Source organism: Terrapene carolina, unplaced genomic scaffold (genome assembly GCF_002925995.2).
Source record: "Terrapene carolina triunguis isolate 2854851 unplaced genomic scaffold, T_m_triunguis-2.0 Scaffold18, whole genome shotgun sequence".
Lineage (NCBI taxonomy): Eukaryota > Metazoa > Chordata > Testudines > Emydidae > Terrapene > Terrapene triunguis.
Window position 1 is genome coordinate 1,335,576 of NW_020664369.1, and position 144,179 is coordinate 1,479,754.

The 144,179-nt window shown below is 43.3% G+C and overlaps 1 protein-coding gene across 1 annotated transcript; it reads left to right on the forward strand.

The window, feature by feature from the left end:
* Positions 1–40,709: 40,709 nt before the first annotated feature.
* On the forward strand, positions 40,710–103,855 carry LOC113406443 (seven in absentia homolog 3-like). Its single transcript, XM_026651422.1, has 2 exons — positions 40,710–40,929; positions 103,129–103,855. Exons 1-2 carry the CDS (start codon positions 40,795–40,797, stop codon positions 103,720–103,722), a joined length of 729 nt encoding a protein of 242 aa, XP_026507207.1. The 5' UTR covers positions 40,710–40,794; the 3' UTR covers positions 103,723–103,855.
* The last annotated feature ends 40,324 nt before the right edge of the window (positions 103,856–144,179 follow it).

The following is a 144,179-nucleotide window of genomic DNA, read 5'->3' on the forward strand; positions in this document are numbered from 1 at the left end:
TACAATAGTAAGTTTTAATGTACCTTTGAGTCTTTATATTTGATAGCCAGGCCTATTTATAGGTCTTAGATGTTTCTCACCTGCCCCAGCCTTCACTTCTGCTGTGGCTGTGGCTTTTGTTTGCTTGGTAGTGGAGACATTTATGTTTTCTGGAGTGTAGGTTAAAAGGAAATGATGAAATGTTATTAGATAGCAACAATAAAAACATTTAAAATCAAAATGTTAAACCAAGAAATCTTAGATACATTTGAAAATGCATTAAAAAGAACTACTTGCTGTAAATTGTGGCCTTCATTCTAAATGAATTCCAGAACCCCTCTAGTTAAATGACTGACTTTTTCCATCTGTGCTGCCATAACAGCATCTTGTGGATAATTATTTATGAACATTACTCCTGTTACAAATTGTGAAGTACAATTTAAATCAGCAATAAAAGCTGCAAAAATCATTAAAACAATTAACCAGCTTGCTAGAACATTCACCACTGTGGATCTTGCTTTAGGAAGTTAACTAACAAATCTGTTATTAACCACTGATGAGGAGCCATTTTGAAGAAATTATTGCTTAATTAATCTTTGTATAGAGCTAATAAGAGTGTTAAATGGGTTCCTTGTTGGATTGGATTGTTAGTATAGAATGCAAGTTCCCTTAGGCAAAATCTTAATCAATATGATATTAAAGTTAGCCATCCAACTAAGAGACTATTTTAGTCATTTAGAATTAAAAAGACTAATAATTTCATTAATAACTTGATAAGATTCAATGGCTCTATATATGTGAATTATTATGGCCTTTCCTGAAGGTCTTCTGCCATCTCCTTTAGAAAGAAAGCTATATTAAAATCCGTATTTAGATATAATACTTTTTTTCATCAGTCCCTTTTGTTGCAGCATAAATGCAACTTGTCACACTTATCTGTAGCAAGCAGGCTACAATGTGGAGGAAAGTAGCAACTGAAGCCAACGCTAATGTCATTCATGCATTTAGCCTAAACAGAAATCTGTTCATAATAGTAAATGGGATGAACATCATAGCTGATACAGTTTGATGCTTGGAGTGACCAGACTGGTCTGTTTTTTCTTACTGTTTTTAATGGCAAGGGCTCAGGACATAGCAGTGTGTCGATATTTACATGATAAACCCCTATTTTCAAAGGTTTAAGATTCAGTGTGTGGTGAAACTTATTTAATGTCTTTGTCTTTAACTCCTATTTACATATGTTATACATCTTGGGGGAGAGAAGGAGTAGAATCCATAAAATGAAAGACTGGAAGGAAATAGTTTGCTGTTCTTGAATAGCTTGTGTCCATAATTCAAAGCTGGCATGATTTAGTACTATTTTACACTGTTAGTCCACAATACTGAGTTAGGGCCTTACAAATCTCTACTTATTTTAGTAACATTTAAAGTGTTTAATCAGCATATGAATGGTTTTCATTATCTTTAGTATATATGTTCCTCACATATGTAAATAATTTATATAGTGTAAAATCAGCTCAATTATGGATTTACAAAATACATCTAGAGCTGTAACAGCTTTTTCAGTTAAAAATACGGACTAACGCATGTATCTGCAAATCTGTATTTTCTGAGGTAGGTTTCTACATTCTCTAAAGTGTTGCAGGTCTGAGGTTTAAAGTAAACCTACAAAAGCCTAGATTATTTACAGATAAGGCTGAAATCTTATTGTTTAGTTGACTTTATTGTAACTAGACTTTGCAGCTCAAACTGGTTTATATTCTTTCCTTGATGCACACACAGTTCTGAACAGCATCAATAGAAGTGATGTACTCAGCAAAATAGAACAGCATCATAGAAAGGATCACCTATTCTTTAGTGGCTTTTTGCCCATATTGTCCATATGGGAAAATTAAAAAAAAATTCTAGCCTTAACTGCTTTCTTTGCATGGGTTGGAGGTGGCTCGTTCACCTAGTCTTTATCCATTAAACAGAAGTCTAATAGTCGCTAATGCATCACATTGTAGTAACATAACAATACTTTCTCAATTAGCATGTTCCTTGGAGACCTCTAAATAGTGCCTCAATTCATTACCAGCATCCAATGATCAATATGCCTAACCAAAGTTAGCTGTACCTTGGATATCTCCCTTGAATTATTAAGGTGCTTTGTTAGTCCTAAGGGAGTACTGCATATTTCTGAATAGGTTCTTGTCCATCCTGAATTTTATCATGTAGTAATATCAGTTATGATTGCAGAGTTCCATAACACTTATTGTTCTTTTAAGGAGCAGCTCTTAGATGACCACCAGAAATAATATTTCTGTGGGTAAAGGATTTGTATTCTGTGGGCAGGAGAGTTGGAATTAATTGGAAAGTCATTGGCTAGCATAACATATTCCTGTGCCTTTATACTGACAGCATCATGATTAATAGTAACTGTATGGAAGGAAAGTGCAGCTAATTTAGGGAAAGGAACTGGAATACTCTGGAGACAATCTCTCACAAGTACCCACAGCATATCCCCCCACATCAGAGATGTTATTTTTCACATCTCTCATTTTCTCTCTTCTTCCTGATGACCTTTTAATGTACTAACTGAAGCTAATCTTATGTGTACAAGCAGCATATTGACTTGACATGTTTGTTACAGATAATTAATACTGCACCAGTTGGACATATTCTCAATTATGGCTTCTTCTGGTCTTGTAGATATCAAACTGACAAGCTTCCACCATAGACAAGAGTCTAAGAAGATGTATGTAGGGATGCTAAATAGAAAAGCCTTATATCAATAGTATTACCAACTCCCCACCCCCCAAAAAAGCAACTGGGATCATGCTGTCTTCAAATATATATTTGACCTACACGATATATTCACAGTTAAAGGTTTGGGTAAATAGGCATTACATCTTTGTTAATTAAGTGAAGCTCTTGACATTAACAGAACATGGGAGGAGAGTTCACTCATCTGTCAACTAACGGAGAGAGTTGTTTACTGCAGAAGCGCTTGCCCTACCTTATTTTCATTTCTACTAGTCTGTGCTACTTACTGACCACATATAGATGGCCATCCATTTGCTTAGAAATATGATTTGCAAGTTAAATCTTTGCATGGTAAATCCGGCTACAATATAATTCTCAGCAGAGCTGCCAGTGGTATGTATAGTACAGTGGACCACTTCTTATGACTTCCTCTGTGCCATAGGGTTGGGGAACCATTGCGTTTACTGGGTCTTATAGGCTCTTTATTGCAGTTGCTTCTGCTGCTGATTCTGGCTTTCTGAAATAGCCATTGGCCAGCTGAACTGGTGAAATTGAGAGCAGCCTGGTGGTTTGTGTGTGTCCGTCCGTCCGTCCAAGATCTACCATCCACTAGGCTGGTCATATGTTTCTGTCTTCGGTGAGAACTCCCCGTGAATCTTCCAGAGGCAGCCTTCCTCTACATTTAGAGTTAGATCCATAGGAGTCGGAGACTATGCAGAGGTTAAGGGGCAAGGCTATAAGCAACTCAGCGAACCCCTTCTCCAGATATAGTCACTGGGGCAGACATCTGTGATTTTGCTTACCTTCTCTGTAGGAGAGGGGAGTGCCGAATGGTGGTAGATAGAGGAGACAGGAAACAGGATTGGAAGACAAAGGATAAAGGGAATGTGACAGAATTAATGTCTGGGAAAGAGAGTGAGGGAGAGGGAAAGGGGTGAATGTTGGGGAGGGGAGTGGATGGGGTAAGTAGACTGAAGCAGGAGGGAGAGAGGCAGAATAAGAAGAGGAGAAAACATGGCAGAATGGATACCCTTTAACCTCTTCACCAGATGCCAAAACACGAGTCCCATCTGCCCCTCCTTGAAACTAGACGTTCACCAGTTTCCAGCAGTTATTTGGCTAGGAGTTGGGTAACTTCCAGTGTTAAATCCCTTTGTGTGTATTGCCTTCTTCCCCCTCTTTTTTTACAGATCATGTGTGAAGTCATCGCTGCCAATCCCCCACATCTAACTGTTTCTAGTTTCAGCAGCTGTTCGATACAACATGATGGTTCCCGACTGAAACTTGCCACTTGAAGCACCGCCCTCCTTCACCCCTGTTGTTTTGTAAGTTCCCACATTTTTAAGTGACCTTCAGGTTTGATCAATCAAGTGTCCCTGCAGGATAGTTCTCTCTGACATTGAACATGCTGCAGTGTGGCGCTGTGCAATAAAAAGAGGAATTAACGGGCATTTAAATTCTGAAATTAATGGAGAGAGGTTTGAGTCTTCTGAACATCTGTTTCCAACGTTTTCAAGGGGGCCTTCAATTTGCTCTAGGTTTTTAACCATGTGATCACTTGTCAGCTAGCAAAGTCCTGTGTCTTGGAGCAGACACGAGGTTATGACAAAGCAACCTAAATCATCCCTTGTTTGTTTGTTTGTTTGTTTGTTTGGGGGCAATAATAGCAGCAGAAGCATTTGGCAAATAGTTTAACCATTTTGAACCTAGGAGTCTACGTACCTGAGCAGACTCCATCAGTCCATTGGGTGCAATGCTTCAGCAGAGCATAATGCTTTTCCACAATGCATAGGGCAGATTGTGCAGGGTTCAGGTCTGCGGCTCTCTCAGAGCAAATTCAGAGGAGTGTAAGAGAAAAGTGTTCTTAAAAAAAAAAAAAATCATGTTTTCTCTTTCTTTTTAAATCCTGCCTGTGAATTTAATTCTCATGAAAGAGTTCAGACTACCTGGAGTGTGGGTTGGTGGGCAGAGTCCACAGAAAGAACGAAAGGTCCACCCCCTCAGATGTGAGGGGCCACAGAGCCCAGATTGCAGGGGACAAAGAATGAAAAAACAGATGTGGAGATACAGGTCAGAACAAGGAATCCAGAGGGGGACATTAAGCAGGGAAGCCCAAAAACTGCCCACTGCTCTGAGAATGAGTCCAAGGAATCAGTGGACAAAGGAACAGAAGAAGCCATCCCTCAACAAAAACAGTAGGGAAGGTGTGACGTTATGAGTATAATATAATATCTCATTGAAAGGTGACAGGGCCAGAAAGAGTTAATTAACTCACAGACTGACCTGACCCATGGGTGAACTTTAGAGAATGGTTAGGAAGATAGGTAAATGAATAGAGCTTTGAAATGTAAGTCTGCATTGTTAGAGATAGAAGGGTAGATGTTTGCTCAGGTCTTGTGATGTAAGCAAACAAGTCTTGTCTATTGCTATAGTTTTGATTCAAAGATCAAAAAAGGAATATTAGTATTTAGGAAGACACTTGAGGGAAATAGTATTATTGTCTATATGTCTCTTTAAAGGTTGTGGTAACCTGTATCTGAACTGTTTAATGGATAAATTACCCTGTGCTAATTGCCAGGATGTTTGGAAGGAGAATTAAGCCTATTGTTTTCTCAGGCGGAAAGGCTGCTGGAAATGTATAAGAACCCTGGGACACAATCCTTCTGCATCTCAGATCTGCTTTGGGTTTCAAGAGGGGGAAACCTTAAGCCACAAAGATTGAGATCCCCAGTCATTGACTGGAGCCACCCTGAATATGGGCATTGGACTATAACCTACGGACTATTTCTAAAAGGACTTTTGGCAACTACAAGCTCACCTTCTGCTATGTATCTGGACCTCAAGAATTGAATTCAAGTCTGTATGTATATTGATCTTTTAACCAACTCTTTCTCTTTTCTTTTTTAATAAATTTTAGCTTAGTTAATAAGAATTGGCTATAGTGTGTATTTTGGGTAAGATCTAAGTTATAATTAGACCTGGGTATGTGGCTGATCCTTTGGGATTGGAAGAACCTTTTCTTTTATATGATGAAGTAAGATTTTCAGTAATCATCATCATATCTGACGTGTGTCTGGACGGAGGCCTGAGGCTGGGTACTTTAAGGGAACTGCGTTGTTTGGACTTCTGAGTAACCTGTATGGTAATATAGAAGTTGTTTTGGCTGGCTTGGTAAATCTAAGTATTGGAATAACCACCAGCTTTTGGGGGTTTGTCTGCCCCGTTTTGTTTGTAGTTCACCCTAGTTGAGTGACCTCAGCTGGCCCCCACGGGCAGCACCATCACAGAAGGGGAAGCTACGAAAGAACAGGAATAAACTAATGACAGGGGACCAAGACCACACAAAGGAATGGGAATGCAGGTCAGACTGTTAAAACCAGGGACCCAGAAAGGGACACTGAGCACAGAAACCTACACAATACCCACTGTTTCGCAGAAGAGTCTAGGGACTCAGTGGACTTCACCCAAAGGAACTGTGCCTGGATATGTGACCTAAGGAGTGAAAGGAAATAGGTCTCAGTCAAATGAGCCCCACTTTCCTCTTGAGTTTCTTCCTTCTGGATTGGGAGATGGCCACTTTGGCCAGTGAAAGAAGGGAGATCGACTGTCCTGAAGACTGAATCCTCAATCCACAGGATAGGGAGAGCAAGGGCAGAGGCAATGCAGGTTCTACAAACTGTCCTCCTGACACACCTCAACCCTGTGGTGATGGAACAACATCTAGTAGTGAGAGGGTAGTCCAATTCCTCTGTGTCTCTGCCCAGACTGCCAACAGGTGCTAAACTGTGATTGTTTCCCTGTCTGCTGTGAAATGAACTGGTGTGTTTTCTAGTAACCAAGCTACATTTACGAACTCAACCTTCCTCTCCAATGTAATAGTCCCTGAGTAATTAACGCTCTCATTGAGAGTCTGCTGCTCTGGCCCTCTATGTCCTTGCACTGTTATCCCTGAGTTTCTTTTCTCTATTAGCCTCCCATGCAACCCATCTTGTAGAAAAATTTATTCAATGAGTACATCAGACCCACCCATCTAGGCACTCACATGCAAATAGCCCAAAATATATCACAGGATGTTTTTAAATGGCAAATCATAGAATCCATGATAGCAGTGACTACAGTCCAGCCTTAGAGGGGGTTTGCGAAGGGAGAGTGGGGTAGGAAATGGGCTTAGTCCCTTGCTATTGTTCTGTTACGGCTTATAAAGAAAGGCTGATTTAAATTAGGAATGCATGTCCTATCTAGGTCTGGAGACTAGTGAAATTGTGACATCACAAGACCCAAGAGAGTGAAAGTTGAGCAATTTGGCAGTGATGGGATTTTTTGTTAGACTACCTAAAATGTATGTAATTTTAGTTTTATTTTAAAACTGTTTTTGCTAACACTTACTTGACTTCAGAGATTGACCAACACACAGAATAAAGGGAACTTTTGTTAAGGCTTTGACAACCTCCCGTCTTCCATTAGGATGCTATCCCCGAGACCTCCCACATATCCTCCAGCAAAACCAGAGAAGAATAGACTTAATGTTCCTGATATTCCTAAGGGAAAAAACAAGCAGGACATTTTTTAGAACACATTAAACAAAATCAGGTTCTCTTTCTGCACTATAAAGGAGTGAAAAAAGGGCACAAACCAGTTTCTTAATAACCCTTTGTAGGTCTCCTTTAGATAGTGACCATATTTCCCTATACCAAATATGGGACACCTGGTAAAATTACTAGTATTCAAGTGAGTTCAACGGCAATCAATTGTACAAACGTTCAAATTAACATCAAGTTGACTGAGCACCTCTTAAAAAGAAATACTGTATAGTTGGATTCTTTTTATTTACCTTCTTATCTTGAAGGCCTTAGGGTTCACACAGGGTGGGTGACACTCCCCTCTTCCCCCTCCCCCACTCCCATACACCTCTCTCACAGAGGGAGGGTGACCAACCGACCCGACCCTCCCTGCCCAGCGCTCTCTGCCCTCCATGCCTGGCTGAGCCCCCGGGACAGACCCGCCTCTCCTGGTATCTGGCACCGTGTCCTCCCGAGGCAACACATTGGGGGCCACGTGGGGTCACATGCTCCCCTCCCCAAATTTCTGTCAGGGGTCACACCAGAATGTGGCCAGCAGCAGCAGCCTTTCGGCGCTGTGTGGGAGGGAAGGGACAGGAGCTGCTTCCAGCTGCAGAGGAGGAGGAGGGGGAAGGAATGACCTGGCCCATGTCTTTGCAGAGCTCATCTCTTCCCTTCCCCTCCTGTGTGGCTGGAAGCAGCTTGTCCCTTCCTGTTGGCTGTGTTGAAAGGCAGCTAACACCTCCAGGCTACTGCTGGCCACCACCACCAGCCACCGCCTGTCCCCCAGTTACAGCACGGACAAGAAGGGGTTAAGCCCTAAGAATGTATTGTGCACCAGGGCCCAGGAAACTTGACTGCAGGGGCTTCAGCGAACCCGGCCAGAGAGGTGGCTCAGCAGGGGAGGGTGCCTAGGGGATGAAGCAGCCCCGCGCTGCCTGGGGGCAGGATGCAGGGTGGAGGGGGGGGAGGCACAGGTGAAGAGGGTGCTAAGCCCCTGCCCTGGGGGCTGCTGTGGGGGCTGCGGGTTTAGGGGATGAAAAGGGGGGGAAATTTCTCTCCCCCTTTCCCCCCCCCCCCCCCCACCACTCCAGAGCTTAGCTGACTGGCAGAGAGGCTTCCCTATGCCAGCACTGTGAGAGGTTTGGGTCTCGAGGGTCTTGGGCTTTCCTGGGATGCCGGCCTAGCCAGAGGCAGTGGGAGAAGGATTGAGCCTGCTGGCCAGGCTGCTGGTGAGCTTAGCGCGCTGACCAGGGACTGGTTCTGCACACTGTGCTGGGAGCGGCACGTGTCCCGTGGGGGGGGGGAGAATATGGAGGAGCAGCGGGGTTGGTGGGGTGAAGGGACAAAGCAGGAAGAGGACAGCAAGAGGGGGAACATGTAAAGGGCCGATGAGTGGGCACAGGGCCGGCTCCAGGCACCAGCGTAGGAAGCAGATGCTTGGGGCGGCCAATTCAAAGGAGCGGCACTCCGTCCGGTATCAGGGCGGCAGGTCTAGGTCTTCGGTGGGAATTCGGCAGTGGGTCCCTCATTTCCTCTCTTCCTCTTTGAGCTGCCACCGAATTGCCGCCGAAGAGGAAGAGAGGGAGGAGCTGGCGCCGAACTGCCGCAGAAGAAGCGGCGCAATTGAGCTGCCGCCAAAGTGCCACAGCTCTTTTTTTTTTTTTTTTTTCTTCCCCGCTTGGGGCAACAGAAAAGCTGGAGCCGGTCCTGAGTGGGCAACCGAGGCGACACGTAACTCGTCGCTGCCTGGCGCCTGTCCACACTCACCAGCCACTGCAGCTTGCACTGCGCTGCTGGTGCGGCCGGAAACAGGACAATTGGTGAGGACCTGCTGGCCAAGAGCCAACACGCAGCTGGGGTTGCGCTGACGGACTGGCAGGAGGAGTGGCTGGCCCCACACACTGCATCTTTACCCCACCACCAGCTTTTCACACCTACCCCGATCATCAGTCACTGGTGGGAGGGCAGCTGGCGAGCAGGGATCCAGCAAGAGCAGGACGTGCCAGTACTTATGTGTGGGAGACAGAAAATATGGGACAATTTGTCCATTCTTAATAAAAAGTCAGGACACCTGCAGGAGGGCTTAAATACGGAACTGTCCCTTTAAAAACAGGATGTCTGGTCACCCTACCTTTAGAGCTATAAGGACTACTGTAAACATGTGATGGCTGTTAAGTCAGTTTTAAAAAAGGCTATATGAAGGGACCAGTTTAATTCCACATAAATAAAGCTAAACCTGAAATATTCTTCAACTTTCCTTATTATGGACAATTTTGTCAACGAGCATCTGAACACGAGGCAATCCTAAATACTATTGTTCCTCAACTGCAGCATGTGAAACTCCTTTGTTTTAATAATAGTTACAGGCTGCAACGAGGAGAGAGTGTATCAGCTGGAAAACCTCATTAGAATGGAATGAACAAAGGACAAAATTTTAGCTTCATCTGTAAATTTCCAGGGTCCTTGCTGTGCCAACTATAAAAGTTAATTGTCCATAATGACTCCTCTGATTTTAACTCTCGTGCAGGGAAGGTTTTGGAAAAGTCTAGTCAAGAACAGTGCACCAAGTGGCTGCAGCACGATTCTATTATTGCAGCCAGACAGCAGAATCTGGCCTTTGGGGAGTGACGTGTCCAGGGAATAGATGGACGTACGACTATGTGGATTATTTAAGCCAGCACAAGAACAGAGCTTCCTGTGTTTCTCTTTGGGACTTTAAAAGCCTGGTAAGAGGGTAGTTTATTCAGATTCAACACCCACTGCTGATTTAGAGCCTCTTGCAATGGCTTCAATCTCTGAAAATCCATTAGTTCACTGGCTTTAATAATCTCATGAAGGGTAATGAAGCATTTTAGGTTTTCTGTCAAGCTGGTTTACATAGGATGCATAGGGTGGTTATGATGCAAGGATTTAAGAAAATCTCAGCCAACTTTTCCAAGATTAAACTACTGTTGCAGCAAATCAGTGTAGACATTTAGAAGCAGTTGTGGTTCAAATTATTTACTCAATTGAAAACACTCTTTTCCTTCTAGGGCCTTGACTCTTTGTGTTCAATTTGACTGCTTTCTTACTAATCACCAAGGTGATGGGATTTAAATCAAAGCGATTTAAGTCTCCAATTTTAATAATGATTTAAATCAGCAAGCAGGAAACCTTGATTTACATAATCGATTTTAATCATGTTTTGCATATGTATTTTATAATAATTTTCCTAAAGAATTTGCAGTGGTTGGCAATCATTAAAACATATTGATTTGCAACTAAATACACTAAATTTTGGGCTGCTTTTTTTGCTAACTAGGAGGATACATTATAGCTATACACATTTATTTAAGCAATTATAGAGTTTAACTTTTTACTAATGTATTAATTTTTTATTTGTGACTTATATCAAGCTCTATCTGGATGGAAATTCAAATTCAATTAAAATGCACAAAACCAGCATTTTTTTTTTATTAAGTAAAATAAATGTGCTAGATACCTTAAATGTGCTGGATATCAAATGTGTATATCAAAACATGTTTTACATTTAAAACTAACTGATTTATTAAGCAAAGGAAGTATTATCTCTAGTTAGTTAATTGAACTGATTGTTTCTGGTCACCACGTCTTTCAAGATTTTAGACCTAATAGATCTAATCCTCTCACACCTAGCTTTTATTCATAGCTTGGAAGAAGAAAACTTTCTCAACTTCCAATTTGTTTCTTAACTTTGAACGAACTAGTCACTGAACTGAACTAGTTGAATAAACTGAAATTAAGAAAATATTCTCTCTGAACCTGCAGAAGGAACTACTGTTGTCATAAGATGGGTTAGCACTTCAACAGACTCTGCTTCCAAATGCCAAGGGGCTTCCACCAATTCAGTGGTCTGACTTTCTTTAAAACTTGGCAGCAAACACATACTGCTTATTATTATATTTTTAAGTCCTACCTTCATTCACAATATTGCGGAATATGTGGATGTTTTAATCAGGGCGCAAAGCAGATGCGGAGGGATGAGCGGGAAAAACAGTAGGGGATAGAGCCCTGCAGTGGGCATGGTATTGCCACTGTTGCTGGTGGTGATGCTGTCTTCAGGAGTGGGCAGCAGGAGAGTGGCAGCTGCTGGCTAGGTGCCCAGCTCTGAAGGCAGCGCCACCACCACCAGCAGTGGAGAAGTAAGGGTGGCAATACCATGCTCGCTGCAGGGCTCTGCCTCCTACCGTTCCCCCCCCTCATTTTTCTGCCCCATTTCCTACACCCACCAGCCACAGCTTTGCGCCCTGGATGGCTGCCCCGCTCGCCCTGCTCAAGTTAGGGCCCTGCCGTTGCACCAAATTGTCTGGTTATCAAAAAAAAAAAAAAATTCACAGGCATAACATAATAGTTGAGTGTTTGTATTGTTCCAGCAATTTTTTAAAAACCAAATAGGTTTGCTGTGGCTTTTCCAAATTACCACAATTAATAAACGTCCATTATTACTTTTCTGTAATTTTCCATGTCTTCTTCGCAACTCAGCTGCAATTATTTGAAGATCATCCCATGATTCAGGTAGGGTCATATATTTTGTATATAATTTAAATCATTTTGATACCTTTTTAAATAAGTTTAGGCCTTAATATAGGTTGTCAATTTCAAATTTAATTTTAAATAGATTTTTTTTTGGTAAATCTATTTTTAATTTAAATTTTAAAAAATGACTTACATTTTTAAAAAATCTGTGGGGTTTTTTTAAACATCAATTTATATCCACCCTACTAATGAGCATGGACTAGGAAGTAACACTCCCTGAAGTGTATTAAGAGGCCAATTTTTCAAGAAGAGGTCAAAATGCATGTTGCCACCAGCAGATCGTTCAATGCAAAGGTAGTTCTGCTTCCAGCCTCTCTCATTTTCAGCCCTTAGACATGAGCATGAAGAGCTGACTACATTTCCAATCCCAGGTCCAGCTCCTTTTCAAAACATTTAGTCCCTGAATGACTTTCCTAGGGAGTTAGTAAAATCAAACCCTGGACTTTCTAAAATCTTGAGCTGAGATAGCACAAGAAAGCTCAATGTAAATGAAAGGGGGCTTCTGAGCATGACAGTCTCCTCCCCATTCAGTTCTGGATGCAGGTTTTAGCTTCTCCACCGTCAGAATCTAAACATAACAACAGCTTCAGGGGATTTAAAATGCCGGAGGCCAAAAAGGCTGTCATTAGGCATCTCTCTGCTCCCAGTCATCAAACACTGATTCCTGTGTATACGCTAAATTACAGTTCTGTGACCGCTAGATTCAGCATAAAGATGTTGGAAACCTTATGCAGTTTAGCAAATAATAGGGAGAGACTAAGAAATCAACATGTCACACAAATGTCTACTCATAGTGTCACTGTTTTAACAGGCTCTGTTGTTTTTTCTTGTTGGGTTAGTGTCACCCTTAAAAATGGCTTGTCTGTCAGGCTGCAGCCACTTCCAAATTAATAACAACAAACAAACCACTTTGGTCCCCAAACTCTTCTCAAATCCTTCACCACCATGGTTTATTTAACATGGTCACAGCTGTATCCGAAGAGTCCAGGCTTGTGATAAGGATCGTTTTTTTGCTTTTTCCCTTTTAAACAAGCTACCCAAGAAAATGTAATTTACACACCGCAAACTTTGATTGCACTAAGTATTTAAGTCCATCAAGTTCCCAGTGACACTTCCTGTCTGCAAGTTTCAGATAAAGACAGGGAGCTAAAGTAGCTTAATGGATTAAAGCAATTGCCTTTGCCATCTAGACACCTAGGTTGGAATCGGATTTAGGATCACAAGTGAAATTGTTAATTTTCTTGGGGGCAGGGGGAGATAAAATGAGTTGTGTGGATTACCCCTGCTGCCTTAGCAGCCTGGACTACAGCCTTCCTGGCTGAAGGATGAGATGCAGTTGTCATCTGTGTGTCTGGGCGGGGGTGTAGGTAATGAATATGACCTTGTTGAATCACAGCTTCTCACTCACTAGGCATGTGGGCTGCTGATGAAAGGGGTCACCATCCTTCACATTTCTAGCCATAAATCTTTCACCTGTCAGGAGCTAAATTCAATCCTTCCCTTTAACAGGGTTAAGAAAGTTACAGTGAAAGAGAGCCAGGTTTTTTATATATAATATGAGCTTCATATCATGTTGACTATAGTCTGACCTGCTTTACACTATGTACAGTCCTATTGATGTTTGTACCGTAGATCACACATTATATGCTTATTAACTCATCTAGATAGCTGGGAGTAAAATACATTTCCAGCAATGATTTGTAGGTTTAGTGATGAGGAACAAAAACCAGGGGAACTGCCCTCCCTACATTCACATCTCGGTGGTGTGCAATGCTTCTCTCACAGCCACATACTAGGACTCAGTAGTATTTGTCATGCTGCCTGGAGTGGTTCAAGACTGTGAGTGCCGACTTCAGGACAGACTGTCAAAAAGCAGGGCAGATGCCCCAAACTGGTGGCACGTTCTATAATTAGATTTCACCAACCCAATAACAAGTGTGAACTCCTGAAGTACTATAACAGTCTTACCATGGCGTCACAGACAGTCCCCTTGGGCTCTCCAGTCTATCATGCCACCCTGGCAAGCTGGACATCGTGATCAATGGTCACTTACACCAAAAAAAATCACAAAATATTCAGATTGTTCCCAGTCCCAAGAGACCAGTCACTTACCCCAGATCAATTGGTACCTTAGATCTCACACCAAAGATAACGCTGGTAGCCAATCCTATAGTAACCTAACTAAGGATTTATTAACTAAGAAAAGAAATGAGAGAGTTCTCTACAGGTTAAAGCACAAATGAGTTACAATCTATGGTTACGAAAGCTGACAGAAATGTAGTAATCTGTCTACTGAATGTCTAACCCAGGTTGACCCTGGGGATCTCTGCTTATGTTTCTTATCTCCAGCCCTTATGAGAATCCAAACAGCAAAGGGATAACCATTTTGTCTTGTGAGCATATTTATATGACCTTCCCCCGTAATTCAAACCAATTGGATGAGCACTCCTGCACGTAACTTCTTCATGGGTGGATGGGGCAATCAACAAAGTTTTTGTCCTACAATGGTTCATTTAGTTGTGATAGTCCTTCTTCTTGAAGGGTGGGAGAAACCACTCTTCCTGCCTGGGTTCACAAGATCAGAGCAGGCCGTTCCACAATTGTAAAGCAAAACTTTCTAGCACAGGATACAGACATTGCAAGTAAGATTAATGCAGACAGCAATTCACAAGCACTTTATAGAATCTAATCACTCATCACATCCTTACACGTCTAACACCTATCTCAAACAATACTAATATATAAGTGAGCTGGTCTGGTTTCCAGCTATGAGTTTGGCAGTGCTCAGCTGATGCCTACAGATTTGGCAAGAGCTGGCACCTGATCTACCTGCGTCACAATATTATTTATTATTTGTGTTATAGTATCATCTATGATCCAAGTCGTGCAGGGCACCCTGTTGTGCGAGGTGCTGTACAGACATGTGACTAAGACACTCCCTTCCTTAGAGAGAGCTTACAGTCTAGCTGTCAGTCAGGAGGTGACAGACCGCCAAACCAGATCTACAGGTGGGAGGATATTCTCCCTACACATGCAGACCTCCCATTTATGTCACAGGGAGGGAAAGCAAAATATCAGAGTCGAGTCCTACCATAGAGATTGGAGATAATTTTGTCCTTTATTTACTGGCTTCCTAGCCAGAGCCTCTCTGTGTCTCTCCTCCTCTACACACCTTTGCTGAGAAGCTATTGAATGTTTCAAGCCTGGATATTATTTCGTTTTCTGATGTGGGTAGTTTGGCTTCTGCCTTACCCTTTTCAACAAAGGTAGAAAGAACTTTGATCTTTTAAGAGTTGTGTGTGATAGTCAGTGTCTGTGTGCGCGCACATGTGAAATTATTTATATGAACCGATCTGTACCCTGACATATCCTTTGTGGAGTCTCGGGTTAATAAATGAGATTCTACAGGGTGTAAAGGCGGCCAATATTTGGTCCACAAATAATCCCAAAATACTTTGCAAACTCTCCGTGCACCCCAGGCACTTCACCCAGAGCTAAAAGGCAGGCCCTTTCAGACTGAAACACAGCAACTCTTTAGCAGTAACTACACTACTCAACAGTGGAGACAGAGTGATGAATACAGAATCCTGTTGAAACTGCCAGCGGATTGCGAGTGTGAGTGAATCAGGGTAATGGCAATGGGATATGTAACCTCTAAGAAATCAGGTTGAATGCAACTCAACCAATAGTTGTCACCATCTGACTGTAAATGAAAGAGTTGAAGTCAGTCCAAGTCCCACAGGACAGGTGTTCACTAGGTACCCTCCAGAAGGGGGTAATGCATTGACGGGCCGGCCAACTGAAATATCCTTTCTCCATCTTGCTCAGGGTTGAAACACCTTGGTGGGGGAACTTGCACCACTACTGCACATGCTGTAACTGTGCTGCAACATTCTCATTCACTTTGAAAAGAGCGGACAAATAAAAAAAAAAGACAATAAACAGTTAAGATTCCCATCAGGTTACAAAACCTCTTTGATTGTGAAAGCACCAATACTTTACTTTCCATTAAGATGCTGAAGCTTTTCAGCTGTTCAAAGGCTGACAGTAACTGTTTTCTAAGCAACGAGCCCTTCGTGTGTAAAAATATTATAGGTAATGGAAAGATTAGAAAAAAAGAAAGTCCAGCCATCGCCAAGCTATATAGACAATCGATGCCACAGTCACTGCATCTGGATGCATGTTACTAGAAACATTCCATAAAGCTCAGGAGAACTCCCAGGAATTGTTGCTGTTGTTTTTACAATTTTTATCTGTCAGCTTTTAACAATGAGGGGGAGAGGGAAATAATTAAAGAGGAAGATGGGGGCAAGTGGGACAATGATTTAGTGTTCCATAAAGCCTGGGCTAGCAAAGATGAAACCTTAAAGGGAACCCCCAGCTTTCCACTTACAGGCTTAGAACTTCCAGCTCTGGCACCTGCTTTTTTAATTATTTTTTTTGTCCATCCTGGAGCTGTATTATAATTTTAAAAAATGACCGTACTACATGTGTCTGATGAATGGTCTTGCATGTGTTTGAGAATCAATGCCTTTCACTAGCATGACCCTCACCCCTGCAGGAGTCTAAAGTGCCAGGTAGAATGTATCTACAGGGGCCACTGACCAACTACTGAAATGCAGCCCCCCCCCCCCCAGGGTGGAGTGCTGCAATCTTTCTGTGACAGCAACAGTATGCAGCAGTGTTTTTGAGGGGATATGAAGGATAAGGCCAGCAAAATTATCCCTGCTGGGATTTGGCCAAGATAGCACAATTAAGACTCTGCTTCTGCAAATGGATTATTTTTAATGTGAGAGTCAAAAGTGCAGGATTGAAGATAGGTGCAAGGATGTATCCATCCTTTTTTAACCTCTGTAGACAGAGGCTGATTCCATATTCCCAGCTGGAACGGGCATGAAACTTATCCATTCAAGGCCAATGCTTTAAACTAATGATGCATTCAGTATATCTGCATTACAGTGGAAATCCGAGAGAAATACTTGTCACAGTCACAGTTAATACCATATTCGTTAAATATGATTTAATAATGAATTGCAATGGCACATAGCCAGGATCATCCCGGGGCTTTAAAATGCTGGCTGCTAAAATATTCAGTCCATCATCATAACCAAGATGACCATTACACTCTTTTGACATGTTCTTCCTATTGCCATTTCCTGCAGTTCCCTGATTTGTCCTCCTTTTCACCCAGGTCTTTCCTGCACAAAAGCTGCTTAAAGTGTGATTGAAGTCAAAAAATGAGAGTAAAACTGCCATTGCAGGGGCTCCATCTTTATTCTCTTGCAGTGATTTCCATAGCAAATCTATCCAGAGCTACAAACTGCCCTGACATCTGAAAATCAAGCTGTTGTTCTTTCTGCCTCGTACTCGGCAGAATAAAGATTCTCCAATTAGAAGCTTAATCATTCTCCTGATGATGCAATGAGGCTAGGGCTGCCAACCCTCCAGAGTTGGCCTGGAGTCTCCCAGAATCGGCATCGATCTCCCGGTGACTATTGAAAGCAATCTGGGAGATTTTCATAGAATCATAGAATATCAGGGTTGGAAGGGACCTCAGGAGGTCATCCAGTCCAACCCCCTGCTCAAAGCAGGACCAATTCCCAACTAAATTATCCCAGCCAGGCCTTTGTCAAGCCTGACCTTAAAAACCTCTAAGGAAGGAGATTCCACCACCTCCCTAGGTAACCCATTCCAGTGCTTCACCACCCTCCTAGTGAAAAAGTTTTTCCTAATATCCAACCTAAACCTCCCCCACTGCAACTTGAGACCATTACTCCTTGTCTCTGTCTGTTGGAAAATCTTTTAATAGGATATTTTAAGAAAATGACATTACGTCATGTTGGGATGGGGGGGAACAAATCTTCCGGAATGGCTTCCGTCAGAATTGGCACCCTAAATGAGACAGATTGCTCTGTGATGGCTACAAAGGTTCTGCAGTGGCAAACAGGCCCGAAAGCATTTTTTTTTCTCAATGAAGCAAGCAGATATGATTTGAAATCATTCATGGGCCAATGTGTAGAGTAAAAAGGGGCTATTTTACTATAGTAACATTCCCTCCTTTCCCTGCAGAAATGTTGACAAAAATGGAAATTTTTTGTTTTCATTGAACTTTTTCTGGTTTTCATTGAGAAATTCAAATTTTAGGATTTTGAGAACTGAAAAATCTTTGAGAACAGAATTTCTTTTTTTGAAAATGTCCACTTACTCAAAAAGCCATTTTTCATTGAAAAAAATGCTGATGACCAGTTTTTGACCAGCTCTACTAGTAATTTTTAATAGAGAGAAAATTCTCTTTTCAAAATGAACACCTTTTTCTTTTAGAGTTATTTAATTTCTTTTGACTCCTGACAGTGCCCCATCCCCTACTCACAATACAGCTCAGTTTATCAGTCACACATTAGGCTGACTGTTATGAAAACAAGGGCTAAGCCTAGTTCCACCATTCAAAACCTACAGCTCTTTAGAAGAAAAGCCAAGATCTCATGCTACCCTCACCCAGCCAGCATTCAGTTGCCCTGGGAAAGTCCTGGGGGAACAGAGGTCAACAAATCCAGTCTCCATTGAACTGATGGGGGAAATGAGAAGTCCTCCCTGAGAACACCCTGTCACCAGCCCCCTCATGATTAAAGCAAGGGGACAGGAGCTGAGGAGCATCAGCTGGTCTCGGCGCCTGTGGTAATAGATCTAAAAGTATCAGCCATGGAGACACAGCAAAGGAGATCCTCAATGAATGCTGCTAGCACCAGCTCTATAATACCCTGATTTGAAGCTTGATTTAGAAGGTAAAGGATACTGGGAAAGATCAGTTGCTCCTGGATTTGAGTCACTAACAACTTCACGATAAGCTTACCAAAAAAGGAAAGGTTGGAGTCAGGGTATTAGCTGGAATAGTTGGTTGGACTGAGTGATGATTTCCCAAGCACAGGCTGGATTATTGTGTATTTCATGTTTGCTGGTAGCTCTCGTCTCTGAAGTTCTTGGGCAGTGGCAGATCCAGACTTCAACTATTAGGGACATGGATCCCGCTCCACGTATGGCGATGCTGGCTTCTCTCAGTGCTCTCAGGACATTTGGTTGTGAGACTGGACTGAAATCATGTTCACTAACCTCTGCATGCAGTCCTTCGCTGCAGCGCTGGAAAGAGTGTCTTAGATAGGGCGAACTTATCCATAAGGTAGGGGGAGATGTCTTTGCAATAGGAGGTACTCGGGTCTGACACTGATTGAGTTGATGATTAGTCAGACCATTTACTGTCTGGACAAATACCACTGGCCAAAGTTTGGTGGACACTATGGTAGAGGAGGAGGAGGAGGATTCCTTGGGCTCTCTCCCCATAACCAATTGGCATCTGGGAGGAACTGCCCAATCAACATGTTCACACAGGCTTACTACAAAGGATGGTCACTCAGAATGGCTGATGGGAATTAAGTGGAAAAGAACAGAGCAGGGAAAGCATGCAGGGTCAGCTAATTTTGTAGCTCTGACACAGCAAATCAGTAAATGGAATGACCTGCTGTAATCTACTTAGCATATGAAAGTGCAAGCCCTGGGTGGAAGGAAATTCAATGTTTAGAGACAGGGAGTAGTTTTGGGTGGATAGAATTTCCCTGGCTTCCCATTCATTTTCAAAACACAAACAGCCATCAGAAATTAAAGACAGCATGTTCTAGTGAACAAGGGATGGCTTGGAAAGTTAGGAGATGTGGCTTCTATTCCTGTCTCTGCCACAGGCTTGCTATGTAAGCTTGGACGAGTCACTTCATCTCTCTGCCCATTTATAAAATGGGGATAACAATGTTTGCCTACCTTCTGGGCATTGGAAGACTTGGCATGAAATCCTGTCCTATTGAAGTTATTTGGAGTTTTACATTCACTTCAGTAGAGGCAGTTGTGATGCTAAGCATCCCTGTAGTCACACCCTGCACATTACTGTAATAGAATATCAGGGTTGGAAGGGACCTCAGGAGGTCATCTAGTCCAACCCCCTGCTCAAAGAAGGGCTAATCCCCAGACAGATTTTTGCCCCCGATCCCTAAATGGCCCACTTAAGGATTGAACTCACAACCCTGGGTTTAGCAGGCCAATGCTCAAACCACTGAGCTATTCCTCCCCCTAATCTTTGTACAAAATATACCTTGTGTGGTATCATTTGAAAATAAATAACTCATTGATCATTAATAATCTTTCATGATGTATGTACATGGTGGATATTAAGAGTTATGGACATATGCTGGACTGAAAACTAAAATGCGTTCTAGAGAGGCCCATCGGGGGAGCTGGTCAACAGGTTGCTTTAGACAAAGGTATGCGTATTTGATTCTCTGACCAGTCTGATCTTCTAGCAATGACAACAAAGGTCCATATTTGCATAAAAGTGGAAACAGGACCATCAAGACAGCAAGGAGAGGAAGTGGCAAGAAACAGAACATTTCAGAAAACACAAGTAGGGGAAGAAAGAGCACGGAGCTTCCTTCACCACCAGACTCCATGTTGCCTTCCTAATAGCTTAAATAAACTTTACTTTGAGGAGTAACCCTCAGAAGAACCCATTTCAAAGATTTATTGGTCTATAAAGACATAGGGGTGGTGGTTGTTCTGAACAGCCAAGGGAAAAGAAATTGAATTGATTGATTTTATAAAATATTATTGTATTATAAGAGTGTATAAAGTGAGGTCTTTACTGAAAGTAAATGCCATACTGGTGATTAATATCATTGTGAAATGTATGTATTAACACTGTGTAAGGAGTTATGGATACTCATTGATATTAGGCTGTACAGTGTGCCCAGACAGAAGGGAATGTCACAGCTATCTACTTGTCTCCTATGTAAATTAAGCATGGTGGAATCAGAAACAATGGAAGCTCCGTTCACATAGAAATCGTATAGAGGGAGGGGAAGCCCACAGGAAGGGAAGAACAGCATGAGGTCATCCTGTCTCTTGAAACAAGTTCATAGAACTTTGGAAGATATAAGCAAGGACAGAAGCCATCTTTGGCATCCATCGCTAGACAGAGGCAAGAGGCCAGAGCTCTTGCAAGTTGAGAAAGATGGGTCCTTCAACCAAGTGGGGGTTGAAGGCTCTGGAGTTGAATATAGGTGAGAAACCTGCTTAGGCAAAGATCTTTCATCTAGGAAGACAAGGAACGCCAGCACCTTGTACTTTTGTGGAAGGTACTGACTGAGGGAAAGTCAGACATACCGGAAAGAATAATGATTGGTGAGAGAAAACATCTTGAACAAAGCTTGTATCTTGTTAGATTGGGTTTTAAACTTTTAGAAGCATGCCCTGTTTTGTTTTACCTTCTACTTGACCTCACTTAATCCTATGTCTATTTTGTTAATACATTTATTTCATTTTTACCATAAAGCAACTCGGTGCTGTGTTTAAAGGGAAGGGTGTCTTTACCCCCCAGTTAAGTTTACACAATGTGTTTTTGTGTCTTTAAAGGAACAAACGAACCACATTATTTCTGTGAACTGTCCAGGGAAAGGCTGGACACGCGGAGCACACGGTTTTGGGAAAATTAGGAACTGAGAGTGCATTTGGGTCACCCTGCACATAATAACTGAGGCTGGTGGAAGCCAGAGTGGGGCTAGAGAAGGGCTGGGCTGGTTCTGTAGAGCACACAGACACTCAAGTCTGGTCTATACTACCCGCCTGAATCGGCGGGTAGAAATCGACCTCTCGGGGATCGATTTATCGCGTCCCGTCGGGACGCGACAATCGATCCCCGAATCGGCGCTCTAACTCCACCAGGGGAGGTGGTAGTAAGCGCCGCCGACAAAAAGCCGCAGAAGTCGATTTTGCCGCCGTCCTCACAACGGGGTACATCGGCTGTGATACGTCGAATTCAGCTACTCTATTCACGTAGCTGAATTTGCGTATCTTAAATCGACTCCCCCCTGTAGTGTAGATGTAGCCTCAGGGTGTGACTGCATGCTGGCAGGCTGGTTGTGAGCTATAACAGCAAAGCATTGTGAGGCACCCAAGGTTACAGGACAGGTGCTGACACAACCCCGCCCTGGTCTGGATTGCACTCCCACACCCCGACAAGGGGTCACACAAGGATTTTGCCCTTAATCCCTTCTTCCTCCTCCTAACTGCTCTCTAAGTGTGTGTAAAGTTCATTGAGATCCTTGGACAAAAAGCTGCTATGTAAATATCCCATTAGTATTATTAGATTGCAAATAAATGTCTCTTACCCCAGTTTCATTAGTTAGGATGTCACTTTCCAGGTGGAAACAGACTATAGCCATGAATCATCTCGTTATTTAGCTAACAAAATGGAAAATGCTGGCAATTAATGGGTTACGAGAATAAGGGTGACTAAGTATTTATAAATTGATGTGGTACCCTGAGGGCACCACTATTTGTAATAAAGTGTGTCTCATAAACAGATCTGGCTCTGTGCTACAGTCCTGCGAAGCAAAGTGGAGTTGATCTCTCCCAAATTAACTGTAAATGAGACTGACACCCTCTAACACAAATAGAGATACCCTCAGGGCTGCACTTACATTAATGATAGAGCACTGGGAAATGATGTGGAAATGCAAGAATAAAGGATGCTTTCTCATCCACGGTGTAAATTTAAAGAAGGACCTGCAGACTGAGGGAAACTTTTATGTACAGGAGATGAAAACCATAAAACTCTTGTTTACTAATTAGTAATCAATTTGTGTGGAAAGAAGGTTTGCTCCATCCCAGCTCTCCTCCTTTCCTGCAGCAAATTCAAAATCCTGATTTTCCTGACATGCATAGCTTCCAGAGGGTGCCATCTTGAAGCACAGCATTACACCGTCATGGCAGGAGCCAGAAAAAAATGAAACTGGGCTGGAAGTGGAAAAAAGGTTTTTTTATCGAAACACATAGTGCCTGTGTTGGATCTAGTGTCTTCCACAGGAGAGCAGGTGCTCGGATCCTTTTGAGATGACTGCAAGTTGGTGTGTTGGGGATAGTGGGAAGCCGCCAAAGGAAGGAGGAGGCTGGTGGAGAGGCAGCAGGAGAAGGAAGCTCAAGAGAGGAGATAATCTTTGGAAGCATACAGTCACATGATGGAAATGGTGATAGAGGCCTGGTCTACAGTGGGGGGGGGGTCGATCTAAGTTACGCAACTTCAGCTACGTGAATAACGTGAATAATGTAGCTGAAGTCGATGTACTTAGATCTACTTACTGTGGTGTCTTCACTGTGGTAAGTCGACTGCTGATGCTCCCCCGTTGACTCTGCCTGTGCCTCTTGCTCCGGTGGAGTACCAGAATCGACGGGAGAGCCCTCGGCAGCCGATTTATCATGTCTTCACTAGACGTGATAAATCGACCCCTGCTGTATCGATCACTCCGGAGGTAAGTGTAGACATGCCCAGAGACACCATCATCATCAGCTCCCAGGCCGCCAATGGGACTACTCATGCACTCCAGCCTCACAATAAGTGCAACAACACTTCTTCAACCTTCCAAACTTGATGCCTCCTCCCCATCTGGAATCTCAGAACCGCTTCCCACCAGTACGGTGTGGAAAGAGACAAGAACTGTCACCTCCCCGTGACCCACCAGCTGCAAGCAAGCAGCAGAGCTGACATTTAAATGCCACTTTTATTCCAGCTTGCATGAGTGTTTTCCTAATAAAAATCCTGTTCTGTGATCACATGTGCTTGCATAAAAAGCCTGGGAACAGAGTTCAATGTATGCTTCATTTTATTACATACAGCCATGAATGCCAGAAGTCAATTTAATCAGATTAGAATAAGGCCAAATAATGAAGAACATTTAACAGCAGCACCACACTATGTGGATTTCACTCCTCTTCCTCTTACTGACTTCAAGGATACGTATGAGTGAAATACTGCACTTACCTTGTTCACCACAACAGCGAGACCATCACTAGTAGCCTCGGGGCTCACAATGAGTTGAGGAAAATGCCCAGCCTCAGCAGCCCATGTGTTCTCGCAGCTTTCCCAAACAACAGGGAGCACAACACAAGCAGCCGTGACTGTAGGGATGTACTCCAATTCTGTGCCATTTCGCTTCAGTAGGAATTGTCATTTCCCCTTCAGTCTCCCAAACACTCACTGTCTGTGTCACATCACCAAAGTGGTACTAAAATTACCCTTTGTTGCCATCCTCCTGATGTGGCTATGGCTGCATTAGCCAGAGTAGGCTGGGTTGCCAAGAATCACAGCTGGCACAGATACACCACATATTTCTCTGCTGTGTTGGGGGAACAGAATCCCTGGTTGTCTCTTCCTTCGCAGGATGGAATTCTTTAATGTCCTGGCATTATTAAGCTTGCCAGGTCAGCCAACGTTTGAATCCATAGAGCACCATCTGTGACCCACCAGAGCAGAGTAAGAATTTTGGTTGTAGAGCTCCGTGGCCTGATTGTGAGGGCAAAGAATTGGGAAGGGCATTCTGTCAATAGCCCCTGCACAATTTGGGAAATCCCGGTATTGTTCAGAACCCTCCATTGTTTCAGGAACATGGCTCACATGGGTCAGCAGCACTTGCTTCATGTTATGCCCACACCCAATACATCTCTGGATGCTGCTACAATCTCCGCTCTGTTCTTAGGCAACACCATCCAGAAAATGGAAGATGCAACCACCTGAAGGGCCAGTAAAGTCTCAGTGATGCAAAATGGCCACTATGGCCCTTGATCATTATTATTATTATTTATTTGACATTCATATTGTGGTAACACCTAGAGACCTCATCCGGGGGGTTGTACAAGTACACAGTAAATGGCAGATTTTGGAGGCAGAAAATGATAAATTTTGCCTAAGAAATCCCACTTGAGGAGGGCGCTGCAAAAATACCCATAGTCCTTGTGTAACACTGACAGACCCCGGTTGTCGGCAGATGGGATTGAACCTGGGATTTCTGGAGCTAAATGCATGAGCCTCTACTGTATGAGCTAAAAGCCACATGGCCCTTAGCTAAGACTGTGGCAGACTCATTAATCTCTCTCTCTAAGTGGTCTCAGTGACACTAGGGAGGATAGAGCACTACACCCAGGAGGTATGTGGGTTACACTTGCATTGGCAGCTGCTGCTGGGCCACTATGGGATATCTGCCCGGAATATATTCTTAAAAACATGATCAGTCAAAGAGCCAGGTGTGGCTGCGAAAACACATTTATGATGGCATAGAAGCTGGTGTGTCGACACAAATGGAACCCTGTAACTTGTGGCTGTAAAACTGGTCACATTCCTAACTGGTTATAAAAACTTGGCTCTCACTGTCGTGTGACTTGGGATTTATGCCCATATTATAATCACACAAAATCAAAAGGCCTGGCTATGTTTAAAAACTCATGAACAGCATTACCCCGAACTGGCCATTGCACCCTCAGGGGTACGTCTAGAGACTATTTTCATTTAATTTTGCTTTTGTTCCATGCAGTGGTGTGTCTCTTTAAGGCTGGCTCTTAAACTGCAAACCCAAGCACTGCTGGCAGGATCAATCAGTGGGGCTTTTGCAGAGTATGAAGCAGGCTGCTGGAGTGCTGCTAATAAAACATTCTTGCACTTGTGCCTTTGTGTAGGTGTTTGTGTGTGGATTTGCTTCCCACAGGACTATACATTATGTAACTAATCAGCAAAGAAACGCCAGCTGGATGTTTTAATTTACACACAGTACTAACCGTGTTGCCAAATAATATCACCACGTGATCATGACTCTAATAATACTGAGTGCTTTACTCATTCACGCTCTGTACCAATATTAACTAATCTTCATCTCACCTCTGCTGGGTACTAAACTATTACTATCCTTATTTTTCATTTGGCTAAACTAAAGCACAGAGAGGTGCTGCATAACAAGTCAGTGGCAAAACTAGGATTAGAACTGAAGAACTCCTAACTCCAGACCCTGTGTTTTTTTCCTCTAAAGCCTGCTGTCTTACATTTCAGACATGCACATGTTGTTTAAATTTGTTCCGCTCTTTAAATCAAAGAGGGCCTTTATTTTTATGCTTTACTAACTAGCCCATTAAGTTTTTTATTGTTCCTATAATCTACTTTGTATTTTTTCGTTATTAACAGTAATGCAATGAATACATTTAATGAAAAACAGAGTCTACTTATTGGTTTGTTTTTAGTTAAAAACGAATGTGCCAGATATATCCTAGGTGTACAGCGTGAAGTAGGTATACTACATTTATAAAAGCAATGAAAGGAATAATTAAACTAAATACATCACAGACACCTTTTCAAACCACTTGAACTGGGATGTTATGCACATAAAATACTGATAGTCCTTCTGGCAAACTTTTAATACAATCATTTGGTTTGCACTTTAAATGCCTGGCATATTTCAACCCTGGAGGTAAATTAATCTCAGTGGGATTGCTGAGTAATTAAGAAAAAAGTGTCTCTAATGGCCTTGCTTCATGGAGGGGGTGAAATAACACCAGGTTATTCAGCTGATAATCCAACATCCTTGCATTTAAAAAAAAAAATTGCAACCCCCCCCCCCCAAGGCATGTCATTGTTATACTACACGGTGTGCACTGGATTTCAAATAACTCAGTATTTCAGTGTTACCTGTATCATGATTTTATAAATTTCCATTTAAAATAGTATAAATTCTCAGATTGACTTTCTTGCTATCCACAGAGCCCACGTGTGATGGCCTACAGAATGCAGGTCAAACCTCATCTGTTTGATCTGGTTTTTGTGAATTGAGGTCAATAGCTGGATGGGGATATCTCAGTGGCAGTGGGTAACAGTGATGAGCTGTTTGTTCTGTAGCCGGTTGTTGCCAATAGATACTGATGGGTTTAATTTTTTAAGATATTATCACGATGGGCTTGATGTAAATTATTAAAATATTTTATAAAACTGTCTAGAAATTATAATTTACTAGATACAGGGCGCTCAAATACTCAGGCCATAAGCATGGTATAAAAACCTAGATAGATAACCAGGAAAAAACAAACAATCCTATATGAATTACTGAACAACTACTTGATGTGGTAATGTTAGTATCTATGCAGTGTTAAACCTAGAGCTATCTCTTACAAAGTACCTTGTAGACTGTGGCTAAGGGCATGTCTACACTACAATTAGAGGGTGTGACAGCAGTCCAAGCTGACATACTCAAGCTATCTTTAATCTAGCTAGCTCGTGTCCCAGAACAGTGAAGCCATGGCAGTGTGAGCTTCAATGCAGGTCTACCTGGAACCCTGGGTAACTACTCGCAGGATGAGCCTGTATTGAAGCATGCACTGCCGTGGCTTCACTGCTCCAGGACACAAACTAGTGAGATTAAAGCTAACTTGGGTTTGTCATCTGAAGTTGCAGTCACACCCTGTGAGTGCAGTATAGACATACACCTCTTTTAGCAGTGAAGATTAGGGTATTTGTACACCAAGCAGGGCCGGCTCCAGGCATCAGCCCTCCAAGCATGTCCTTGGGGCGGCACCTGGAGGGGGGCGGCGCTCACCCAGGGAGAGCAGGGCCCCGGCCGGGCTCACCGCCCTCCCCCCGGCGCTCCGGCCGGTCGGGAAGAGCGGGGCCGTGGCCGGGCTCTCCGCCATCCTCCCGGCGCTCCGGCCAGTCAGGGAGAGCGGGGCCCCGGGCAGGCTCGCCGCCCTCCCCCCGGCGCTCCGGCCAGTCGGGGAGAGCGGGGCCGTGGCTGGGCTCTCTGCCCTTCCCCAGGTGCTCCGGCCACCAGGGAGAGCGGAGCTGCGGCGAGCTCGCTGCCCTCCCCTGCTGCGCTCCCCACTGGGGGGCGGTGGGGGGGGGGCGGCGGGAGGCTTTTTTGCCCCGGGCGGCAAAAAAGCCAGAGCCGGCCCTGACACCAAGATAGCTATCTCAAGTCAACTATCTTGATTTAAAATCCTAGTGAAGACAAGGTAGTTTTTACCTCATTGTAGCTAGTGGAGATAAACCATAGCTACAACCACCATAGTGTTGACCTCGACTGGCTACATCAAGGCAAAAACTACAATACCTTGTCTCCATTAAGATTTCAACTCAAGATAGCTGTCTTGATGTAAAAATACACCTCTTTTAGCAGTGAAGGCATCGCCTGTAGCAATGTAATGCCAGAGCATTAAATAAAGGGCTGAATATCACAGAGACAAAATTCGTCACACTTTCAAGAGCAGTCAGTCAGTTTCTGGGACACAGACCTTCGATTAAGAGATTCACAGCAAATTAGAACTATCTTCCCTTTGAATGACTATTTTAAACTACTCCAACTGTTGTTTGATTGCAGGAGTGGTTCATTTTTGTATTTAAAAAATTGTCGCGAGCTAGAGACAGAAGCTCTTTCTTACTGGTGTATATCAGAATAAATGAGTTGTATTTCAAAAGAGAGAAAGAAAAGCAATAGGGTCTTTCCAATAGCCCTGCCTCAAATAAAGGCTGTATCATGTCATCCACATTAAACTGACCTCCTCATTGAAATCCAGGCCATAATATGGCTTTCAGTGATTATTCTTATATCATCACCTGGAACACATTGTATTTGTAATGTATTAGGGCTAGCTTGAGCAAGCCTTACATTGGTGAGCAGATACCTGGATGAATAGTTCCACTGAGGTATGTGCTCAACAAGGTAAGTAAAGTTTGTACAGTCTAGCCCTTAGGAAGTAATGCCGTGAGTGAAAATGCAAACCCAGGTTTGTAACCCAGACTTGCAACATCAAATATACTCGTTGCTACCAATCAAAGAACTGAAAGTATTTGCGGACAGGGCAGGATGGGATCTGTTGTATTAATGCAGATGGAATAAATGGGTCGAAGGTGCTAACATAACCCAGTCACTGTCCAACATTAAACAGTTAAACAAGGTCTGGGGTTGGTATACAGAGACCTCAGCCTGCTTACCGCTGCAAACACACTGTTAAAAACCCTTTTAACCTTTTATTAAAGATTCAGAAAAGAAAACAAAACAAAACTGGCTAACGCATTTGAAATGTGAAGTATTAAGTAAGGCTTTTGTTTTAACACCATCCCTCGTTCCCTTTCCCTGTAACTGGAAAGAGTTTTAGAAGGAAAAACCCTCTTGTTTGACAGTCTCTTAGATGGTATCAAAGATGGCGATAACCGTCCTTTTGGGGAAAGCTGTTGTTGTTGCTGCTGTTAAAGGTCCAATCACATTTCATCTCAGGTGGTGTTTGGGATTCAGCTGGAGCTGATAGGGGTGGAGTCATCATCTGGGTCCCTCTTTCAGGACATCTGCCGGTATTAGGACAAAGGCCTGTTGTCCCAGGAGATGGTGGGGGTGGCAGCCATGACTGTGAAGCTCACTTCAGTAGCCTCCATCTGCACTTCCGTATTTTCCCCCCAAAGTTTCTTTCTTTAAGGCCCCACAAAGGGAATGATGGGTGGCGTAGCCCATCCCCTCGTGATTTTGTTCACCAGTTAGGCCAAACATCCAACTCATCAATTTTGGTTCATTAATTTCCAGTTCCACAGCTTCTGTTTTTACCAACCATGATTTTAACATTGTCCTTGAGTTACATCAGGAGGCTTTTTTGTTTAGACTCATTCAGTTTTTCTGTATCCCTTTCCTACCTTTTCCCATCAATATTTGTTATTATAGGTTACTGTGATATTTTATGAACTTTTATATACATTTTACAGTTGAGCTCACAGTGAGGGTAAATTTGTAGGCCCAGTTATTACAACAGAACTTATGAATGTCACAGAGAGCTGATGAGACGAACTTTGAGGAAGTCTTTGATTTCTCTCTCTCCCTTACCTCATACATCCAGACCATATCCTCATGCTTTGTCCTATATCCGAAAGCCAGTCTTTTCCTTCTGCCCACACAGCTAACACTCTCAGTCAGACGCTCCTCGTCTCCTGTGTTGATTACTACAGCCTCCTTCTCCTCTCTGGCGTCCCCAATAGCTACATCATTCCCACCATTCAAATCCATACAACACTCAGCTGCTAAGATCAGCTGCTGCTCTGACCCTATCTGAAGCATTATTTTTCCACTTAAAATGCAAAGACACCATAAACAGATTGGAGCAGCGATACTACTAAGATAACCTTCTGTAGATTGTCCGACCTTGGCATTTGTGCAGTAAGTCGGTTGTGGCAAGATATCTAAAAGCTCATTGTAGACATCATGACCTATTTCTAGGACATGAGGAACCTGCTGTAGAGAAACTAGTTTTCACGTGTAGTTAAGAAAGCAGGGTAGCTGCAGGGCATAACCCTGCATAAGCTAGATATCTTTCACTAAAATTGGCTGGCCTATGAGCGCAGTATCAATCAGTTTCCTCCACTAACATCAACATAATTGAAAAGGTAGATTAGACTAAAGCATAGCCCATGAATTCATTTCACAACGTACTAGTCATCTCTCTTCTTCTTTCATGACCCTGAACAGGTGAAATAAGTGCATTGGTGTCAAACTCTGGCATCAGAAACCCGCGTTCAAATCCCACCGACTTAAAGGGACGCTGCACACGCGTGTCTGAGAGCACAATCTGGTTCTTAGAGCAATGGGGTCTATTCCATTTTCTGTGTGGAAAAAGGGGCCATGCCACATGGGTAAGGCAGAAATGCAGCTAACATCATTACAAATGAGAAGAGATGAGGAACAAGTAATTGAGAAATTTGGGGTAAATAATAATACGCTTAATTAGCCCCAGTCTGATTTAATCTACACCATGTTTATGCCAGTGTAACTCCATTGACTTCACACTGTATAACTGAGATCAGAATCAGGCTCTGTGTGTTCAAAGTGCCGTGGGAACAGAAGCTGAGTCAGAGGCGCATGAATTTCTTGGAGGAGGAAGAGGATTAGATAGTAAAGTGTGGTATGATTACAAGTGATCTTTCCTGCTGGACAAGAACCACTTTTGCATTGTCTCCGCCATAGCTGTGTTTAACTTGAACTTGCTGGAGGATTTATTATCTGAAAAATACCATTGGCAGCCAAGTTGCATTTGGTGCATGTGGATGGGAAAGAGCACAATGCTAGCAAGCAGTCACCTGGTGCAGCTCTGGCTGGCTGGAGGCCTCCGGTAATACAATAAGACATAGTAATTATGATAACAACACTTGGCACATCAGTAATGCCTCCCATCCAAGAGTCTGAGAGCTTAGAGGACATTTATTAATTAAGCTTCAACAACACCCCCGTGAAGTAGATATTATGTCCATTTTGCCAATGGGTAAATTGAGACACAGCAAGGTTAAATGACTTACTCAAGGTCAGTGGCAGAGATTAGAAGCTTGGAGTCCTGATTATAATATAACCCAGAGAGCTCTTCATATGCAGAATAAATGCAGAGGGGTGCAAATTTCACCCTCCAGCACTAGTGGGGCAGCTGAAGCCACATGGGGGATTCACCACCGGAACAGGTCAGGCAGTGTTTGCATCAGTGCCCTTTCCCGGGGATTCAGCCAGGGGAGAATAGCTCCCAAGGAACCTTTTTGGCAGAGGTTCCCTGGGGTTCGTGCTGAATCAGTGCAAGGACCACTCTAGCTATCCATGGCCACAGCAGCCCATTCAGCAGCTGTGCTAGCTGGTTGTGGGCTCATTGGCAGAACAGGGGTTGCAGGCACCTCGCAGTGCTGGAATCCCCCAACCACCTGGAATTTCTGCCATCCATTGGGATTCACCCACAGAAGCCGGTGTAACTCAGGGTTTAGGGTGGCTCGGGGGTTTTGACCCAAGTAAGCTAAGAACAAGGAGGAACGCAGCTGCAGAACAGTGCAGTCTTTGCTCAGCAATGCCCTATACAGCATAAAGCTCCTTGGAGGTATTCATATCCGATGGGTATTCCCTTCCTACAGCGATGGGGGCCATATAATGGCCTTGCTAAAGACAGTCCTCGTGTTCACTTTAGTTTTTCTCAAAGAGGTTCGGCCCCTCGCGCACTAGGGAACTTATAGTTCGCACCAGTGGGGTTGACACAGACCAATTAATGCGCAGCGCCTCAGTGTGCTTTAGAAATCACACCCCTGGAATGTGCATTGCGGCTCCCTGTAGACAAGCCCTAACTGGGCGTCCCGTCTGTGTGTTGGAGAAAGGAATGACATGGTTGGGAATAATCAGTGCTTTATTTGTAATGAAAGAGGTGTTGGGGCAATTTTTTTACATTCATAACTGATGCAGCAAGCCCAGAGGTGCCGGGGCTATGAACTGCCAAGCCCAGAGGTGTCGGGGCTATGAACTGCCAAGCCCAGAGGTGCTGGGGCTATGAACTGGCAGGCCCGGAGGTGCCGGGGCTATGAACTGCCAAGCCCAGAGGTGCTGGGGCTATGAACTGGCAGGCTTGGAGGTGCCGGGGCTATGAACTGCCAAGCCCAGAGGGGCCGGGGCTATGAACTGCCAAGCCCGGAGGTGCCGGGGCTATGAACTGCCAAGCCCGGAGGTGCCGGGGCATGGCCCTGGCACAAATTAAGCCCTGGGAATAGTGCTGATTGCTTGTGCTTTCTGAAGCTGCTTATGCTTTGCTATCATAGCAGAACATTTTTCCCTTTCTAGGACTCTCTTGCTTCTGACTGTCATGCACTGACCCTCAAGGGGTTATGGTTCCCCCACCCCCTGCGTAAACTTGGTGACAAAAAGCCTACAGTCAATTTGGGATGGTCTTAATGCTTGCTCAGTGAGAGAACCAAAATTCTGACTACAAATCAGCTCTGGGGATAAGAGCACAGTAACAAAATTATATGGTGACACCAGTGCTGTCTCCAATCTGCGATGCTGGCTGCTGTTTACTCAGGTTAAGTGTAGCACTCAGTACCAAATGCCAGAGCATGAACAAAAGGAGAGGCAGCCTTTCAAAATGAGGCATGCTGTCAATTGAAATAACTCAGCCCCTAAAGCCTGTTAAAAATTAGAGGGATGCCTCGTTGCGCTAGCTACAGCTCATGCAGAAACAACCTGTTTCTGGGCACTTTCTTTTCCACTGACACAATGTGATATGTGCTATTAGGTTACATTAGCTTTCTGAGCTGATGTAGCCCAATGCAGCATGACTCGCATGTGGGCACTATATTACACTGACAATTTAACCGGGCAGTTACCACAAAGAGGAAATCATGGCGGTTACTTTACCTAATAACAGCATGAAAGTGTGATGTGTCTTTATCAAGCTGTCGTGTTGCTCCTGTGCATTAAAGGAGACTCGCTCTCTCTGGTGTAACATTCACAGATAGAAGTGGCATGAGATATTGCCATAAACTGTCCTGTTAATAAACCAGCAGAGGGTCATAAAAAATGTAGCAGTTTGATGGGAACAAATTAAGAAGATGGAGGCAACCTCTTTCCCTGGGCACCAGACATCCCTCAAGGAGAAATGCAGAATTCCCCTCTTGACCCAGTGGCTAGAATACTCCTTACTAATAATAATCACATTGGAGAGGTGTCTTTTTTAATCGCTTATAGCATTAATGTCCTTCTGTGCCAGAGGGAGATGTAAGTTTCTGCTGAATGAAGGTTAATAAGAAAAGTCCTGCTCAGCAGGTCTGTACTGAGTAAGTTGTGCAGGCAGCCCCTTTGACTTTCACCATGTGGTTGAGGAGAGAGCCGTGGGCCAAGTTAATGGATGGTGCCTAAGGAGGGGTTAGTTACACGTTGATAAGAGGGCCCTTATCCCAGAAGGGTTTAGAGGACGGTGTTGAAAGCCTGCAGTGGTACAAACTGCCTACAATAAAGGGGACTAAGCAGACTTACATAGCCAATCGGGGGAGGAGGCATTCTTTATTATTTGTATGATCATAGTGCCTAGGAACCCAGGCATGGACCAGGACCCTATTGTGCTAAATGCTGTCCAAATACAGACCAAAACCATCACCCTCACTGCAAAGAGCTCACAATCTAAGTGCAAGACAAGACACAACGGATACAGATAGACCGACTGAGGAGTACAAGGAAACAACTGTACAATATGGTCAGCACGGTAGGCTGTGGTCTTAGCACACTGTCAGCCTAGCCATTGTCAATGTTTGTGTAGGTGTCACAGCAAAGAAAAGTTTAAAGGAGGGTATTGAAGGAGTAGGTGACAGGGGGGTGGTTGGTAGGGGAGCATCGCCTAGTGGTCAGGGGCTTTGGCTCCATGAATGGCAGACAGATTGTTGGTAGGGGAGCCTGGGCTCTCTCACTCTACTGGGCTCCAACCCAGGGCCCGTTGAGGGCTATCAGTGATCTGACAACCAGGGGACTTAAGGCTGTCCTCCCTGGGCCACTTCCTGCCACCTCCCAGCAATTGTCCCGAAGTTACCATCTGGGTTAAAGCAGCGTGAAGGGTGTCCACTCACCACAAGGCACCTCCTGGTGGCTGTGTGTAGTGTGGTAGCTCCCTTTCTCTCGGGGCAGCACCTGCCCCCTGCTGTGGCATGGCCCTGTCCCCATACCAGGTCAGTGCTAACCACAGGCACCAACTTTCTTCTTTTCGGGTGGGTGCTCCACCCCCTCTCTGCCCCGAGGCTATACCCTCACTCCACACCTTTCTCCAAGGCCCCACCCTCGCTCCACCTCTTCCCAACCCCGCTCCACTCCCTCCCCGCAGCTCCTCCTGCAGGCTGCTAAAAAGCTGATTGGCAGGGCCCACCAAGCAACTGATTGGCAGGTGGCTGGTGGGTGGCTGGTGGGGGCTGAGCACCCACTATTTTTTCCGTGGAGTCAGCGCCAATGGTGCTAAGTCTTTCCCCTGCTGGGGTAGTCGAAACAAAACAAAGGGGATTAACAAAACCCGAAGTTCATATGAGAGTGGGAGAAGAATGCTTCCCTCTCAGGCTATCTCTGTGACAGGTCCTCCCTCCCCCCAGGGAGGGACCTTTGGGCAGTTGTTTTAGGGAAAGATTCTGTCTTTCCTTCAGCTCTTCTTGGCTGGAGCTGCAGGATGCAGGTCTGCTCTCTTCCCTGGTCTGCCAGCAAGTGAGCTGCTCCCCTGACTTTTAACTCCTCCTCCAGTTGGTGCATTTCCTACACGTGGTGGCGAGGCAGGGCTGGCTGAGCCCAGAGCTGTTCCTTAACCCCTGGTTGCCCAGTGTGGGGTTTCTACACCCCACCACAGAGGAGAATGAGCTAGTTTTGCAGATGTTTACAGGGAGCTTTCTACAGACACAAGAAGCAGCATGGGAGAAAGCATTCAACTGAAACGATCATTCATTAAAAATATCTCTATGCAATGCTTTTTTCTTTGTTTTCTTCTCATAGTAGTAATTGCCACACCTCAGGACATTTTCTTTAGACAGATGACTAAACTGTCTCAGACACTGTGCCTCAGACTAAAAACTCCTCCCAGAGGGCCAGTCCTCATGAACTGATTTCTGCATTTGTTATTGCTCATGTAAAAATGGTCTTTTCTTGTATTCTTTATCTTTGGAGGCTATCTGATCAATGTCCAAAGCCAGAAATACTGCTATCAAAGTTGTTGTAAAGAATGTGTTAGTATTCTTTGCTAAATATTCTCCCCCCCCCCAAAAGTCTTTAAGCCAAGATTTTCTAAAAATATATGTTCTAATTCAGTGGTTCTCAACCAGTGGTATGTGTACCCCTAGAGGTACACAGCGGTCTTTCAGGGAATACATCAATTTACCTAGGTATTGCCTAGTTTTACAATAGGCTACATAAAAAGCACTAGCAAAGTCAGTATAAACTAAATTTCATAAGACAATGACTTGTTTATAGTGCTGTATACACTAGACACTGAAATGTAAGTACAATATTCATATTCCAATTGATGTATTTTATAATTATGTGGTAAAAATGAAAAAGTCGGCAATTTTCAGTAATAGTGGGCTGTGACACTTTTGTATTTTTATGTCTGATTTTATTAGCAAGTAGTTTTTAAGTGAGGTGAAACTTGGGGGTATACAAGAGGAATCAGACTCCTGCAAGGGGTACAGTCGTCTGGTTGAGAGCCACTGCTCTAATTCGGCCATAAATTATTGGAATTGATGCAGTAATTACTGAGTGCTAATAAATTACTATGTTATGCAGGAGATCAGAATATATGGCCATAATGGTCCATCTGGATTCTATATCTATGGGCCTGATTCTCCTCTCCCTTACGCTACTTTTACACTTCACTGACTTCAGTGCCATTACTTCTGATTTACTGCTGAGAGTGAGCGGAAAGATCAGCCCTCCTGGATGCTTTTCCCCGACATCAGTGAGAACAGAATCAGGTTCCAGGTGTACAGTCTGGTGCACCATAAATGGGGAGAGTGAGATTTTTGACTAAGGTTATAGGTACAAACCCGCCTACTCATAAAAACTGCCAGGAAATTTTTAAACCCCAGATACAGCAGACAGCTCTACAGTTTTTAAGGTTGCATTCCAAAGGCACAGGAATGAAATCCATTCTTGGAAAGAGCTAGGGCTGAGTAAAACCTGCCAGGTTTAGGTATTTGAAACCTGCCATCTCCTTCCTTTCTAGTTTATTGCTACTTTTTGCAGGCTGTACTGCTTGAAAAGTGACCATTTCTGTAGCAGGTATCTTCCAAATGACCTGGTGAATGGACACATGAAGTCTCTTGCCAGGCAGAAAATGGATGTGCAGCTTGGCTCAAGTAGTGATGTTGCAATGCATTAGAACTAGTATCAGGTTCAAGAACAAATTAGTAGCTATAAAGGTCGTATAGAATATGTACAAGGGGTCATTCCCCAAAGCAGAAGGTAGTATACTCTAATCCAGGCTGTACCTGCAAGAGGGCAGCAGCACAGCTGCTTGACCTGAGTGTTCCAAGGTACTATAAATCTATAGTACCTGGGCCATATGTATACGGGGATGTCCTATTTCAAGCAGCCTTGCCTGAAGACTTACAGGGAGTCAGTAATAGGGTCATGCAAACAGGCTAATAACCTGCCTGAGTAGATACTCATAAAGCACTGCATCCTGCAGGCAGTGTCTGCCTCATCCTTCCTCAGGATCCAGGCTCTCACAAATGCTGTCTGGAAAACGTTTAATTTCCTTCCACTGGAGCATAATGGAACAGATTCCAATATCAGTTATACAGGAATAAATCTAGAGTGGTTGATTTGATTTCAATGGAGTTAATGCAGATTTACACAGGTGTAAGTGAGAACAGAATTTGGACCAATATACTGAGAGCCTGTCACTTGTGAGAAGTGATCCAGAGAGAGTAAGGATGTGGAAAGGAGAAAGAGAAGGAAGAATTTTAAAAGGTCGCCCCAAAAGCTGTCTAGTAAAAAAAAAAAAAATCAAACTGAAACTTTTCAATTTAGCATTTTGCAATCTTTTTTCCTCATGCCTGGATACCTGCAGTTCCTAACTAGAGTCTCAATTTCACCACAGCAACTCCCGCTAAAAACAAAGCAGGCAAAATGGATATCTAGCCTCAGGAGCTTAGCCACCACAGCGATGAGTGTGTTAGTAGTAACTAGATAGCTCCAGGGTCCTAGCCTCCTTGCAGCCTCACCTCATGGCTGGCAAAAGCTCTGACTTCTCACCCACTTTGTTCTTTGCCTTGTTTATCCATAATTTATACGGACACTTTGACTCTGCAAAAATGTGGTACCTGCGGGAGAGTTTAAAAATATTAACGCAGCAATAGTCTCTTTAGGAACTTAGGTCTCATGCTGGTACAAGCAAGTCTAGAAAGTCATATGACTGTGGCTCCTGGCTGGAAGGTCCAACATTCAGAGTGTGACTTCACAAATATCCTGAAACTTCTAGCCATACAAACTGGGTATGGTGTGGAATTCCCTCGGGGAACAAGTCTTGGGCTTGACTCACCTCTGCCTTGCACCTTGCACACTTAAACGTGCGCAGTGACAGCATTTGGCACCACCTGCATTCACTGTGCACAAGTGTAAGTGACTACACAGTGGACTACAGCAGTGGAGAAACAGGTCTCCTAACTCCCCAGGAGACTCAATCTCTCCATAGAGCTCTCGGTCAGCATGTACCCCACACTACTCAACACTGTAACATGAGCAGCAAAACCTCACAATAGCATTTCCATCTGTCTCTGACGGCATCAGACTTCGAGACTTGGGGGACCCCTGCAGCTGCAGCATCTGAACCATCCCTGTCAAGTTCTACAGTGTAGCCACTTGTTTTCTTCTTCAGACAATGGGTAGGGAATGTTGACAAATTAACAAGTGTTTTCAGCTTGCATGTGAATTTTAGAAGGAGCAAATCATGGGGGAATGGGGAAATACAGGTCTAATGAACACACCAGCAACATTTTAACCCTTACATTATAGATCCGCTGTGCTCTTTTTGTACGGTTGACCCTATAATCACATGAGGACAATGCAGTAACAGCATCATGTGAAGTATTATGCAATGATAAACACACACTTACTGCACTGGTGTCACTGGAGCTGTGCTCATTTACCAGATCCAGATTCAGCTGAGGATCTAGCCCATGGTCAGATGATGTGGAATTAAATTACCTTTGGATTTAGTAGTAGTGAGCTATAGAAACGAGGGATTCGTAATTAAATTGTATTGATCAAGTAAATCCGTGTCTGGGCTGGAGTCTCCTCTCACTCACACTGGTGTGTAACTCCCTTGCATTCAATTCACCACTGTAAAACTCATGTCAGTGAGAGGAGAATTAGGCCCTAGATACTTAAAATAGAAATAAAGGGTATGGAAATTATAAAGTACTTATGCCTTAGAATTTATAGCTAGGTCCAATTCTGCAAAAGACTATTGATGAACATGAACACAAATAATGACCACAAGATACATTCAGTTGTATTCACACTCTTGCAAGTCATTTTGTGCAAACATATCATGGCAGTGAATAGTTATTTGGAAAATTACTTGTGGAATGTGAAAGACTATGAAAATGTCAGTATATTGCCTTCTTGAAATACAGTATCTTTGATAGTCCATTTAGCGCCAGAGTTAGTCACCAAGGCACTTTTGAAAATCCCACTATGCACCTATCTGCAATTTTAGGCACCTAAATACATTTAAAAATCTGGTCCTTACTGTTTATAAACATTTCAGCCATTCAATCACGGAAACAGAAATAATTCCATGTGACTTAAGTGATAAATCACACATCATAAGTAATGAACAACATTCATTAGTACGAGACATTATTTGCAAAATATGTGCTTTGACAACTCCTAGGTTGAAATATGTTCACATAAAGTGCGTGAACAATTTCAAATAACAAATAAATTTAAAAAACTGATAGTCTGTAGATAATTCATGAAGAGAAAAAGGCTAAATTTAATCAAATAAATTCATTATAATGTTTGCTCAGTTCTTCAAGCTTACTTGAAAAATATTCTCAATACATATTCTCAGAACTGCAAGGAATATCTTTTGTTCTAATTCTGAAGCAAACTTTTTGTTCCCCATTTTTTAATCTTTGCATCACCTACTGTACCAGAATTTCACGATATCCCACACATTTATCTATTCAAGGTTTTTGCAAAGATCCTCTGCAGTCTGGCAGAGACAGTATTGATTTAGGAACTAGCAGTTGTGACAATTCAGTCACAGATTGGAGCTGGCTCGGTATGTGGGCTTGTCTGTCATGAGCAGAATTCTGATCCAAGCTGGTCTCATGTTTAAAAAAACAACAACAAAGAGCTACTTTTATCTATTATGCTCTGAAGGGAAAAGGATTACAAAGGCTAAATAAGCCATCTGAGTACTTAGCCAGCAATCCTAAATAGCACCCTGATAGGAAGTACAGGCAGAGAGCTAATTAAATTAGCCCTCTTTGATTTATTAACAAGCAGAGCAACAGATCACACAGAATTGTCCCACAAAATGAATAAGCATTTTGAGCCACACATTTGCTAGGGAACTTCCACCCCTGCAAAGCCCTGTCATGGGACTCAAGTTTAACAAGTCTTGATGGTTTAGGTCAATGTCCCTTACCCACCGAAGCAGAGATATATTGGTAATAATAAAGCAAAGCATATTATTTTGCATGCATGATCTTAATTCCATTTTTAATGTCTAGGACAATCTAGTGGTTAATTAGCAATTTGCTGCCCACCACTATGCAAATGAATGACAAGTAAAAGCCTTCTGCATCTGTAATTATTCCATTGATTTACAAGCCACTTTTCCTTCAGTGTTAGTTTCTCTGTGTGGGTGCATTCATGCATCATGTATTTCATTATTTTTAGAAGCATGCTCTGTGCCTTTTTGTGCTCTCCTAGTTCCAGCATCCAGTAATTACTACTTTTTGGATACCATGGACCTGATCCTCAGCTAGTGTAAATCAGAATAGCTCCATTGACTTTAATGGAGCTATGCCAATTTACGCCAGCTTAAGAGCTGGTCTTATATTTTTAAGAAAGATGTTTTAGGGCACTTGGGATTTCTCTGCTGAAAAGTAGTTGAGAATAAGATTCAGAAAAAGTCAGAGTGCCATAAATCCTAATTGCAGCTTGCAAACACACACACACACACACATAGATTTATTTATATATACAGATCTGCTTCTGCTTAATCCCTAGAAGAAATTGTAATACTCTCCTAATATTTGATTTTTCTCCTGAGCTGCTTTTGTAAGTAAAATACAGAGTATACTTAATCCATTTGGCTACTTTCTCACAGTTTTACTGGTGGTTTTTTTTTAATGTTTTACATTTAGCCTTGGTATTAGAGAGCTCTGGTGTTAAATTAAGTCAATTAATAAATGGAGACATTAAACAATCAATTTTGTCTGCATATCTCCACAGCATTATGTATGGCTGGCTGTAATCACAAGATAAATGCAATGTGCTGATGTATGGTAATGTTCAATAATGCATTCTCCACCAGGCTCAATTCATCAGGGAGTTTTTATAGGAGGGGGGAGCATTTGTTATTGGCTGTCTCTGGACCTCAAGGATAACATTCCGGTCCTTTTGATTGGCTGACCCACTGCTGCAAGATTCTAACCATCTTATTTTGATGATGAATATGAAGGCATGCTAAGCTGTGCAGGAGTGTAGTTCTCACAGGCTGCACTCCTTCCCCAGTCTCAAGGACTGACAGTCTCCTTCATTGCTTTCCTCACCAAACAACAACAACAAAAGTTGTGATGCTTTTCTTCACCCAGTGCTTTGGGGCTGTATTAGATCTTATTCACCTTAGGTTTCAACATTACAAGGCTAAGAGGGTTTTTTCAGCTGCTGGGCAACTTGTCTGTGTTGTAAACCCAACACACAGCCTAAAGGTGAGTTAAAAATATGTTTCTATTCCAGTGTTTTATGCTACTCATTTGTTTCTCCATAGGGAGTGAAATGATGTTCTAGCACAATAGGACAGATTGTTGTGAACACATTACTAGCAAAGAGACTGTTTCATATGGTCTTTCTGTTTGTTTTACTTTAGAGCTAAAGGCAAGCAATCAGTGGCTACAGGGAATACTGTGAAGTTGTTGCTTCTCCCTCTAGTAGCTTCCCCCCTCCCCCTTCATCTGTGTATCAAATATTCAAGAGGCAAATGTTTGGAAAAAATTATTGGAAAAGTTAGTTTAATGAAAATCTGTTTCCTTTTGTGAAACATTGCAAACACAGATCCTGGAAATCCTTCCGAACTGTCTGATACCAAAGGGTAACGTGCTGCTGACTAGCAAGCTGAAGAGGGAGAGAAAGAGGTTTTCTTTGAGTGTTTGTCTATTTCTTCTATAGGGAATTTGAACAATTTCATCTGGCATATAAAGTGCCCCTAGTCATTTGCAAGGGGAACATATTTTAGTCATGAGTTTAAATTAGCCTTAATAAAGCAAAATCATTTATAGTCACCATAAAAATAACCCTCTTGCTCTATTCTCTTAGTAAGTTTCTAGATTTCCATTGACAACGTGGCAGTAGCTGAGCCTATGCCAAAACCCAATGATTGTGATCTCATCTAGAGAGAAGCCAAGCAACTACTGAGGCAAACAGACTATTGGGAGTCTTTAATTGGTTTATTATGGTAACAAATTAGCAGTTTTATCAGTGCCCATCTTGGCTTGCTGGAGGTCCTCACCGACCTCTCTTGAACAGAATGTCCTGTCCTGCTATCTAAAACCACAGTTGGATTCTTTAGGCAGACTCTTCTTTGGCTGTTCCAAAGTCCTTGTCAGGAACTCAAAGGGAACATCTTCCCAGCATAGGGCGTTAGGGGATCCTTTGAGAGACCGGGTCTCGCCTCCGAACTCAGGGTCAAAGGGAGGTAGGCACCTAAATGCCTTTAAAATACCACTGGTTATTGCCACCACAATCTTGTTTTTCATTATTCTAGAAAGTAGCACTCACAAAATGCAGGCTGCTAGGAATGCTATTTACAGTGTCGGACAACACTATCTTGGAGAGTCACACTGATGAGAAGAGGTCATTTCTAGAAGTCCATTTCTAAGCATGCCCAGAGCACGTTGGGAGCCCCCAGCAGTATGGATGAGGTAGGGCAGGCATTTCAGGTCTGCAAAGGGAATGTTTAGCGACTAGCTCACTTCTCATCTCATCTCTTGCAAAGTGATTCTCCCCCTCCCCCACCAATACAACCTATTTAAAAATCCGATTGTCTTAAGGTATGATGTGACTGTTCAGAATAGGTAGGAACTATGTAGAAAGAAATATTCAGACTCTTTAAGTGGATGGAAGATATTTTAACAAAATGGATAATTCTACCCTAACCCCTTTGATGTATCACAGTAGCAGGAAACCATCAAATCATTCTGCTTAAACAACAACAAGAAGCAGGAAATGAGTGTCCTAGGTTATTGCCAGTTGAGGTACAGCAGAGCCTAGACAGGTGCCAATCCAGCAGGATGTAGAGTGCCCATGGAAGGCAGTGGAAGTTTAGGGTGCTCAGCACCTCAGCAGATTGGGCTTGCAGTTAATCAGAACAATTTCTCTCAGGTTGGAGCTGCAGTCTGTACATTCCAATGCTTTGAAACAATTTGGTGTTTCTCTTCTTTATCCCCAGAAATAAATAGTGTCTCACTATCTGAGTTCATAGCGGCTGAGCCCTTCAGGGGCCTGATCCAGAGCCCACTGCCGTCAAGAGTCTTTCCATTGACTTCACTGGGCTTTACATGCAGAAGTCCCACTGATGCAAATGGGAGTTTCAGATTTGGTGGAGCGGAAGGATTGAACCCATAACAAAAACTCCTCTTTCCTTCCATGGGAGTGGCTCATATGGTGGGTTTGCAGGATCAGGCCCACTGAGCCTGTTTCTCTACATACGTTATAACACTAGGGGGATATGAGTGTGGTCAAGAAACCATTTAAATGTGAAAAAAAACAATGACTTGTACAGTGAAGTGTGCTGCAAACTTATTAATTTATAAGTGCTCTAACTATTACTTGAAACTTGACACAGAACACGATACTGGTGAAATATTTTCAAAGATTTCCATATTTGGTTATAAGAATAATGATAACTGTTATTTAACTGTCATAGGGCTAGCAGCTAAAGACTACAAGCAGATTGGGCCTCATAGTGCTAGGCACTGTACAAATATATAATAAATTACCTAAATTATGAACTTTAGAAATAAAGTGTCCCAATATATTAAAATACAAGTGATGTATTACTTTAAAATAAAAAGCCAAATATACTCCTTAGGTGCCTTACAGTATTATGACAAACTTTGATGTCCCATATTTGACGATCCATGATTTGGTCATTTTAACCATAATTTTTTTTGGACAATCCTAAAATATAAAACAAGATGTAACAATGAGAGTACAAATCTGACGGAGAACAAGGGCCATGAGCACAGGCACTTTCCTCACTCAAAATGATGAACATTTGTGCTCACACTAAAATTGTCATCTCTTTGGGCAGGGATCGCTCTTACAGTAGCGACCAGATCTGTGCAGCGCCTAGCACAATGGAGCACTGATGTGATTGCTACTGTAATACGAATAATAAATGAAAGGCTTATCACATTTCATTATACAATCAATTATCTTGACACATCCCATATGGGCAGATCCTCCGTTGGTGTACACTGGCATAGCGCAACTGAAGTCAGTTTGCACCAGGGCCCTGGTCCTGCACCATTAAAGTCAATGGGGGCTTTCAGTGCATGTAGGATCAAGCCCAATCTGAGGCTCTCTGGTTACACATTATGTACATTTTACATGATTCAGTGACCCTGTATTTACCAAGATGTTTACTGACCAATGCAATGCCAGGAAATGCTAATATTCTTCAGAGAGAGATTATGTGAAGTTCCAGTCTTCCTAACACGGTGGTAAATCCAGAGGAATTTCAGTGAAGTCAATGGAATTACTCCAGATTCATTCCAGTGTACTGTATCTGAGATCAGAATTCAGCCCTATGACTGCAAAGAATGTGCTACTTTACCAATTCCTTTAGCGCTGGTCTCTGTGTTGGCAGTAAAATACACACTTACAAACATATATTCTTCCTCAGGCAGAAAAGACTTAACTAGGGAGGCTTATGCTCCATTTAGTGTATTTTTTAAAAAATGCTAAAATATCAATGCAGATAGCTGTATTGATCCACTGTTATTTTCTCTTCGTATGACAGACTAACACAGGCAGCTGTAAACAAGGACAGACAAGATTACAACCATCGCCCTCAATTTTCTTTATTTGATGTGGGTATAAATAGGTTTTTTGAAGACTGTTTCTCTTTCTTGCAGCTTTTTGTACTTTCTCCTTTCATGAGCTTTCACAAGAATGCCACAAGCATCTTAAAACCAGAGGCATGTGCTGAGCTGTAATCAAAATTCACTTGCTGAGCAGAGAAAATCATGTATTTACCATGCTTCTATAGGTCACCTTCATTCTCAATCATATTATATCCATTACTTAGCAACCTGGGATTCCTTCAAGCATACAGACAATGTGATGCCTCCCTTTTGAAATAAAAGGCAAAAGCATTATTATGTAGCTAGCCACTAGCTAAATGATTACACTCTTTAAGACCATGATAATTAATGGGGGTTGCTTAAAGAAGCAATGGTCATTGTGCCTGGATAAAGGCCATTTAGCTTACTGTGAAAGTTTTAAGTACTTTCTCTGCGTGGAAAGAACAGGAATGTATTCTGGTTCATGTGCAAAGAAGGGTCAATGTGTTTCTTTTCTTTTCTTTTTTCCATTAATGATAACTCCACTGTACAGGTTCCTCAACCCCTCTTACACCTTCCTTCCATCAGCCCTTTCATGTCTTATATTTCAGTTCCCAAACAGAACATAGGAATGCAGGAAATTACAGGGACGGCAGAAGACCAGTGAATTCAAAAGTCTCTGCTTCTTTCCTTTTGCTGCAGCAGTTCAGCCTTACAATGGAGTATTTCCTCCTTAATTATTAAATATTATTATTAATAATGATAACAACAATAACAGCAACAATAATATTTTTATTATGGTTGTGCCTATGGTCCCTAATCAAGATAAAGGCTGTATTGCGCTAGACACTGTACACGCACATAATAAAAAGACAGCCCCCAAAACTTACAATTTACGCCCTGGTGACTTTATGTAACTCTAACTTGTTGTGATTAACACCTCCTTCCTTTGTTTATTTCATATTCTTGCTGTAAATAAATGTGTTGTTCTTTTAAGACCATCTTTTCTCCTTTCTATAGGACCTTTAGGCTCTCATGACATTATCATAAGGAACCATATTTAAAGAGGTGCCTAAGCACAGTTTAATCTTATAGCTACTCGGAGTATTGCATGGCTCACAGGGCCAAACTGTTATAACCAGATCTTAAAAAAACCCAAACAAATCTGCTTTAACTGAAGGAGAGAAGGGTTTTTAATCCTGTTATAATACTTTGTCTCCATGCACACTGGTCAGCCAGACTGCATTGTAATCCACTTTATCCCCAACAGACTTTGAACCAGGATTAAGTGCCGTGGTATATTGTACACACATGGGATTTAATTATTTATTTAGTGTAAGGAAAGAGAGAGACAGCTTGAAATGTGCTGCTAATAACCCACTCTGCTACATTGTCCCACTCTCCCCACCCAGAAGCCCTTCCTTTCTGGTTCAGGATTCTGACTAGTTTAGTTCATCAGGCAATTTCCCATATTACCGTAAGTAGTACTATAGTAACAATAACCACTAGAGGGCATTCAGAATACAATGTGTACACACATACTACATTATAAACATGGTTAGTTTGATAGTGCAAATGAGTCCTTATTAGCTTTAGGTTATTTCTCAATTAGTATTTGACACAGTGTAATTTGAAGAAGAGGTAAAAGCTTTAGCTAAAGCCTTTGATGTGAGCATAGTGTCCCTAGAGAAGGCGCCAACCATAGCTGACTTGCTGCATCCCTTAACCTCTGCCTCAGCTGAACAGGCTTCAAAATGTAAACCTGGAAATCAGCTTAACGACAAATAGTCAAGAAACCTCCACAGTTTGCTACATCTCCGTGCAAACGCAACCATCGTGATTCAGGCACAACCCTTTTCCTGCATCAAAGGCATGTGGGAGCATGCTTCACTGACTCTCCCTTGGGGGAGACCGTCTATTAATGCCTCTATCTATCTAATCCCTGGAGTTCTTCTCTATTGTAACCCATTAACCCTGAGTTTATAGACACACACACCCCACAGAGGCTTAGCACGGGGCAACAAGGGCTTCATTTTCAATGTCTAACACAGACATTACAGTGTAAAATTAGGACAGCTCAGAGTTTAAATGTAATCACATAGAACAGCAATTGTGATCTCTCCTAAGAGAAAATAAAGCAAAAGAAATGGAGGGAAAAATAGTTTCTGACTTAATCGTCTTAAACTGACCCCCCTCTTGTTGGAGATTAACTACTGCTGTTGTCTGTCGTGATACAGCACTGGGGGCAGGGGGAGGATAGGTAAATATTATGTTTGGTGTTGGGAGGAATGTGATTTTAAAGAAGTTTTTATTAAAAAGAAAAAGTTCCTCACAAGAAGTTTCAAGTCAGACATTTTCAACAGAAGACAGTGCAGTTATTATAATATTAGAGAAATATCCATCTGCTCAGCAGGGGATTTGACAGCAGGTGTTTATAACTAGCTATCTATTAGGGTCCCACATGCTGATCCATCAGCCCCACCCACAACACACTATACCCATTATCTTTCAATGTAGTTCTTAAATTCTATTGCACATAATGGGCCAATACATCTCAGGAGAAATGTAGCCCCATAGGGTGACTATTGCTAACACAGTGGGTGCAAATGAAAGAGATGTGTGAATGAAAGGCCGGACAATGTGAAATGAGTTGATAGGTCTCTATCCGGTTCCCAGTGGACATGTGTCACACAAAAAATAATCACAGCTGGCACTAATTGGCACGCTTTGTAGGTTACTCAGCAGAGAAACCACAGATTAAATGCAGTATTGCCAGCCCATGCGTTCAAAAATCATGGGTTTAGGCGCTCCCAAATCATGAGTTTGGCTCAAAAATCATGAGATTTAAATAAGAATAAATGTTGGGCTCTTTTTATTTGTCTTTTGGTGTTGGAGACTTTAGGGTCTATGTTTTCAAGCTTTTCTCTGCACCCACGAGAGCTAAAAACGTACTTTTCTTCCTTAAATGAAAGCTGAGATGCTCAGGTTCCAGCATGTGGGGTGGGGGCTCATAGCACACCTTCAAAATTGCTAGACTTGCAATAAAATTGTCCAAGTTGGCAACATTGTAATGTTCATGGAGACTGAATTACCTTCTCACCCTCCTTACAAGTCAGGGTTAAGACATGTTCCCAGTACAGGGTGGGGAAGCTTTACACTGACACTGCCTATTCTGAACCTGTTCTGGGAATAAACAGAAGCTGTAATAAATGTATGACACACAGGCATACTGATAAGAGACTGGACTTTATTTCCTGGTTCTACTCATCTGACCTGGGTCAGGGTGACAAAGGTTAATACTCCTGTCATATGAGAGGGATCAATAACCTGGGGAGTCAGTTTACACATAGGATTCCAGAGCTGTCAATCTGGCACCTCTCACGTGCACAACATTTACACACACAAAAGAAAATAAAAGGTCCTTTCATTTGCCTTGAGAGATGTTGCCCCCAGGCCTGTTCCTGGGAGGTGGGAAGGGAAGGAATGCAGTTGATAGGATGAAGCTTTCTTTAGAAAATCAAAAGGGATCTAGGAAATATTTTGCTCCCATTATGCTCAATTTTTATAATAGATGCTGTAATGCAAGTAGAGATGAGCTGCCAAATTCAGTTGATCAGGATCCAGATCCAAACTTTGCCAGTTTGAGTGTGTTCGGAGCTGAGGTTTTTGTCTGGACACAGCTGTAAATGTGAGCAATTTCCTAGCATGCCTTTTTGTCCTGATAGGTGTTTTATTTGGAAACTGAAAGCCTGACTGTCAAGGCATTAAACACCTTATCGGATTGCTTCATTTTTATTTCTTTTCATGGCCTGTTTCTTTCTGTAAAGTACCTTCCTCTCCTTTCTGTTGTTCCTCACGCTGCTACTTGCCTGCTGTTAGAAAACCCGAAGCAAAAGATTTTCCTGCTTGCTTTTTAGTAACCTGATTTTGGCCTGCTCCTGTCCCCACTGAAGTAAAACTCCATGGACTTCAGAGCAGGAGTGGGTTCCTTATTTGCAATTTAACTAATTGAAACAAAATTACAATCATTCAGTCAACTAATTGTTCCATGCAATCAATTCAGATATTGATAGGCTACACCAGCAAAACAATCACCAGTCAGAAGATATTCAGGAACTGTAAAAGCAGAGAGATTTAGCCCCTTTCCTCTCATTGATGTGAATGGAAACATGTGGCTGAATCTGAATGCATCATGTACCTTCAGATGTTTGTCAATATCTCTGTTTATTGGAATTAGTTTCTAGAGATATATGGGCTCAGAGGCAGGAATGAGTACAGCTGCACCAGGGGTAAAATTTCAGTGGTTCATGGAAGTTTTCTAGTAACCTCAGTGTGAGCGTCGTCTTCTTCAACGCGTAGCCAGACAGTCAGCCGTAGCGATCGTTCGCCATTTGACCCGTTCCTACGCAACCGCAAAGGCTTGATGGCCTGAGAGTCCGACACCACATACAAGATTTCTGCTTGATGTATGAAACATGTTCTACCTAAGTATTCTATTTTAAGAGGAGGGGAGAGGGAAATATCCTGGCATTTCAGATGAGCTGCCTTACATATACTCAGTGTACCACCTGAATCAAAAAGCAGTTAACTTATTTAGAGGCATTTCTGAGTGTCTGGAAAACATTAATAGATTTATCCTCACATCATCCCTGTGCAGAAGGAATGTGTTGTTATCCTTATTTTACTGATGGTGAAATTGAGCTCCAGAGAAGCACAGAAAAATGGAGCACAAACGAGATCGAAAAAAATCAGATCAAATCAGTAACCTCTTATTGTGTAGAAAACAAATAAAGGCTACAGATAAACAATGAGGTGGGCTTCAACAGAGCAGAGAAGAGCATCACCCCATCAGAAAATGAAAACATGTTTACAATGTTAGAGACTGCCATGTGGAAAATAAGCAACGTAATACGTGTGAAAACCTAGTAAATAAACACAAAGGGGGTTCTGTGTCCTGGCTGGGGTAGGCAGAAGGTTACAGTCACCTTCAGGCTTTGCTAAAATGAGAGTTTGAGACAGTAACTGCAGGATGATGCTATTGACAGTGTCAGAATATTTCGCATTGCAGACCCACATCCTGCAAACATATTTGTACTGGACTTTAAGCACAGGAGTAGTACCATGAACTTAAAGGGATTATTCACATGCTTAGAATTTAGTGCGTGTGTAGATTTTTTGTAGGGTTGGGGCCTTAGTCATCTGTCTTCATGTTAGAGGTAGCCAAATTTCATTCAGCTGGAGTCTGTAGAAGGAACTTGCCAGGAGCCTGAGAGCCACACTTAATATGTATAAAACAGAATAGAATTCAGCCTTCTTCTCCTTTTAATAGGGAGATACATGCTAGAAAAATTACTGGTCCCAGTGCTGCAAGGCATCATCTGCTCCAATCCAGATGCAGGGTTGCATATGGGGACCTGTAGTCTCTACTAGCTGCATCCCTCTGATAATGATCAGGACAATTGTAAACTACATTTTAGAGCTATGTGAGCCAGGTTTGGCTTGTGGGCTGCATGTAAGTTTCTTCTTCCGAGAGGTACTAAGAGCTCGAGAGAAGATGTCTCTGATTATAGGTAGCTATCATCTAACAAGTAGTAAATCCAGCCAGGCCACTTCCAGGTCTGAGACCACAGCTAACAAAAAATGGTTCTTTTGGTTTGTCCAAAAGAAAATCCAGCCAAGATTGCCATTCCTCTTTAAGATAAACACAGGTGATATGGATATGAGCACAGCATCCAAACATCATATGCAATATTATTTACAAGAGTGTGCAGGTTGCCTCAAGGTACAGCTAAGGCAATGTGCTTCCTGTCCCAAAGGGAATACAATCTAATTTCAGATAACGTCAAAAAGAGGGGTGCCACAAAACAATAGGGTGAGGGCAGAGGAGAAAGGCATGGATTGCATCACTAAGATTGTGTGGATACTCAGCGAAGATGCGACAGGTACTTAGCAATGTGAAACAGACACTTAATAAAAAAAAAGGGTCTATACACAAATAAATACATGTCCTGGACTCCTTTCTTGTAGGAGTCATGGAAGATGGAGCTCTTCAGGAGAAGTGGAGAATGGCTTTTCAGACTAGCTCAGGAAATATGGAGGGAGGGGAGTTGAAGCTGATAAACAGGGCATTGAAGCTGTCACCATTGGATTAGGAGATGGACACAGTGGGTGGCTAGGATGTATAAGCAGGCAGGGCAGAGCTGTGCAGGGCCTGGAGTCCAAGTACAGGAAATTTAAACCTGCAGTGGAAAAGGGGAGCCAGTGGAGTAATTTGAAGGCAGTCGGGGTGATGTGGGCAGATCAACAGGCTAGGAATATCATTTTAGCAACTATGTTTAATAGGTATTGTAAAGGGGGGTGTTGTGGGTGTAGGGGAGACCAGAGATGAGAAGAATTACTTCAAAATATGCTTAGGGGTATGTCAGTCACTCATTGATACGTTCAGGCAATGTAAAATACATTACTAAATGGAGAAGACAGAGTGCTCCATATCCAGTTGCCTACAGCAAGCCATGTTTTAAGTAGAGCTGAGAGAATAATTTGCTCAATGAATTTAGCCTCTTTCTCCTTGTGGAATGTCTGCAACTGGATCAAGATTTCCTTGCTTAAATTAATGTTATAATTATTTTTTTAACTCTATGACTTGCTCACAAGCAGTTCTCTAACAATCACATTAAGGGAATTTTAGAAAATACCTTTCCCTCTCTGGACCACACAGACTTGTCTGAGGTGTCATTTCTAAAAATAATTACTCTGATTATAATACTTATTGGCTGGGATGTAGAGTTTAAATTTAATTTTCTCTCCTCTCATTCCCACAAAGTAATTGTGTATAGTTGGTGGGTCACGGTCCTACTTGCAAATGGGAGAGAAGGGGGTTAGATCCATGTTTGACTTTAATTTCCTCTGTGCCAGGGCTCTAGTGAGGGGTTTGAGGAACTGCTGTCAGGGTCCCATCCCCTGTAAAATACACCACTTGTGCATGAATGCTTGACAGTGAACTCTCCACACACGCTTTTCAATGTTTGTAGACTGTGAACACAAATAAGGCAACCAGGTGGCTGAATCAAATTCATTTTAAACTGGAATGACTACTTGCAGGCAGTTTTTTTTTATAGTCTTCACCCAGCTCAGGATTTAAGGTATCTTGTGAAAACAGATATAAGCACTTGTGGTAGTTCTAAATCATTTCACCCAATTCCCCCTTGCAGCCTTACTGGAATCTTCCTTCCAATTGTAACTTTTGCCTGGAATCTCAGAAGAGTGTAAATCAGCCAGGAAATAATATAGCTTTAAAATAAATGAAACTTTTACTGGATTTCTTAGTGTAACAGAAAATATTTCAGAAGGAGACTCAAAGCTAAGGTTATGAGAGGTTGTATAAACACAGCCACAGGCTTGTAAATAACAGAAAGTCCTGATTACCAAGCCTGAATTTTTCTTTCAGGCTGTTGGTACAAGATGAAGACACTATCGGAAAACAGATCTGAAACTAACTGAATCTCTCCAGCGGCCTGGCAGGGCAATTGTGGATAATCTAACATTTCAGTTAAACTGGAAACATTAGCTTAACTTGCAAGGTATCTCTCAATAATTTTTCCATCCTTTAATGTATTTTTAATAGTGAATCAATGATTAGAAAGAATCTTCCTTGATTCACAGATAAATCCAGCAGCAACAGTATGTTACCCTTGGCGGTGTCAAGGCACTATGCCTGATTATTGTTTAAGCTAAAGTCACTTTGATTTGCCAGAAGCCAACCGACCTCCTTTAGCAAGAGAACTCAGACTAAAGAAGCAGATGTTAAAGAAGGGATGGAAAGACCTTTTCTTGACTCACTAGCAGAGAAAAATAATTAATGCTGAAACCAGCCTCTCAGCTCTTTATAAAAACAACCCTTTTTGTTCTTGCCTTTTACAACTTACATGAAAGTTGCAGATGAAATAACATAATGCATGTAGTTCTTTTCATTCAGAAGGATGCCAATGCACTTCATATACTGTGGGCCAAATTCTGCTCTCAGCTACAGCTCACCTAAAGCCTAACTGATGTACTTGTTTATAATTCATGCATCACTATATAATTTCTGAGCACTTTGGTGCTTGCATATAACTGAAAGCAGAAAATAGAAGAAGCAACATGATATAGTGGATTGAGTCTGATGCTGGGAGCCAGGTGATCCTAACGCTAATCCCAGTTTTGCTAGTACCTCACTGCCTGGTCTTGGGGAAGTCCCTTAACCTCTCTGTGTCTTGCCTGCTCTCTGTAAAATTGGGTTAATAATATTTTCTGACCTCACATGGGTGTTTTGAGACTTGAGCCAAAATTTGCAGATGTGGGTGCCTAAAGTTAAGCTCCTAAATCTGTATGAAGGACCTGTAGCTAAGGTCCATATGATTTTTCAGAAGTGCTGAGAAACCTGCTGATCCCATTGGCTTCAGTGAGATTTGTGGGTGCTCAGCTCAGCTCAGCTCACAATCTGGCTACATGTACTTGGGAGATGGAATTTGGAAGTTAATTGTAGGTACCCACATTTCATATTTGTGGCCCTAATTACTTCATGATGATTAACCTGTACTTTGAAAATATAAAACATTTAAAAAGTGTTAAATAATGTGTGTAGGGATCACTCCTCCACCGTTAATACGCAGCCACCAATGGAAAAGAATGAAGCAATCATTCTGCACCAGCATTACACAGCACAGTTTATCTATTCGTTTTTAGGAGAGAAAGTGAAGAAAGTTTTCCCCACCTGAAACTATATGGGGTTGGGAGGTTGTTTAGGTAACAGAAAATTATGATCTGAGGTAGAAGAAGTTAGCTGGGATATCCTGGCTGGCCAGGATAAGGGTACTAACAACCTTCCTCTTTGGGAGTATTCACACTCAGTGTAGCTCACCTTGAATTGCACCTTTACTTTTTCCCTGATAAAGACACAATTTAACACCTTCTACCTCGATGTAGACTTCCACCTGGGGTAGAGTTCAATATGCTACATTGAGGTAGAAGGTGCTAATTTGGGTCTTCACTAGAAAAAAGGTTGAGGGGTCATGAAAGTTGCTAACCTCAATGTAACAGGAGTACTTGTGGCACCTGTTCTTTTTGCGGATACAGACTAACACAGCTGCGATTCTGTAATCTCAATGTATTTTCCAAGTGAAGACAAACCCTTTAATGATTAGTCATGTCTCATCTATAAGAAAGACCCACCACAGCAAAGCATGCTGGGGCATTTGTCAGCATTGTACTAACTTAATTAGAGGAGTGGAGCCTACTGATTCAGAACTCTGCTGTACCAACCTTAGTTTTCCTTGGAGGTCTCTCATCCACATACTGACCAGGCCCTGCTGAGTTTGGGACATGACAAGTTCACAGCCTGAGGTGGTCTAGTTGCAGGCAGAATTCTGAATAAAGTGAGTTATTCTCAACACACTCAATTTAGCCTCTGACCTTTAAGGCAGGGACACATAAATCTCACTTACACCCACCCAATATCCTAATGTTACACAGTAAACTCAAAACCTATCAATTCAATGCCCTTATGGGGGTCTTGATTGTCAGATAACACCAGGGGATAACTCAAAACCCTTGCGGGTTAGGGTAGAACAGGAACAGAAGGGCATGTCAGAAGAACCAGGCATCACACAATGAAATGAATAGGCAGCAAGTTTGAAACACAACTTTCACACAGTCAGCCTGGGGAACTCATTGCCAGGGGATGCTGTGAAGGCCCAAAGTATGACGGGGTTCAAATAAGAATGAGATAAATTCTTGGAGGAAGATAGGTCCATCAATGGCTATTAGCCAAGATGGTTAGGGGTGCAACTCCATGCTCTGGATGTCAGACTGCCAGAAGCTGGGAGGGGACAACAGAGGATGGATTACTCGACGATTTCCTGTTCTGATCATTCCTTCTGAAGCACCTGGCATTGGCCACTGTCAGAAGACAGGATACTGGGCTGGATGAACCATTGGTCTGACCCGGTATGACCATTCTTAGTGTTTATGTCAGGGAATGGTCTCTATACAGGTGCACCGTGGTTCAAGGAGAGCTCTTACTTTATCCGGTCAATGTGTCTTATTTTTTCAGTTTTGTCTGCAAACATCTTACATGGTGTTTGAAATTGTGTATGAAATTTGTATTCATGTTATATCACCACAATCAACTGTTTTCTCATTGTGGCTTTAAAAAAAAATAAAATAAAAGGGGGGAGATTTTGAAAAAAGATAAAGGTCTCAATTACCCAAAGAGACATACATCTCCATTAGTGAGAGAGGTACAGATCATGCAGCAAATTCCAACCAAACCACTGCCTTGCTTTGCTGTAAAACAAAAACATTACTGGGAACAGAAATTCAAGTGGAAATTGAGCCTTTCCACTGTCTTGTGAGAATCCTAGAAATGTAGGGCTGGAAGGGACCTCTGGAGGTCATCTAGTCCTTCCCTCCACCCTGAGGCAGGATTAAGTAAACATAGGTCTTCCCTGACAGATGTTTGTTCAATCTGTTCTTAAAACCTCCAGTGACGGGGATTCCACAACCCCCCCAGGTAACCTATTCCAGGATTTAACTACCCTTGTCGTTAGGAAGCTCCCTTGCTACAGTCTAAGGGCTGGTCTACACCCAGCCGCTAGTTCGGCGGCTGGGGATCGAAGTTCTGGGTTCGACTTATTGCGTCTGGTCTGGACACGATAAGTCGAACCAGGAAGTGCTCGCCGTCGACTGCGGTACTCCAGCTCGGCGAGAGGAGTACCGCGGAGTCGACGGGGAGCCTGCCTGCCGCGTGTGGACCGCGTCTGAACCGCGGTAAGTTCGAACTAAGGTATGTCGACTTCAGCTACGTTATTCACGTAGCTGAAGTTGCGTACCTTAGTTCGAATTGGGGGGTTAGTGTAGACCAGGCCTAAGCCAATTACCTCCTGTCCTACTGTGATGCTATCTTGGGGTGTCCAGAACTGTAAGCCACATTGTTACCCCTCTGCCTCAGTGAAAGTGAGATTTGCTGTTGCTAAACTGTACATCAGCTCCCTGATACTCTGGCTTGTTAGCTAACCCAGCAAACTCATCAGGACTCTGCCAGTCCTTTCCTTTCCTGGCAGGGAACTCTGGTTGCCCCCAGTTCCTCTGCAGCATCCAGCCCCTATCACTGGACACTCACAGAAATTACCAGGTGCACTGTCTCCAAAGAGACAGAGTACACACCCGTCTGCTGGTTCAGTAGAGGATGCACGCTTCACTTTAATATAGCAGCACTGAGATGGATCTATAATAAAACAGCAAGTTTATTAACAAAGAACAGAGATTTAAGTGATACTAAGCAGAGATAATAGAGACAGAAAATGGTAACAAAAGTATGATCATCCTTTCCAGTGATTAAAATTTAGTGGATTGCATTCCCTGTCTCAAATATGTTTCTTACCTAAAGCAACCTTCCAGCATCACCCACACACGTGGCAGGAGATCCACAGTTCATACAAAGAGTGCTTCCTCTTTGTTCCCTAAGTAATGGATAACTAAGGGGTTCGCTCCCCTTATATTTATAGTCCAGTCAACTTTTGAAATGTGTACTTTTGAAGTGTATCCTCAGATAAAGTTTTTCGCCTCTGCTGTTGGTGCTTTGGGAAACTTACACCATGTTATTTCCTCATGCTCCTGATAACCTGCTCTTCTGTTAACTTAAAATGCAAATGAAGTGTCCTTTGTGCTGGTTTCAGAATACTTGATTCACAATAGATTCCAAGGCTGCCAAGTAAATCCATATTCCTTTGTTTAGGACAAACTTGTTTAACAACTCTGCCACCAAGATGTATTTTAGGAACATATTTCCAGCACACATGCATAATTCTTTACACACCATCTGTACATACATCACACAATGATATTAGTGACTGCTGTGTCACCAGCTTTCATTTGACTCTTCACACAACACTCTTTGCAGATAAATACTGTCGTGAGTTTGTCAAGCTTAATATGGGTAGTTGTTACATGGCAATGAACCCTTTGTCATTGGGCATTAAGGGGCTCTTAGGGTCACCCCTATCCTCAGTGGACATAGAGAACAATCGATCACCATCCTCTTTATAACAACCTTCTAGATATCTGAAGACGGTTATCATGTTGTCGCCTCAGCCTTATCTTCTCTAGACTAAACATGACCAAATATTTCAACGTTTCCTCATTGGTCACATTTTCTAGACCTCATTTTTTTTTCTCTCCTCCGGACTCTCTCCAATTTGTCCACATCTTTCTTAAAATGCGGTACCCAACAATGGACACAATACCCAGCTGAGGCGGCACCAGTGCCAAGTAGAGCAGAACAGTTAACTCCCATATCCTATATGACATTCCTGTTAATACACCCCAGAAAAGTGAGACATATTTTTAAACTCAAATTGCTAAGAGAAAGAAATGTGTGTGCATAATGGGATAAATCCTTCCCCAGGCAGTGGCCTGAACCACTGGGCTGTGGGTTGGAGCATTCCAAAGGGGTGAGACAGAAGGAAATCTCTCCTGGTTCCTGAGCCACAGAAGAGGAGCTCCTGCTCCACTGAGAGCAATGGCTGGTGGATTCATTTAGCAGCAGATCTCTTGTTCTTGCCCTGTCTCTCCTCTAGTCATATCTCATACTGCCTGATGACAGCAGGCAGGGAGTTCCTACATAGCAATCAGGGGTGTGTACCCCTTGCAGAGAGTCATCAAAGGCTGCACTGTACATTGGAACTATTCCACTGCATCTGGAGGCCTCAGCACTGCTAGGTCAGTCTTTCCTCCAAACATAAAGAAAAAAGTCAGACATTATGGGCCTAACCCTATGGAAGCATGTTTTGCATTGTATAACACAAATGACCACTGTGAAGTCTGTGAGGGATGCGCCAGCTCTTTATCCCAGTATTTAGTAATAACTTTGAGATGCAAAGGGTTCTTTTTCATCATATATGGATGGCATGGGTCTGAAGAGTTTGTGGAGAATCTTTATTACACCCTGTTGTGATGCTGGCGGACCTGTGTGCCAGCTCATGCCAAGGCCCCAAGCCTCCCTGAATGCCATCTAAGGCATAGCTGGAAACCAGTCTGGCTCACCTGTGTGTTAGCATTGTTAAAATAGGTATTAGAGATATATGAATGTGTTTACTCTTTATGACATGCTTGTAGGATCCTGGATGTATTAATCTTACTTATAACGTCTGTATCCCATGTTATAAGGTAATAGTTAAGTGTTTGCGCTGTAACTATAAAAGTGTTTGCTCTGAAACTGTAAACTCCCACAGCCAGGAGAGAAGCATTACCAGCTGTGAAATACCAGTTCACCACAAGAGGTGTTATCTCCTCTCCAACAAAAGAAAGGCTATAGACACCAGACAAGCCATTGTGGAACATCCAGAGGATATAAGACTTTGTTCAGTGTTTCCCCATGAAGAGGGGACATGCACAAAAGCTCTTCCCATGAGGAATAAAAATCCCTGTCAAGAAGAAATAGTTATTACTATACTGCTTGGAGTTTGGGGAGGAGAATATTTCTAAGCGTAAACAAGGGATCCCCAAGCTGCTTGGATTGGGATAGGCCTAAAGGACATATGGAGCTTGCCTATTACAGCAACTTCTTTTTGGAACCTAAGACTGTCACTCGTGTGTGTGTGTGTGTGTGTATGTTTACCTGCTTTAACCTTGTAAATAACTCTTGTTTCCTTTTGTTGGTTAATAAATCTTTAGTTAGTTTATTATTGGACTGACTAGAAGTGTTGTCTCTGGTGTGTGATCTGAGGTGCAATTGGCCTGGAGTAAGTGACTGGTCCTCTGGGGGAATAACTTGAATGTTCTTGTAACTTGTGGTGTAAGGGACCATCCATCACAAAGGCAGACTTGCCTGGGTGGCAAGATGGACAGGAGTGCCCAAGGGGACTGTCTGTGATGCCATGTTAAGGCTGTGATAGTGCTAGAGGAGTTCACACTTGATACTTGATTGGTGAAGCTAATTATAGAAAACATAACCAATTGGGGGTTTGTGCGTTGGTTTGTAACAGTCTGCCCGAGAGTGGCACCTAATGTCCACGAGCAAGGCTAAGATTATGTCATGGAGGTCACGGAATCCGTGACTTCCAGAGACCTCCATGACATTTTCCACTTCAGCCACTGCGGCTCCCAGCTGCCGCGGGTGGAGGAGGGACCCTGCAGCTCCCAGCCGCTGTGGGCAATAGGGGGGGACTCCGGAGCCACAGCATCGGTGGGTGCTGGACCCCCTCCACCTGTCTATTTTGTCACAGTTATTTTTAGTAAAAGTCAGGAACAGGTCATGGCTTCCGTGAATATTTGTTTATTGCCTGTGACCTGTCTCTGACTTTTACTAAAAATAACCATGACAAAATCTTAGCCTTATTCACTGGTACTTCACAGGTGTCAGGCAGCCCTCTGGCTCCTGGACCAAAGTGATAAGTCAAAAAATGTTTCTGCTTTATATATTGCTATATCACTGTGGTAGGGAGGTTATACTGATGTTGTTTGACCTTCAAAGGGACTTTCTTCTCACCGTCAACCAAGTAAGAGAGGCATGTAATGCCTCTCGCTATCCTTTCTCACTGTATGATTGGTTGGTTGCCAATCTGTAAGTCAGAATTAGCCCAGACAGTGACTTCTGTATGGTCTCAGGGGTGACCTACTTGCCCAAATGGCACTTGCTCTCCTGGTGGCCACTAGGGAGGGTACCCTGTTTTCTCTGTAAGGTACAATGAGGAATCAAAGACTCCCAATAGGGGATTAGTTTCATTAGTTCTGTTTCAAAACCCACCTGTATGCAGATGTTGTTACTCATGGGTTGGAACCAATGAGAGGCCTGAGGCATGACAGAGGCAACATAATAGTTCTGAAGATCTGTGAGCCTGAAACCACTCTTATCAACGTGGAGTTGAAACTTCCTCTAAGATAGCCCAGGGCATTGTGTTGGTCTCCATATAAAAGGTCTTAATAATCTTTTAAAATAAGATGGAGACATGATGACAGGTAGCTTACTCAAAATGTACAAAAATCTAGGTAAGATATACATCTTAACTGCGTTAATTTCCCCCCAGAAACCCCCCCCCCCCCCGAGAGACAGTGCCTCCCACCAACTGGTATCCTCCACAAGCTGTAGCTGGGTTCTAAATTCATTTTTGCAAGATTTTCTAGATTCCTTGGTATTTTTATGCCCAAGTATTTAAGTACCTCTGATTGCTTACGAAATGGCCACGGCGAGAAAACCCTGCTAGAAGGCAGCTGAGCAATCTCAAGCAGTTCTGACTTTTCCCAATTAATTCTATAGCCCCGAAAGTTAGCCGAAATCCTGGATTAATGCTAGAAGGGTGGGGATTGTGGTTTCAGGATTAGTTATAAATAAAAAGTTATCGTTGACGTATAGCAGGGATCGGCAACCTTTGGCATGCAGCTCACCAGGGTAAGCACCCTGGCAGGCCAGGCCAGTTTGTTTACCTGCCGCATCCGCAGGTTCGGCCGATCGCGGCTCCCACTGGCCGCGGTTCGCCGTTCAAGGCCAATGGGGGCTGCAGGAAGCGGCGGCCAGCACAACCCTCGGCCTGCGCCGCTTCCCGGAGCCTCCATTGGCCCCCATTGGAGCGGCGAACCGCGGCCAGTGGGAGCTGCGATCAGCCGAACCTGAGGACGCGGCAGGTAAACAAACCAGCCCGTCCCACCAGGGTGCTTACCCTGGTGAGCTGCGTGCCAAAGGTTGCCGATCCCTGATCTAAGCCATGCCGGTTTTTAATAAATCCCACCTGATTTCAATATATGATGCTGGGCACAAATCCCTCCAGACTGGCTGCCAAAATTTTGGCCAATATATTCACATCACCATTAATGAAGGAAATTGGTCTATAGTCTGAGCATATCATGAGCTCCCGCCCTACCTTGGGAATAACTGAAATCAAGGCCTCTGGCCAGATTGGAGGGGATGGGGGGGAACTACCTTCTTACAGAGATGTGTTGAACAAGGTAGTCAGTTTACCTGAAAAGGATCTGGAAAAATTGTTTATAAAAAACAGGCAAGCTGCCTGGGCCAGGAGTCTTATCCAATTTCATGGATTTCAGGGCCTTGATAAGCATTCAGGTTGATAGTAGTTCTGCTGCTGGCCCACAATGAGTTGGAGTATTGGTATTTTACCAAGGAAAATTTCCAGGATCTCGTGTGAAGGGGCAGAAGTTTTTCTTACCAGAAAATATACAACCTCAGCTTGAACTACATACGGCTTATTGAGTTTGTACCTGTTTTTGACAGAGTGCCTAGGTATCCTGGAGAAGGATGTTTAGTGTATTTTTGGTCCAGCTCTGACTTTCCTTTCAAAGAGCACTATGCTTTCCTTTTTCTCCCCCCGTTCTTCTATTAGCTGCAGCAAAGCTAATAATTCTGCCTCTAAAGTTTTTAAAGTTTCTCAAAGAAGCTTGCCAGAGGCAGTTGATGGCTCACAGGTACCCAGGAAGAGGTCAATTTCTTTCTTTACAAGCATTTCAAAATTGGGGCCTAAAACCAGTGAGGTATTAAACCTCTGTCTATTTTTGTTTCTTGCCAACTGTGTCGGGAGTAAATTGTAGGATAATGGCGCAAAGTCAGAGATCACCATTGTACCAATTGCGGAATTGGATATGACTTGGGCTAGCTGCCTTGAAATTAAGAAAAATATCATTCATGAATATGTATAATGGACAGGGGAGAAAAATATGTAGTCTTTTTCTGTTGAGTTCATGATCCTCCACATAATCTTCAGGGCTGGCTCTAGGTTTTTTGCCGCCCCAAGCAAAAAAAAATTTCGGCCACAACAAAAAACCAACCCTCTGGGAGCGCAACTGCCGAAGCAAAAAAAAAACCAGGTGTCCGGAATGCCGCCCCTGAAATTGTGCCGCCCCAAGCACGTGCTTGCTTTGCTGGTGCCTAGAGCCGGCCCTGGCCCTACTATTACTATGGGGAGGTGAACGAAAGCGGGCCAGGCGCGCAGTGCGTGTGGCCGGCGGAGTGGGAGGTGTCCTTCTCGCTGCTGCCCGTGCTCTACACTCTGGTCTTCGTGCTGGGGCTGTCGGGCAACGGGCTGGTGATCTTCACTGTGTGGCGGGGCCCGTGGGCCAAGCGCTGCTCCGCCGACACTTACATCGGCAACCTGGTGCTGGCCGACCTGGCCTTCGTGGTGACCCTGCCGCTGTGGGCCACCTAACACGGCGCTGCGCTTCCACTGGCCCTTCGGCTCGGCGCTGTGCAAGCTCAGCAGCTACCTGGTGCTGCTCAACATGTTCGCCTCCGCCTTCTGCCTGGGCTGCCTCAGCTTCGAGCGCTACCTGGCCATCGTGCGCTCGCTGCCGCGCTCCCGTCCCGTCCCACGCTGCTCTCACTGGCTGTGCTCTGGCTGCTGGCTGGCCTGCTGCCCTGCCCGCCCTGCTGCTGCGTGACACGCAGCCCAGCCTGGCCGACAACCGGAATGCCGCCCCTGGAAATGTGCTGCCCCAAGCATGTGCTTGCTTTGCTGGTGCCTACAGCCGGTCCTGATAATCTTACATCTTTAATCATGGATTTCAGTGCTTGTCTGGACTAGGTTGGCTTACAATTAGTTGGGGAGGATCTATCTATTATCAGTTATGGTGAGGATGTGTGTATCTTTGTGCAGCTCAGCAGAGACTGTGTTAAAGGTTTCAGGCTCATCCATATTGGATCCATATATGTTCAATAATTTTGAAGAGATCTGGGCTCCACTTTTAGGAACATTCAACTAGGGAATGCCCAAGGGCCCCTTGACTAGTCCATAAACTCCTTTCCCTCTCTCCTCCTTCTTTTTCCTTGCCATCATACTTTCCCTCCCTACCTTGTCAGCATTGTCCCCCTATTGGTTGCAAAGTACTGAATGAGTTGATTTTAGAGTTTAATGAAATGGTTTTTGCATATGAATCGTAGCACTCTGCAGTATATTACCAATAAATAAAAAACACTATAAACTTATAATTATCTTTTTGTATTGTGATGTTTGTACTCTAAAGCAAAAATTAATAAAAACGCTTTAATTAAAAAAACCCATTATTGGCCTGATCCTGTTCTTAATAACATGGTGCATTTCCTATCGATCCCAGTGAAAAGTGAAATGCACAATTTTATTTTTGCATTTGCAAAACACAGACTATGATTTAAAAAAAAAATTATTCAACATGGGATTTATGGTGTAATCAGTCTCTGCCTTTTCAAGATTGCAAGCAAGAATAGAAATTTGAAGAGACACCTCTCTCCTGTGAAAAGAAAACCCTACAAGACAGTAGTAAAGTCTTTGCTTCCACCTTTCCCTTGCCTGCTATTTCTCAATACTGTCAACCCTGAGATGTCTTAATAGCTGTATGAGCTTGAGCCAGCCCAGAAGCAAGGTCTGTGGAGCCAATAAATTCCATCCTGAGAAGTGAGGCTCCTGATCTTCCAAGGTTTGAGTCTAAATATAATCAATTGATGTTATTTAATTACCATAAAACAACTGTCCTGTTGTATCTAGAAATAGATCTATTTGCCATTATTTTATAGTGTGGTAATTAAATACCAGTTGCTTATTTAAAAATATTTACAGAGGAAAAGTCACAGAGATGGATCTCTTCTTTGTGCTCAGTAAATATGTCTACAAAAACCAACTGGCATTTAATCAGCTTGCTTATGGGTTTGCTGCTGAAAAAAGCTGTTCAGAAGAACCGGTTAAAGTATGACACGGAAGTAGATCCTCAAATAAAGACAAATCAGCTGCAGATCAGCAACAGTCTCTTGCTTTATTACTGTCTGTTTTTACAGTTCACACAGGCTACTACCTTCACATACTTTAAGTTAGAATATTAACCATATGAATATATAATAGAACAAGGTGCACTAAATTAACCAAAAATCAATCTTTAGGTACAGTAAGCATCCAAAGACTTCTATAATGTTACTAGCCTATTACCGTCAAGGAAGAACAAAACTGCTGTTGCTCACAAACCTTGTGTAGCGGGGTGGACACCCGCTCCTGCCTGGCAGGGCTTGAAAGCAGCCCTGCAGAGGGCTGCAGCTCTAAAAGCTGGGCTGATTGGGGAGCTCCAGCCTGGAAAGCCCCAGGCTGCAGCCTAGCAGAAGGCCAAGGGGTACTGGGGGTTGCAGAGGGCAGCCCAGGGCTAGGCCAAGGCAGCAGGTCCAAACCCAACCTTGCCTGTGATGAGTGGCCTATACTGCAGTCTGCCCCAGGGAGCGGGGGCTAGTTGGTGACTGGCAGTGGCCTTATCCTGAGGTGAGGTAGGGATAGTGGGTGGGGGTTCCCCAGGGAGGGGAGACCCTAGTACTGAGGGGTGTACTGCCAGGGGGCAGCACCCCAGATACAAGGGCACCGGGGTCTGGGAGGGACACGGGGCCAGAGGACAGGCGGATCACCAGCCTGCAGAGGGCGCTCTGACAGCTGGATCGAGCTAATTCCCAGAGTCACCAGCAGGAGGCGCCACAGGGGTGAGTCCTCTCCTCTACACCTTGGTGATGCCTAATATGATTTAATAAGATATATATGCTAATTAGGGTACATGTGTCTGTGAAGGTCTAATAATAATAATGCAAAAATAAATAATCAGTCCCTCAAAGGTTCCACCTGTTGTGACTTCAGCAGCCAGGAATTCCAAGAATGAAATGATTTCTTCATTTCTACAGGATGCTCAAGACTCAACCCATACTGCATACTGGAAAATTAGAAAGAACTGCTCCTTCAGAAGAGTGTCTCATGTGCCAACTGTCATGCTGCCGAAAATGGGAGATATGTGTCTGTTACCTAGTTGTTACATTTATGGAGGATTAACAACTATTTGATACTTCATGACTGTGCAATAACTATCTTCTTAAGCTTAAATCAAATGCATGTTTCAGAGACTTAGGGGTAAGGGGACACACACTCCATTGTTTTCCATTAACTTTGTCCGGTCAATTCATCATGTACATTGCTGAAAATATACATCTTAAAGAATGAACAAAGCTGCTGGTGGTGGTACAGGGTGGGTAGCAGGTCCTGCTTCCTTGCTCAGCACAGACTAGAAGCTTTGAAGAGGTAACAGCAGTGTGGAGCTTGGGCAGAAATGTGGGATGATTTACTTGCCTCCCTGAGTATGGTTAAACCATCCCAGCCATGAATGCAAAAATGGCTACATGGATTTTAAGGCCAGAAGGGAACCTTCTGATCATCTTGTCTGACCTCCTGCATCACACAGGTCAGAGACTCTCACCTAGTAACTCCTGCACCATAACTTCTGCTTCAGCTATAGCATCTCTTTTAAAAAGACAGATGACCTCGATTTAAAGACTTCAAGTGATGGCAAATCCACCACAGCCTTTGGTATTTTTTCAACGATTTATTATCCCCACTGTTAAAACTGGAAATAAAGGCACAAATGCTTAATTTAATATCTAGTTTCAATGTCCAATGACTGGATCTGTTATGCTTTATTCTGCTAGATTACAGCATCTGGTATGATCAGTTTAGGTATTTAGGCCTAGATCCTCAAAGGTATTTAGATACCTAATGTCCTTTGAAATCATTGGGAGCTAAGAGCATAAATACCTTTGAAGATCTGGGCCTAAAAGACTGTGATCAAATAATCTCTTACCTTTCTTCTCTGATGATCTTACCCTTCCCTTTGATATTGTATCCATGACTCAGAAGAATTGCTCTGAAGAACTTAAATTTTTACCTTTACCAAATAGCCAGGTTTTTAGAAGAATGTTCCTGGAAAGGAAATCCCCCAGGCTACTTGCAAATACTCTTATCTCCACTTTAGGGATCAAGAAGCTGAGCCCAGAGAGATCAAATGGCTTGTTGAAGTTCATACAGTAAGGCGTTGTCTACACTGCCACTTTACACCGCTGCAACTTTCTCACTCAGGGGTGTGAAAAAACCCCCCCCCCCCCCCGAGTGCTGCAAGTTTTAGCACTGTAAAGTGGCAGTGTAGACAGTGTTCTGATGGCTAATGAACACACCACAAGCTGCCTGGCAAAGCTTGTTTAGTAACAAAATCAGGAAAGGAAACCTGTTATAGTATCCCCGGGCAAAGTGAGAAATTGGCACTTGAGGTGGGTGTGTGTGTGTGTAAGGAGTGGACATTACTTATTTTTTCTCTTCAGGAAATCAGTCATTGTGCAAGAAAGAGATGTTTGTATAACTGTGATACAGCTTAAAACAGACATGGACCAGAAAGGAAACTTCAGACAAACATTCCTGGATGCTGGAAAACATCTACATCTGGATCTAAACTTTGCATTTTGGGACTACCTCTACTTAAAACCCAAGGTGGGCAAATTGGTTTGGAAAATAGAAATCTTCTCTTCCTGCCCAATCCCACTTGCTCGCTGTTCCTCCGGACCTATTACCCATTACTGCAGCTGATCAAACCTTTGTGAAGATTCTGAAATGTTTAACTCTTCCCCCTCCAACCTCCATAATTTTTTCACCTCTGCCTGCCACAGAACTTGTGAAATCTAGCCAGAAGCAAAAGTGCCAAAAACCACAAGAAAGACCATTCTTGTGGCATTTTCTGCATTGAAAGAATAAAGAAGAGCTTGTGGTGAAGCCACTGCAAGGGGATTTGGGAGATACGAAATCAGTTCCTGGCTCGGCCACAGAATTTGTGAGAGATCTGGTGCATATCTAACAGGGGATACGATTTCCCTACCTCACAGAGGTGCTGTGAGGATACATCCATCAATGCTGAGTTGCTCAGACACTGTGCTGTTGTGGGGCCATATTAGATTCATTGTATGACTGGAAGCAACTAATGCAGGAAATTTCTTGAAAGAGCCTGTTGGAAATGCAAAATTTCTAGCTCAGTTTTACAGACTCAGGTGTTTTTAGATCCAAACCTAAATGAAGTGTTTGGAACACAGAGTAAAAATAGGTAGTTGAAGAAAATCCTGATTTGATATGGGCAGAGTTCAGGAGATTTCATTTGAGGAAAACTATCATGGTCATGGACCTTGCTATTGTTACTCCTTTTGTCCCAAATGGTTAGCCAATATTTGGGGTCTTGACAGGTTCTTTCCATTAGGAGGAGAAATTAATTATATGAGTCCAGTATTTCTTTGTTGCAATCCTGTTTGTTTACAAAAAATGTACACAAAGTCCTGTTTCCCTGAACACAGTATGAATCAAACAGCAGGAGACAGTTTCTTTGCTCTCAGTTCTAAGCCTCTTTCCAGCCAACACTCTGCCCCAAAGCGCTCTCAGTTTTCAGTTAGGAACATGCTACACATGCTTTTCTGGCTATCTCTGGTACTTCCCTGCTGCTTTCTCTGTCTGCTTCCGTAGTGTTTCTTCTGCTGCTGCTGCTTCTCTCACTTACGCACACACACGCACACACACGCACGCACACGCACACACACGCACGCACACACACACACGCACACAGCTGGTCTACACTAGAATATTAGATCACCCCAACAATGTCATTCAGGGATGTGAAAAATCCACCTCCTCTCCCCCAAGCATCATAGTTAAGCCAACCTAAGTCTTCATGTAGACAATCAGAAGTCAATGGAAGACTTTTCCCATCAGCCTAGCTACTGCCTCAGGGAGAGGTGGATTAACTATGTCAACAGGAGAACCCCTCCCATCGGTGTAGTTAGCATCTACACTTACGGTGACCAGACAGAAAGTGTGAAAAATCGGGACAGGGGGTAGGGGCTAATAGGCGCCTGTATAAGAAAAAGTCCCAAATATCAGGACTGTCCCTATAAAATTGGGACACCTGGTCACCCTATGCACACGTGAAGTGCTAACAGCAGCGCAGCTGAAGTTGTACCACTGTAGTGTTTCAAGTATAGACAAGCCCCCTATGAGTGTGCGCGCGTGCACGCACACACACACACATACACACACTCTCTCTTCCCTCAACCAATATCCCCACTCATGTATTTGCATTCAGCCCCCAGTCAAACCCCTCCACCTACATAGCTCAGATTTCTGACCAGCCTTATATGTGACCGGTTTTTGGGTGGTGGCTTCAATTGATTCAGCTATCTATTCCATATTTGACTTGTTTTTTAGATTTCTCCGGAATGAAGGGTGGCTGTTATGCCCACCAGCTTCAGTGAGTTTTCACCCAATTCCCAGCATAATGCTATGTATAAACCTCTTTTGCAATAGCCTGAATAAACTCCTGTGTTCCGCTGGATTCATTTAATCTTTAATACAGTGTTCACACTTCTCTTTGAGTACAATGACCATATCAGTTCAGTTATTGCCTGGCATAGTAAGGGGATCAGACACGCTCCCTGGCTCCTGTATACAACCTATCAGCTGTAGTGTTGTAATATATTAGAATAAACTCTTACAACAATTAAGATGCAGACATTGGAATTAAAAAACACTGGCATTACACACACACACAATGTGAAATTACAGACGTGTCTACCTGAGTAACTACATGTATGTGTGTTACCTGGTTTATGGAGTCCAGGAAAAGATACAAGGGATAGAAAATCATTTAATGGCAAAAAAATAATAATCCTGGAGTAATTGTTTGCCTCTGTGTAACCCCTGATGGTTTTCCCTCAGCCATGGGTCAACTTTCCTTTATTTATTTTGTTACTTAAAGCTGTAATGAGATCAGGAGAAACCCTTCTCTCTCCTTTGCAGTCTAGCTTCCCTTGTATCATGCAGATGTTTGTGGAGAAGGGATAATGATTTAAAAGCTCTAATTTTGTTATGGCCTGAAGCCTCTCTGTGATCTAAGCTGATTGTAATGTGATTTGGGAAAGACTTTCTTACTTAGACAGGGTCAATTTATCTTGGGGAGAAAGAGTGGTAGGAAGCATTGGCCTCATTGTTTAGCACTTAGAGTAGAGACCTGTTAATGCAATGCTCCTCACCATGTCATAAATCTGTGGTACAACTACCTATCTTATTCATTCCTGCCTTCTTTATATTTATCATGAACTGGATTGCTAAATTCTTTTGTAATGTGCCTTATATAAGAGGACACTCCCATGGCTGGAAATTGAAACTGAGATTGCACCAGACTGGATAGGATTATGGGGAAGATGTGGCCCTGATTTATCAAGCACCCTAACATGGGTGCTGTAGGGAGCAGCACTAAACCAAGAGCACTAAGCAGTTACATGGTAACATGGTGCACTTCTCTGTCAGGGGATAGCAGAACCACACAACACCATATCCCTATACAACTAAGTGATGAGATGCTTACGTTGTTTCATAGATTCCAAGGCCAGAAGGACCGTTGTGATCTAGGCTGACATCCTGTAAAACACAAGCCGTAGCACTTCTACTCCTGGGGAAATTTGGCACCAAAAATTAAAAATCCTATGCACAATATTTTAAAACTCTGCATATGTTATTTGTCAACACAACACTATATAATCATGCCCAGTTTCAAATTTTGGTAATTTCAAAATACCTGTCAGCAATTATATCTGTAACAATACAGACAAAAAAGATTCCCCCAGGAATGGAGAGTTAAAGAAATCTCTATGACAGCCCAGTTCCTGTTTCTCTGCCCCGTCTCCCTTGGAGCCCAGCTGCAGCATGTCCCTCCTCTTCCCCCACCCCCGCACAGCCCAGACAGCCACAGCTTCTCCCCTCCTCTCCCCTCCCCTCAAGATCCAGAGGGAGAAAGCCTGATGCTGGGTCCTAGGCTTGCATGGAGTTTTCAGCAAGCTGACTCCTTCCTTCATGTCATTCTAGGAGCTGTAGCTGCCTGGAACCCTTCAGCTCCCTTCCTCTCCCCCCAGCAGTGTCTATTTGCAAGCTAGGAATCTTGGCTTTGCTGGGTCCAGTGGCCCCTAGTGGAGGCCAGCACTCTGCAGCCCATTTCTGCTAGGGGGGAAAGGAATTTCTGCACAGAACATTAATTGTTCACAAATTCTGTATTGTGCCGTGGTGCAGAAATCCCCCAGGAGTAAACTTCCATAAAATACTTCCTAGAAAATATCTTTTAGAAAACATCCAGTCTTGATTTAAAAATTGCCTTCAATGGAGAATTGTTCCAATGGTCAATTACTTCACTGTTAAAAAAATTACACATTTCCAGTTGGAATATATTTTGCTTCAACTTCTAGCCATTGAATTCTAGTTACTTTTCTCTGCTAAACTGAAGATCCCATTATTAAATATTTGTTCCCCAAGTAATTACCCTTTAACCTGGTCCGTTAAGTTATAGATGGAGCTCTGCGAGTCTATCACTATAAGGCATGTTTGCTGATTATTTAATCATTCTTGTGGCTCTTCTCTGAACCCTTTTCAATTTGTCAACATCCTTCTTGAATTGTTTATTCCAGAAGTGATTGCACCATGCCAAAGACAAAGGTAAAATACCTTCTATTCCTACTTGAGATTCCCATTTATGCATCGCAGGATTGCATTAGCCCTTTTGGCCACAGTGCACTTGGAGTACATGTTCAGCTGATTATCCACCATAACCCCCAAATCTTTTTCAGAGTCACAGATTCCCAGGACAGAGTCCCCTATCCTGTATATATGGCCTGCATTCTTTGTTCCTACATGTATACATTTAGCTATATTAAAATGCGTATTGTTTGCTAGTGCCCATCTTAGCAAGTGATCCAGATTGCTCTGTATTGTGACCAATCCTCTTCATTATTTACCACTCCCCCAATTTTGGGGTTATCAGTAAACTTTCAGTGATGATTTTGATCAATAACCTGGAAGAAAACAATGTTCACTAGCATAGGGCAGCAAACAAATCCCTGCAGGACCTTCCTAGAAACATACCTGCTCAATTATGATTTCCCCATTTACAGTCATATTTGGAATTTTATCAGTTAGCCGACTTTTAATCGATTTAAAGTGTACCATGTTAGCTTTATCTCATTCTAATTTTTTTTTAATCAAAATGTTGTGCGGTACCAAGTCAAATGACTTACAGAAATCTAAGTATTTCATCAACACTATTACCTTCCTCAAACTTGTAATCTCAAAAAAATATCAAGTTAGACAGGATCTATTTTCCATAAACCTATGCTGATTGGTATTACTTATTACCCTCCTGTAATTCTCTATCAAGTCTGGTATCAGCCATTCCATTATCTTGCCTGGGATTGATGTCAGATTGACCGGCCTATAATTACCTGGGTCATCCTGTTTGCTCTTTTTAAAATACTGGTACAAGATTAGCTTTCTTCCAGTCTTCTGGAGCTGCCCTAGTGTTTCAAGGCATGGGGGGGGGGGGGGGGGAGGAGGGAATCAATATTAATGGTCCAACAAGCTCCTCAGCCAGCTTTCAAAACTCTTGGAGTAAAGTTATCTGGACCTGCTGATTTAGAAAATGTCTATTTTTAGTTGCCGGTGTTTAACATCCTCCTGAGATACTAATGGAATGGAAAGAGTGTTGCCATCATCATGTGATAGGATCACATAATTTTTCCTAAATACAGAACAGAAATATTACTGATAATTCTAACATTTCCATCTAGTAATAGACCAATAGCATTATTGGGATTTTATTCTTAATATACTTGAACTCCCTCTGCTGACCATAGGCAGGGCCGGCTCCAGGGTTTTTGCCGCCCCAAGCGGCAAAAAAAAAAAAAAAAAAAAAAAAGCCGCAATCGCGATCTGCGGCGGCAATTCGGCGGGAGGTCCTTCGCTCCGAGCGGGAGTGAGGGACCGTCCGCCGAATTGCTGCCGAACAGCTGGACGTTGCCGCCCCTCTCCGGAGTGGCCGCCCCAAGCACCTGCTTGGCAAGCTGGTGCCTGGAGCCGGCCCTGACCATAGGTTTCCCTTTGTGTTCCTTTGATTCTTATTAATTTTCTATACTTCCTAGCTTTGATTAATATTCATTACTAGCAACTTTCTCTTTCTTACATTTCTTTATAGCTGCTTACACTTCCCTTGTAAACCAGGTCAGTTTAACCAGTACAACCCTCTCGAGTGTGGCTTTTTGGGCATCTAGTTCACATTTTCCTTCCCAGCTGATTTGGCTTGTAATTGTTTACAGGTTTGTGAATTTTGGTCCTTTGAAGGTCCTATGGACGTATATATTAAAACATTACTAGTTTGGACTTTATTCTGGTTGCACATTATAAATGTGATCAAGTCATGATCACAAGTGCCTAATCTACCATTAATTTTTAGTTCTCTGAGGTATTAATTTAGATAGAGTAAATGGGCTAAAGGTGTGGACATAACCCAGTCACTGTCCAACATTCAACACTGCTAAACAAGATTTAGTGTTTGGTATACAGAGACCCCAGTCTGCTTAGTACCATGGCAAACGCACTGTTAAAAATCCTTTTAACCTTTTATTAAAGATAAAGAAATGAAAAAACAATTAAAGCATCTGAAATGTAAAGTATTAAATAAGGCTTCAATTCATCAGCCCTTGCTCCCTGTTGCTGAAGAGAGGTTTTAGAAGGACCCCTTCCTTGACAGTCTAACATGGCAAAAAAAGATGTTCAGGGAAAGAGAAAATGTTGAAATAATCTGGAGCTGTTAAAATCTGATCCTGTTTCATCCCAGGTGGTGTTTGGGGTTCAGGTGAAGCCAATACAGGTGGGAATGCTATTTGAGTCCCTCTCCCTGGCCCACTCAGGACATCTCGATCACAAAGGCCTAGGGTCCCGGTAGATGTTGGGGGTGGCAGCCATGATTGTGAAGATCACTCCAAGTAGCCAGTTTTTCTCCCCAAGTCTTTCTTTAAGGACCCGAAAAAGGAGTGATGGGCAGATATGACATTACCCAAGGTACAATCTGGACTGTTGACCAGCTGTGCCCCTTAGTTCTCTAACCTGGGGTGTCTTTTACACTGCTTCACTGTGAGAGCTGCCTCTCCTGGCCTGCTCACACACAGCCTCTAGCATATAAATTGCTCTGCTATATAATTCAGCTAAGAGTAACACCAACAAATTCTGTAGCCTGATCTATAGATTATGAATAAGAATTCCCATTTATCACTTTAAGGGTAGACAGGTTCTTATCCCAAGATCAGGCCCAGTATTATTAAAATTACACAGTTGGGAACCCCAATGTGCACAGGTGCAAAACTCACAATAGGAACTCTTATATTTACAAATAATGTATTAATACATTTTGCAGTCACACACACTAACTCAGTAAGGTAGAGAGAGATAATACAGAAAGTACATCTGAACATCCATACTCACATCATCACTTGCAGAACAACCTGAAAATGTTAGCCAATTACCTTCCTCATCTTCACCAGTGGCCATCATTCCAGCCCCTCCCTAGGACAACAATTCTCTCCCCTACTGCCCTAGGCTGCCACTTTTATAAAGTGTTACGCTGATGTTACCATGTCTAATGCATATTCAGTAGGGGTTTCTCCCTCTTCCTTATTTGTATTTCCTCCCCTTACCAATATTAAGGTGTCTTGCTATAGGTTAGTATATTTATGATTTCACCCCATTATCACATATGTCAATTTGTTGTCATGACCCTCTTGCGGTCAGATGTTCCATCCAAAACCTTCCAGAAGCTGGTGTTAGTTCATGTTTCTATGGTTGGGTGATGTCATTATGGACAAAATTCCCCCTTACATTCAACTTCCAGTTCCTCAAAATTTATGGGTTACCTACATTTATATGTTTCAGAGTAGCAGCCGTGTTAGTCTGTATCCGCAAAAAGAACAGGAGTACTTGTGGCACCTTAGAGACTAACAAATTTATTAGAGCATAAACTTTCGTGGGTTACAACCCACTTCTTCGGATGCATTTATATGACAAAGTTCGTAGGCCTCAAGCCTCATGCTAACTTCTGTAGCCAATGTCTTAAAGGATACAAACCTGTAGGTTCCTTGCCTGACTGCTGAATATAATAAAGCAGAATATAATGCAAAGCAGAGAATACAATAGAGGTAACCTAGCCCACTGGGCTACAATTCCCAGTCCCAGACTTGTGCAGCAGATGCACATTTCTGGGGACAATACAAGCTCATAGGAAGTCTGTCATTTCATTAATAGAAAATGATGTTCACAAACCCTGTTATCTCAAATGGAGTTTCCCAAACACTTGAATCCAAACACACTGTACTGCCCAGCTTAAGCAATAAAACAAGTTTATTAACTACAGAAAGATTGTAAGCGATTACAAGTAATGAGGCATAAAAGTCAGAATTTGTTACAACGAAATAAAAGGTAAAATGCAAATACCTAACTTAACAAGCTTAGTGAACTCCAAACAATAGGATCGCTCTCACCTCAAATTCTAGTCATGATCCCTCCCCAGTCCAATGATGCTTCCTTTGTCTTTCAAGTGTTGTTGATGACATGAATAGAGATGAAAGGAGAGATAATCTGTGGAGTTTGCTCAGTTTCTTATAGCAATTCTCTTCTTTGAGAATCATCTCCAGCTGGGGATCAGTCTGGAAAGTCGATGGGATGGGAACTTCCAGCTGTTTTTGCCAACCTGTACATCTTTCACACCCTTTTTCCTGCCAAAGAATGGGAGCTCAACCAGATGCTAGTCTATTTGATTTTTGTTGACACTTGGCTGAGGCATCAGTTTGCCTTTTGTCTGAGGAACTGGTTTGTGCCTGCTTTTTAAAATTTGGAATATTTCTCAACAATGTAAAAGTCAACTACATACAATGTTGCCACACATTTTACCAGGACAATAATGATCAGCACATTATGAGTTTTCAAATGATCCCTCACAAGGCATGGATTTTGTACAAAATCAGTTATAGTTTTGTAAAAAGGGTGAACATAGGGATACAAACTCTCACAGTAGAATAGCCCATCCCTCATCATTTTGTTCACCAACTAGGCCTGGTTTCCAACACACCAATTTTGGTTCACTGATTTCTTGTTCCATGCTTACCAAGCATGATTTTAACAGTCCTGGAGTTATATCAAGAGGACTTTTTGTTTGGACTAATTCAGTCTGTCTTCCTTTTTTACCTTTTCCCATCAATGTTTGTAGTTTTAGGTTATTGTGATGCCCTAATTGTAAATTTATAAGCTAGATTTGTAGGCACAGTTTTGACAATAGTGATCAAATCCTCTTTACCTGTCAAGATGGGTTCTAATATAGAATTCCCCCAGGTTGAAGCAACACATTGAGTTAGGAAATTGTCATCTGTAATAGGAAATTCTGATGCTTTAGTACTGGCTGCATGAGATCTCCAGCAAGTCACTCAAATTGAAGTGCCCCATGATCACAGCTCCCCCCCCCCCCCCAAACACACACACACTATAGCTAAGTGCTTAAGGTGATTAATAAAGAGCCTGACACTTCAGCTTCACAGTCTTAAAACTAACAAGCTCTAAGACTTTGCAGAGTTCCAGGGAGCTGCTGTAAAATAATAATTTAGACAAAAAAGAATCCTCGAAGAAGGTTTAGCAAAAGGGCTGTGATTTAATTACTGACACCACCAACAGGGAACTGCAACTGTGGTGAGTGGCAGATTGAACTGATCACAGTATGCCGTGCATGGAAAGATTGTTTTTCTAAGCCATCTCTTACCGAAGGAGGAGGAAAAATCAGTAGGGAGAAACATGAAGCTGCCTTGTGTTCTGGAGCCAGAGGAGAGATGACATTGGCAGAATGCTTGTGTAATTAAACATGCATTTGGTGTGGTCATGCCTGAGGTGGATTCAAGGTGGCTGGAACCCACACTAGATAGGGGCATGGTGAGACAAATGTAAAAAATGAGTGGTAGGAGAGGAAGGGGGAGTGGAGGGGAGGAAAAGGGAATAATGCTTAAGGGCTAGATTCTGCCACCCTACACTGAGTAATACCTTACTCCAGAAGTATTTGTTGATTTCAGGGCACTACTTGCATGGTAAGGGTACTACTCAGCATGAGTAAGGGCAGCAAAAGATGAGCCCACCTAATGGTTGTAAAGAGCTTTGAGATCCTTAGCTAAAGGGTGTTCTCTAAGTGTAAAGAATAAAAATCAGCTCACCTGAATCTGAACTCACAACAAGCTTGCTCTGATGGAAACCCATTGGCCTGTGTCTGCTGTGGGCATTTGCACCTGTGAAAAATGGGTATAAAACACAGCTGTTTTGGTCTGGCAGCTTGTTATACCTGCTATGCAGCCACTTACCCCTGTGCAAAATGGATGCAAAAGTCTGATGAATTGGAGCCTATTGACTAATGCACTCTCTGTACTTTTGCACCAGCATGACTGAGATTAGACTCTGGGCTAAGGTACTTGGAGTTTGGTAGAGTACACGCTAGAGGCATTTCCCTTTCAACACTTAATTGGGCTATTAACTTTGTTTCCCAGCCAGAACAGCTGGAATGCTACAGAAAATTCCAAAGATCACTTAGAGTTTTACTTCAAATACACATTTTAGAAGTGAGATATTACAGCAATATTTGAGTAACAACCTAACAGTGGGCCAGATTCTGCAACTCACATGGAGTAGTACCTTTCTCAGTGAGTAATCCCACTGAACTCCGTTGATTTCAGTGGGACTATCATGGAGTAAGGTGCTGCACAGCCTGAGTATGGGTAGCAGAAACTAGCTCTGGATTAGTAGGATGAAGTGTTACCAGTTCAGTCTGGTGTTTCCAAAGCCATATTTGTTGCACTTTTTGTTTTGCGGCAAATGCTCTGTGACCATGGCCAAAACACAGTGGAAGTGTCTAATCTTCACTGCATGGGACAGGGGCAGGCAATGGACACCTGGAACAAGGGGACCGCACACTTGTGGGCTATGCTGGCCTTCCATAATGCAGGGAGCAGGGGGAGTGGGTATGATACCTTAGACTAAAAGACAGGAGAAGAAAGAGGCCATGTCTAATTCTCCACTCCCACACCGCTCATGATCTGTAAGAGCAGCCATAGCCTGGCTGCACACTAATTACAGCAGGCTGTGGATTCCATCCCACCTTTTGAATCAATGTTTCTAGTCTCTTTACTTGACCTGTCCATGATTTCCCATTTGTCCTGCCGAGAGTTAATCATTTCACAATTCAGTTCAGTGTCAGATGCCAGTACCTGTTCTATGATTTATAGAGGGAGAGAATTGTATACGAATGTTCCGAGTGGTCTCAGACTTTGTAGGAGACAGATAGCTGCATCCCAAAATGTGACAGATGGTGCTGTGCTCAGTTTATGGGGTGATAGTGTGAACTCCTTTACATTTCTAGGTATCTGACCTAGTGGGGAGTGAGGGACAGATTTTTAAAGGTATATGGGCACCTGAAGATGCCAATAGGCACCTAGTGGGATTTTCAAAAGTGCCTGGGTGCCTAGCTTCCATTGATTTCAATGTGAATCAGGTATGTAGATGCCTAAGTGGGATTATCAAAAGCACCTATCTGCATCTTCAGATGCCTGAGGTCCTTTTAAAATCTGGTCCAGAGTGTCTATCAAATACACAGTTTCCATTTGCCCTAGTGTGGAAGAGGACATCCAAAATCAGATACTTCAGAAATGAAGCTTTTGTTATTACTCTAAAGTCAGTACATCCCTTAAAACTAGACCGGAAGGGTTACGTAAGATTAGAAGGGACCTTCACCGAGGGATTGCTTAGTGGAGAATGCAGCAGAAAGATTGGTCACAAAACAAACCTGGCTTTCTGTGTGTTTATCTTCTTACAACACACCCATTCTCATGGTGTATGACACTTGCCAAGGGCACCCAGTGTTATGGGGCACCACTCCACCTGCCTGAGCATGGGGAAATCTTGTGTGCATCTGCTGTGGATCAGTTCCCTGAAACCACCAGACTCTGGCAACACAATCACTGTTGTCTAAGCCTCTGTAGGCCTCACTCTCTCAGTGCACATTAGCAATAGGCACACACCAACCCCCGATTCCTGAGCATTCCATGTAGTGTCTAGCCCCTTATCCACTGAACACTCAATTACCAGGCCTGCTGCTTCCAAAGGAACAATGCACCACAGCTTACTACTTCTTTAGAAAACATCTATGCTGAAAACTCAGCACGTCAATGTAGTTATAGTGAAAACAAAACAATACATTTAACAAAGAACAGATTCAAATGATAGTGAATACAAATATTGGAAATAAGTGGTTATATATAGACCATAGCAGGCTTTTTAGAGATGAAGCTAAAATAACCGGTGTGACACAGGCTTTTATTAGAGACTTTGTATGTACATATCAGACCCAGAGGATTCCTGTAACCCTTATGAACCCTTTATGCCCAGTGCCAGTTGGTATCAAAAGATTGCTGAGTTAGTGTCCTTGTGGCATCAGATGATATAAAACAGTGGCTCTCAACCTTTCCAGACTACTGTACCCCTTTCAGGAGTCTGATTTGTCTTGCATACCCTCAAGTTTCACCTCACTTGAAAAGTACTTGCTTACAAATCAGACAAACATACAAAGAAGTGTCACAGCACACTATTACTGACAAATTGCTTACCTTTCATTTTTACCATATAATTATAAAATAAATCAACTGGAATATAAATATTGTGCTTACATTTCAGTGTATAGTATATAGAGCAGTATAAACAAGTCGTATGAAATTTTAGTTTGTACTCATTTTGCTAGCATTTTCTATATAGCCTGCTGTAAAACTAGGTAAATATCTAGATGAGTTGATGTACCCCCTGAAAGACCTCTTCATACCCCCAAGGGTACTCATACCCCTGGTTGACATCCACTGCCAAGAAACCTCAGTCTTATGAGCTGAACTCAGCTAGTTCCAATACCTTGTGGTTTGAGCTGGACTGATTCAGTGACCCCACAAAGGCTAATGGGAAACAGGAGTGGGAAACCAGCCTATAGGAAAGGGTGGGAGGACTAACACCCCACATCTTGCTGGATATACAGATACTAGTCTTGGGTTATGTGCAAATACAGTGTAATAGACAGATGTAGGGGACATCCACCCCTCACATGGAGGTGAACAAAGGACTCAGAGTGCAGCACTTCGCAGCATGAGGCTGTGGCCCACCAAGTGACATTTAATCTCAGCCATGTTTAATGATTTTTCTATTGTTTTCCCTAATAAGTTTGCTTTTATTTAAGGGGCCCGAAAATTTGGAATTATTAACTGTTGTGTTTGTGGCTTTTCACTCTTGGGCACCATAGAAGAGGCTGGGAGGTATAATCTTAAACAGCATGCGTGATGGGGTGCTCTATTCACCACAGGTATGGCACCTCCTCCAGGTCATTCTGAGGGAACAGCTCACAAGGTCAACACCCCTTCCTATGATAGCACACTGTCTCTCCACGTCTCTCGGTAGGTTTGCAGCACCTCTCTGGCACCACAAGCTACTACTGCCACCGCTTCCTTGTGACTTGGACCTCCAGCCAGGTCATGATACATGTTTTCCCCTTCTAGGGTACCCAAGTTTTCCTTCAGCAGTCTTCCCATTCACTGTCTTGCAGTGCCATTCCTTCAGTGGCTGGCAAGGGAACCCAGGACCATCCTCTACTCCAGGTTCTGGCTCAGGGACCCTCTAACCAGCAGTCAAGGTCTGTTCCCTTCTAGACCTTACTACCTTTCCCTGAGCCCTGCCCTACCTTCCTGGCTTCCCCACCTCTGAGTTTGCCATTCAAAACACACCACCCTTCTTCCAAGGAAGTGACTACAGACTTTCCCTAGAGCCCCTTCTGTTGCCAATTTCCTGCCTTTATAGTCCCTGCCCAGCTTCTTCTGCCGCAGCTGGGCTTCCTCATTCAATTAGGGGATTGCTTAGCCACCTGGTTCCTCTCAGCTGTGGCCTGTTGGGTTAATTAGCCCCCTTCTTAGTCTTCATTAACCCTTTCAGGGAAAGTATGAGGTGAACACCCTATTGCACCATGTCAAAAGTGAGGTACAAAAGGGTAGGATTCATATGAAACAAAAAGGTTACAGGCTAGATCCTTGCCTGCTGTAAACTGGTTGTATTCACTTCAGTGGAGTTACGCTGACTTTCATCAGCTGGGACTCTGGCTCTGCATTCGTTCGTATTTCAGTCCATTTTTCAAACGATCTGCTATGTCTATAATTGGATTTTTTTTACAATGACATGGTCACAGAGGGAATATACAGCTCCAGCAAATAATTGTGGTTCTGGCCTTTTAGCTTCAGATCTTTTTCATAGAAGCAGTTTTTTGGTTTTTTTGGTATAAGAAATTGGAGATAAGACTCTAGTAAAATATTATGTCACATAAGCCCAGCTGGGTGTATTTACTTCCGTTGACTCTGAACCTTCACGTATCTGTATTTGTGCTGTTCAGATTTAGACATATAACTAGAAGGCACATTTACTAGAGATACCCCTGCTCGATAGTGCCACTTGGTATCAGGGGACAAATGACATAAAAGAAGAGTAATTCAGTCCAACACCAGACTAATTCCCTGTAACTAAAACTGATTGTTCACATAAATCTCACCCTGCTTTTAAGCTAGGACATAACCTCAGCATAATTGATATTTCGTGCTTGAAGTAAAGACAAAGAAATCAATTTGGCACATATAAGGATCCTCTAGGTTTTTCACAATGAAATTTTTTTGGTTTTAGTAAATGAGCTTTTTTTTCAAAAAAAACTCTTGACCTGGCCAATCATATCTCTGTGTCCTTTTTTGTTTGTTTTTGGTTTTGGTTTTTTTGCCTTAAGTTTTGGTGCCAATAGCTGTAATGTATCAGGAATTCTCTCTTGCAGACAGGTGCCAGGCTAAGCTGAGTTCCATTGCTTTATCTCCCCAAATGCAGGAAATTGCATCACTATTTCAAAGTATGCAGAGGTAGGACTCCCCCCAGTTTCTGTGACACATTGGTGCAGATTCTCCTTGCCAATTTCAAATGGAGGCATGTACAGAAAGAGGCTGGAGAGCAGCAGGAAAGTGCCCGTATGTGGGAGCCAACATCACATAGTTTTGTGAGGTGGGCTGTGAGCCTGCTTTTGGACATGAACTCCTTTCAGCTCCATCCTTCTTATGGCCCTCTCGGCCCTCAGACAGCATGGGGATGAAAGCAATATAAAACCGCACATAGATAATTACCATTCTCTTTCCCTTACTGTGGTGCGTCATCACAAGATGATCACCACTTAAGATCAAGACTTGTGACTGGTGAGCTCCTCCACTCCTGTTTTGATCTTTAACCACTGCTCACAGTGGTGGTCTCTTAAGGCTGGAGGTGAGGCACCTAGGTTGGGAGGGGAAGCTTACTCTGCCACTGGATCTCAACTGGAAGTATATCAGCATAAAACCATATAATGTAGTGCAGCACTAGGCCCTGGTTTGGATTTCAGTCCCTAGGATTGTCAACGGAGAGCTCTCACAAATACTACAATTACTAAAAATTCTGATCTATGAGAGAGAGGGAGAGGTTCGTGGTGAGGTTTGAAATGCACTGCAGGTTTAGCATCTATTTAACATGGTTTATGATACACATTGACTCTTCTTTCTACAATTTATGTGCATAGTATTTCTAATAGGAGAATCATACTGATTTCAAGGGTGCTATGCACAGTATTATAACTGTTCCATTGATAGTGAAGTCAAATCCCCAATGGCCTTTTATGTCAACAGAAAGGCTACAATATAATTTGTGAATTGAAATGATTCCAGAAAAGCTGCCAACACAATGCACAATAGAAGAACGTTTTTTTTTAATAAAGAAGACAAATATAACAATATATCTGAACGTAACTCACCAGAAGAAAAGGCTTTCATAGGTAAGGCTTATTATTTTTCCTCCCACATTAACTTAATGTTTAGGAAAAGTGCCAGAATGGCAGTCCTAGAGTCTGAAGGAATTTCTTTACCCACTGAACATGTACGATATGGAGAGCCAAAGTCAAGCTACACTGCTTCACCCCTGTGTCTCAGTCCTGACCTGCATGGAACTCCACAAAGGATGAGAAGGTAGTGTAGTGTCCATGCAGACTTGGTCCTCTCGAGACTATCAGCAAGAGTGTGAATTGGGATGGTTGTTTTTGTCATGTGAACTCCCATGCACTGGCAATGGATGTGGGCCTACCAGATTCATAACACATAGGCCAGTCAGATGGGAACAACCTGTGGCCACTACTGGCCCAGGGTGGATTTGCACTGGTAACCTAGAGGTGAAAGGCTGCGTGTCTGCTGTTACCAACCCCTGAGACCTCCAGGTCCCCTGCACAAGGCTTATTTGTAATTCACCCCATGGTGTTTCAGTACCCTAACGTGTAATATGTAACAACCATCTGCTGTTGAGTGACCACTGCAATAATGCCAGAAGCATGAGAATGACAGAATGATTTATGAAGGAAGTTGCTGTGGCTTTATCTTTAACTCTAGATCATTTAAGTTGCCCTGAATGTTGTTCTACCATCATATTCTGATATACAGCCCCCTACCCAATACTCCGTCTTATATATTACTGTAACATTGTTTCTTGAAAGTCCTATCATGCCTTTTAGGCTTTGATTTCTCAGCCTGAAGCATTCACTCTCCCTTAGTCTTCTTCCAATGCCCTTTCAGTATCCAGGAATGGGAGGATTCTAAAATAGTGATTTCCGCCCCCCCCCCCTTTACTGGCCTTTCTATTTTATCATCCTAGTTACATTATTAATTATTATTATTATTTTATTATTTTGCCCGGCACCCAGCTATCACAGTAATGGGTGTTTATATTAGAGATAGAAACATATTTCTCCTGCTTGGTGTTTGACATTGCATCACTGTGAGTATAGAAGAAAGCAATACATGGAGAAAGATGCAGTGTGATATGTATGACCTGTATCTTCAAAATGCAGAGACCCTAAATTTCACTGATGTCTGGTACACCTGACTTGCCCCAGTATAACTGAGATCATTGTCACACCCGTAAGTATTTAACATAACACCAGAGCTCCACTGCAAGCTATTACTTTGAATTATCTCTGGCCACTTTAAACCCTGGCTGATTCAGCTCCTGCACATTTTTTCTGCTGCTGAAGGATGTTGTTATGATAAATGGCCTTGGAGTGAAAGGAAGGGGGAGATGTGGGCCTAGTTTTTCCAATTACTTAATGTATCCTCGGTATCAATGCCTATGTAATATCTGTTATTGATCAATACCGGGAAAATCTCAGCGAATTGGAGTAAGACCAAAGGCTGCAGCATGGCTCCCCTTTGCAGGCCTCCATGTAACTAGGACCCTGAAACAAATGACAAGTAGGCTCACAAAAGATGCAAAATGGAAATACAAGTCTTTTGTGACCTGCATGTCCAGCTTTGCAAAGCTGCTTTCACAGCCTCGGGTCAGGAGAGGTCAAATCCCATAAAAGAAACAAAGAGAGGAAACCTTTAAAGAACTGAGACAGCCTGTGTGATGAAGGGATAAGATGGGAAATGGGGGGAAGGAGAGGTGTCATCTCCACAACTGCATTAACAACAACAGCTACAAAAGCACCAGGACCTGACTGTGTCCTTCCCTTCCCTCTGTGTAGTCATTACACCCTTGCAAAAGGGGTGCAAAGCAGGTGTAAAACTCTCCTGGGCCAGATGCTAAACTGGAGTAAATTAGTGTCAATGGAGATACACCAATTTACACTGGCTAAGGATCTGGCCCTACCATTCGGTTCCATTTTATACTCACGTTGCACTTCCTTTGCATAGGTGTAAATGGGCAAGGCAGACGTAGGTCCCTGTGTTCATAGATACCTCTGGGCCTGAAGGCTCTAAATCCAAAGCAGATTACATACTGGTGCCCACACTTTAGCTAGCCTTGTATGGATGTAAATTCCCACCTTGCATAACCCTACTTGGGCAGGGGGCATCATGCTGGTCTTTGGGTTTCTCTGAGCACAAAGGAGAGGTAATGCTGCTAGTGGTGGGACACATTGCAGAAGAGACAAAGCCATGGCTCTGCCATCCTTCCACACCATAAGGGTAGTGGAGGGGGATACACTACAGCTCCAAGAAAGTGGTGTAGAAGCCAACTGAGGGTAGCCAGGGCATTCTGCCCACATCTATGCTGCACAGGCAGGCAGGCAGGCTGAATGTCTCCAGGAACTGCTGGTGGTGTGGTGGGCTTCTGGATCCTTCCCTATCACTTGAAAGAAAGAAACTAACTTTTAGCAGTCAATTCTGTCTTAAAATATAAGGGCCAGATTCTGCCACTCTTAGATGTGTGTTGTACCTTAGTTTGTGAGTGGTCCCAGAGCTGCTGGCAGAGTAAAGTACTACTCAACCTAAGTAAAGGGCAGCAGAATCTAGCCCTTAGTGATGTGTGGTCCATGGATGGATTAGCCATGGAGTGCTTCAATCATTTTAAAGTTGTAAGAAATGTTTCTTTTTCAGCACCAAGGATGCTTTTTAAAGTGCAATTTTGTCACTTGGCAGCAGAGACCTGGTTTGCAATCAGACTCAGGTAATGTGCACAGGAGTCCAACTAGACTGCTGTTGTTGGAAATGAACTGGCCTATCAGTTTAACTTCTTTTGATTCAAAAACACCCCAGTGTGCAATTTAGCTGTGTGCAGTGATGTAGGCGAAGGGTGAATCAAAAGACAAGAGCACTTATCTGTATATATGAAGACTAATTTTAGTACTGAAATGCATCACTGCTATATTACACTTCCAGGTAGTAATGCAAGGACATCAGAGTGAGAGGTAAGTCCTGCCAGGTTCATGTGACTAAGGCCTAAGGTTCAAGGTCTTGTTCTTCGTTAGTTTTCCTGTGTGTTGTGCTAGAATAAGTCTCTCATAAAGACCAGGTTCTCTCATTATCAATTCAAGTCTTGTGACAGCCATGCTAGGGCCCTTAATTTCTTGTGTTAAACCAACAAATGAGATGACCCAAGTGTAATCTCTAATAGGTATCATGGGTCAGTAATCATTCATTTGTTCTAGTGCTTTTCACATGAAGAACTGAGATGAGAATTTGTCCTGATAATGGCAAGAGCGGCAAATTAGTTTTATTCCACAATTAAATCTGGAGGTTTGAAAATTGGTATGACCGGCCCAATGCCTCAGCTGGTTACACAGTGTCCTACCCCAGTGCCAGCTCATGGAATTTTGTGCCATAGGCAAATTGGCAACAGCTGCTCTTTCCAACCCATAGTCTCACACAAAACAGTTATTAAGGGCTAGATCCTGCTTTCTATAGTTATACTGAGTTGTGCCTTACTCCACAAGCAGCTCCACTGTATTCAGTGGGACTGTTCAAGGAGTAAGGTACTACTCAGCCTGAGTAGCGGTGTAGTGGGGTGGTAACCCCACTCCGGTCCACAGGGGGCTGTGGCTGGAGAAAGCAGCTTTTAGGCTGAGCTGATTGGGGGAAGTGGCTGCAGCTGGGGCCACACCCCAAACAGACTCAGCTGGTCTTATAAAGGCCAGGGCAGTCAGAAGCTCAGTAGTCTCTCTCTGCACTCAGAGAGAGAAGGACCTGGCTGTAGCAAGCTAGGGCTAGCGTACCTGAGTGGAGGGAGGCTGGGGAGCTCCAACCTGGATAGCCCCAGGCTGCGGCCTAGCGGAAGGCTAAGGGGTACTGGGGGTTGCAGAGGGCAGCCAAGGCAGCAGGTCCAAACCCTCCCTGCCAGTGATGAGTGGCCTATACTGCAGTCTGCCCCAGGGAGCGGGGGCTAGTTGGTGATTGGCAGTGGCCTAGTGCTGAGGCAAGGTGGGGATAGTGGGTGGGGGTTCCCCTGGGAGGGGAGACCTAGTGTGTGGGTACTGCCAGGGGGCAGCACCCAGAGCAAGGGGCACCGGGGTCCTGGGAGGGACATGGGAGCAGAGAAGGAGAGGACAGGTGGATCACTGGCCTGCAGTGGGTGCTCCAGAGGCTGGAGAGCTAATTCCCTGGATGACCAGCAGGAGGTGCTGCAGGGGTGAGTCTGGACCCTCTTAGGAGGGGTCTCAGAACTATTCCTATAATGTACCTAATTGTTTGTTGGCCAGTTCTTCTCCTCGTTTAGTAGAGCTGTCGCTGGGACATCTGGACTCCTGTGGCTGAAGCTCGGTGTGTCTGGATGAGGCCATGTTCCATTCCTGTGACTTTAGAAGCTGCAGGCTAAGACACTCTTGCACATGAGAAACAGGAGGGCCTTGGATGGCTTTTATAAGAGACAGAATCTGCTTAATAGGAAACAGGAAGAGTTCTCCCTTTTTCCACAAATGCTAATCCCCAGCAAAATGCAGTCACCCACCCATCAGAGACAGATGGATAACATGTGTGTCAGATTTTCAAAAATAGCTCAGGGGGCTGAGTGCCGAACTCCCAGTGAAAGGCACTGGGAGTTAGGAGCTCAATTCCCTTAAGCTCTTTTGAAAATCTCACCCTTCAAATATAAATGCTCTTTTATAGAACTTTCCTCTGCAGCATTCGGCGGTGGGGGTCCTTCCGCTCCGTGTCTTCGGGGGATTTCGGCGGCGGGTCCCGGAGCGAGTGAAGGACCTGCCCCTGAATTTCCGCCAAAGACCCAGAGCAGAAGGACCCCCCCACCTCTGAATTTCCACCGAGGACGGCAAAATGCCACCCCCCAAATCCTGCCGCCCTAGGCGACCGCCGAGGGTCACCTAGTGGAAGCGCCGGCCCTGACTGTCGGCTCTTCACAAAAAATTTATCACAGTAGTAGGAAAATTTCATTTAAACAGAGAGGTTCTAAGACTCCATTATTCTCAAAGACTGAAGCAGTGGATCCTGTACATTGATTACTTGCACTTTGCTTTCAGCAAGATAAGTTTATATATCTGAATATAAAAAACTAACACCATAGAAACCTAGTGATGTGAAAGGCTCTCAGGATCGGGGTGGGATATGGATGGAGTCTTTCACCTTTGGGTTACCAGCTGAAATCCAGCCTGGGCTGGCAATGATCAAACATTGCCACCATTTGAGGACCTATTTATTTTTCCTTTGATACATGAAAGATTGCCCACTGCCAGATGTAAGTCACTAGAAATGGTAGAGCAGTAAGCTGAGCCAAGAGGACACACCCCATATTCCAATATGAAATGCCAAATTCCAGTTCCTGGTGGAAAATCCTCATCACAAAAATGCCCTTGTCAGTTGGCACATTTGCTGACAAGGTGGCCTAGGTTCCCCCAGTTTAGACGTGAGGCAACTGGGCTGGGCAGTGTGGAAAAAACAAACATCATGGCTGTCTGTGCTGTACTTCTGCAGACAGAGCTCCTCAGTCTGCAGAGCTGTCAGTCTGGTACCTTTCACAATTGTATTGCTTAATGTAAAAAGATTTTTTTTTTTAAATAAAACCTCTTAAACCTTCCCTCTATTAATAACCATAATTTGCTTGGTGTAGGTGGAACATTGTCTTCTCTGACTAAATTCAGCCTCCTTTATTCCCCTCTACTTGCACTTCTCTGCCTGGGAACAAGCTGACTTCTGGAAGATTTATACACAGAATTCAAAGGGGAGGTGGGAAGAGGAGCAGATTAATATTTTGAATCTAACAAAAATATTTGTGGCTTAAATCACTTCTGTTCCCACGGAAATTCCCTCTTCCCCACTACAAAGGCTTTACTAATGATGCAGCAACATAATTTACATGGAGTGAGTGAAATTTCCATGAACTTTTTGTTTCTAAAACCTAAAGATATTTATAGAGAAGAGTGTTTTTTCCTCTTAAAACCCTGAATACCTTAAACTCAAGTCATGCTTTCAGAAGCCAACAAAGTAATGATCAATTATGGTCAATCTTGTACTATAGAGACTCAAAACTGACCCCTCGCTAAACAAATTAAATATCACGTAAAGAAAAAAAACACCCAACAGCTGAATAGGAGCCGATTTCATTATTATTTGTGCTTCTACAGCCCTCAACTGAGCATGAGGCCATATTGTGTGAGGTGTTGTACATACACATAGCTAGGGACAGTCTGTCCCCTGAAAAACATCTAAATAGATAACATAGACAAATAGTGAGGGAAAGAAATATTATCCCTCAATTTACAGATGCGGGAATTGAGAGACTAACTCACACAAGGTCCGTGGCAAATCTAGGAATTAACTTCAGCTCTCCTGAGTCCCAGATGATGGTTTTAAACATAAAACCAGCCTTTCTTTCACAATTGTTGTTTATTTTTATAGTGCTCAAAATCATGTTAGCATACTAGGAACTTAGGCCCAGATCCTGAATGGGAGTTGAGTTCCTAAATACCTCTGAGGATCTGGGGCTTAGTGCTTACCCCAGTTCCCATGGACATCATGAAAGTTTTTCTACTGTCATCAATGGGATTTTGATCAGGCTCTTATAGAAAATTGTATCCCCCTAAAAGCTTACATTTTATATTTCAAGCATGATGCGACAAGTGAGGGCAGCAAAGAAGAAGGGCATTGGGTCGAGCAAAGAAAGGCTTCCAGCAATAGGATCTCTCACACACACACTTATTCGGTTTAGTTATCTTGATAACTCAATTAAGATTTTTTTAAAAAAGATAATTGTTTGATTCACTTCTTATGGACATCCTGAAAAAGGTGAGTCTTAACATGGGATTTGAATGAAGAGACCAGAATTGGGAGGTTCTTTCCATGTACTAGAGGTTGGACAGGGAGAAAAAGAGCTGCTTGTTGGACTAATGGACAAACAGGAAGTTCAGGCTGGCGTCATTGGTGGAGTACAGGCAGTTCAGGGAGTAGACATGGAAGATTATGTGCAATTATTTAGGACCCTGAAGGTTTTTCCTCTCCTCTTTCTAATGATTTTTAATACCGTGGCTTCTGCCCATGTGGGACAGTTGGACCAGATTAGCAGACTAATACCTCAGCTTTACCAACTGGTTGTGCACACTCTAACCTATGTTTCCCCAAACCATGGGCCAGATTCACAGCTGTGCTAGAGCTTTGCTTGCTGCTATTGAGAAGATAATGAGCAGAGATGGTTTTAATCCACTCTCAAATCCCTAGGCTACAGCCCCTGGTATAGACGGAGCAACCTCAAAGCTGGTTACACTGCCCAGGGATCACCAGAGAGCAGTATGCTCCAACTAGGGGGGACTGACTGCTAGCCAAGTTCCCTTCACCATGGATGACTAGGTAGGGAGCTAGTGGCACCAACTCTGCTCCCTCAGGGAGTCCCTCTTGATGGAGGCATCCTCAGCTGCCCCATTAGGGTAGATTTCTGCCCCCTTTGCACTGGTGGAACAGGACAAAGGGGCTGGAGCAGGGACCCGGTTTTGGCCTTATGACTTCAAATTGTGCCTGGAGATGGGCCTGAACCCCATTTAAAAAAAAAAACCCAAACATACACCCTTCTCCCTGAATGTTGGAGAAGTGCAGATTTCAATATGGAATTCACAGCTCAGGCCTGTCATTATAATGGACTGAAACAATACTAACCCCGACAAAGCTTCTCCCCCCAAACACTGAGAAAGTTTGGGCCCAAATCTGGATCTGAACACAACAGCTTAGATTTAACTGCCTGAATTTAATGTGCTGAACTGGAACACCGAATCTAGACTGCTCCAGACATTAGCAAATTAGGAATTAAGTCCTAGTTCAGCTGTGCACTTCATGGCGTGGGCCCAGCTGCTCACGACTGCAGGACAGTTGCAAAACTGGAGTTTAGAACAGCCCATGCTGTGCTGTGGAACATTCAAATCCAGCATGTTTCAGTGATTCAGAAGAGGAACCTAGGACACCAGTTAAAGAAGCCTGACATTCCATAAAATCTCTATCAATGAGGGGGTTTGGAAACCCTGGTTTGGGATTTCTTTTCTCCTAGTGAAAATGAATGTTTTATGTCACAGCCCTGCACTTTCAGGACATGTTATTGAAAGAGTTTTATATTACATTTAAAGTGCCTTATTGGGAAAGCTGGAAATTGTCTGATTTAAGGAAAGAATGTCTATTGTCTGAGTGGACTTGGTCTAATTATCTCAGCTGACATCAATAAACCTGCTCTCCTCTCAGACATGCTGTTACTGTAGTAACTTGTAAATGAATACTGGATGATGAGTTATTAGAGCCAGTCTGAACTGGTAAGTTTAAAAGCACAGCAGGAAACCAGTTCCTCCTTTTCTTTTCCTTTCCATATTAATGTTTTTCCTGTGTGACTGTAAACCAGAAAACCATCAGGTCAGATCCAGGCCGCCCCCCCCCCCCAAACCCTTCATGTCCCTTTCAAACTGAGCATATACAGCCCAGAACTACTTTATCTCTTTGCTTTCCATTAAAGCCCTAATAGCTTTGCACTTTGTAACAAGGTCTGTATGAAATACAGACCGAATAAAGGGTGAAACAAATTGTCTGCTATGTTCTAATTTTTGTACTGGGCATTCTTTGCAGTCTGCCCAAGTCAGAGGCAGCACGTGGCTGCACCACCAAGAAGCAGAGCAGGGGCCATATTGTGACTCTGGAGTTATTGGCCGCTAGGTAAGGGCACCAGCGGAATATTTCCCTGCTGGAGCAAGAAGGGAAATCAGAGCAGGAATTGTGACTCTGAGTCACGATCTTTTCCTTGCACTGCTGCTGGGACAGGCTAGCTATACATCACCCCTTACCCGGGACAAGACATAAAATCTCAATCGAGTCCAAAGGGAAGAGGATAAATAAAGGATATCTTAATGCATAAATAGCAGCATGACAGCATAAAATAACCTAGACTAAAGGTTATATTCACTCCACTGTCCTATGCCCAATCCATCATCAGTATGAAAACATGTGCATAGAATACTTCTAATTTGTGCAGTATGTTGACTGCAGATTGCACTAACTGTTTCAGGTGAAACCACTGTCCAGCTGTGCCTAGGTTGATGTCAGCCAGGCTGCCTTGGCACTCCATGGAACATTTCTCCTTTGCTTTCATGCAAGTTATGCAGTCAGTGAAGGCAACAGACATCACTATCTTGCTTTCAAGCTCCTGAATGCACATTCTATCCCCATCCTGCACCTACTGAGTGCATAGCTGAACCTGCATCTCTGCACATTTGTGTAGCCAGTTATGAAAAGGTGTCATTGGCCGAGGAAAAGGAAGGTATGCACAGTCCCCCAGAATTACAGTGGGGATGGACACAACATCAGTGCTCCCTCCAGCCTAGAAGGGAAAGAAGGGGAACACTCTGCAACTCCACTCCCCCATCTTGGGCCTGGGAGGGGGATGGGTGAAGAGTCCCAGTAGTTGCAGGAGAGGCAGAGGTGGGGCTGGAAGAGGTGATGTGGGGACAGAATGGATGGAGAGCTGGGGGACAAGATTGATTTAAGGTTTGGGGAGCAGAATTAATTGCTGTGAAGGGAATGGGCAGATGTGGGGGTGAGAACACCTGCAGTGGGGGCCAAAAAAAGTCACATTAATAAATTTGGGAACATTGGAAACACACTCTCTCTCTCGGGGATGGGCAAGGGAGAAGTCAAAAATCAAAAGACTGGCCAAAAACCCCACAATATAATAGACTCATGGAAATAAAGCAGCATATATGGCCTGTAGATTCATAGACTCAAAGACTATAAGGCCAGAAGAGACCATTGTGATCATCTAGTCTGACCTCCTGCACATCATAGGCCATAGAACCTTGCTAATCCACTCCTGCAATAGGCCCATAACCTCTGGCCTCAAATTTTGATTTAAAAAGACTTCCAGTTATAGAGAATCCACCTTTTTTTCTAGTTCAAACTAGCAAGTGACTCATGTCCCATGCTGCAGAAGAAGGCAAAAAACCCCAGGGTCTCTACCAATCTGACTTTGGGGAAATTCCTTCCCGACCCCAAACATGGTGATCATTTAGACACCGAACACGTGGTTGAGCCACACCAGCCACACATCTGGGAAATAATTCTCTGTAGTAACTCAGAGCCCTCCCCAGCTAGTGTTCCATCTCCAGCTGTTGGAGATATTTGCTAATAACAGATGCAGATGGGCCATATCCTAGTGTGCCATATGCAGATGGGCCATCATACCATTTGCTCCATAAATTTATCAAGTTCAGTCTTGAAGCTAGTTAGGTTTTTTGCCCCCACTGCTTCCCTTGGAAGACTGTTCCAGAACTTCACTGCTTTTGATGGTTAGACCCTTTGCAGTATTTCCCACAGGAATTGAAATGGGGGGAGAGGATTTCAGATTTACAGGGGAGTGAGGGCTGAAGGGTGAGACTGTGAGGGCAAAGGTTATACTAGATTATCTTTAATCTCCACCTCATCCTCAGTGCTTAGTGCTTCTTCTTTCCTTGTTTTATTTATATAGCTAAAGAACATTTTATATTGGTTTTAATTTCCTTTGCAAGGTCCAGCTCTGTTTGGCTTTTGACAGTTCTCACTTTATCCTTTATTTCCTGACCTCCAAGAGGTAAATTTCCTTGCTGATCCATTCCTTCTTTCCTTCCTTGTAGACTTTCTGCTTTCTTTTAATAACCTATTTGAGATGCTTGTTCATCCAGTTTGATCTGCAACCCTTCCCTATGGGTATTTTCCCATTGATTGGGAACCCAGCTTTGGATAGTTGCTGCAACTTTGACTTAAATGTAATTCCAAGCCTCTCCACTTTCAGATCCTTGAATTCTTCACTCCAGTCAATTTCCCTAACTAATTCCCCAACCTCCCTTTTAAAAAATTAAGTTTGCCCTTTTGAAATCAAGGATCCTAGTTGCAAACCTATTTTTATTTATCCTTCCATTTAGTTTAAACTGAATTAACTCATGTTCACTCGAATGAAGGTTGTCCTCTACACCCAGGTCTTCTATGAGGTCCTCACTACTTACCAATACAAATCTTGTTGGTTCAGTGGCTATTTGGTGAAGAAATCTGTCAGCTATCACATTGAAGATGGGGCAACCAGATTCTACAGGGGTGGTGATCTCTCTTAATTTTCATTAGTTGTCTACATTTAGGGGAGCTCCTCCTCATGGTCTGGCACTGCAGTATCAGGGCTAGCTCACCACAGAGGCACAGAATAGTCTCTTTCCATATCCTGATGTCACACAGTCACTGCAGCTCATCCTAGGTCTTAAGAACAACTCAGTCACACTTGCCTGTGGTTGTAATGCACACTCAAAAGCCACACTTTGCCCACTGAAGATCAACTACCAGTACAGCTCAGAGCTGTCTACTCAGGCAGTGGTAGGTGCATGAACATTGCTCCATCATGAATCAGATGGGTGCTGACAGAAAATCCTTCATCTGCATTCCCACTGCCTCACAAATGCTTTTCAAAAGCTCCAATAGACATCCTTTTTTGCTGAGGAAGGACAGAGCTGAACATTCACTCTGGCGTCCATTTTGAGAAAAGGATGATGAAATCGTAAAAGTAATCAGTGGACTTACATGATTTTCACTGAGGAACTATGGGAGTTTAAGCTCTTCCACCACAGCTCCCCATAGCTCCCAGAAGACATGCTGAAATTTCTCAGAAGCCCCCACTTCAGCAAAGTGGGCCAAGAACTGAGGGATAGGTACCTGGAAGGGAATATGGTACAGTGCTAGCATGAACACAGAACAAAACTGCTGCCAACCTGCATCAAAAACAACATGAGTAGTGTGGAGACACAGCACTGTGTGATCCTACTGGTTCAGTTACTAATGGTGCAAAACTCTAGCGTCGACAAGGCTTAAAACAGCAATTTCTCTCCATATACAGTGGTGCCTCATTAGAAACGTTAACACATTCCAGCAGCAGAGTGTCACCATCTCATGCCTGATTATGTTGTAAACTGAGATGAGCAAAATGAGCTTGAAATTGTCCTCTCAGCACAAGTTGATAGTGGTGAAAATAACTCCTTCCACTACCAAACCTCTGACTAATATATATAGTACTTAAGATAATTTATGAATGCATCAGCAGACTAATAGGATTTCATGTAATTAAAATTTTAAATAAATCTCTAACATGGGCTCTGGTTTTGGATTTCTTAATTTCAGCTATGGAAATTTGGCTTTTGACATCGTGGGTTTTTCCCCCTCTTTTCTTTCATCCAACATTTATAAAATCTCATTAGCATACTAAAAAGAGCAGAAAAGAAATTAAATGAAGCCCAGAATTAAAAGGATCACTAGTTTCTTCATGTTAACTTTAGAGCTTTACTCCCTATGTGGTAGGTGTAAATAACATGTGGGTGTGTAACAGTGGGTGGCAAAGCTTTTATGAGTCAAATGGAAGCTAAGAATTAGAGAACTAGTGGAGATGGTTTCTATATGGGTGGGGCCCATATAAGTAGAGAAAAGGAGGATGTCAGGCAGAACATAGGAGAGGTAGCACATTTCACAGACTATGGCTCAAGTTAATAGATCGGGTCCCTTTTAAGGAACATTTATACAATTTTTGATAGAAAATCATAACCTCTCTATAGAAGATGCGGAGCTCTGTCCCTTAAGCAGCCTGCATCAGCTAAGGAAAGAAGGGTTCATCTGGGGCCTTCCAACCCCCCCCCCCCTTCTCCCCTCTGCACCAGGGGCTTCCTGGGCACCAGGCCTTGTTCCTTCGCTTAGGGCTGTCAACTTTCTGATTGCAGAAAACCGAACATCCCTGCCCCACCCCCTGCCCTGCCCCTTTATGGAGGCCCTGCCTCCACCCACCCCTTCTCCAAGGCCCCGCCCCTACTCACTCCATTCCCCCCTCCCTCCATTGCTCGCTCTCCCCCACCCTCGCTCATTTTTACCCGGTTGGGCAAGGGGTTGGGTGTGGGAGGGGGTGAGGGCTCCGGAGTGGGGCAAGAAATGAGGGGTTCAGAGTGTGGGAGGAGACTCTGGCTGGGGCAGGGTGATAGGGTGTGGGAGGCAGTACGGGCTGTGGGTGCAGGCTCTGGGTGGGGCCAGAAATGACAGGTTCAGGGTACAGGTGGGCTCCGGGCTGCAGCAGGGGGGTGAGGTGTAGGAGGAGGTGAGGACTCGGGCTGGGAGTGTGGGCTTTGGTGTGGGGCTGGGGATGAGGGGTCTGGGTTGCAGGAGGGGGCTCAGGGCTGGGGCCAGGGGTTGGGGTGCAGGCTCTGGGAGGGAGTTTAGGTGTGGGAGGGGGCTTGGGGCTGGGGGTTGGAGTGCAGGAGGGGGTTTGGGGTGCAGGCTCCAGGCAGCGCTTACCTCAGGCAGCTCATGGAAGGGCCACACATTGAACAACAAGAAGAAAAAAGAATTAAGTAAGCACCATCCAATCTGTGCACCAATTTCCATACCCTGATAGCCACCTCTCCCAAACAGCCAGCATTGACACAGGAATTGAAGACAGGATCCACTGTGCCAGCACATCCTTTGGAAAACTACTCAAACAAGCCTTCAGTGATAGAGATTTGCAAACAGGCACTAAAATTTTGGTTTACAATGCAGTTGTCATCCCCACTCTTCTCTATGTGTGTGAGACCTGAGTAAACTATAGACAACATCTCAAGTGGCTGAATTGGTTCCAGCGCTGCCTCAGGAGGATTCTTAGGATCTGCTGGGAAGACTGACGCACTAACATTAGCATTCTCTCTGCAGCCAACATCAGCAGTATAGAAGGGCAGGTCATGAAACACCAACGCAGCTGGGCTGGCCACTGTGTACGTAGGCCTGACACTCACCTCCTGAAGCAAGTACTCTTCTCTCAGTTAAGTCAGGGAAGAATGTTGGCATACTGTGGGGCCATGAGGGTACCCATAGCAGTGCCGCTGACTTGAAGGTATAAATAGTCCCCATATCTGAAATAGTTGTGGGTGAGGGGACGATTTATACCTTCAAGTCAATGGCACTGCTATGGGTACCTGCATGGCCCCACAGTATGCCAACATTTTTATGGCTGACTTAGAACAACACTTCCTCAACTCTCGTCCCCTAGCGCCCCTGCTCTACTTGTGCTAGATTATGACATCTTCATCATCTGGACCCATGGGAAGGAGGCCCTTGAGGAATTCCACCAGGATTTCAACAATTTCCACCCCACCATCAACCTCAGCCTGGACCAGTCCACACAAGAGATCCACTTCCTGGACACTATAGTGCAAATAAGCTATGGTCATATGAACACCACCCTATACTGGAAACCTACCAACTGCTATACTTACCTATATGCCTCCAGCTTTCATCCAGACCACATCACACGATCCATTGACTACAGCCAAGTCCTAAAATACAACCGCATTTGCTCCAATCCCTCAGACAGAGACAAACACCTAAGGATTTCTATCAAGCGTTCTTAAAACTACAATACCCACCTGGGGAAGTGAAGAAACAGATTGACAGAGCCAGAAGGGTACCCAGAAGTCACCTACTACAGGACAGGCCCAACAAAGAAAGTAACAGAACGCCACTAGCCATCACCTACAGACCCCAACTAAAACCTCTCCAGTGCATCATCAAGGATCTACAACCTATCCTGGAGGACGATCCCTCATTCTCACAGATCTTGGGAGACAGGCCAGTCCTCGCTTACAGACAGCCCCCCCCACCCTGAATCAAATACTCACCAGCAACTACACACCACACAACAGAAACACTAACCCAGGAATCAATCCCTGCAACAAACCCCATTGCCAACTCTGTCCGCATATCTATTCAAGGGACACCATCATAGGACCTAACCACATCAGCCACACCATCAGGGGCTCATTCACTTGCACCAGTAGGAGAGCACTTCAGTCTCCCTGGACACTCAATAACAGACTTAAAAGTGGCCATTCTTCAACAAAAAACTTCAAAAACAGACTTCAACGAAAAACTGCAGAGCTGGAATTTAATTTGCAAACTGGACACCATCAAATTAGGTCTGAATAAAGACTGGGAGTGGCTGGATCACTACAAAAAGTAATTTTCCCTCTGATATTCAAACCTTCTTGTCAACTGTTGGGAATGGGCCACATCCACCCTAATTGAATTGGCCTCGTTAGCACTGACCCCCCACTTGGTAAGGCAACTCCCATCTTTTCATGTGCTGTATATTTATAGCTGCCTACTGTATTTTTCACTCCATGCATCTGATGAAGTGGGTTATAGCCCACGAAAGCTTATGCCCAAATAAATTTATTAGTCTCTAAGATGCCACAAGGACTCTTCGTTGTTTTTGCTGATACAGGCTAATGTGGCTACCCCTCTGAAACCTTAAAAAGAGAGGCATCAACCCAACAAACTGGGAGAACTCAGTGCAGAAAACACTGGTGTCACACCATACACCAAGCCACAGCTCACTCTGTTTCCTTCCCCTCTTGTCCCATACCCCTATGCCAGGGATCCCCAGTTTTCTAAAGTTCCACTCCCAGTATTTCTCTTAGCATTAGGGGCTGTGGGTGGGGGGGCTTGAATACTGGCCCACAGAGTTCTTAGGCTCTAGTAAGTTCTGACTTGTCACCTAGTGACCCCCATTGGTTGCTAGAACAAGAAGCTGAACTCTGTCCGAGGACTCTAGGATCTGATTGGCAGAACTTTAGGGGTCCTGATTGGCTCCCTGCTTGTATTTAAACTGAGCAGAGGAACAGGAATTTGTCCATGCAACTGGATTTTTCCTGTTTAGAACTGCTTTCTTTACACTACCTGCTCCTGCTGCTTGACTCTGATCTCCTGGTAACCTGATCCTACCTGCCCCGTGACACCCAACTCCTCATATGCCCTCTGGCCTCTTTCAGACTCTGACCTTCTGGTATTGGACTTAACCTGGTGCTCAACACTCACTCTGACCACTAAATCAGATTATTCTCATCCCAGTCATGACACCAATTCAGTCCCAGTTTCCCCCAGATTCCAGTCCCAATCCTCTCCCATGGCTCCTTGTTCCATTCTACACGCCCCGCCTCCCCCCTTAAGTCTGGATCTTGTCCACTCTGCACTCAAATCAGGCAGTTTGCTCCTCAAATTGACCAGTCTTATCTCGGAGTGGGGTGGGGCGGATGGGAGCATATGAGGGACAGGCTCCTTGTTCTTAGTACTGGTGTCCAGTCCCAATCCAGCCCACAGCAGCACAGAGAAAGTCCTACTATGCCTTGGGCTGGTGCATGCTCAGTGTGATGGAATCTTTGGGGAATTTATCTGTTCAAGTCTCTTCTGAGGATATGCACGTTTGATTTTTCAGATGCTTATAACTTAGCAAAACTTGAGTGGAATGTCACAGGAACAGCAAAAGGCACATCTCTGACACAAAGGTTGCCCCCTGCCAAATTTCAAGTCCTTGCTCCAAAACAAGGAGGGGGGTGGACATTATGTTGTTCTGGGGGGCTCCACTCACCATCTCAAGATTTAAATAGGCTTATCCCTTTTACCAGAGCTACATTCACTTACAAAACATTTGTGGAAAGGGTGTTTATTATGGAAGTTTAATAACTTTGTGATAAATATTTGTTGAAGTTTAAGAACTGTTAGAGGTCTGTCATTTTTATATTGTAACTATTGAACCTCAATAAATATGGTTTTAATAATTAAATGGCATTTAATTAAACACTAAAAGTGACTTTTTAACTCCTTGACTGCTGCTGAATGTCCCACGTTCCATATTTGATGCAGAATGCACATTCTGAGCTCTGCTGGGATGTATAAAAAAAAAAAAAAACAAGAATCAAGAACAACCTGATGTTTCATTGATTTTAAATGGAACATCAATAGGATTCTGCAGCACAGCTAATAGAGTGGAGGACAAGCAGCAAATTGGTTACATTTAATCAATTCCTTATTTGAGCTACTTCATTTAAAGTGTGGATCTCAGATTATATGAATGAACATCAAAACTGCATGAGGGAGAAAATTCAGACATGGACTTTAGAACTAAAAATCATTCATAAACTGGGAAGAAATATATAACATGTGATGTGTGTCATAGATGAGGTGTGCAGGGGCTGGGGAGGGCATGGGAGTCTAATTCAAAGAGAACTTTATCTGCCTTAACTGACATGTAGAAATATGGGAGCGAGGGTCTACCAAGCCTTTGTAATTCAGCACAAAAGTTCAAGCACCCGAGGAAACAAGTCATTTGTGTCCATAAAAGGAACAGTGTCTACTTCTCACCTGCACTATTTGTAAAGGTGCACTTGGCTGTCACTCAACCTAAATTTTCACAAAAAATCAGAAATGTAGGGCTGCAAGTGACTTCGAGAAGTCATCAAGTCCAGCGTCCTGCACTGGGGTTGGAGCAAATAAACCTGTGTCTCTCTGGCAGGTGTTTGTCTAACCTGTTCTTAAAAGCCTCTAGTGACAGGGATTCCACAACCTTCCTTGGTAACCTATTCCAGTACTTAACTATCCTTGGAGTTAGAAAGATTTTCCTAATATCTAACCTAAATTTGCCTTGCTGCAGATTAAGCCTATTATTTCTTGTCCTACTATTAGTGACATGGAGAACAATTGATCACCATCCTCTTTATAACAGCCCTGCACATATTTAAACATATAAGGTCCTCCCTCAGTCTTCTCTTCTCAAAACTAAACATGCTCCGGTTTTTTTTAATGTTTCCTCATAGGTCAGGTTTTCTGAATGACATATCATTTTCGTTGTTGTCCTCTAGACACTCTCCAATTTGTCCACATCTGTCTTAAAGAGCAGTGCCCCAGACTGGACACAATATTCCAGCTGAGGCCTCACCAATGCTGAGGAGAGTGGGACAGTTACTTCTCGTGTTTTACATACATCACTCCTGTTAATGTGCCCCAGATTGATATTAGCCTTTTTAGCAACCGCATCACATTTTGGCTCATGTTCAGTTTCTGATCAACTATGACTCCAGATCCTTTTCGGTGGTACTTCTTCCTGGCCAGTTATTTCCCATTTTCTATTTTTGTATTTGATATTTCTTTCCAAAGTGTAGTATATTGCACTTGTCTTTATTGAATTTCATCTTGTTGGTTTCAGACAAATTCTCCAATTTGTCAAAGTCATTTTGAATTCTAGTCCTGTCCTCCCAAGTGCTTGCAACCTCTCCCAGCTTGGTGTCATTTGCATATTTTTTCCACTTCATTATACAAGTCATTAATGAAAATGTTGAATAGTACCAGAGCTAGGAGAGACCCTTGTGGGACCCCACTAGATACATCCTCCCAGTCTGGCAGTGAACCATTGATAACTACTCTTTGAGTACAGTCTTTCGACCAGTTGAGCACCTACCTTATAGTAATTTCATCTAGCTCACATTTCTCTAGTTTGTGTATGAGAATGTCATATGGGACTGTGTCAAAAGCGTTACTAAAAATTAAGAAAAATCCCATCTACTGCCAAAATGGCAGTATAAAGAGAGTGCAGTCTTCTGGGAAGAGCAGGGTGTTGGGACTCCTGGGTTTTATCTTCTGCTCTGCCACTGATTTGCTGAGTGACCCTGTGCAAAGACTCCCATTGACTTTGACTTTGGATCAGGCCCATGACCTGTCTGAGCAAATAAGCAAGGATTTTGTGAGAATTAATTGATGTTTCTAAAGCACGCTGTGATCACTGGATAAAACCCAGTTATACAAGTATCCAGAAAGATCTGACTACTAACAGCAGTTGCTCTTCTGTCAGCAATCCTTATTGGCCAGGTACAAAGAGAGTCACCCCTGCTCACTGAGCGTGATGTTCTCATTTTCCTGTCAGCTAACAGAAACGAATAACCCTACGGTCCTCAGTCATTACTAAAGCAAAGGCCAAATTCTTCTCTCACATACATTAGTGTAGATCTAAAATATTCAGATTATTTATATCCCAGTAGTGCTAACAGGTCCTAATGAAGATCGGGGCCCCATTGTGCTAGGTGCTGTATATGCGCTTGTGGTGACACTGTCTGCTTCAAAGAATTGACAGTCTATATAGTCCAGACAGACAAATGGTGCAAGAAAGGAAAGCTCATGATCCCTGTTTTACAGCTGGAGAATGGAGTCAGAGAGAGATTAAGTGATGTGCCCAAGTTCAAACAGAAAATGTGTGGAAGAGACAGAAACTGAACCTGGATCTTCTTCATCTTAACAACAAACCCAAACGTCCTCTCTCTTGTTTTGTAATTCAGCTGAGTTTGCCATGTATTTATGAATATGCCTTTTAGCAAATGGATCAGTTAGGCATTGCACTTGATTGTTTGTTTTTAAAGAGAACCACAGTCCAATAAGTCTTACCTTTAAAAAAAATGACAGAAGGAAGCTGTTTGTGTGGGTCAAACATGGGGAAAAGTTCATAAGTATTCATTTGAACACTTAAACTAATTCACTATTGTTATATTCATGCCTCTTTGTGTGTGTGGGTGCAACTCATGCCTGTGCGTAGAACCAGCAAAAGGCCTATATACCACTTAAATCTCAAGGGTTTTAGGAGATATTCTAGCAAATGAGTTTTCTGGCAGGAATGTTCATTGAGACTATGGATTTTAAACAAATCTTGCAAAATATTTGCAGAAGTGAATTTTGAATTCATACGTGTAAGTATTCACACCAGAAACTCAATGCCAAGGGTTGCTGTTATCCAGTCAGACAATAGAAACTCACCATGTGACCTTCATGTAATCAACCTATCTTGAAGTTCCAGTATTTCATACTAATCTGACCTGAAACAAGATACCAACCTGGCATTCTTCACTGAAATGATATAACAAATCCTTTCCAATACTGAATACATTTGAGAAATTCACAATTTGTTTGTGGAAAATTCACAAAGCTAGGAAGAGGTAAAATTCAATGAATTAAATTATTCATTACAAATTATTTACAAAGCTTCTGAGCCACTAAAGAATGATTGTCATAGCATGATATTTGCAGAGACATGTCTTTTTTTTTACCTTGACTACGATTCAGATGGATGAGCTACCATTATACACCATGCTAGTGTAACTTATCAAATTAGGAGAATACATTTTTAAATTCAATTACACTCTCAATGGAAATGGTTTCTCTGACTCTGGTAATCTTTGGAGAGGAATTATACACAGTTAATAAAGCTTTACATTTCAAAACCTAATTTTGAATGTTATTCCAGAGGTTAATTTAAGATCCATCTTCCAAAATGGAAGTTAAATAAAACTGATAGACGGTTGGAATTTGTTGAGTGGTTGAGAGGCTTATCAGCATGTGAGTAAGAGTTCATTAGTTTTAATTAGTATAATCACTAATGTTGCATTAACAATTTGCTGAGTGAAAGTAATTGCTCACACCCATTGTATTAGATGGGGAGATTAGAATTCATTTTATGAAGCAATTAGCATTTCAGTGATTTAAAAAAGGGCCTTTTATGATCTGCTGTCGCAATAACCTCCTTCACCAAAATATGGTTTAAATTAACTATAACTTTCATCCAAATAAGAAGAAGGAAGAAATGCAGGATAAAGTGTGAACCTGTCATCCCTTTATGATAAGCAGGCAGCTAAAGGCAGACACCTTAATTAGTTTATAATGATCTACTTTATTTTCCAGGCAATGCTGGTTATTTATCAATCTTTGGTTCAGTATCTTGTTGGAAATTTTAAATTCTTGGATTTTAACACAACAAAATACATACATAATAATTTGGAGTAATAATTCTCCAAAGCAAGTACTAGATGGTTCAGTACATGTTTAAATGATCCATTACTCTTTGCATCAAATATCGAAGAAAGTAGATGTACAGGGTCTCAGTGAGTACCACCAATTACACAGCAGCACATTTAACACTGTCTTCTGCCCACTGTAGCTTTAGAGGTTACATATCAAAATTCAACAGCCTGAAAAGCCTGGACTATACAATCATGCCTTTCAAGTGAATATTGATCATTTACATAGTGGGGCAATTTACGAGTGGATATCCCCCAGGATGTCTGGGGTGACAAAGTCCAAGTGATGTGGAAATAATAATGGAAGGAGACTTCAGTCCAGAATGTGGGACAGGGTGGGATAGTTAGGCCTCAGCAACTTGACATTCACAAGCGAACGCCAAATGGCCTGATAAATTCCCAGTTCTACTAGAGACATAATCAGGAGAGGGGCGGGTGATAGCTGTTCTGATACATACTGTTGTTTCCTACTTCAGGTGAAATGTGTTAAAATGAACAGTATTGCTGGACAAAGTGTCAAAACATTATATCAACACATTCATTTCAGCACATGGTTTGTTCTGCAACAGCATGCTCATTGTCTCTCATTGCTTTTGCTGGTGCATGAACACCTCCCATGGCTGAAAATGGGTAAAGAGACTTGGGTTTCAAGTAGTAAACTGCCACTAGTGTCAAGCGAACTTTGAAGGGTTGAATACTCACTGCATTCTTTTTCCTCTGTCACTCACAAAATCCTGTGCTGAAGAGGTGTTGGCAGGTCCTCTCAGAGCAGTGGATCTTGGAGTTAGCTCCCCATTGAGATGTATGAGACAGTTCCTATCGCTCAGAGCTATTGTTTCAGGATGCCCGCAGACTGAGGCAGAGGTCACTTCATCAATTAAACTCAAAAATATAAATTGAGTGTTTCTTCACACCCATGAGGATAGAAACTTGTATTTTTTTTTTAATGAAAGCTGAAATGTTGACACAATCACCAGGACTCCAAGAGCTGGTGTCTCTGTACATGGGCTATTGTGCCACTGCCTCAATCTGTTGTGTGTCCACCTTTAGATATATATATGGATAAAAAAGCAAGATTTAGGCACAAAGTATTTTTTTTCATAAAGAAAAATACTGAGGCCATCATACGCAATGCAAATTGATTTTGGTTCACAAATTATGTGTTATGCAACATGTTATTTCAGATTTAAAAAAAAAGTACATGTTTGCCAGAGTGTCTCATTAAAGGGTAATAAAGCTATAAATATTGCATTTCCCTGTTAGGAGCTCTAGGAGCCATAACTGCATAAAATGCCCCATACTCTCCTTGTTTTTTACAAAATACAGATTTGTTTCCCTTGAACTAATGCAATTGCTTTTTAAAACACATACATCACTTTCATTTAAGATGATTTATTGCAGTTCTGCTGGTTTATCTTTTCCCCTGCAGAACGAGACAGCTGCTGGCACCTTTTGCTGTCTATACAAGTCCACATCTTGCTCACAGTGGGTATGTCTGATCTCAAAGGTGCTGAGTTCCTTCTGCTTCCATTGATGTCAATAGGATTTGCAGGTGCTCAGCACCTCTCAGGACCAGGCCCTGTAAGTATGTTCCAAGTCAGTGCCTGGAATGGTATCCCCAGCTTTCATCATGTTTTTTTTCTCTTCTTCTTGCAGTATGTGTCAAACAGGCATGCAGTCGGTCAGACCTCCACAGAGCAAGGCAGCCTTCATTCCCACCATCCCCTCGAGACAGTGCATGACCCGCAACTGATTCCTTGCATGTGCCCTCTGTTTTCTTGTCAATGGGAAGGCCATGTAGAAGTGGTGGTATCACATCTGAGACAGACGCATCGGATCAACATCCTTCATGGGGCAGAGATTGTTTTCCTGGCCACAGACATGCACCTCCCTGCACCAACAGATTGGATAATAATGCATTCTTGCCTGGGCCACTATTTTTTGCTTGTGATCAGGAAGCAGGAGAAATACGAAGGCCACCCCCAGTTCTTTGCCACCATGATGTTGATTGGCACCCCCACACAAGCCGATAACTTCACCTACAGGCTTGAGCTCAACAGGAATCAGAGGCGCCTGAAGTGGGAAGCTACCCCGAGATCGGTCCTGGAGTGCGTTGACTCTGTCATATCAGACGGCGATTGCCTTGTCCTTAACACCTCACTGGCCCAGCTCTTCTCTGATAATGGAAGCCTGGCTATAGGAATTGCAATAACTGTGAGCAAAGTTCACGCTGCTGAAGCAGAAATGTAAAGAAGAAAACTCCGTGCTTCAGCAGCTGGAGAAAGCCAGAACTAATGGACTTTTTTGGGGTCTCAGGTCTTTTGTGGTCTTTCGTACCTGTCCACAGTGGGCATTATGTAAACATCCAGTGATTAAGGCCTTTGTGTAATGTATTCGCTGTTTTGTTAATACAATTTTAAGACACATTTTAACGGTGATAATCAAGTTGTTGTCTCCATCAAAATAAGCCACTGAATCTCTTGAGCAGAGACTGCCAGCATGGAAAGAACCAGCAGGGTGACTTGTAGAATCCTTGGTTTGGATACACTATGCAAATACTTTTCCTTTAGTGTCTGCCTAATAACCAAGTACTAATGAAGCTCTCTGTTCCTGGTAGTAAGGTGAAATATTTTCTATGGGACAGAGGTTCTTGCTTGGCCCATTTGTGGGTGTCACTCATTAGCAACTGCATAGGAAGTGGGGGACTGCAATTAGTTTGCTTAAAATGGAGCAACTTGCAGCTGTCCAAAGCTTTAAGGCACTACGCAAGAAGATGGCAAGCTCCAGCATGCAATACTCCATCAGACCTCAGCAGATGGTCTGCATAGAACATTGCATCATATGACCCACCACCTCTAGGAGCCACTATCATTATTTAAAGGCCAGGGGGAATCATAGACCTAATATCAAATGGCAGATCATATTTATCCCACAGTTATTGTTTATTAACAACAATAACAGCCATGATCATTTAACACTGCTAATGAGGTGGAGACTAAAGCCCACAAACAAGTTGGGCCACATTGTGCTAGGCACTGTACAAACATATAATAAATGACAGTCCTTTCCCCCAAAAGCTTATAGTCTAAGGGCATGTCGACTCTGCAGTTGGGAGCTTGCCCCCCAGCCTGGATAAACAGACATGCTATGGTCGCTCAAGCTAGCACACTAGAGATAGTAGCGTGGACATTGTGGCACAGGTGGTGGTATGTGTTAGCCACCTGAGTACAGACCCAGTGGGTTGGGTGGGCTTGTACTAGGGCAGCTCCACACTCCTATTTTTATTGTGTTAGCTCAAGCAGAGCTAGCACGTATCATCTACCTGGATTGGAAGGCATGCAGGCAGCTGCAATGTAGACACACCCTAGAGGACATGCTTTGGCCTCTCATTATATAGAACAGGCACTGATGATCCATTCATCCCTTAGATTACACTGTCCACTTGAAGAAAAACCCACTACCTTTACAGAGTATTCACTCCTCACTGATCCAGGGCCTGGAAATCTAACCCTTTAAATCAGATACCACCACCCAGCTGGACGTCATATTGAACCAAATTAAGTTATATTCTCATATCGCTCTCGAGAGTGGCTGGCTTGCTAGAGGAAAACCAATCTGTCTCTAAAAATCAAGGTATCCATAATCTATCATGAGGGCTTTCATTGTTTAACATTTATTTTCTCAAATATTCAAAGGGCATTTTTCAGAAAAGAAATCTAAAGCCCGCCAAAGTTTCCAGGATAAGTATTGCAGCGTGATTGTGCTGTTGTATTCCTGGCCCTCAGCCTCATGGCTTTCACTCATTAATACAGATTTTAAAGTGACAGCTGGAATATGTACCTGCAATATGAATCTTTGTCCTCCAACTTTACATTCCTCCCCCCCTTTTTCTATACATCCCCCTGCTCAAAAGTGTTCATAGGAAACCAAGTGAGAGTAGTGTCATGAAAATGTGTGCGTTTTTCATAGAGCTATTATTCTGTGATAGCTCTTGATTCTGACCCATTTCTGGTACTGAATCAGCTCCAATACCCTGGATCTGAGTATCCCCAAATTTAAGGCAAGTTCAGATCCAGATGTGGAGTTGAACTTTGTGACTGATCACTGTTTATAGAAGGATAAACTAAATGTACATCTTCACTTTGAAAAAAGATGTGTTCTTAGCTTGAGTTCACTAAGCTTTTACCTCATGTTAGTTAAGACAAGGTAGTTTGCAATTTTCACATGTATTAGCAGGTTGAGTGGGAGAACCTAGGGTTTACTTTGACCTAGTAAGTCACATGAAAACTACAAACTGCCTTGTCATCACTAGCTGTTTACTCATGTTAGTTACCATATGCCAGCTAACTCAAGTTAAGAACACGCCTTGTTTCCTAGTAAAAACAATGCCAAAATCTCCAAGTCCAAATGCCCCTCTACCAATGGGAAAGTCTGGATCTGAACAGTGTGGCTCAGGCCCCACTCTGCTCATCCGTAAAAATCGGTGGTGGAACCCTGCCTTTAATTTTTTCCTGATTCTGAGGTGAATACCAGGAAGATAATACTGAGCTACAGACATTCATTGACTCTTTACCTAGGATTTTATCCCAGCTGGTAGCACTGAAAATCAAAGAGAAGTCAAGATTTCCTCAACAGGCTCGGGCCTGCCATTCATAAGTGGATAGAAATGAAGTATGACTTCTAAAAAGGAAGTGTCAGGCTCAATAATGGGATCACAGTGCTACAGTGTAAGCTGTAGCGTAGTTCTCTGCTCTAAGTGAATTCTGGTTGGAATGTGCTGGTTATATTCATGCACTAAAATGAAAGGCATTTCAGAGCAGCTTATTTTTTCTATGCACAGTTAAATATTCAAAACTGGAAACTGCTGCACATTTTCTTAAATAAGAGTAATAAATAAATCATTGGCATATTGTGGATTTAAACTGGAGTCTCCAGCTCCTCAGGCAAATGTTCTTTTACTGAACTTAATATATATATATACAAAATATACAGCTCCACTAGCTTAAACCAGCCCAGGCCTTTGTATGCTAAGGTAAAAGCATATGAACCTGATAATGAAATAGTTTTCTATTCTGGGTGGGGATGACAGAATGCAGAACACTAGAGGTATAGCTGCTCCCCAAATTAATCATGGTCAAGCTAAGTGGTTCCCTTTACATGGCTTCTTTTGGAGTATCCTGCTAAATAAAACTCAAATGTTTTCAGATTTGTATAGTATCTCCTGACATAGAAGGCATTATAATTGATTCATTGTTCAAAATGCATGACCAACCCTTTGCTGACATAAAGTGAAGGTGACGTGGACTATTTCAGTGGGGAAACAATGCTACAGAAATCAAAAAATGTTGGCAAATAGAATCGGTGAAATTTGGTTTGCATGCATCCTTGAAATGGCCTTACTATAGGTTTTTATACCTCTCCTGTCATGGCTGAAAGGCAACCAGGGCTTGCTTTCACAAATGAGAACCTGGATTTTTCACTTCTGGACTAATATTATACTAGAACACTCAGTGCTTCTAGCATACATTCCATCCAAGGATCTCAAAGCCCTTTGGAAGCATTGATGAATTAAGCCTTACATATCTGTGAGATAAATAACTATCCTTGTTTTAGTAATGAGGAAATTGAGGCTGAGCTAAGTCAGTCTTGTAAAATTCTATTTCCCCACTTGCCTAGGGTGATAATATTTTTTTGACAAATGAGAATAACAACATTAGTTCCCCCCCCCCCTCCCATTATCATCAGCCTTCATGGTGAAGGGTACATGAGTAGATTTGGGGCCTAGCCTAGTAAATTTTCATAACACTCCTGTAAGGCTGGGCCAAGTGAATTGCACACAGTCAGATTAGAAAATTTGACTTTCTTTCCCTGCTCTAACCAACAGAATTCTACCTTAGGGTCTTCAGTAAGAGGACACTAGTCCTTTTAGCCCACCCCACCCCCTATCCAGAATTAAGCCCACACCATATATATATGACTCTTTATAAGTCAATTAGGTCTCATCAGCCACTCATCTTGCTTTCAAAATAATGGGGAAGCCTGCTCTGGGTGGCAAGATGGAGGATAGTTTTCTTCCTGTTGGAACATTACTTCATAACATTACATTCCCTCCAATATAAACACACACAGAGCAATAAACAAACCAACAAAACCAGGAGAGAATATGAACTCTGGAATAAAATTTCTAATTATTTGCTTAAAAAAAAGATAGCTATCACTGCAGAGTGCCTCGCTCAACATCTCTGAGGAGTGAAGCCTGGAGGGCCAGTACTGCGGCACTGGTTACCTTTCGGTGCATGCCATTCATGCTACAACACGCAAACCATAAGAGCATGCATCAGCATCTGACAGCATGCGTTAATGTGGGTTCTACTCCCAAAAGTGACTATGTCAAAATGACATCTCCTTACACAAGAGATCTGTGTATTCAGAGACAGAGCTGTTTACTTTAGACACAAACAGAAGTTCTCACTACCTTTTCATCCAGTGAGCAGTACATACTCACCACAGCTAGGAGAAAGAGACCTGTCTCTCATATTCTGACACATGCATCATTGAAAGAATTGTTAGGGCAAAAGCCTGTCTTCAATTATCATTGAAGACAATGGGGTACCACAGATGTAAGAAGGGCAACATTTGAAGACATTAGGGACGCACACATATATCCAAAGGCATGAACTGGCCTTCAGAAAGAAACGTTACATCACCAGTAACTGTTCTCTGAATGTATTTGCTTCTGCAGAGCCACACAGAGGAAGCGGTGTGCTGTTGTATTAATTTTGATGTAATACATAGGCCCAAAGAGTCAAAGGCATTATTATGACCCTGTTACTGTCCAACATTAAAGTTATAAACAAGGTTTGGGATTTGGTGTACAGAGCCCTCAGCCTGCTCAGTACCCTTGCAAACTCACCATTAAAAAAAAAAAACAATCCTTTTTAACCTTTTCTTAAAGATATAGAAGAGAAGAAAAAACAGTTAAAGCATTTGAAATGTAAAGTATTAAACAAGGTTTTTGTTTTAACAACATTCCTTATTCCCTTTAGCTGTAGGTTTTAGAAGTAAGCTCCCCCCGCCCCTCCTCCACTGACAGTCTTGTAGATGTTATTAAAGATAGTAGTGTCCTTTTACGGAAAAGAGAAGAAGTTAGCTGAGATGGTCTAGAGCTGTTGTTTTTGCTGATGCTGTTAAAGTCCAATCCCATTTCCTAGTAGACAAAACACACATAAGAGGGGAGAGAAAAGAACAACAAAGATAGAAAATGCAGCTTCTATCTCTGGTGTTGACTCTCCTTTACAACCTCATTGCTGGAAAAACACAGGCATGGCACACAGTCTTCTTATCCGTCACTCAGAGACCTGGCAAGTTGTACCAACATCAGGCTGTTTAGGGCTTTGTTTCTAGCTGCCTCTTTGGTCACTAGCTTACAGCAGGGCTGCAAAATATATGCTCTTGGCCGCCTAAGCCAGACTCTTATCAAAGAAAAGGCAAACAGAGCGAGAGAGAGAGAGAGGAAAGAGGAGAAATAAAGTGGGGAAGGAAAAGGATACACAAGGGGCAAGGAGTGACAAGTCTCACTTCCCAGGTGGTATTCAGGATTTAGCTGGAGCCGGTGGAGGTGAAGGTGGTGATGTCATCTATAGCCCTCTCTCTGACCTGGTCTGGTCAGGATATCTCTCAGGATCAGGATGATGAGACCCGATGGTATCATGGTAGATCCAGAAGACGGTAGGAGCGGAAGCCTTGATGCTACAGTTCACACCTTCCAGTTTACCCATCTCTCAACCAGTAGCTGTTTCAGACAGCTCTCAGGTTGTTCCCCCTTCTCCCTCCTCAAGTCTTTTCTTTTAAAAGGACCTGGTGATGGGGTGTGTGAAAGGGTTAATGTGGGCCTGACAGGCCAATTAACATACTGAGCTGCACCTGGAGGGCACCCCAGACTTAAATGCAGATGAAGCGCAGCTGGGGAGGGGCTGGAAGAGGATTATAAAGAGAGAGAGTGGAGAGCAGAAAGGGGCTACAGGGAGAGAGTCTCTGGGACTAGATAGAGTAGAGATACCAGCAGAGTCAAGGAGGAACCTGAGTGAGCTCTGGGTTCTGCTCCTGAATAGAGAAGTCTGGTAGGAGGCCAGGAGAGAGCAGGCTCCAGCCCTGATGAACAGGCACTATTTAGACTTCCAGGGAGAGCGCCCTGGGAGGTGTTCATTGGAGAAACAACAAGGGGAATTTCAGAGGCATGAAATTCTGGCCCTGGAAGGGCGGAAGTTGGTTTGAGTTTGCACCTTTGGTTTGGGATTTTGATTTCATTGGGGGATCCTAGGGGAGGGCCCTCAGAACCCCATCCCTGAGGGAAAGGTGATCCTGGCGAGGTTGTGGAGAAGAAAGCTTCAAAAAGGCTGAGTAGGAAGAAGCCCAGGGAGGCAGCAGCAAGGAGTTGGATGAAGCAGACATTGGCTGCTATTTCTAGTGTCTCTGGGCTGGAACCCAGTATAGTGGGAAGGCCCAGGTTCCCCTCCAGCCACTGGAGAAGGTGGTGTGAAGCCCCTGAGAAGGAGATAAGGAGAACTGAAAGCCCTGGCAGAAGGGCATGAGGAGCACAGGGCCCAGAGTTGCAGCCAAAAATCTAATACAAAGGTCTTGGACTTGGTTTGTTGGACTTTGTTACCGTGGAAGGGTGGACTTAAATCATGATCTGGCTGAGTCATGGGAAGAGATGGACCATGGGAGGACCAGAGCATCTGTCAAGAGGGGGCAGATGGGGAGAGAGTCGCTATGCTACCCTTGGACACTAGGAGAAGCTCCAGAAGTGAGTCCGCCTCTTCACAAACCCCAAAAGAGAGTGATAGGTGGAATAGCCCACCCCTCATTATTTTGTTCACCAGTTAGGTATAATTTCTGACACACCAATGTTGATCCATTGATTTCTGATCCCACATGTGTCTTCTTCACTAGGCATGAACTCAACACAGTCCTTGAGTTATATCATTAGGCCTTTTTGTTTGGACTAATTCAGTCTGTCTCCCTTTTGCACATTTTCCCATCAACATTTATTGTTAGAGGTTATTGTAACATTTTATAAACTTTCACTTACTTTTCATGCTTGAGAGCTTACAAGTAGGGTAAATTTGTAGGTTCAGTTACTACAACAGCACCTTGCAATGCAAGTCATTGAATGCTTTGAATGTAGTGAACCTTTAGGGAGCCGATCTTTGGTGTAAGAACGTATAATTTTTATATAAATACTTTTCGGAGTAGGACTGCATTTTAATATGTGCTATCAGGGTCCCTTTAATTATATGAGTATTATCTCAGAAGCAGTATGGGTAAGAGGAGGAGTCTTGGAACGAATACTGCGATTCTGCATGGATATCCCTTGGATTCAATATTATGGCACTGAGGGTATGAAAGCCCTGCCCCTGTCTCTCCCTTCCTCTCTACTCCAAACATTTCTTTTAACTCTCTGAGGCAGAGGTCAGTGGATGGTCAATGGATTCCTATCTAAGGTTTTTATATGGTGCCTATTACCATATGAATGCCTCCCTACCTTTAATGTATGTTGCCTCACAATACTCCTGTGAGGTAGAGAAGTATTTGCCTAAGGTCACACAGGAAGTCTGTGGCAGAGCAGGAAATTAAACTCATGTCTCCCAAGGTCTGGTGAAGACATGCTAAATAGATGGGAGAGCACTCTCCCATCGATTTGTGTACGCCACCTCCCCGAGAAGGATAAGGGAAGTCGACGGGAGATGCTCTTCCTTCAACACAATGCAGTGTAGCCACTGCGGTAAGTGGATCTAACTACATCGACTTCAGTTACGTTATTCATGTAACTGAAGTTGTGTAACTTAGATCGATTTACCGTGGTAGTGTACACCAGGCCTAAAAGACTAGCAAACAGTGACAATCTTCAGGAAGAGGGCTGAAGCCTGCCACTCACTGTTCTCTCCATCTGGGCATCCAACGAGGACTCAATACTGAGAGAATAGTGCTATGTGAAAGTGTTAAGGCTCTAGACAGCAGCCTTACAAATCTTAGCAATAGACACATATGAAATACAAGTTGCAGTAGCTGCTATCCCTCTCCAAGAATGAGCTTTAAGTCCTTCAGGTACTGAATTCCTCCTAAGATATAGCATATCTGAATACATAATTTAATCCATTTAGATAGCCCCAGAACTGGGATATCCTGGCTTTGTATTTATTTTATCAAATAAACCTTGTGGACTTCCAAAACTGCTTTATCCTATCAAGGGAATAATGAACAGCTCCTTTAACATCCAAGTGATGCAGCTTGGTAAATACGAAGGCTTTTTGGGGGGGGAGGGGCAAATATATTGACAAAGAAATTGATTCAAATGAAAATGCAAGACTAAGCTAGTCAAGAATTTTGCCTGTGGTCTCAAAACAACACATCGTTATGCATCATTCCCATGCTTCCTGCATGGCAGGAGACACTGATTTCTGTTCAAATAATACACTTGCACTGCACCAAGCCCTATTGCTCTTACTTCTAGGGGTATGTCCTACATTTCAAGATGGAGGTGTAAATTCCAGCTTGAGGATACCTACCCATGCAAACTCTAGAGTCTGAGATGCGTACATACTTGGAGAGGCTAGAGTCTCCTGCCATTCATGCAGCTGTGGCTACACTCTATTTTTAGCATGCTGGCTTGATTAGAGCTGGCATGGGTCTGTTTCCTTCAGCTGGAATTTACACCTCCAGCTCAAAGTGTATAAATACCCTAAGCGCTTTATGTGACGTCTAAGTACTCTGGTCTTCTCAAGAACCCCCAGCTAATCCAAAAGAGATCCACCTGAAATGTAAAGCAACTGTGGCTTTCACCATGCATGGAACAGTGTGTGTGTGTGTGTGTGTGTGTGTGTGTGTGTGTGAGTGAGAGTGAGAGAAAGGGTCATTCCCTTCAGAATGAGGTGTCTGGAACAGCTGACTGTAACAGGGTGGAGCCCAGCTCAGCCACTAAGCAGTTCAGTTCCCCTTCCAGGGAGTATCACATTTCAATATTCAAGCCACTTCCCCTGTGGCTAATGGGGAGGGACGACTCAGGTCCACCCACTACTCTGGGTCCCAGCCCAGGAACTCTGTGAATAGCAGCCACATGCTGCTCTGTCCCCTTTAACTCTTCACTATGCTGCTACAGTTCCCTGGGCCACTTCCCCATAGCCCTAGCACCTTCACAAATGCTTCATCCTTACCATAGGACTGAAGTCTTGTATTCAATCCCAGCAGCCAGCCAAGAGCTCCTTCTTGCTCCCCAGGTCCCTGACAGCAACTGCTCTGTCCATGGTCCTGTAGCTCCCTCAGCCAGCCAGGAAGAGCATCCATACTCCTTCAGCTCCAGGCAGAAACTGACTGTCTCTAGCTCTGCAGCTCCTTTTATATGGCTCCCTGCAGCCTCTCTGGTTGGCTGCTTCCCCCACAGCCACTCCAGGCAGCCTGAAGGACTTCTTTACTGCTCTTTTCTGGGATGGGGTGTAGTAGGACTACGAGGCCTCCAGCAGAGTCTCAAAACCACCATCGTTATTAACCATTCCCCACAGACTCAAGAGTTCTTTCTTGAGCAAGACACTTAGCGGAGCCATCATCATTCCCGTATTGCCAATTCTTTTTCTTTTCAGTGGGGACATTTAAATAGATGTGAGGAACATTCTAACCCTCTAGAGCAGGTCTTCTCCAACTCATTCACAGTACTGGGAACCACATCTTAATAAAGGGATTGTATCGGGCAGACTCATATCCTCTGTCAGTTGGATGCAGAGGAAGATGCATAACACACACTGACCATTTATGCATTGTTAACTGTCTTTAGTGCAGTAAGTGCAAACAGTTGATCTCAGTGCTCACTTTTGTATTGCATGTCATCTTCCCCTCCTTCTTGTTCTGTGTCTCTCAGATGGAGGCGAGGAGAGGTATGTCTACACTGTAATTAGACACCTGCGGCTGGCCCATGTCAGCGGACTTGGGCTGGTAGGGCTCAGGTTAAGGGGCTGTTTAACTGAGTTATAGACATTGGAGCTTGGGCTGGGGTTTACGTCTACACCACTATTGAACAGTCCCTAGCCCAAACCCCGCAAGCTCAAGTCAGCAGGCTTGGGCCAGCCACAGGTGTCTAATTGTGGAGTAAACATACTCAAAGGAGCCAGCATCATGTTCTGCAAGCATCACCAGTAAGCACCCAGCCCACCATGAGTGATCCAGACTCCACAGACAACAGTTTGGGGGCCTCTATTCTAGAGGTTACCTCAAAGAAGAAAGGTCTGAAAAACTCAGAACCTCAGACTTAGGAGCCCTTGAACCTGAGCCTCAAACCATGCCTCCATGATCCTTCCTTCCCTGACAGATCAGATTCCTTGTTTACAGACAAAGGGCTTGTCTTCATTACCATGTTAACTTGAGTTACAACTTTGGTGCTACCCCTATCTTGAGTCCTGATCACACATAAAAATCCTTAAATTGAGTGTGATGGTGCTTTTAACTCAATTTGACTGGCCCATTAGAGAATACAAGCTACAGCCTGAGATAGCACAACTCGTCAACTAACGTGACCACTCTGCAGTGTGGATGCAGCCTAATGTCACTAGTCAGCCAGTGCCTTCTCACCATTCCCCCTGGGTGTCCAGAACGGACGGACAAATTCTCTCACAATTCACTGAGGAAGAATTCATTGAGAGGCTCAGCTTACTGCAGTGCAAAAAACCCTGGAATGTGCCCCCAAATGTCATAGTGCAACTCACAAGTGAGTGCAGTGCCAGTGTGAACATAGCAGCTCGGGTGTGACAATCTCGATTGAACTAGGCTAACTCGAAAGAAGTAACTTGAGCATATATAACAGTGAAGACATAGTCAGAGAAAAATTTAAGCACTGATTCTAAGTAACTTGAATCCTGGATATATGCCAGGGGAATGCTCCATTTGCATCTTGGATTCTCCAAAACCTCTTCTTTATTAATGGGTGTGAGTCTCAGACGCCTTTCTTTGGTCCTGGAAATAAAAGCACAACCATTAGATGAGTAAGTGCCCTTTAACCAAGCACTTTAAGCACTGGGGCTGTTAGTCTGAAATGTACATTATAGTGGGATAAGAGGAACACCTATTAAACTTCTTAAATTTATGCTCTCTCTCAACCATGTTATGGGCTTGATGCTGGAATCACTTGGTGAAATTCTGTGGCCTATGTTATGCACAAAGTCAGATTAGATGAACATAATGAACTCTAAAAACATAAACACTGTACACCTTAATAATTAAATTAAGGACTATACAACACATTATAAAAGGCAACATATTTTAGCAGAAAAGGCTAAAAAACCAATTCACCTAACCTTAACTGATGCAGGGAGAGATTTGGTTGTGTGGCTGCACAGGCTGGCAGAAAGAGAGGAAATGAAGATACTGAGATGCAAAGGCTTTTCACACCCTCATTTCCAGAATGTGGTATCCCAAGGAGATGTGTGCACACACACCATTATCTATTCACAACTTTCAATGTGTTCTGTGGTCACATAGCAGGACAACAGACTCCTATAGTGCGGATCAGGAGAGGCAACATCTTCAAGCAAATTCTTCATTACTGGTGATAATGCACAAGCAGGAACAACCAGAGCCTGACTTTCAGATCCCAGTTTGAGTTTGCAGGGCTGGCAGTTAGGCAAATCATCTTTTTACTACTCATCAACTGAGCAAATTGACTAATGAAGAATGTCAATAAACATGGAACCCCATAGAGTCATTTTTACAATGTCACCTTTCATTTTAAATGATACAGCATGATAGTGTCTGATGAGAGATTCACAGACTGTGCCAACTCTGATATTTAATTGTTTTGAAGAAGGAATGATTCCTAAAAACACCTTATAGGCTCCCATTTACATCACAGTTGGCCTGTAGATAACTACAGGCCTTCTGACCCTTCAACTGCACAAATGTTTGTCCCAAACTCCTCTCAGAAAAGACAGAATTCATTGTGGTGAACGAAGCATGCAATCATTTCTATTGGCACTAACATTCTATTACTTGTTGCCCTACTGTTTGCTGATAGTTAAGACTGTGTTATTAGTCCTTCATTGAGGCATCAATTTTGTTTCTATTTTTATTGTGGCAGGTTGGGATCTGAAAAGCGTCCTGGTCCTTCAGCCGTTCTAACCTATCCCAGAGCAGTTTTATTTTAAGTACCTTCTAATTATTAGGTCCCCAATCCTAGCTCAGAACAGGTTTCCATTTCTATATTATAATTAGAGATGGATTAACTCTATTGAAGAACCAGCCCCAAATGTTCCCCATTCCCTCAACCTGAACATCTGGCTCATGTTCAAATCTGAGCATAGGTGTCTCTGTGACCACATCCACTCCTTGACCCTATGTCCAGTCCCATTTCACCTGCATCCAATCCCTGGCCCACTCCCCAGCTGTCAAGACCCTCTTTGGACCCCATCCCTAAAATATCAGGGTGCCCTAGTACAACCCCTTACCAGCTGTAAACAATCTCCTCATTGTTCCATCACAAGCAACTCTGGCCCCCAGCCCAAGCCTCTCCCAGTTGCCAACCCAAACTTTTCTAATTTATCTATGAAAAGTACCTCACTGGTCCTCCCTGACAGGCACTCCCAGCCTTCTTTCTTCTCCCAGTGGCTGAAACCCGCTTGATTCAATTGCTCTAAGAAATGGACAGTCTGGTGTCCTCTCAGCTGCCAAAGCCCTTCCCATGCCTAGGGAATGGGTCTCCAGTAATGAGGAAGCCTCAAAGGGCTTTTGTCTACCATGGGAAATGACATTGTGTTATAACACGTGGTAATTAACATGATATTAAACACGTTACCACCCACTGTAGACAAGGACTGATGGATTTAAAATCAGCTGGTAATGGTTAACCCTAGGCTTCGCTTTAGAAACAGCTCTTGTCTAGATTGAGTGCTAATATATATTTAACACAATCTCATTTCCCACTGGGCATACTAGTGCAGGGAATTCAAAAGCATGTGGCAATCTGAAAACCTACAAAGTGGCCGTGAGGTATGCTAGGACCTTCTCCTAATTCCTCAAAGGTAGAAAGAAAAGAGCCTTAATAACAGTAACAAAGGGCGTTTGGGCCTGGATCTGCAAAGGGCGTTGGCAGTACTGGATCGAAAGGGAATGGTTTGTAAAACAGGCACAAAGGATTCTGCAATTTGCTTATGGTTCAGATAATAATTCAAATGCTTAGTTCAACCTCCAGATCATTTGAAGTTTCTCCATCACTAAACATAATGAAGATATTTTCGGCATTCTACATTTTTTTTCCTTTCCAAGAATCATAAAATCATAGAAGATTAGGGTTGGAAGAGACCTCAGGAGGTCATCTAGTCCAACCCCCTGCTCAAAGCAGAACCAACCCTAACTAAATCATCAGAGCCAGGGATTTGTCAAGCCAGGCCTTAAAAACCTCTAAGAATGGAGATTCCACCACCTCCCTAGGTAGCCCATTCCAGTGCTTCACGACTCTTCCAGTGAAATAGTTTTTTCTAATATCCAACCTAGACCTCCCGCACTGCAACTTGAGACCATTGCTTCTTGTTCTGTCATCTGCCACCACTGAGAACAGCCTAGCTCCATCCTCTTTGGAAACCCCCTTCAGATAGCTGAAGGCTGCTATCAAATCCCCCTTCACTCTTCTCTTCTGAAGACTAAATAAGACCAGTTCCCTCAACCTTTCCTCATAAGTCATGTGTCCCAGCCCCCTAATCATTTTTGTTGCCCTCTGCTGGAATCTCTCCAATTTGTCCACATCCTTTCTGAAGTGGGGGCCATAAAACTGGATGCAATACTCCAGATGTGGCCTCACCAGTGTCAAATAAAGGGGAATAATCACTTCCCTTGATCTGCTGGCAATGCTCCTTCTAATGCAGCCCAATATGTCGTTAGCCTTCTTGGCAACAAGGGCACACTGTTGACTCATATCCAGCTTCTTGTCCACTGTAATCCCCAGGTCCTTTTCTGCAGAACTTCCGGTTAGCCAATGGGTCCCTAGTCTGTAGCAGTGCTTGTGATTCCTCCGTCCTACGTGCAGGACTCTGCACTTGTCCTTGTTGAACCTCATCAGATTTCTTTTGGCCCAATCGAGCCGTTGATCACTACCCATTGAGCCCGATGATCTAGCCAGCTTTCTATCCACCTTATAGTCCATTCATCCAATCCATACTTTTTTAACTTGTTGGCAAAAATACTGTGGGAGACCATATCAAAAGCTTTGCTAAAGTCAAGATATATCATGTCCACTGCTTTCCCCATATCCACAGATCCAGTTTTCTCATCATAGAAGGCAATCAGGTTGGTCAGGCATGACTTGTCCTCGGTGAATCCATGTTGACTGTTCCTGATCATCTTCCTCTCCTCCAAGTGCTTCAAAATGGATTCCTTGAGGACCTGCTCCATGTTTTTTCTGGGGACTGAGGTGAGGCGGTAGTTCCCCAGATTCTCCTTCTTCCCTTTTTTAAAGATGGGCACTATATTTGCCTTTTTCCAATCGTCCAAGACCTCCCCTAATCGCCACAAGTTTTCAAAGATAATGGCCAATGGTTCTGCAATCACATCAACCAACTCCCTCAGCACCCTCAGATGCATTGCATCAGGCCCCATGGAATTGTGCATGTCCAGCTTTTCTAAAGAGTCCTTAACCTGTTCTTTCACCACTGAGGGCTGCTCACCTCCTCCCCATATTGTGCTGCTCAGTACAGCAGTCCAAGCTGACCTTGTCTGGGAAGACCGAGACAAAAAAAGCATTGAGTACTTCAGTTTTTTCCACATCATCTGTCACTAGGTTGCCTCCCCCATTCAATAAGGGTCCCACACTTTCCCTGACTTTCTTCTTGTTGCTAACATACCTGTAGAAACCCTTCTTGTTACCCTTTACATTCCTTGCTAGCTGCAACTCCAATTGTGCTTTGGCCTTCCTGATTACACCCCTGCATGCTCGAGCAATATTTTTATACTCCTCCCTAGCCATCTGTCCAAGTTTCCACCTCTTGTAAGCTTCCTTTTTGTGTTTAAGCTCACTGAAGATTTTTCTGTTAAGCCAAGCTGGTCGCCTGCCATATTTACTATTCTTTCTGCACATCGGGATGGTTTGTTCCTGCTCCCTCAATAAGGCTTCTTTAAAATACAGCCAGCTCTCCTGGACTCATCCCCCCCCCTCATATTAGCCTCCCAGGGGATCCTGCCCATCAGTTCCCTGAGGGAGTCAAAGTCTGCTTTTCTGAAGTCCAGGGTCCATATCTGCTGCTCTCCTTTCTTCCTTTTGTCAGGATCCTGAACTTGACATGGTCACTGCTGCCCAGATTGCCACCCACTTCTACTTCCCCTACCAATTCTTCCCGGTTTGTGAGCAGCAGGTCAAGAGGAGCACGGCCCCTAATTGGTTCCTCCAGCACTTGCACCAGGAAGTTGTCCCCAACACTCTCCAAAAATTTCCTGGATTGTCTGTGCACTGCTGTATTGCTCTCCCAGCAGATGTCAGGGTGATTGAAGTCCCCCATGAGAACCAAGGCCTGCGATCTGGAAACTTCTGTTAGTTGTCCGAAGAAAGCCTTATCTACCTCATCCTCCTGGTCTGGTGGTCTATAGCAGATGCCCACCACAACATTACCCTTGTTGCTCTTGCCTCTAAACTTAACCCAAGTGATGCCTTTATTTCTATGGCATAGGAAAATAGTCAGCTAAGGACCTGAATCCTTTTCTCTTTACACTGCCTAAAAATGGGCATGTTGCCAAAGACCCTTATTTAGCAAAGCACTTACTTAAGATATGCTTAAAAATTATTGATTTCAGTGGCACTTTAATGGGATTTAAGCAGGTGCTTAAGCACTTTGCTGAATAGAGATAGACTTAAGCACATGCTTATACTTAAGTATGGCCTTAATTGACCCCTGAGTTAGAAGTTCTGGATCAGATCCTGAGGAGAATAAATGACATAGGAAAATATTAGAGATTTATTGTATCTACATGAGTTCTAAGAGGCATCAGGTTTAAAACAAACAAAAGGAAGTATTTCTTCACACAACACACAGTCAACCTGTGGAACTCCTTGCTAGAGGATGTTGTGAAGGCCAAACTATAACAGGGTTCAAAAAAGAACTAGATAAATTCATAGAGGGTAGGTCCATCAATGGCTATTAGCCAGGATGGGCAGGAATGGTGTCCCTAGCTTCTGTTTGCCAGAAGCTGGGAATGGGTGACAGGGGATAGATCACTTGATGATGATTACCTGTTCTGTTCATTCTCTCTGAAGCACCTGGCATTGGCCTTTGTCAGAAGACAGGATACTGAGCTAGATGGACCTTTGGTCTGACCTAGTATGGCCTTTCTTATGTTCTTACATACTGTTTTCTCTCAACCAATGTCTGGAATATGCTTGTATTTGTTCAATTTTCTACTATCATCTTAAAATATTTTGTATTAATCTAATGTATTGTATTGTGAAAAACACTTTTTTTCAGGATGCTATGATATTTCAGAGAGAGAATTGCTTAATCTGAACCGGTGTATATAATTTTCTAGAAATCCTTATGATGATGTATTACATGGAAGAGCAGTAATAAACCTTTCTATCTGTATCTGTAAAACATTTCACAATATCTGCCATGAAAAATGGCATTAAACCCTATTTGGTATTCTTTCCGTGTAACACCAGCTTGCGTTGGAGGGTTATTTTTACGAACAGGGCACTGCATCATGAGATGGTGGGAATGAAATACTACGACAGAAAGAACAATTGCAACAGTGCACTGGCTGCAGAGCTTGACTTATGGTTCATTGTCCCCCACCTTTAATCTTCCCCTCATTTACGACCAGAATTGGATCTAAGAGAAAAGGGTCACCATCACCACCACAGTACATACAACCAAACCCCAGGTCCAAACACCCCCAAACTTTGGCTGATCCCTGTTGCTCTCTCTCAGGCTGAACCAAAGCCTCTGAACCAACACCACATTCCCCACTTTTGGTGGCGGGGATTTCAAATTCCAGATAGGGACCTCAGCTTTGCAGCTTGGGCCCTTTGGTAGCTAGATGCTAATTTTGGTTGAGTGTGTGGAAACAAAGAGAAAGGCAATACAATTTCTTAGCATTACAGAGCTTTTCCACATTTGATTATGAAGAAAGAAAAGGAGGCTGGTCATCATGGCTTGCTTGGTGTTCTTTCTGTCTCCCTGGGGCTGACAGGAGAATGCCCCTGGAATAGACTTCTGGAGCTATCAGATCAGTTGTCAAGAAAACCTTCATGGTTTAATTCTTTAATTTCAGGCTACTGTTAGTTATTTGCAAGATCAGGATTGGGCAGGAGTTCTAATCCTATTGCCTGTCAATTCACTTTAACCTCAATCTTTTTCTTTACTTTCTTATTCCCAGAACCTGTTTCCTGCTTTCATGATGCCTGATAGAAATTGCCTTGAATAGCCCTGAATGATCAAAACTAACCGGATGTGCACTGTGAATATTCATGATTTAGTGGCACAGCATCAGCTCACTCTTTAACGCAGGGTCCATACTATAGTCCCAGCCACCACATGAATTACCAGGTCTTTACTACTTAATCCTAATAGAACCTATCTTGGAGATGCACCAAGGGTATTTTACATAATTCAGCAAAACAGAGAAAGAAAATGTAGTTGCTCTGGACTGGAGACACCTTTAATTCGCTCACACACAAACTCATGAAAATGGCACTAAAAGAAAATGAAGGGCCAAATTCCCTCCTTGAACATGTACATGAAGCACACACACTGATGTGAGTAACTGCGGATGGAACTGATCGATTGCCACAGAACACAATAAAACACAGGTGCCAATCTTTACGATACTGAAGCTTACTTAGGCAACATGCTGAGAGTTTGATGGCCAGACCTAATTTGTACACATCTATATTTACATATAGGTTTTAATCAAAAATAAACACATGCACAACCATAATGTTTGCTTTGCACTTATATCTTCTTTGGCAGACAAATAGCAATTGTCTGTTGGTTCAATTAATCCATAATGAAACAAAACCAAATAAAACAAAGCTATCACAGAGTATTAGCTGACTTGGGCTGTGGCCGGTTAGAATCCTTAGACTTCATAGACCATACCTCTATAGGCAGGACTTCTGATTTTTCTTTTAACTAGTAAATAAATTGGTTGTTTAGCCAATAAACATCAGCAAAACACCAGAAAAGGTTACTTATATCTAAGGGCTTGTCTACATGGAGCAGTAATGCAGACTATGTGGGTGTGATTTTTGAAGTTCACTAATGTGTTGTACAATAATTGGTCCACGTAGATCCTGCTGGCATGCACTAAAGGTTACCTAGTGCGCTTTAACAGAGTGCTGTTTCAAGCAGTACTACGTTAATGTGCACTAGGGAAAGTTACAAAGAGATTACTCATTACAGTATATACTACTGTAATGAGTAATAGATATATTATAGATATAATTCATTACCGTATATACAAAGAGACAGCCCTGAAAAAAACTGATTTTTGGACATCTACATAAAAGTCAAAAATTGCTAAAAATACCCCCACTTCCCCCCAATAACATTAATAAACCCTGAAAGACAAAAGCCCTATCTATATTGTAACAAATTAGTGGCTGCCTAGAACTTCACAGGTGTCACTATGCTACACAGCATGGCTACCCAGACTTCAGAGTGATAACAGGGATAGAACTGAGATCCTCCCACTTATATAGCACAGTCTTCTATCACTTCAGATTCTCTGTTAGCTATGGAACCCCCATCATTGGAGGTTTTTAAGAACATGTCAGACAAACACCTGTTAGGGATGGTCTAGGTTTCCTCTGCCCTGCCTCAGTGCAAGGGGCTAGAGCTGGTGACCTCTCGAGGTTCCTTCCAGCCCTACATTTCTGTGATTTCTATGATTAACAGTATAGGGTATATGATGCACAGTTGAGCAGGTCTGCTTCTGTCCAACAGAGGGCAGTAGTGCACATACACACTAGGCAGTTTCTGCCCCTATCATCTAAGATACAGCATGATAGAGGGTGGCTGTCGGCTGCATTATTGGACTCCATGAACCTTTTGGTCTCTGTTCCATAAAGCAGGGAGTTAAGAGTTAAACTCATGAGCTGCCCTGGTAGATGAATGGGAGCATCATAACTGGAATGGAGGCTAACGTGGGGTGCGTAAAGAAATGTGATAAACCTCAGTTCTCTGATAGGGATGCAAATCTCTAGGAAAAACAAAGCATAAAACTTGAACCCCAAACATATCAGCCATGAAGTTGCTATCTCCTTGTGCCTACACGTGAGTTTCATGCTAAGGGAACTAACCTCTCAGTGAACAAGGGGATTCATGCCTGTAACAGCTGACATTGATGGAGGAGTTACCATGTGAATCCCTGTGCAGCATTGGTGGGAGTTAGTGTAACCCTCCCATGAAGCATTGGGTGGAGGATTTCACATGATGGCCCTTGCTTTAGGTTTTCTAGCATAACCTTAGGCCCAGTCCAGCGAGATTGCACCTTGCAGGATTGATCAATCCTGTAATGGCAAGTGGGAGGAATGAATTGATTTTTGTTGGTTGGTTGGCTGGTTTTCCCCCACTTCCCCCTCTAATTAATACACAGATGGCTGTGGAGCAATTGTCAGTTTGCAAATGAAAATGTAGTGCCATAGAACACTGAGGCAGTACTAAAAATGTACTTTGTGGATTGAAATGCTGCCAGGGGACTAAAAGGCAGCATGCACTTACTATAATACAGTCTCTCGGCATGCACAGTGAGACCATGGGCTAAAAATAACCAGGAATGCTAATGAAAGTAGCTACAAAGGCGCTGTGTGGACCACTTTTAGAACCATCCTTTTTAAAAAATGTGATGGTTTAAAAGGTTGTTTCGTTTTCTTTTTTCTACTGTTTAATGTGTCCAGCAACTTGATGGGCTTTTTTAGAAAAAAAAAATGTTAATGGAGGGAGGAAAGTATCTACAAACAGGAAGGTTTTTTATTATTACTACTTTAATGTGATTAGTAGAATCTGGGCCCAGTCTGTTTGCTAATGATACTGGGATAGTACATTATAAATATTAAGGGTGTGATTTTGACACTGCCAAAGACTAGAGCTCTGCACAGCCATTTCTCATTCAAAATGAATGGGAATGAGACATCCAAATCCCCAAGGCAGTTTTCCCACCTAACTAATCCTCAAAAACATGTGAGGTAGGTTTTGTTATCTCCATTTTACAGATGTGGATACTGAGCTATGTGTACATTATGGGGGTTCTCCCATTTCTATAGGGTAATCCACTCTTTGACCTAGCACTGTCTATACTGGCGGTTAAGTCAGCATAGCTATGTCTGTCAAGGATGTGGGTTTTTTCACATCCATGAGAGATGTAGGTAGGCCAATATAAGTTTTCAGCGTAGACAAGCCCTGAGATGTTACGGGCTGACATTTGCAAGCTAGGATTACTAAAGTTAGGGGCTTGTGCAACTGGGCTCAGGCTCTGGCCCACTGTTTTAGCAGATATATAAAAAAATAAATAAAAATAAAAATGGTCTTCTTGGCTGAGGTCTTGTAAGGCATGTTTCAGCCAGGAGAGAAGTTTGCACCGGATCCCATTTTGGCTTCAGAGGTACAGGATGGGGCCTTTCCAATGACAATGATGAAATGGGTGGGTTCTACTGGAATAGGACTGGCACAACCTTAGCTATAAATTATAGATGTCAGTGTCTGCAATCAAGATTTTTCTCTCCACTCTAAACAAAAAGGCTACATTTTGTAGCTTTTCTCCTTTAAAAGAAAGCCAGCTACCTGCCTATTAGCAGCTTCTAGCTATGGACCTTAAAGTATACAACAAATCAGAAACCATAGTTCTCACACACATACTTGTGTCCTGGAAATACTGCTCAAGGATGTAATGAATCAGGTATTGTCTCCTAATGCTCCCATAAACAGAGCCACACAAATGGTAATTAATGCATCAGATCGTGCCATGACTAAACTGTAAAAAGAAAGCACTACAACAGCAGCAGGAATCAGATTTGTGTTCGCTTTGAGATCAACTTTTTTTGTTTTGTTTTTTGTTGCCCTAAGAACTGGAGACCAACTATTCCACATTACAAAAGATTTATTTGCCTCCTTTCCTGAGTTTCAGGTCATAATGGAGCTTTGTTATCTTTAATAGATTCATGTAGTCCTTCCCTAGTGCCTTGTCAAATAATAATACATACAAAGCAATAAAAGGGAAAAGAGGAAAAAAAACAAACCAAAATATCTCATAAGTCCAGATTGGAGTGGATGTGTGGAGGGGGAAAGTGTTTATTGCGCTGTCCTGAGCAGAATGAAATAATTTATGTGCCATCTACATGCAAATGCATTTTTCATTTATGTAATAAACTGCATCCTTGTATAATTTAGCCAGACAATGGAGCTGGAAGGACAACACTGCTAATCTTTAAAAATCAACCGTGCCTTTTCAAAAGGGATTTTGTCTTTCTACGAATTGATCAAACTTGACAAGTAATTTCAACCTAATGTTCACGGCCACCCTCCTCCCTCCTAGCCATCTGTAGGTGAGAAATCCTATTTTCTGGTAGTGACAAGGTAATAGGGGAGGCTTCAGACATCTGTAAAAGAGGGAAAAAGTGGTTTTCCCGTAGCTACAGACAAAAACAAAATGTATTCAGAAGGAAATGAGTGGGTTTCTTTTAAAAGGAATGATAAATCCCCTCTTCCTGTGTCTGTCCATTTGGTCTCTGACTTTTGAAGCTGTCAGGCTAATGAAAAGTAGTAAGAAATTAAAATGTCTCTGGATTTAAAATACAATGGTGGAAATGCTCCTCCAATGGCATTTCCTTGTTCTCATTAACAAATACAGTAAAGGCCTTCAGAATACATCCATTCTACCAACTTACTGCATCAATGAAAACTGAATTACAGGCAAAGAGACTGAATTTAAACTCAATTTGATTCAAGATTTATTATAAAAACAGCTTTAACTGAATGTGATTCAGTCCTATACCAAACAATGGCAGAGAAATTGGAAAAAGGTGAGTTATCGCCTTTCATCCAGGGTCACAAATATGAGTGAGATTAAGCAAAAGCAATTGCACAGTTGCAAGGCTGTCTAGTGAATTCTGTTTTCTTTGAGAAAGTATAATGCTAACATTTTAGGGCCTAGAGACACCCACTGCTCTCAGGCTGCTGTGAATTGTTCTAGTGTTGCATAGCAGCCAATGAATCTGGTCCCTAACATTCACTGGCTGGGGTTATGCAGTATTCAATGTGTACAATCAATATAAATAACCAAATCCTGAGGTCTTTATGCCCTCTTTACTTGAAACCTCTAAATATGGATGCTGTGGCCTCTTCCTGGCCCACCCCCACCTCTGCTTTCCAGAGATCTGACAGGAATTCTTTCCATGGGAAGTAGGGATTGCACAGACAGACTAACAGGACCACTAGAGGTGAATGAATAGTTTAGTCTCCTATGTCCATTCTGTGTATGGAGTGTGCAGGGACTGAAATCTGGGCTGCTGGTCAGGATCCAGGGGGCTGAGAGCTTGCTTTTCTGTATAGCTTTGGCCCTTTTTGATTTTGCAATCTCATTACATATTATTATTGAATATTGTTTAGGCAAAAGGTGCTAATGAATTGCACATCAAGTTGCCTGATGAAATGCATCCTAGAACACTCAAGGAACTGACTGAGGAGATATCTGAGCCATTAGCGATTATCTTTGAAAAGTCATGGAAGATGGGAGAGATTCCAGAGGACTGGAAAATGGCAAATATAGGGCCAATCTATAAAAAGGGGAATAAGGACAACCCAGAGAATTACAGATCAGTCAGCTTAATTTCAGTCCCTGGAAAGGTAATGGAGCAAATAATCAGGCAATCAATTTGCAAAAACCTAGAAGTTAATAAGGTGATAAGTAACAGTCAGCATGGATTTGTCAAGAACAAATCATGTCAAACCATCCTAATAGGAACCTGCCTGGTTCCAAAATCTGCTACTGCTCAGCAAAGGGGCAACAATGCATATACTACAGTAGCTCCCAGGGGCTATCCTCAGACTAAGTGCCCCACAGTGTTAGGTGCAGTACAAACACATAGGAAAACACAATCCCTTTGTGTTAGGTCACAGCTTTCGATGCATTTCTACATAACCTCAGGTGTGTATCAGGGATGCATTCTTGCCTTGGCACTATTCTGTCAAGCTATCAACTGGATATTGGGACTTGTCGCTCCACACATTGGAATCAAGGTTGGTGAACAAGTGTTTACCAAACAAGACTACACTGATGATGATGTCCTGTTTGTGGAGAAATTAGAGAAATTCAGCCCCACTCTCCAAGGTCTCCAAGACACTGGGGTTGAATGTCTCATGGCAGAAGTCCAAGGTCCAGAACCTCAGAGCTGGGCCACCAGAACGCTCACTGCAAGTGGGGTCATGTACCATGAAGAGCACTGACCATTTCATCTACCTAGGCTGCAAGCACTGTTGAAATGGCCACAGCAAACCGGACATTCTTCGATGAACAGGTCTCACCACCTCCTGCATGAAGTCCATGTCTTGCTAATGGATGCAAAAATGTCTTTGTGCTGGGACAAAGTTCAGGCTCTATCAAACCTGTGTATTACCTGTATTGCTATAAGGATCAGAAACCTGGACTCTCTTATAGGCAGGCTTGGAGCAGCTAGAGACATTCCATATGTGCTGTCAGCACCAAATCCTGAGCACAAAGTGGTTTGACTTTGTAAGATATGTCACAGTCTTGCAGAGATGTGTCTTTCTTTCAGTTGCTCACTGTATTCAAAAACATCATTGCAGGCTCTTCGGCCATGTTGCCAGAATGGACAAGACACACCAGCATATTGTGCTCTCAAACCCTCCATCGATGCGTGAAGAGATTCATGCCTTGACCCCTACCTCCCACAAGGTCACCCCAGAGATTTGTGGAGTTGAGGGATTGAGCCAGATCTGGGACCTTAACTGCATAATGCCTGTGGCAACACCATTAACCATGATCACTCTTTCTGGTGCAACAGTCCCCAGTAGACCATGCATGTTTGATGATGATGATGATGTTCCAAACAGCTTATAATCAAAGGCCCTGATTCTCAAATGTACAACATTTGGGTACAGCCTGCACATGCACAGAGTCTCATCGACATGGGGACTGACCACACATTGTAAATTGTTGGATCCAGGCCTAAGAAATGAATGATAAATTAAGCTTTTGGGGTTTGATCCTGCGAAGTGGTGAGCATGCACAATTCTCACTGAGATGACTGGGAGTACTCTGTTATAAAGCAAAATAAAGGGGCAACAGAAATTACTAGAAATATGTTTCTGCCTTATGATCTACCTCCCTTTCCTCTTTAATCAGAGTGGGGCAGGATTGGAGCAGCACATATTTTGTGATGCTCCAGGCTTATGGGGGTTTTATAGCTAGAAATTGGCTTCTGCTGTTATATGAGGACAGCTGGTTTCAGTGGGAACTTGTTCAGGCCTGGAGCTGAGGCCTGGCCCGACATGAGTAATTAACACATGGAGGGAGGCCTCATTTTCTGGAAGACAGAATTAGGGATGTAAATGAATCATCAGGTTGAAAACAGAATGTTTGTGCTAAATAAGATACGTAAATAGGTCAGTAGGCTGAGAAAACAGAATGTCTGAGCCAACTAAGACAAGAAGGAGAACACACAGGGAACTATTTACTATGAACTAGATAACAAGGAACAAAATATGTTAGGAATGTAGAAATGAGGTAAAGAGGAAGTTGAACCATGGACAGTGCGTGGACAGTGCTTGCTGCACGGGATTGGTTCCTGCAAAGTAACCAAGCCAATCCAAAAATGTGTGATGCAATGTATAGTAAAAGCAATGAGATGTTTAATGTAGATAAAGGGAGAGGGCTTCTGTGTAACTTTGGAGCTGTGATGTACCCTGCAACCATCTCCTCTGCGTTTGAGTCTGATCAACTCAGCGTAGCACTGCCATATGCCAAATAAAGATACCTGAGTGACGAAGGCTGGAGTCACACTGAGTTCTTGGGAGGCTGAGTGAAAAGAGGTCTCAGAGGAAATCCCAACGAGACTTTCATCCTTGGACCAGATGGACTGAAATTTCTTTGATACTGTAGTGTCTAGGACAAGATCATTCCATGCCATTTGCTGGTCACTCAGAACCAGGAGTGCAATCTTTATTATTTGGATCAGATTAGACTGGAACAGCCGTCCCAATGGTCCATAGAAAATGTTCCTTAATTAAATCCCCAAATCTTCTGGAAAATTGTGAGGGGAAACTTTATTATGTTCTGAGCTGAGAGACAGCAGCTGAAATTACTACAAATTTTCATAAAGTCATAAAAGCCTGGAGGTATCAGTGAGATGGGATTCAATCAAATGCTCATCATTATTCGGAGGGATAGGGGTACATGGAGTGGCCAGAATAATCCAAAATAGATGATGAAATTTCCTTTGGCTCCTCTGATTAAAACTGCAAATCCATAACTCTAACCCTAATCCCTCTGTGCAAAGTGAAGATTAGATGGGGTCTCAGCATAGATAACTCTGTCTTCCTCTTAGGTTACATGTTAAATTTCCGTCTCCTCCCAGGAGACAGAACACATGGATATTGCTTTTTCCCTCACACTATTTAGAAAGGTATAAGAAAGAAAACATTACTGATCACATAATAATTTGAATAATAGAGCAGGCTTCCTTTGTGTTCCTGGATTACTGTATTAGTTTACAGGATGCACCTACACATCTTGAAAGGATGGATGAATGAGGGTATTTCAAGTCCTCAGGGTCACTATATTTTTCATTATGTTAAGGCAGCGGGTGAAGTCCTGCTTTCATTTATACCAATGTAAGTCCCCATGTAACTCCATTGACCACACTAGATTAGCTCCAGATTTACATCAGTGTTGGTGCAAATGGAGTTTGGCTCAATAACTCCCTGGATTTTGCAACATTTCTCCACCCCTCCCACCAATCTTTGATCATTGGGTGCATCTTTAAAATGGAATTGCTTCTTTCATGAGCTAAACACGTTGGGCCTGATTCTGATGCTGTTCCAGCCCTGATGTAGCAAGACACTTAAGCATGCGAGAAGCCCCATTGATTTCAGAGTGATTTTCAGAGCCTTGCTTAAAGTTCAGTACATGCTTAAATTCTTTGCTTGAGTGGAGCCTTACAGTGATTTTCCACTGGTGTAACTCCATTAAGCCCCTAATGAAATTACTCCTGGATTGCACTGGACTGAGATCAGAATCAATTAACAAAGGAATATATATATAGGCCTGACTCAACTTCCACTGATGTCAATGAGTTTTCCCATTGACTTTACCAGGAGTTTGATCATACCCTTTAAGATGTGTTCTGAGGGTACATTTCCGCTGTTTAACATTTCAAACTGTTTCATTTGCTCTGCGGTACTGGAGGAAGGGGCTGTTATTATGAAGAGAGAGACTGAGTTTCAGAGGGGTAAACTGGGATTTGGGAGGGAGCCCTCTCATCAAGCGGAGGATTGTATGTCACAGAGTTGATGTAATCAGTGTCTAGGGGCAGAGGGTCTTAGCTGCATTGCCCTTGTAGAAACCTCTGCCGACAGGTCTACCAAGCAAGTTCCAAAGAGAGTCATTCGCATGAATGCTTGTCCTACCAGCTGATGAAAGGGTACTGCAATGGGGCAGCTCCCAGTGGAACTGAGAGAAGAAGAGAAAAGAAAACAAAGAAGAGGAAAGAAATGGCCATTTGACTGCATCCACTTAACACATTTTTTGTCAGCCAGATACTGATTTTGCTCAGTAATAATATTTTAGTGCCATTTTGTTTCTAAACAAATGAGAACTTTGAAAACAGGTCGGAACCCTGCTGATGTCTTTATTGTACGTTCCTGGGAAGAATACAAAGCATAATAATGATTATTTATTTTGCACAGCATAGCTGTGTTTCTAGATTTTTTTCTCATTAAGCGCACAGACATACTAGTACGTATTTCAGAGCTATTAATATGATGGGTGATGTTAATGGAAATATAATAGAGTGAGATGCTTTTCAAAATACCAGATTTTGCAGAGTCAGAAAAAAGACATTAATGAAATTTTAATGAGAAAGTCAGCTTGCAGGACTTTTACAAGTAATGATTAGTCTCATTCCATATTCAGTCTGAATAACTTTGCCACTAGTGTCTTGTGTTTGCCAGGTGTTTATTAATAAGATGAAAAATGCACTAGAGGCTGGACGGTGATTTTTCTGAAAGAGAAACAAAAATTATGGGCTATTAAATGTCTGCTTTGACTAAGATATTACACACACATGCATGCAGGAGCAGCGCCAGGGTTTTTGGCGCCCTAGGCGGGGGTCCTTCCGCACTCCCGGTCGTCGTCGGCAATTCTGCGGCGGGGGAGTCCTTCTGCGCTCCCGGTCTTCGGGGCACTTCGGCGGCGGGTCCCGGAACGAGTGAAGGACCCGCCGCAGAATTGCCGCTGAAGACCCGGAGCGCGGAAGGACCGCCCACCGCCGAATTGCCGCCCCCCCTCCAAATCCTGGTGCCCTAAGCCACTGCCTAGGTCGCCTAAATGGAAGCGCTGGCCCTGCATGCATGCATGGGCACACAAATACCCGTACACACATTTCAGAAGGTTCCTAGCTTGCTATCAAATGATCTATACCTTTTCCATTAAATCTCTGGCATGCTGACACAAGCAAGGGGGATTTTCATAGCTTTTAAAAAGTAAGGGGTTGAACTATAATGATAAAACTTACCTGGAGATTTTCAAGGTGCTTTACAGACATTAACTAACGAATTCTCACAACATCTGAGGTAGGCCAGTATTGTAATGAACCAGCTCTCTGTGTGTACATATCACTTCTCTCTACTGGACAGCTGGACAGAGCTGGCAAGCTCTCCTTTAACTCAACTGATAAAGGGATATGGTTTTAGAGTAGGACGATCTGAGTTTTATCCCTACAGCTGCTGTGAAGTTCTCAGTGTCCAGGCCATACAGTGTAATGAAAAGCTAAATGATTTGCTACCATATTATTACCCCTACGTTATACGGAGGGAAACTGAGGCAGAGAGGTTTCACTGACCCAAGGCGAAAGAGGGAGCCAGTGTCACTGTGTAGAATTTCAGTTCAAAAGGTCTTGTCTGCCAGTCCTCTGTCAGACCCAGGGCCGGCTCCAGGCACCAGCCGACCAAGCATGTGCTTGCGGCAGCACCTTGGGGCAGGGCGGAGCTCGATTTTTTATTTTATTTATTTATTTTTTTATTTGGCGGCACGGCGCTCGGAGGGGGGGCAGGGGCTTCGGGCGGCGTAGCTTCGGGCGGCATGGTGCTCGGAGGGGGGCGGGGCTTCGGGCGCTCGGAGGGGGCGGAGCTTTGGGCGGCGTGGCGCTCGGAGGGGGGTGGGGGCTTCGGGCGGCGTGGTGCTCAGAGGGGGGCGGGGCTTCAGGCGGCGCGGTGCTCGGAGGGGGGGCGGGGGCTTCGGGTGGTGCTCGGGGGCGGGGCTTCGGGCGGCATGGTGCTTGGGGGGCGGGGCTTCAGGCGGCGTGGTGCTCGGAGGGGAAGCGAGGGCTTCGGGCGGCACGGCGCTTGGAGGGGGCGGGGCTTCGGGCAGCGCGGCGCTTCGGGTGGCGTGGTGCTGGGGGGGCGGGGATTTCGGCGGCACTCGCGGGGGGGGTACGGCAGGGCGGCGCTCTTCTTTTTTGCCTGGGGCGGCAAAAAAGTTAGAGCCGGCCCTGGTCAGACCACACCTCCCTCTAGCCCACTATACTACTTTTTAAATCGATTGGTCAAAAAACTGCATTACAATAGTTAATAGTAGTGAAAACAATGGAAATCTTATAAGTAAGCTTGAAAAGAGACAGATTTCTAGATATTCCTTGAGCACAATGCCCAGAAGATCTTCCCACATGGCTCCAATCCTGCAGCCCTTATACCAATGTAATTTCTACTGAAGTCAATAAGGGCCAGATTCTCTGGTCTGCTAAGGATAGTTTGCACCACTGGAGAAGGCCAGTAGAGAATTACCCCTGTGTGGGAGAACTCTCTGCTGACATTAAGCCTCCTGCACCAGCCACCCCGTCACCCTTGTATCGGATTAATAGATTAGTAAATTTTAAAGCCAGAAGGGACCAGAATAATCATCTAGTCTGAGCTCCTGTGGGGGAAAAAGGGCCATGCAATTTCACCCAGTAATTCTTGCATCAAGCCCCAAATTTGTTGCTGAGCTGGAGCATATCTTTCAGAAAGACATCCAATCACTCAGAGTTTTGCCGGCGAGACGATGAAGTACTCAGGTGTGGTGTTGCTATGGGGATCTGCTTTCGGCATAGGTCATTCTTGCTAGTATTCATAAGCGCTGTCAAACTTTAATGTGTTCATTTCATGCTCAGTATTCTTTCACATTGTTACTGTTTATTCAGAGAAATGATACAGGTTTAGGTATATTTTGCTTGTGTACTTGGCAGGCCAGAGCCCAGACAATATGCTTACATTTTACATCTGTTATTACTTGACTTTTTCTTTTTTATGTTTTTCCATTTTGGATTTCAAAGGGTTAATGTGAAAATTGGAAGCCAGCATTCATGTCTGAACTGCAATGACTATAATACACCAAGATAGGTCTGGCCACATTGAGACTGTAACACACACGAAATCAAATGGACACCTCTGACGTGTGGAAGTCGGGACAGTGGCTATCTGTCATTTTATTCCCCACCCCCGATTTATTTAGTCATTTGTTTTTGTTTGTTTTCCAACATACTGTGAAATTTAAAATTAAAGTTCCATTCTGAGGGGAAAGGGAGAGATGCTATAATGTAGCCAAGCTGCTGGGGCAGCAGGGAAACCCATAGCAAGGATATTGTTTGGCATCTGCCCTTTAAACTAGACTATATTATTCCAAAAGGTGTACAGTATTGTAAGTAACCTCTAGTGCCATTTGCAATATTGCTTCAGGCTTGGTTGCTTGCAGCTTAATTTCACCAGCTAACTTCTAGCATATTAGGAAATAACACTGCAGACATGGATCACAAAGAAAATATTTTCCTTGTCAGCTGTAGCCTCATACACGAAAGTTGATTAAAATTGTGGGGTCCTGACGGGCCTCTACTTTTCAATGCATGCAGAATCAAAAGCTGATTAAACACACATCATTGAAACACAATGATGTTCATGCTGTTTTCCTGTTAGAGTTTTGGTTTTTACTAAATCTCATAGGATTTCATTTTAGCCAAATAATATCATTCTCTTAGGTAACATAGATGGATTAATTTAAATCCTCATTACATTACATTACATTTCCCTAGCTGAGTTCTCTGTGGTCTTAGATTGGTTTGCTTTCGGCCCCGATTCAGCAAAGCACTCAAATATTTGCTCAGTAGATTTGGAAAAGTAGTATGAGCTGAGCATAAAACATGAAGCCAGGAACACGTATATGTTTATATCAGCTGTTACCTGTAACAGTTTTCAACACTGATTCTAAGATATTTTCAAGATAGGGCATATTTTGCTGATGTAAAGCCAATTACTCTTTCTGCAGTCTTCTGCAAGGCATAGAACTAGTGATGACTGGAAATTTTCTGACAATTTCTTAACAGAAGATTGGGGTTTTCAACTAAACAAAAAAGTCCAGGAAGTGTCCGCTCTCCTCAAACATTTTCAGTTTTTGAAAAACTGAAAATTTTCAGCCAAAACCCAAAATGTTTTCATTTTTTTAAATTAAAAATCAAAATTTTCCTCAAATTAAAAAAACAAACCAACCATTTTATGACCAGCTCTATACGCAACTCATTGCTTCTGTACTCACCTGAAAAATGAGGATAATAATACTAAATTGGCTATTTCACAGGATTAATTAGTGTTTGTAACATGCTGTGCAGATGAAAAGTTCGGTGTCAGTATTATTAAGCACAATTTTTAAAAGACTGTTCTTCATCAGAAGCTTAATGGCTGCACTTTGGCTAAAAGCAATCACATAAATGAGTCATGGTATATTTCTGTCTTGAGAACCTCCATGAAAATTGCTCTTTAGGAAGGCATACATTGATCACTCCAAGAGACCTTAAACAAGGAGTTTCACGCTGGAATAAACTTGGGGAAAGTTAAGCAAGAGCAATTAACTTGAGTATTAATTGTCCCTCTTCCCCTTCCTATTACTTCAGATATCTGTGTTTGAATAAGAACATTTTCATGTACAATTTCTCCACCCTGATCCAACAGTGAAGTCATAAACCCATGTTTGTGGAATTACAATCTGTTACCATGTAAGTGATTTTGATGTCACAAAAGTTAGCATTAAGTTCATTGTCAGGGCAGGGAGGAAAGGGACAACCCCTGATTTTAATCAAATATATGTGTATTGTCATCATATGGTGATCTTGGAAGGGATATGTTAGTGGCCTAAGCATCAGGTGGCTGATCTGTAATGTATGAATACTGTGTGTGACCTGGTTATTGGGCTAGTTACTGTATGGTTATATTGTGTTATTGGAATGTTTACAGCATACACATGTTGATTTCGTTATTAGCAGGACTGTTAGGAAACTAATAGGAAGGCAACACAATAATTCCAGATAAGCAACCTCCCAGTAAACATGGCGGGGGGAGAGGGTCACATAGTCCCTGAACTATTAACTGGGAGGATGATACTTCCAGGCTCCTGCCTAAGTTACAGGACTTATTTTACCAAAGCTGTGAGCCAGATGCTCAAAAGGATACTCATCAGTGAAAAAGCTACTCTCTAGAGAGAGGGGAGAAGCAGTCACCAGGAAGCTGTTTGCAGAGAACAGTCTGAAGAGAGACAGACACCGCCAGTCTGTCTAAATGCATCTGTTATCTCTTGTCATGCCCTTCAGTTGTAAGCTCTTTTGGCAGGGACCATCTTTTTGTTCTGTGTTTGTATGGCACCTCGTAGAGTGTGGTCCTGGTCCATGAACTGGGTCCCCCAGGTGCTATGGGACTAATAATTCTTTGCATTGGTTTTACTGCAGAGGACGTGAGGGATTGTACCACACTGGAGCCATTCTGTTTAGGTGACTAAGGTGAGGAACTGTCCCCAATTGAGGTGTCAATAGAGGAGGTTTAGGAACAAACTGATAAATTCAACAATAAGAAGTCACCTGGATGAGATGCTATTCACCCGAGAGTTCTGAAAGAACTCAAATATGAAATTGTAGAACTACTAACTGTCTATGTAACCTATTGCTTAAATCAGCCTCTGTACCAGGTGACTGGTTGTCAGGGTTCCCTCCCCACTCTGAACTCTGGGATACAGATGTGGGGACCCACATGAAAGACCCCCTAAGCTTATTTCTACCAGCTTAGGTTAAAAACTTCCCCAAGGCACAAATCCTTCCTTGCCCTTGGATGAGTACTGCTACCACCACCAAGTGAGTTAGGCTAGGTCTACACTGGGGGGGAGGCGACCTAAGATATGCAACTTCAGCTATGCGAATAGTGTAGCTAAAGTCAGCGTATCTTAGGTCGATTTACCTGGCCGTGAGGACGGCGGCGAGTCGACCGCTGCTGCTCCCCCGTCGACTCCGCTTCCGCCTCTCGCCACGGTGGAGTTCCGGAGTTGACGGCAGAGCGATCGGGGATCGATTTTATCACATCTACATTAGACGCGATAAATCGATCCCCGGTAGATCGATCACTACCCGCCAATCTGGACCACTTGGAGTTCCTGTTTCCCCAAAATATCCCCCCAAGCCCCTTCACCCCCTTTCCTGGGGAGGCTTGAGAATAATCTACCCACCAGATAGGTAAACAAGGTGAGCACAGACCAGACCCTTGGGTTTTTAGGACACTAAAAACCAATCAGATTCTTAAAAAACAGAACTTTATTATGAAGGGGGGAAAAGTAAAAGAAGCACCTCTGTAAAATCAGGATGGAAGGTAATTTTACAAGGTAATAAGATTTAAAACACAGAGGGTTCCCCTCTAGGCAAAACTTCAAAGTTACAAAAACAGGGATAAACCTCCCGCTTAGCACAGGGAAAATTCACAAGCTAAAACAAAAGATAATCCAACACATTTCCTTGCTATTTCTGTAATATTAGATGTATCATTTCAGTAGGAGCTGGATTACTTGCTTGGTCTCTCTCTTTGTCTCCGAGAGAGCACCCACACACAGCACAAAGCAAAAACCTTCCCCCTTAGATTTGAAAGTATCTTCTCCCCTTATTGGTCCTTTTGGTCAGGTGCCAATCAGGTTATTTGAGCTTCTTAACCCTTTACAGGTAAAGGAGGGATTTTATGCTACCCTTAGCTGTATGCTCATGACACTGGTGTATACCTAAGGTGATTCCAATTTTTGAAAAAGGCTCCACGGGTGATCCAAAAGTTATAGGCTGGTAAGCCTGAATTCAGTACTGAGTGAATTGGTTAAAACTATACGAAAGAACAGAATTATCAGACACATAGATGAACATGATATGTTGGGCAAGAGTTAACACAGCTTTTGTAAAGGGAAATCATGCCTCACCTGTTGTTTGAGAGGGTCAACAAACATGTGGACAAGAGTGATCCAGTGGGTATAGTGTACTTAGACTTTCAGAAAGTCTTTGACAAAGTCACTCTCCAAAGACTTTTAAGCAAAGTAGGCAGTTATGGGATGAGGGAAGGTCCTCTCATGAATCAGTAACTGGACACAAGGGTAGGAATAAACGGTCAGTTTTCACAGTGGAGAGAGGTAAATAGCGGGGTCCTCCAAGGATCTGTACAGGGAGCAGCACTATACAAAATATTCATAAATGATCTGGAAAAAGGGATAAACAGGGAGGTGGCATAGTTTGCAGACAATACAAAATTACTCAAAATAGTTAAGTCCAAAGCTGATTGCAAAGAGTTACAAAGGGATCTCACAGATGAAATTCAATGTTGATAAATGCAAAGTAAGGCACATTGTAAGCCATAATCCCAACTATACATACAAAATGATATCTAAATTAGCTATTAGAACTCATGAAAGATCTTGGAGTCATTGTGGATAGTTCTCTGAAAACATTCCCTCAACATGCAGCAGCAGTCAAAAAAGCTAATTGAATGTTAGGAACCATTAGGAAAGGGATAGATAATAAGATAGAAAATATCATAATATCACTGTATAAATCCAAGCTATGTCCACTCCTTGAACACTGCGTGCAGTTCTGGTTGCCCCATCTCAAAAAAGATACATTAGAATTGGAAAAAGTACAGAGCAACAAAAATTATTAGGGGTATAGAACAGCTTCAATATGAGGAGAGATTAAAAGACTGTTCACCTTGGAAAAGAAACAAATAAGGTGGAATATGATAGCAGTCAATCATAAATGGTGTGCAGAAAGTGAATGAGGAAGTGTTATTTACCCTTTCACAAAACACATGAACCAGAGGTCACCCAATTAAATTAATAGGCGGCAGGGTTAAAAGCAAACATAAGGAAGTACTTCTTCACACAATGCAGTTAACCTGTGGAACTGATTGCCAGGGGATGTTGTGAAGGCCAAGAGTATAACAGGGTTCAAAAAATTGTTAAATAAGTTCATGTTCATGAAGGATAGGTCCATCACTGACTATTAGCCAAGGTGGTCATGGATGCAACCCCATGCTCTGGGTGTCCTAAAACTCTGACTGCAAGAAGCTGAGAGTGGACAACAAGGGATGGATCACTTGACAATTGCCCTGTTCTATTATTTCCCTCTGAACCATCTGGCAGTGGCCACTGTCGGAAGGTCCAGTATGGCTATTCTTATGTTCTTAAGAGGGGACAAAGATACAGCTAGCCCTATTACGGTGACATTGACATCCTTGAAACCATAGCTTCTCATCATAATTGGATTAACTCAGAAGTTCCTTCTGAAGAAATAGATAACGTGGGTATTGTGTATGAGCCTTCGGTATGTGACCTTAACAAGGGCCTGTCTGCACAACGTGTGATTTCAACAATAGGGGCTCTCACCATGTCCTTGACCAACACTTTTCCTCCCTGTGGCATCCTGTGACTTGGTTGTTGCTTTTCACTTGAGAGATAGCTGCAGGCCAGTGGTTCCCAATCTTGCTTTCCTTGAGGTCAACAGTTAATCTCGTATAGAACTCAAAAGGTGTAGGATCAGAGTCATGGCATTCTTAGCATTCAGAATGAAAGGCACTTTATGTTATATGAAGGATTTATGTTTAAGTGTGATATACTTCAAGGGTTTCCCTATATGAAATTCTTCCTTAAATAGAAAAGTAAGTCTACTACATGTTACAATAGCAAAAATCAAGGGTTAAAATTTCTAAAGGGCTGAGCTCTGGCCTCTCTTTTTGCAAGTGTAATTTTTGCCTGCAAAATTTGCACTTGCAAAATGAACTGTGGGCGCATATCTCAATATTTGCACCTCGAACTATGTGATTTACTCTTGCAACTAGTTACAGGCTTCATTGCTCTGATTTGTGCCCGCAATTCAGTTCCAGATGCAAAGTGTACATGCAAAATGAGAGGCTGACCTTCTGAATATTAGGCCCGAAATTACTCCCAGCTTCTCTTGCATTTAATTTCACATTTATGATAAAATAGATATGGAACTCTGCTCATTACTATAATATATAATCATGGATAACTCACCGCTTTAGATCTCTGAATGAGCTGACATATAGTCTTTCTGCACTCCAACATAATGGCATCTCCATCATAATACAAGGAGAGGAAGGGAGAGATGAGTGGAGTAGCCAACCAAATCAGGAAAAGCAAGCTGCTAAATTGAGTGCTTTCTAATCTAATGCATTTAAGTCATACTCAATAAAGCTTGCCAACGATCCCTGTCCTTTGTGCTGAAAGACCACAGCAGCATCCGATTAGAATAATGTGCATCTCCCGAAATCCTATTTGAGAAAGATGTTCATTCTAAACAACCGGGATCATGTTATGGCTTCTGAAAGGTGCCGCGGGATATCACTGGCCTCACAACTGCCCAGGGGGCGTCTCAGAAAATAATCTGCCAGTCTAGAAAACTTACCGAAGTGGCACAGGCCAAAAAAACAAAAAACAAAAACAAAAAAAACCCACCCTGATAATTCCTTTATTTCGTTTTATTTTTGTGACATTTTGGAAGCAATCTTTGACTGTGAAACCTCAATGATATGTTGTAAAGAAGGCCCAACTCCTGCAACACATACTCCGATGTGTAATCCTTACTCACACTAGTAGTTCTACTTGCCTCAACAAGGCTGTTTGCCTGAGTAAGTATGAACCACTGACTGCAGGTGTTAAATTGTATTTATTTCCAAGAAGAACCTGGATTTCTTACCGACTTTAGTAGCTAGTGTCGGTGTCAGCTAGCAATATTCTGTATTTACAGCTTGGGCAGAGCTAAAATTGCAGAAGCTGTCTGGCAAGATTGTGTGAGTGGCTTAGTCCTTTGTTCTCTTTCCCCATGGCTCATCAACTCCAATAATGGGGCAAATGAGGTGAGTAGAATCCAGAATAGGGGTTTTGCTCATGTGTTGTATTTTACATATGGTGTGTCATGCTGCTAGAAAGGCCAAGAAACTCAGGTCCTTTCAGTCTATGGGAGAAAGTGAGTTCTGGAGTCTAGGGCCCTCCATTGAACAGACCCCGCCCACAGCTCCAGACGTGGAAATCTAGGGACAGTCAGCTCAGGCACCCCAGCTGACAACAACTGCTGAGCACAGACTTCTTTACAGTAGTGTTGTATTAATTTTAATGGATTAAATGGGCCCAGAGAATCAAAGGTGTTAACATGACCCCGTCACTGCACAACATTAACAGTTTTAAACCAGATTTGGGGTTTGAAGTGCAGAGACTCAGCCTGCTTAGTACTATAGCAAACACCTTTAAAAATCCTTTAAACCAGAAAGAGAAGGAAAACCAGTTAAAACATTTGAAATGTAAAGTATTAACTAAGGCTTCCATTTTAACAATATCTCTTGCCTTTAGCTGCACAGCGTTTTTCGAAGCTACAAGCCCTTTTGACAGGCGTTTAGATGGTATTAAAGATGGTAATAACTCTCCTTTTGCGGTGGGGGCAGAAGAGAAAGAGTTAGTTGAGCTGGGCTGGAGCTGCTGTTGTTAAAGTCTGAGCCCACTTTCCTTAAAGACAAAACAACACACACACAAAAGTGAAGACAAAAAGAACAGCAAAGAGAGAAAATGCAGTTTCTGTCTCTGGTGTTGACTCGGTCTACAATGCAGAGTTAGGTCAACGTAAGACAGCTTATGTTGGCCTAACTCTGTAAGGGTATGTCTACACTACGAGGGTAATTCGATTTTACTTAAATCGAATATGTGGAATCGATATTGCAAAGTCGAACGTGTGTGTCCACACTAAGGACACACTAAGGACAGTAATTCGACTTTGTGAGTCCACACTAACGGGGCGAGCGTCGATATTGGAAGCGGTGCACTGTGGGCAGCTATCCCACAGTTCCCGCAGTCCCCGCTGCCCATCGGAATTCTGGGTCGAGCCGCCAATGCCTTCTGGGTAAAAAAAATTTGTCGTCATCCGTCCGTCACTAACGCCCTCCCTCCCTCCATGAAAGCGCCGGCGGGAAATCAGTTCGCGCACTTTTCTGGTCAGTGACAGCGCGGACGCCACAGCACTGCGATCATGGATCACGCTGCGACCATCGCTGCACTTGTGGCCGTTCTCAACACCTCGCAGCTTATCATACACCTTTCCCTGAGGCAGATGCAGAGAAATCGGGCGAGGAGGCTACGGCACCGCCGTGAGAGCCTGAAGTCGGAGAGTGGCACAGAGCTGTCAGAAACCACGAGCCCCAGCGCCCAGGACATCACGGTGGCAATGGGGCATGTGGATTTTGTTGAACGGCGATTCTGGGCCCGGGAAACAAGCACGGACTGGTGGGACCGTATAGTGCTTCAGGTCTGGGATGAATCCCAGTGGCTGCGAAACTTTCGCATGCGGAAGGGGACTTTCCTCGAACTTTGTGAGTTGCTGTCCCCTGCCCTGAAGCGCAAGGACACCCGCATGCGAGCAGCCCTCACTGTCCAGAAGCGAGTGGCCATAGCCCTCTGGAAGCTTGCAACGCCGGACAGCTACCGGTCAGTCGCGAACCACTTTGGTGTGGGCAAATCTACCGTGGGGGTTGTTGTCATGCAAGTAGCCAAGGCAATCGTCAAGGTACTGCTCCCAAAGGTAGTGACCCTGGGAAACGCGCAGGTCATCATAGATGGCTTTGCCGCGATGGGATTCCCAAACTGCGGTGGGGCTATCGATGGGACTCACATCCCTATCCTGGGACCGGACCACCAGGCCAGCCAGTACATCAATAGAAAGGGCTACTTTTCAATGGTGCTGCAAGCACTGGTGGACCATCGGGGACGGTTTACAAACATCTACGTCGGATGGCCGGGCAAGGTTCATGACGCTCGCGTGTTCAGGAACTCTGGTCTGTTTAGACGGCTGCAGGAAGGTATTTACTTCCCAGACCACAAAATAACTCTTGGGGATGTGGAGATGCCTACAGTCATCCTCGGGGACCCAGCCTACCCGCTAATGCCCTGGCTCATGAAGCCCTATACTGGCGCCCTGGACACAGAAAAAGAACTGTTCAACTACCGTCTGAGCAAGTGCAGAATGGTGGTGGAGTGTGCTTTTGGCCGTCTCAAAGGGAGATGGAGAAGCTTACTCACTCGCTGTGATCTCAGTGAAACCAATATCCCCATCGTTATTGCAGCTTGCTGTGTGCTCCACAATCTGTGTGAGAGCAAGGGGGAGACCTTTATGGCGGGGTGGGAGCTAGAGGCAAATAGCCTGGCTGCTGATTACGTCCAGCCAGACAGCCGGGCCATTAGAAGATCCCAGCGGGACGCCCTGTGCATCCGGGAGGCTTTGAAAGCTAGGTTCCTGAGTGAGCAGGGCAACCAGTGACTTTTCAGTTTGTGGACAGAAAAGCTGAACCTGCCCCCGTTTCTTTACCCAGTCCATTTTGACTATCCTCTCCAGTTACATACAACCTTCACCCCCTTCCCCTTCCCAAAAAATAAAATCATTTCGATTTTTTAATGAACACCGTTGTCTGTATTGCTGTTTTCGCGGGAATATTTTAAACCGGGGACGCAGACTGTGGCGGGGGGCGGGTTTAGTGTTCTGATGCAAATGATACTTCTAAACTCCCGGAATGACAGGCTCCGCACTGGTGGACTGGTTATTTCAATGGAGCCTGCCAGCACTCCTGGGGGGGACTGTGTGTATGTGTCGGCTATGTGACTTTCTGGCAGGGGGGGTAGGGTTACAGATCCCCTGCTGCGTGGATCTGTGAGCCAGGATAAGGACCGCTGCATAAGATCTGTAACTGCCCTCCCCCGCCACAAAGTCACAGAGCAACCCCCCCCCCCAAAACATGAAAAACACCTCCCAGACTGACCAGGGTAACCAGTGACTGCACTGTGTATGTGTCCTGATGCTGGACCTGACACCGCCTCTGTACCCTGCTAAAGGTGACTGTCCTGTCCAATTACCAAGCCCCTTCCCCCCCTCCAGACAGACTCTCCCTCAAAAGAACCTGACTGAAACAGTAATGAACAGAAACAAACATTTTATTGCGAACCAGAGATGAAACGTGGGGGGTGAAACTTGGACGGGGGCTTGTGTGAGGTGGGTAGGAAAGGACTTATGAAATTTTGGGGAATGTCAGCCTTCTACTGCTAGAGCAGTCTGCAGGGGTTGATTGAAAGTTTTAACGGCCCTTGCCGCCCCTCCTTCTTTGGACTTTGGGTGAGGGTGGTGTGGGACTTGGTGGCGGGTGAGGGCGGTTACAGATAGACTGCAGCGGGGCTCTGTCCTCCTGCCTCCGGTCTTGCAGAACATCCACAAGGCGCCGGAGCGTGTCCGTTTGCTCCCTCATTAGTCCAAGCAGCTTTTCAGTAGCCTGTTGGTCCTCCTGACGCCACCTCTCCTCCCGTTCCATGACTGCTCGGTGCATTTGTGACAAGTTCTCCCTCCACTGTGTCTGCTGGGCTGCCTGGGCTCGGGAGCAGCCCATTAGTTCTGTGAACATGTCTTCACGCGTCTTCTTCTTCCTCCGCCTAATCTGCGCTAGCCTCTGGGAGTGTGCTGACAGGCTGGGTTGGGAGACAGTCGCAGATGTGTCTGTGTGAATTTTAAAAAGGGAGTGAATTCCTGAGACAGATAAATGAAATTGTATACAAAGAACCTAGTCTTTCTCTGTGAACAAGACCATGCACTGAACCTCTCACATGCGCACTCAGGACAAGGTCGAATTTTCGGCCGTCGCCTTCAGTGCCTGTGGACTTGCGGAGGTCTTGGAGTGTTCAGAGAACTGTGGCTGGAGACCTGAACTTCTGGAGCGGGCAATAATGGTAAGCCGCAGACTTGTGGCTGCTTAAAACTCCAGCAGTAGCACTGGCCTCCTTTCACATTGAAAGCAATGCCAGTCTCTGCTGCCAGCAATCAGGACAGCATCAACTCTGCCCCTGTCCCACCCCCTCGCGGCTGTCCCAGGGAAAGATCCCTGTATGCTGCCCCTCTCCCTCCACCGCGTGGCTGTAAAGCAGTCCCAATACTAACAGTCCCCTCCCTAATTCAAAGCAGGGCGTCATGAGCGACATCACCCTCCTGAGGATCCCGGACACCCAGAGAGAACGCATGCTGCGGGAAAGCATGCAGAAACCGGGGCCGTATGCCGCCATGCTATGTCGGGCCATGATCCCCGAGTACCTGATTGTGGCATGGA

Excerpts from the sequence above, each read along its gene's own strand:
- LOC113406443 (XM_026651422.1), top strand. The coding sequence starts at position 40,795 with ATGCTTTTCTTCACCCAGTGCTTTGGGGCTGTATTAGATCTTATTCAC. Across the intron at positions 40,930-103,128 it reads ACCCAACACACAGCCTAAAG|TATGTGTCAAACAGGCATGC; the intron begins GTGAGTTAAAAA and ends TTCTTCTTGCAG.